This window comes from Oryctolagus cuniculus, chromosome 5 (genome assembly GCF_964237555.1).
Source record: "Oryctolagus cuniculus chromosome 5, mOryCun1.1, whole genome shotgun sequence".
NCBI classification, from domain to species: Eukaryota; Metazoa; Chordata; class Mammalia; order Lagomorpha; family Leporidae; genus Oryctolagus; species Oryctolagus cuniculus.
In genome coordinates, this window is record NC_091436.1 from 42,457,773 (window position 1) to 42,601,951 (window position 144,179).

The window sequence follows — 144,179 nt, forward strand, 5'->3', positions numbered from 1 at the left end:
CTGGGTTAAATTCATCCTATGATATTTAATTTTTTTGTAGTTTTTGTAACTGGGACTAATCTTATAAGTTAGTTCTCAGCCAGATCACTATTGTTATACAAAAATACTGTTGATTTGGGGATGTTAATATTGTGTCATGAAACTTTGCTGAATTCTCTTTTCAGTTATAATAGTATCTAGATGTAGTCTCTTGGTTCCCCTATATAAAGAATTGTGTCATCTGCAGCAGGGATAATTTGATACCCTCCTTTCCAATTTGTATCCCTTTTATTTATTTTCTTTGCCCAGTGACTATGGCTAAAACTTCCAGAACTGCATTGAATAAAAGTTCTAACAGGGGACATCCTTGTTTGGTTCCAAATCTCAACAGAAATTGATCCAGCTTTTCTCAATTTAATATGATGTTGGTTGTGGGCTTGTAATATATTGCCATAATTGTATTGAAGTATATTTCTTCTATACCTGATTTTGAAAGATTTTTTTTATCACAAAATGATGCTGTATTTTATTCTCTGCAACTATTGAAATAGCAGAAGGATTTAATGCTTCATTTTGTTGACGGGATGTGTCATGTTTAATGATTTGTATATGCTAAACCATCCCTTCATCCCTGAAATAAATACTACCGGATCAGGGTACCTGATCTTTGTGATGTATTCTTGGATTTGATTTGCTAGTATTTTGTTCAGGATTTTTGTATCTATGTTCATGAGGAATATTGGTCTATAAGTATCTTTTTTGTTGTTTCCTTACCTGGTTTTAAAATTAAGGTAATATTGGTGACATATAATGAGTTTGGAAGTCCCCCCCCCCCTTATTTTTATTGTTTGGAACACTTTGAGAGTTGGTGCTAGTTCCTCCTTAAAATTTGGTAGAATTCAGCAGTGAAACAACCTGGTCATCATGGGCTTTTGTTGTTGTTGTTGGGAGAGTCAAATAGTGATTCATTATCAACCTTGGCCTATTCAGGTTTTCGGTTTTCTGTGCTTTTCTGCCTCACAAGTGACACTGTTAGATTATTTATTTGATACCTTTCCATTTTTTTTTTTTGATGTAGGAGTTTGTTACTATAAACTTTCCTCTTAACACAGATTTTGCTGTATCCTATAAGTTTTGATGTCCTGGCTTTTCAAAGTGAGGTAAATATGCTTTCTTTACCTTCATATAATCTGCTATGGTGAAGCTAATGGTAGGTGAAGGAAAAGACTGGTGCATCATTTTAGAACTTGCAGGTTGACATATATAATTTTACCAATACTTCTTTCCTAAGGTTATTCAACCAGATACAGAACCTCTAACTGTAGTTGGTTCTGTAAATTTTATCCATAAAAATATCCAGAGAAATTCTGTTAAAGCCTTTGTTAAATTCAACATATACTTTATAAAATTTCCCTAATTTGTAACTTTAAAAAAACAACAAAAAAAAGTAAAACCAAAAACTAAAACAGAACAGGAAAGTGCCATCAGTCATGCAAAGCCTAATGTTTGTGAGCTGTGGTAATTCCATGTGTCCCGCACAGATGGTGAAATCTTATCTTCCAGCATTGATAACTTTTTAATATTATCTTTAGAATTTCATCAGATAGCTCTGCACAACGTTAGTGGAGTGTTCAGAATCCACATTTGTTCTTCAATGCAGGCCCTGTTATTTAGGCAACAGAAAGTATATTTTGAAACAGAGTAATTTAAAAAAAATGGGCACTTTGGGAGGCTGCTGAAATATCATTGATGTTTCTCAAATGAGTTTGCAATCAATTAAAGAAAATTGCTTTGTTTCCTAGTTTTATACAATTGATTTTATGATTTAGAGTTATGTTCTTTATATATACATACACACATACACATTGGTTTTTGTCCATGGTTCCTGGCTTATGAGCTTCCTCCCAATGGCAGGCCATAGAAACTATAAATTTCTTCCCTTAGTGAGTCATTGAAACTGATCATCCACTTTCAGCTGGTCATGCAGCTCCCTAGCATACTCTTGCAAGAGAGTAAGTCATCAGATCCTCTTCACTCCAGAAGGGCCTGGCCCATAACAATTGTGGAAGAACCTGGACAAGTCTTGCTGGGTTTCTTCACTCAGTGTATCAGCTGTCATGCCTATATAATGAAAACTCTATTTTAAATAAACAAGTGTGGGAGAACTTCTGATATGGCTAAACAGGATATTTCTGGAGGCTGATGCATCTGGGGAAATCATGGAAGCTCTGTGCCCTCTCTTCCAAACCTGCCCCATGCATCTATCTCCTCATCTGCATCCTTTGTAATATCCTTTATAGTAAATCAGTAAATGTAAGTATTTCCTTGAGTTCTGTGAGCTGCTCAGCAAATTAATTGAATTGATGGGAATGTGGGAATTCCAACTTATAGACAGAAGCACAGTTAAAACAAGCTGGAGCTTGTAATTGGTGTCTAAAGTTCGTGTGTGTGTGTGTTGGAGGGTCATGTTGAGTAATGAACCCTTGGCTTGTGGGATCTGATGCACTCTCTACATAGATGGTGTTAGAACTGAGTTGAATTAGAGTACACCCAGCTGGTGTCCAGTGCTAAAAAACAGGACACTTGCTTGCTGGAGGGGCGAAATCCCCACATCTTTTGGGATCACAGAAATCTTTGTTGACTGTTTTGTTGTAAGAGCTGAGGAAAGACAATTGTTTTTTTTTTTTCAACACGGGTAATCTAACTTGAAAGTAAGCATTTCACTCTTAATCACTTAAGAGCTGCTATGAAGATGTGAAGTTTTTACTGGTCTGAATTTCTATAGGGCAGAAAGCTAGAATTCTATATTTATCATTGTATCACCTATGAGGATTACATTAGGTTTCTATTTTTAGATATTACAAAATAAGTTAATGGATTATATTTAGTCCTATTTGCTGAATATGCTAGGCACAAGATGCTTTCTATCAACAATTGAATACATTAATAAAACATCTCATTTTTAATTGAATAGCTGAAACCATGCCAACATGTGAAAGACAGCTATAAACTGTTACAAAATATAACAGGTTGCATTAAACAGGATTGTATATAGCAGATTGTGGATGCATGTATTTGGGAAAAGGAAAGTAAATATGGAGTAAAAATTATACTTAATATATAATATGAGGAAGGTTTAAATTTTTATAGTAAAATATTTTGCTAAGCAGTGATGTCACAGTTATTGAACAGGTTTTCTTCTGGTCATTGATTTGCATTCATGGTTCAAACAATGGCTTACAACTTTACTGAGAAGGAGATACAGTATTTAAAATTGATATTAATGATTTTATACCTGATATTTACAGCATTTTATATATTTTTTAAAGATTTCATATATTTATTTGAGAGATAGAGTTACAGACAGTGAGAGGAAGAGACAGAGAGAAAAGTCTTCCCTTCCTAGTTCACTCCCCAAATGGCCGCAATGGCCGGATCTGTCGCGATCCGAAGCCAGGAGCCAGGTGCTTCCTCCCGGTCTCCCACACACGTGCAGGGGCCCAAGGACTTGGGCCATCTTCCACTGCCTTCCCAGGCCATAGCAGAGAGCTGGATTGGAAGAGGGGCAGCCTAGGCCAGCACCCTGGCTCACTTGGCTAATCCTCCACCTGCGGCGCCGGCACCCTGGGTTCTAGTCCTGGTCGGGGTGCCGGATTCTGTCCCGGTTGCCCCTCTTCCAGGCCAGCTCTCTGCTGTAGCCTGGGAGTGCAGTGGAGGATGGCCTGAGTGCTTGGGCCCTACACCAGCATGGGAGACCAGGAGAAGCACCTGGCTCCTGGTTTCCGATCAGCGAGGTGCGCCGGCCGCAGCAGCCATTGGAGGGTGGACCAACGGAAAAGGAAGACCTTTCTCTCTGTCTCTCTCTCTCTCTCACTGTCCACTCTGCCTGTCAAAAAGAAAAAAAAAGGAAGAGGGGCAGCCGGTACCAGAGCCGGCACCCATATGCAATGCCAGAGCGCAGGTGGAGGATTAGCATACTGCGCCAGCATTTTACATTTCAGTCCTTAAGGCATTCAGATCTGGCTAAAAAGCCCATGAGAGTTTCGCAGGCATGGAAAGCCAAGACACTCTGGCAAAAAAAAAAAAAAAATAAATAAATAAATAAAAATAACCTAAATGAAAGATCTCTGTGAGTGAGATCCCAGCTGGAAAGAATGGGCCATCAAAGAAGGAGGTACCTTTCTCTGAAGGGAGGGGAAAAGTTCCATGTTGATTATGGCCTTGTCTAAATAAGATCAGAGTTTGTGAACTCAAGAGGCTTCTATAGCCTTGGCAGCTCATGTCAAGTGCCTCAGGTGATTACTGATGCCATAAATAAGAGTGTCCATTGTAAATCAACAACAGGAGTCACTGTGCACCTACTCCCCATGTAAGATCTCTGTCCTTAATGTGTTGTACTATGCAAATTAATGGTAAAACTACTACTCAAACAGTACTTTATACTTTGTGTTTCTGTGTGGGTTCAAACTGTTGAAATCTTTACTTAGTATATACTAAGTTGATCTCCTGTATATAAAGATAATTGAAAATGAATCTTGATGAAGAATGGGATGGGAGAGAGAGTGGGAGATGGGATGGTTGCAGGTGGGCGGGTGGTTATGGGGGGAAAAGCTGCTATAATCCAAAAGTTGTACTTTGGAAATTTATATTTATTAAATAAAAGTTGAAAAAATAAAAAAATAAAAAGATGATTAATCCTAGTTTTAAATGGTATTTGTAACTCATTTATGAAGTAACATAGAATTTAGAAATGAAAACAGTATATATAAGCATTGGGTATAGAGTTGAGCACACAATTTTATCTAAAAATTCAGAAACTTGACCTACATATTAAAGAGGGCAGCAATTTAGATTAGTTAGGATAAAAATCAATTACAGGGAGTTGTCAAATGTGTTTATTTAGTAAATAATGGAGAAGGCAAAAAATCATCTTACTAAGAATTATGAACTGGTATGGGAATCAAGAGAGAGCATTCGAAATATGTGTTACAGCAAACAGGTTAGAATGGAAATACTGTTAAAGTCCATCATGTTTAGTATTTGCAGATGCATATGTAGTATAGCATAGATCAGAATAATGCATCTCTCTCTTAAACTGGGGGATTTATTCCTTTTCCTCCTTTGTTTGGCACGTTAATATGTTCTTCTATAATTTCTTTCTTCATGAAGCAGACCAAAGTAAATGACATCTTATCTTTGTGCAGGTCATGCCTTGAATTTCTTTTCTCATCTACCATTTGAAGAGCTTTTCCTCTGTTGTTACCTCATTACCTACATTCCCCAGCTGCAGTCTCCTGCCTCTCATTCCCTCCTCAGCACACTGACACTTGGATTCTGCCCTCACACCTTGACTATTTGGTGTGTCCAGGTGGCATCTTTTTCGTCTTTAGATTTATTAGTCTTCTTGTGGCATTTGGTATTTTCACACCCCCAATATTTTTGTATCATTGTGGGGGGTTGACTTATTTATCTCTTACTGCATGTGTCTCAGCTTCTTTCATAAGTTCTTTCCCTCTACTCTTTAAATGTTGCTACTTGTATTCATTACCACTCCCCCTCTTTTTTTATTATTTTATTTATTTGAATGACAGTGTTAGAGAGGTAGAAAGGAGAGAAAGAGAAGTCTTGCATATGCTGGTTCACTCTCCAAATGGCTACAATGGCCAGAGCTGAGCCAATTTGAAGCCATCAGCCAGGAGCCTCCTCCAGGTCTTGCCCATGGGTGCAGGGACCCAAGCACCTGACTACTTTCCCAGGCCTTAGCAGAGAGCTAGATCGGAAGTAGAGCAGCTGAGACTTGAACCAGGGCCCATATGGGATGCCGGCACTGCAGGCAGTGACTTTACCCGCTATACCACAGTGCTGGCCTCACCACGCCCCTTCTTTTGAATTGTATCCTCCTCAGGCTCAATCACCTAGACCCTCTAAATTAATTAGATGATAACTTTTAAATCAATCTTTCTATATTTACTGCATTTTTTTTTTTTTTTTGGACAGGCAGAGTGGACAGTGAGAGAGAGACAGAGAGAGAAAGGTCTTCCTTTGCCGTTGGTTCACCCTCCAATGGCCGCCGCTGCAGCCGGCGCACCGCGCTGATCCGATGGCAGGAGCCAGGATCCAGGTGCTTTTCCTGGTCTCCCATGGGGTGCAGGGCCCAAGCACCTGGGCCATCCTCCACTGCACTCCCTGGCCATAGCAGAGAGCTGGCCTGGAAGAGGGGCAACCGGGACAGAATCCGGCGCCCCAACCGGGACTAGAACCCGGTGTGCCGGCGCCGCAAGGTGGAGGATTAGCCTATTGAGCCACGGCGCCGGCCTAATATTTACTGCATTTTAACCAGGGATAGAACTGTATGTCAGACTCTCGTGAATCCATCTATCATTTGTTTCTCATACACCTCAATGTCAACAAAGCAAACAAGCAATCCTACTCGTGGCTATGATGGATTCTCTGCTCCCCTCAGACATACCCAAAGGAAACCCATCATGTTTTGTGGCTGCTACCTTCAAATGATCTCTGCTATCTATTTTCCTCTCTTCACATCTTGAATTGCATTATTTCCGACTCTACTTATTTTAGAGTTGACTGATAAGATGTTAAACTCCTCTTCTTAAAATGCTGCTCATCTGAGTATTCTTTTCTTCATTCTTAACAGAATCCATCCTTTCATTGCCATCAAAGGCAACTTAGTAAAGTGAATAGAGTCCTTTTATTGTCCTTCATAAAACCCCTAACAGATCCATTACTGTTTTCAAGATCAAGTCCAGACTTTCCCATAATGTAAAAGGGCATTTGTCATCTGTTCTACCCACGCACCTCCTGAATCACTTGCCAGAGAACACAAAAATTACTTGTAGTTCCCCAAACTGTACATTCTGCTTTATGCCAGGCTCTTCTCCTGGCCTGTAATATCCACCCCAGCATTCTTCTCTTACCTTGTTTCACTGACAAAAGAACCGCTCATACTTGAAGAATTAGTTCAGGTTATGGGACATTCACTCTCCTGCCCCTGCATCCAAAGCTGTATTAAGCCTTAATTCTCCTTGACCTCCACACCACCAGGCACATACTTAACAACAAAAAAAAATACTGTCATTTACACATCAATATATGTTTCTTCCACTAGGAAAATTCAAAGGTAAGGGTTTTGTCTTGTGGATTTATATTACTGGTATCTAGCATATTGTCTATAAAATAGAAAGTATACCAGAAGCACTCATGGATTAAATGAAATATTATAGAAAGAGTAATTACTGAAGAAAATACATAAGTGTCCATATATAATGGGGGAATTCAAAGTTTGTGGAGAATAGAATTAAAAGATAAGAATATTTTGGTGCAAAAACACTTTGAAACCCATGCATTTTATTTTTTAATACATATTTTTTATGAACTTTTGAAGTCCCCTGCAGTGTGTGCATGCGTGTGTGTGCGTGTGTGCGTTTGTGTATAGGTATTTCTGAATGACTTGGAGAATCTTAAGCAAAGTACATATAAAATGTAACAGGAAACCATTTACTGAGCTCTCAGCATGTGCTTGGCATGCCTCATAGTTTCCTCTCATTCTCACAGTAATTCTATACAGAGTGTGATGAAATGTTCATTTTTATATGAGTACACCCGGAATTTTAAAAAAGTTAATTTTATTTTTTTCCAGTATTGCACAGTCAGTAATGCAGGTTCAGTTGCAAGTCTTCCTGTCTCCAAAGTCTATGCTCTTCCCATAATTTCACCTCTAAAAGGCAATCCTAGACTTACTTCTGAATGTTCTCCAACATTCTGACTATTCATCTTGACTGCTTCTTTAGAAGTGCTTTTGGTTTCTCTCAGGATACAGTCAGATGGGGTAGGCAACAGGGAAAGAAGCAGGTATGGATGAACAGGAGCGTTGAAGAGAACAGTTGAGAAAACTGGATGAAGAGAAATGCATAAAGGTCCAGCACTGTTCCAGCCCCTACCTCAGGCTGATCCTGCCCTTTCTTCCTTCCTATTGGGTTATGGAATGTTCACTTTCAGATGAATATGTTTTAGTTTATTATATTTAGAAGCTTGTAGAATGAAAATAATTCTATTTTTGAAGCTTACAATACAAATTAGTATTTGTCTTGTTGATATTTTGTTTGTTGAAAGACAGAAAATGATTAATCATGATAGCTAAGGATGATTCTTATAAATTTGTTGCAACTGGTAGCATGGGTAATATGATCTTGCCTCCAAACAACATTTGCAAGCTTTGATGAGACATTGGAATTTAGAACATTCTTTTAAAAAGGAAAACTAAGTTCCTCATTTTGCTGATATGGCTTATGCCATGTGTGAAATACAATAAGTGTGTCATTGGGAGCAGGTTGTGAGCCCATGAAAGTGTATATCAGACATAGCTCTGGCTTTGCCAAACACTACTCTCTATGGAAACAGAGACACTTTTTAAAAGCACTCATTCCAGATTGAATATCTTTATGTATTTATTTGACTAAATGTGAAACATTTACTATTCCACTGGCAGTTGACAGGTTTGGTATTTTTTAAAATCAAGATTTATGAACTGAGAACAAGCAATAAGTTTGGTATATATATGTGGCATAATTTATCTTATTTATTATTAGTAAAGCTTATTATAATTAAGTATACTGATTTTTAGTAGTTATTGCAATTTATTGATACATTACACAAATTCCTAGTACTTCTCTTTCTTTGGGCAAACAATGCTTACTATATTGCCTACAAAAATCTTATAATATATTATATATATTTATATATGTCAAAATATAAGTAGAGAGGTTTATCAGGGCAAGTATTTACATAACAATCATTCCATTTGTTAAGAGTGACTCTATCAATCCATCCAATTAATTTTCTCAGGAAGAGAACTTGATGATTTGCTATAGGTCCTCTATGAACTTTATTTTTTTAAAAGATTTATTTATTTATTTGACAGTGAGAGTTACACAGAGAGAGGAGAGGCAGAGAGAGAGAGAGAGAGAGAGGGAGAGAGAGAGGTCTTCCATCCAATGGTTCACTCCCCAATTGGCCGGAGCTGCGCCGATCCAAAACCAGGAGCCAGGAGCTTTTTCCAGGTCTCCCACAGGACCTGGGCCATCTTCTACTGCTTTCCCAAGCCATAGCAGAGAGCTGGATTGGAAGTGAAGCAGCCGGGTCTCGAACCAGCACCCATATGGGATGCCGGCGCTTCAGGCCAGGGTGTTAACCCTCTGTGCCACAGTGCCGGGCACCCTCTATGAACTTTAAATGAAGGGAACTATGTACAAGTTTAATGCATATATCAAGCACATGAAACATGGAGGCCATATCACTATAGTATTCCCCTGCACTAGAAGAGTTATGTTTCCTAATGCAGTAGTTCCCCTTTAAGTGTGGGTGAACATTTCAACATCCCCTAATGGGTTCCTGAAGTTGTGAACAGCACTGATCCCTATAATATACTATACTATTTCCTATACATACTTACCTATGGTAAAGTTTGGCTTATAAATTAGGATCAGTAAGAGATTAGCAATAATAAAAATAAATGGTATAGCTATACCAATATAATACAATTTATTTAAAATTTATAAATTATTTATTTCAGGAATTTTCCATTTGATATTCTCAGAATTACAGTTAACTACAGGTAACTGAAACCATGGAAAGTGAAACCACAAGTTAGGGGAGATTCGGGTTTCCCAAATCAAAAAGTCATGTTAGTTTTCTTGTCTACCACAACAATAATCATTAAACTAAAACTGAAATGCTTTCATATCTAAATGGACTTGTTTGGTAAATTAATGCTTATTATGCTAGTTTCAAATAATAGAAAAACATGAGAATTAAAATAGCAGTAAGAAGATTAGCATACTTTGTGAAACAACATTAAGTACAGACAGTATTGCATTCTTTGGAATTTTAAAATAAAAACAGTCAGTCTTTGGTTTGTGTTTTGTTAATAATGGAAAGCATTTTCCAAATTAAAACAATGAAATCCACACTTTATTAAGGGTACTAAGAAAAATTAGCACTCTGTCTCATGCGATGCAAAGTTTTGCCTCCAGATGTTATTTCGTATTTATTTTGCAATGTTTATTATGACAGTCCAAGATGTTTATGTCTTAAGGATACATTGGCCAGTTTATTTATAGCGAGACAGCTTCTTGAAGCGAAGACAGTTTACTTTGGGTGTGGGTTAAGCTACACAGTGCTAGAAAGAATGGGTGTGGCTGGTTCCTACCAGTGCATTCTCATTATTTCTCATTTCCTTTCCTTTTGAGAATTCTGTTTTGTTCTCCTCTTTTCTTGCTTTCTTTTTTTAAAAAAAATTGCATAAGGTTTTTACAAGACCTATCATGTGAGAAATAGTTGGGCTCCCGGAGCTGATACTATGCAGAAGAAACACAAGGCACGATGTGTAGGAGGCCTTGGTGCATTTGGTTACAGACCTGGCTCCTGTCAAAGGTGAAATAGCTGGACATATTCTCATGGCACCCAGGATAGAGGCAGTTTAATGTGCTTTGATAGAAATGCTGTTGCTTCTTAAGCAAGGCTAAGAAATGGCTGGTAGATCAGGGTATGGAGAGTGGTTGTGTTTGTGTGGTAGAGCTAGATTGGGGTTCTTGGAGATTCCAGTGTCCAAACAGTCTCTTCTCTTTTCCCTTTTTTTTTTTTTTTTTTTTTGACAGGCAGAGTGGACAGTGAGAGAGAGAGACAGAGAGAAAGGTCTTCCTTTTGCCATTAGTTCACCCTCCAATGGCCAGCACACCACACTGATCCGATGGCAGGAGCCAGGTGCTTCTCCTAGTCTCCTAGTGCAGGGCCCAAGCACTTGGGCCATCCTCCACTGCACTCTGGGGCCACAGCAGAGAGCTGGCCTGGAAGAGGGGCAACCGGGACAGAATCGGTGCCCCAACCAGTACTAGAACCTGGTGTGCCGGCGCTGCAAGGCGGAGGATTAGCCTATTGAGCCGCGGCGCCGGCCTTATCTTTTCCTTTATGCTTTGCAAAATAAAACAATATTGGGGCCGGCGCTGTAGCATAGTGGATAAAGCCGCCGCCTCCAGTGCTGGCATCCCAGATGGGCACCAATTCAAGTGCTGGCTGCTCCACTTCTGACCCAGCTCTCTGCTTATGGCCTGGGAAAGCAATGGAAGATGGCCCAAGTCTTTGGGCTCCTGCACCTGCATGGGAGACGCAGAAGAAGCTCCTGGCTCCTGGCTTCAGATCAGCGCAGCTCCAGCTGTTGCAGCCAGTTGGGGAGTGAACCAGCGGATGGAAGACCTCTCTTTCTCTCTTTCTGTCTCTACCTCTCTTTGTAACTGGTTTTCAAATAAGTAAAATTAACTGTAAAACCAGTAGAAAAATTTCAACCAAGTTCTTATTTTCCTGACATTGATGACTTCCATGACATTTTGGTAGTATCAAATAGCATTTATTTCAAAAATTGTTTTGTAATATAAAGCAGTTCTTTCAAATGTTTTTCCTTACTCCTGCTTTGTTGGAATTCTTCACAGTGAGCTTAGCCTTCCTGTGAAGGAATCCTGTTTGTGGGAGAACAGGCCCGAGGTGTTCTAGAATAGAAGCTGGTAATCGGAGAGCTAGTGCAGGCAGGGAGAATGCTGAGGGCAGGATTCTCCTTGGGCTGGCGTGGCATCTTAGAGCCATATGCTGCACATTTGCAGTAATACTGAATATACTTCTTAAAAAATTAGAATAGGGAATGCCACTTTTCATTCTTTTCCTCCAGGTGAGCATTATTTTTCTTTCCATGCTTTTAAAAGTGAACTGGGGGTGGATTTGCTTTCTGAAGTATTCTTGTCAGTTTACTCTTATCTTAATATTTAAGTCTTGTATAGCATTTCAAGGGACACAGGAAAAACAAAGCCATCTGCCACTTTTCCTTTGAGGATATAAAATAATATTATACCCCTTGTAAGGAGACTTTTTTTAGTTGACACTTTGCCGGTGTGCCAATATACATGGCTACTTCTCCAATGGAAACATTCCTCAGAGGTTTACTTTATTTATTTTAGTCACCTGAAGCATTGCTTTGCACCAGATAAAGACCTTAGTTTTGCTGGCCAAGTCAGTAGTTCAGTCACGATTAATATTACCGCTGAAGAAGTTCTCCTTCAAATGGGTGATTAAATCAGTCAATTTCTGTAAAGTTGTTTAATATAACCATATGTATTTTCAGATTTTTTTCTGGGGACTTTTTGGTATCAAAAACATATAAAGTTTTACATAAAAGTTCTGATATAATTTCATATCATTTTTACAGGATGGAAAACATCAGTATTTATGGTAGAAGCCAAGCCTGGTATATAAATTATTGCAAAATTAAACAAGGCCTTTAAATTCCACCTAGAAACCTGATAGAAAGTTTTTGGAGACTATTATGTAGCCTATACATTTGAAAATAGTCAAATCCAATTGGATAGCTCTACTGGTGCCTCCAAGCACTGTTCGTAATTAGCTGTACATTGAGGATGGCAGAATCCAAAGATTGGTTAATTATTTGTCCTTCAAATGGTGTATCATTAATGGATGGGAAGTGGATCTAAGTGACATAAATTAAACCTGAAACAAATAATGCTCTTAAATACTAATTTCTCATTATACTTATTAGTTTCTAATTATTCCTTATACACTCATTTCTAAATTTAGACTAATTTATTTGTCTTCTAATTTACTGATTTTTCCAGGGGGTGGAAATGAAACTGATAATGGCCTTGAATTTCAAATTGCTTAGGATTGTAGAAATGTCTACAACCAAATCATCTGTTTTGATGATTATGGGAAAGATAATTTTTTAATTTTTTTTTTATTTTGACAGGCAGAGTTAGACAGTGAGAGAGAAAGGTCTTCCTTCCGTTGGTTCACCCCCCAAATGGCCACTACGGCCGGTGCACTGCACCAATCCAAAGTCAGGAGCCAGGTGCCTCTTCCTGATCTCCCATGAGAGTATAGGGGCCCAAGCACTTGGGCCATCCTCTACTGCCTTCCCGGGCCACAGCAGAGAGCTGGACTGGAAGAGGATAAACTAGGACTAGAACTCGGCGCCCATATGGGATGCGGTGCCGCAGGTGGAGGATTAACCAAATGAACCACGGCGCCGGCCAGGGAAAGATAATTTTAACAACAAATCTGGAAAACTAGAAATCCTGGAATACTACATTTTGATGACATCCTTTCTATAACTAATACCATTTTAGATTTGGTTAGATTATCTACACATACAAATTAAGCTGTGTTTTCTTGACCCTTTGACCTGTGCATACTAAGGTTTGCTTTAAATATTCCATAATTAACAAGTGGGAATATTGGTTTATATTGGTTTAGTACAATAGTTAATTCTTCCTTCCTCCCACCAAGAAGCATCATCATTTAAAAGAAGACCAGGGCTGGCGCCGTGGCTCAATAGGCTAATCCTCTGCCTGTGGTGCCAGCACCCTGTGTTCTAGTCCCGGACAGGGCGCCGGATTCTGTCCCGGTTGCTCCTCTTCCAGTCCAGCTCTCTGCTGTGGCCCCGCGGAAGGCAGTAGAGGATGGCCCAAGTGCTTGGGCCCTGCACCCACATGGGAGATCAGGAGGAAGTGCCTGGATCCTGGCTTCAGATCGGCGCTGTGCGCTGGCAGTGGTGACCATTTGGGGAGTGAACCAACGGAAGGAAGACCTTTAGACCTTTCTGTCTGTCTCTCTCTCTCACTGTCTAACTCCGCGTGTCAAAAATAAATAAATAAATAAAAGACCAGAGAACAGGCAGTTGGTGTAGCAGTTAAGACTCCTATTCCCACACCAGAGTTATTTGGTTCAATTCCTGGCTCCTGCTCCTGATCCCAAATGCAAACCCAGGGAGCCTGCAATGTTGGCTCAATTAATTGGATCCCTGCCACCCACACAAGAGCCCTGGATTGCATTCTAGTTTCCTGGCTCTGGTCCTGGTTCAGCTTCTACAGTTATCGGTAGTGAACCAGTGGATGGGTGTTTTCTCTGTGTCTATCTGTCTCTGTCTGTATTTCTCTGTGTCGCTTTGCTTCTCAAATTAAAAAAAAAATTAGAAATAAAGTAATACTGGCAGTCAAGAAATGGGGAATTTATTTATGTGAAATTGACTTTCAAAAAGTGATTCTGCTTGTCTACTTCTTTTGGAATTCTAAATTATTCTCACTGCTGGTTTAGATAAAACTAAAATCTGTTTTCCTAGAGCGCTTGATGTGTTCCTAAAGTGAGTCATAATCCTTTTTCACAATGGGAAAAAGACCAGTAGGGGTGAACTTCATGATAATAGGTGCACCTAAACAGCTACCCCATGAGGAGAATCCTATGTTATGTTAAATACCAAAGATTTTCATGTTTGTTCTTGTTCTTTTCTTGTTCTTCCAGTTTAACTTTTTTTTTTTTTTTTTTTTTTTTTTTTTTTTTTTTTTTTTTTTTTTTTACAGGCAGAGTGGACAGTGAGAGAGAGAGAGAGAGAGAGACAGAGAGAAAGGTCTTCCTTTTGCCATTGGTTCACCCTCCAATGGCCGCCGCGGCTGGCACGCTGCGGCTGGTGCACCGCGCTGATCCGAAGGCAGGATCCAGGTGCTTCTCCTGGTCTCCCATGCGGTGCAGGGCCCAAGCACTTGGGCCATCCTCCACTGCACTCCCGGGCCATACCAGAGAGCTGGCCTGGAAGGGGGACAACCGGGATAGAATCCGGCGCCCCGACCGGGACTAGAACCCGGTGTGCCGGCGCCGCAAGGCAGAGGATTAGCCTAGTGAGCCGCGGCGCTGGCCTAATTTCATTTTATTAAACTACTGCCTTAAGAAGAACAATGTAGGATATCTGTCCTTAGTGTGCTGTACATTGAGATGTAATGCTATAACTAGTACTCAAACAGTATTTTTCACTTTATGTTTCTGTGTGGGAGCAAACTGTTGAAATCTTTACTTAATGTATGCTAAACTGATCTTCTGTATATAAAGAGAATCGAAAATGAATCTTGATGTGAATGGGAGGGGAGAGGGAGTGGGAAAGGGAGGGTTGCGGGTTGGAGGGACGTTATGGGGGGGAAGCCATTGTAATCCATAAGCTGTACTTTGGAAATTTATATTCATTAAATAAAAGTAAAAAATAAAAAAAAGAACAAATGCTATTCTTTCTTAGTCCCCTATTAAGAGTAGGAACATTTATTAAGTTACTTTTTTTCCAATTTTCCAATTTATTCCTTTTTTATTTGTTTTTCCCTCTTGAACTATACAACTGAAAAATATAAGCAAAGTATAGAAAAAGTAAGGAAAAAGGTCAAAGGCCAGGATGTTGCCATGGAGAGTCCAGTGCCCTGAGGCATGCCAGCCTTTTGTTGTCATGGTTTCTACAGGGCAGGCGGCATCCAGTTTTCACTGAGTAGCTATAAAGAGAGAGAGACAGAGAGAAAGGTCTTCCTTTTCTGTTGTTTCACCCCCCCAAATGGCTGCTACGGCCGGTGTGCTGCAGCTGGCATGCTGCACTGATCCAAAGCCAGGAGCCAGGTGCTACCTCCTGGTCTCCCATGTGGGTGCAGGGCCCAAGCACTTGAGCCATCCTCCACTGCCTTCCGGGGCCACAGCAGAGAGCTGGATTGGAAGAGGAGCAACCGGGACAGAATCTGGCACCCCAACTGGGACTAGAACCCGGGGTGCTGGTGCTGCAGGCAGAGGATTAGCCAAGTGAGCCCTCGCACTGGCCTGCACTTCAAATTTTTTAAGAAGTTAAGTTGGCTGACCAAATCTAGCTCTTGCTTGAGATCAGTTTGTTATAGAAGTGAAAGGTAGCTTAAATAGTGACTGATTTAAACTACAAAAGCTTCTGTATCAGTTGAACCTCAATAATAAAGGGGAAGGAACATGGGTTTTGGAGCCACCCAGAGCTGGATGTGACTTCCAGGCCCACTGGTTACTGATTGTGTGAGATTAGGTACTTGTGTACCTCGTTTTCCTCATTTGTAAAACAAGGACATCACTAGCAACCTTGGAAGGCTTCAGTTATAATTACATAATATAATTTAGTCAAGCATATGCAGCGAGCATAAAGGAGGTGCAACCATTTGTTATGTTTTGCTTTTCTTTTTATAAGAATTCTTGGAATCAAATGATAATACACCAAGTTAGTAAGATGAAGTTTTATTGCTTGAAGTGGGAAAAAGTCTTAATTTATCTGAACACTGGTTTTATTTATCATATCCTTTCAGTGGAGGATGGATTCCAGATGAATTCCCTTTACATTCGAAGATGTTATACCCTATAACAAACCAGCCTTAGAAAGAAGTGTCTTCCCCATGATTCGCCTAAAAATAGTAGCAACTGTACTGAGAAAGAACCTATTCATATTTCTTTTCTGCTATTAAAATATATCTATGGAGTGGATGGGTGTATTTACTTATGCTTACTTACTAAAATACATACTTTTAAGAATAAGTGATTTCTTAATTTTAAGAGGATCCAAGGCAAAATCGTTATTTACATTTTAGTTACTATTATTCCTTTCATTCCCTGATTGTAACATGTGTACTTATTCTGTGAAGTTACCAAGTATGCACACTTATATGGAAACTATCATGTCATTAATCTAGAAATAAAATTGATATAAATATGTTATTGGTGGAATTAATCTTTTTTATTGATATTTATATACAGAAGTTATTACCATAGTTTTAGAAGATTTATTTTATTTATTTGATAGAATTATATATAGAGAGAGACAGACAGAAAGAAGATAGAAATCTTTCATCCCCTGGTTCAATTCCCAAGTGGCCCACAAAGAGTAGGGCTGGATCAGGTGACAGCCAGGGGCCTGGAACTACATCCAGGTCTCCCAGGTAGGTGGCAGAAGCCCAAGTGTGTGGGTTTTCCTATGCTGCTCTCTCACGTACATTAGCAGGGAACTGGGTTGGAAGTGGATCAGCCAGGACTTCAACTGACTCTACTATGGGATGCTGGTTGTCACAGGTGGCAGATTAACCCACTGCACAATCCCAGCCCCATACTATGTTGAGTAATTAACGTTCTAATTGTTGTAACAATCTTGCAAAAATAGATGTTGTTATTTGCATTTTTCAGTGATGAACAGAAGCTCTGAGATACCATATACCTTGTCCAATGTCACACAAGTTACAACCAGCTAGCCGCAGAATTGAGGCGTTAATGAGTTCTAACTCCAGCTGTGGTGCACTTCCTATTTCTTTGTTATTTCCTTTTGTCGGGGGCAGTCTCTCTTTTCATCATTAATATGTATTTGTATATTATTTTCCTTCCACGGTTATTCAATTAAATGTATTTTTAAAATATTCTCTTTATTTGGAAAGGAGACAGGAGAAAAAGGACAAAGGCACAGAGTGCCGTCCCACATGGGTGTTCACTCCCCAAATGCCTACAGTGGCCCCTGTCCAGCATGAGCTGAGCTAGGAGCTGGAAACTTAATCCAGGTCTCTTTTGTGCATAGCAGAGACCCAGTTACTTGAGCCATCACCACTGTCTCCTAGGTTCTGCATTAGCAGGAAATTAGAATCAGGAGCTAGACCTGTCACTCAAACCCAGGCACTCCCATATGGGACAAGGGTATCTTAACAGCCAGGCCAAATGCTTGCCCCCATTTCAATATTTTAATAGCCATTAACATGAACAATTTTTAATTCAGCAATATCAAAGCAGTTGAGTTAAATCTGTCTTCTCTGACAGCCTATACATTTCCATTTTGGGGAAAATACAGTTAACTGTCCCTAATGAGTATCCATTATATGGATAAGAATGTCATATTTTCCCTTGCTTGGGATTATAGTGGTCATCTACAGTCCCCCTCTTTCTTGTTGCACATGAGAAATGGAAATTTAGAGCAGTTAAGTGATGTAACAATGGTTATACTCTTGGGACCATAACCTGGATATCCTGACAACAGAAGAGGCTTCCTCTCAGTCATCAAGCAGAATCTGAAGACCAGGGCAGGAGCACCGACCAGACAGATTTCTGTTGCTGCACTCTCTCAATTCTTTCTTAGGACCAAGAATTCACCCACCATCTGTTACCCTGAACAGCTTTCCAGATCTCAGAGGCAGAATCAGAGCAGAAAGTTAGTGCCTTCTGTGACTAGTGTCTGAACTTTACCACAAGTTAATAATGAGATTCTGCTCATTGACAGGTTTGCCAGTTTGAAAACTGAATGATTTCATGTGCTTAAGGATATGTTACGGGTGGGCTGAGAACCGCAGGATTCACTGTTCCTATTTTCTCTACCAGAATTTTCTTTGAAGCATCCTAACTCTTTGTTCGTAAATGAGCCTCTACTATCATCCATATTCTAACTTCCTAAATCTCTAGGTATAAAAGTCCTCCCTCATTTTCCCCACACACGCCCTATTGGGGAATTTCAAATTCTCTAGTTCCCATTTGAAAATTGCTTGAAGTTAAGAGTTCTCATAGCCACTGGACTCCTATTTTTCAGGAATGCCCCAAGATTGTTCATAAAAGGGAAAATGATAAAAGTAGTATTTTCCAAAGTCAGAATGTGAGTAGAAGTCTTTTCTTTACCATCAGTGGTTTTTTGTTTTTGTTTTGCTCCTTATTTTTCCCTGAAACTTTGAAGGTAATTGATATGGAGAAGCAGAAAATCTTTGTCTTTTTTTTTAAAAAAACCAGAACTACTTTCATGCTTTTTGCCTGTTCAGAGCCATTAGGAAGAATGCCTAGGTCCTAAACTTTGCCTGAGGCAACTTTTGGATCTTGTCTACTATTGATTGTCTTCTTGAATTCTCAAAGACCTGTGGCCAGCTATATATTTTAAAAGTTGCCTGTTTTCTCTTTAATTGCATCAACTTGCACACTGTTGTCTAAATATAGTGTTTAGAATTCCTTCCTGATTCTTCCTAAACAGCCACCTGTATTTTCTCGGCTCCTCCCTGATCTTACAAGAGTGCATCTGACAAGGAAATATGGAAAATTTGTTTCCCTCTCTTCATACTGGACCATCTATATCAGAGTTCTGAGTCATCCCAGATGGTATCTCAAATATGTAGACTATTACACCAGACTGAATAGGTACTCTTATGCAATTTTTAGGTAGTGTTCGTCCTGTTAGAAGGAGATTCTTAATGTCACCTTTGTTATCTTTAAAGCAAGTCCCTTCCTTGGTGTTCTTAATTTTTTGAAAAATTGATGCTGCTTTAGCTGAAAAATTAGCAAGAATATTAAGCAAACTGAGGAGAGTTCTTTAAGAAACTGTAAAGCAATTGCAAATGATTATTGTGACTTTCAGTTCAGTATAAATTGAATTTTTCTGCTCTTTTCCCTATACATGGTGGTTCTATTCTCAAGTAAAACTTTTATTTAAAAAAATGATGTTATCTTTGTTTCCATTTACATTTTACCTGATGCATGAAGACTAATGTTAGTTTTCATTTCCTTTTCCTTTTAATAATTCTACCTTTATTTAAGTTATTTAAGTTTTGTATTAAGTATTGTAATCTTTTGCCATTGTGTGGAGGACCATATGGGAAGACAGAGTTAATTGTCACCATTGTTGTGTCCCTGTTTTTTAAAAAATGTTTATTTTCATCTACTTAAAACACACACACACACAGATAGAGAGAAAAAAAAGAGATAGAGAGAGGGAGAAAGAGAGAAAACAAATTGGCCACATTTCCTTGTCAGATGCACTCTTGTAAGAAGATCAGGGAGGAGTGGAGAAAGTGCGGGTGATGGCTGTTCAGAAAGAATTAGGAAGGGATTCTAAAAACTATAGATAGACAACAGTATGCAAGTTGATTCAGTTAAAGAGAAAGAGAGAAGAGAGAAGAGAGAAGAGAGAGAGAGAGAGAGAGAGAGAATCTTCCATCTACTGGTTCACTCCTCAAATGCTGGCAACAGCCAGAGCTGGACTAGTCTGAAAGCAAGCGTCCAGAACTCCATCTGAGTGGCAGGGTGTCAAACACTGACCCATCATCTGATGCCTCATAAGAGGCATGAGCAGGAAGGTGGTTCACAAGTGGAGTTGCCCCAGCTCTAATCCGGAGACAGGGCATCCCAAGCAGCAGCTTAACTCACTGTGCCACAATGCCCACCCTGTCCTTGTTTGTTTATCTCATTTCCAGCATTGTACATGCAGGTGTAGAACTTCCTGGTAAGTGCTTGTTGAAGGAATAAAGAAAATGTTAGAAAGATATGCAAACATAATTTTGTTATTTATACTTGATTAGATAACACTGAGGACAAAGATGGAGTGTGGAATCATTTGAAAGTTCTAAACCATGGGACCTTACTTCTGCTTCACATAATTCTGTTGGATAAGATTGGTTTCTCCTTGGTAGCATATGTTTTAGTTGAAGATAGCATTATTTTATATTTTGGGAATAGTTGTAGTTGAAATGTTCATCCCATGTGGACAAGTAAAGAAACACTAGAGTAAGAAACACAAATACATCATGATAAATTTTTATATCTTGGGAGAGGAAAAGAGAGATGGAAACCCAATTAAGCCAAGCAGTCCACATGAACAGTACAGTTGGCAGAGAGAGTGCCCAGAGCCAGGCAGTGAGAAGTCGGATTCATTGCAAGTTCTTCAGCAAGCAGTGATCTTGACAGGACTAGGAGGCCTGGTGGACAGAGCAGCTGTGTATCCTTCCATTGCAACAGGAAGGTTATGGTGGGTCACGAGATCGCACACTGCACATTCAGGGATGCCTCCTTCTGTACTGGACTGGCTGTGTCCTCTGTGAAACACAGGTAGGGCTTCAGCTAGGGTGACTTCAATCCCCAAAAGAGATCCACAGACTGAGAAAATATGGAGAAGAAAAGGCTAAGTGTTGAAGATATAGGAGGAACCAACATACAAGAAAAGATGCTAGTTTCTAAGCTATGAGGGGGGAGCAATGAAACCATTTAGGCAGGCCCATGCATCTATAACTAGAATCTTGTATAATAAAATAAAGTTTGAATCACTGTCTCCTAATACCTTCTAAATATATCTCCATCTGTTCAGATAAAGGTGAATTCAAAACACAGAGAAATGTTCATATGTTCTTAATTACATAGACATAGGACATAGGTTCTCTGGTTTAGCAGAATTCTTTTTCTTGATTCATGAGTGTCTAAGAGTAACAATTTCCCAATAGAGCAAGCAATAAAACAAAGTGAACAGAACTTTAAAAACTATTAACAAATATATTTATTGTGGTGGCTTTCTCCCCTACTAGATACACCTTGTTAGAAAGTAGTATCCCTTTTAGTTCCAGGTGGACCATGGAGCAGGTCATAAAATTGTTTTCCCCCATTGAGAGAAAAAGAAAACACAAAACTTGGCAAACGTATTATACTCCCCTTGCTCTATTTTTTGTTTTCTATGAAATCAGAATTTTCTTCTAATAAGTATGATTTTGCTTTTGGAAGTAAGTTACAGGCACATGTTTACAGACTTATATAATTCAAGGGGTATCAGAGGCTGAATGTTATAGTGCTGACATAGATTGGAGACCTGTTCCAGGTGGTCCCGACCCTTCACTGTTTTGAAAAGCACAAAAGTAATCTCCAACTCTATGATTTCTTCCACATTTTGCCTTCTCCAATCTCATACAGTATATTTAACTGTGGCATACACTCTCATGTTTCTTGCAGAAGTACAGGATGAGGACAATAGAACTAATCTTAAAACCGTTGTTTCTGTGATGTTTGAATCCTGTGATTCCAAATGCCAGGAGTGCCCTAAGAGATCTAGACCTCCTGGATCAAAACAACACGGTCTCTTCAATGATGTTTCTCTCCCCTGATCTCCTATTTGTTTTGAAGGGATACTGCATCTTTGAATTTGCAGAATTATCTTTTGCTTCTTAAGATAATAGATTGAACAAATATTTTTATAGGAACAAGATGTTTCTTCTCCAGATGTCATTACGTTGTTACATCTTACAGCCTATTGATCATTATACACAAAATTCTTGTCTTTTAAAAATGCGCAGAAGCACAGAAGATAACCATTGGAAAGTATCCCTTCTTTGAACTTTTGCTCTTTGTTGTTTACTATGCTTGTAAGGAAGAATATAGCAACTATCTGGAATGTTGTTTAGACAGAGCAGTAACTGATATGTTGTCCGTTTGTGGTCCTAATGGCTAGAACACCTGTCCTGGGCATCTGTTTGAGATAGCAGCATCATGAGTCTATAGCAATCTCATGGGACCCTTTAGTGCACAGTGCTGACTGATACCGATTTCTGTTGTTTGTCTTGGACTTTTCGCTTCTTCTGCTGCTGTTTGTCTTTGTGTTCTCGCTGTTCTGGAGTTTCTCTGCTGGATTCCAGACTTTTATTGTCAGGTATTGCTTCCTTATTTTCTTCTTTATTAAGCTTTTTTCTTTTCCTCTCTCTTCCTTTTTTTCCTGAAATAAAAAAAATACTCCTTTAAAAACTACATTAAGTCATGTTCTAACCTAAGTTTTTTTTTTTTTTTAAGAAAAGACTTAAATTTTTCTTAGTTTGCATAGCATATTTGTGGATGCTAAACATATACTATATAAATCATTCATTCAACGACTCTGTTCAGTCTAGGCTATATTCTAAACCACATAAATATGAAAACTATAAAATATAACAAACCAAACAATTCATGACAGTTTGAACTTTAGAGAGTTCTACCTTGTTGATTTGAAATTTAGTTTACAGATATTTATACATATTTAATAGAAACTTTTGAACATAGAAAGTTGTCTTGCTATTTAAGCATTTATTGATATGTATATTTTATCTGATTCTTATTTAAAGCATCATTTTCAAGTCAGATTTTTCCAGAAGGAGCTATATACTTGCAATCTGTTGAGATAGTTGCATGTCATCTAAGAGAAGATAATTGATTTGCATAATGAACATGAAAAGAATAATTCTAGTTGAAGACTAGAATAAGTAACAAATATTTATAATTTGAAATTCATTTACATTGCAATTTATCTGATGGGTGATGGTGACTATCACTTATCAATAAATATGTGTTATAAGCCATAAGGGTAAAGAATTTGTGTTTTTAGTGATCAAATAACTAAGTATTTATTGGATTCCATGGAGGCTCTTGAATCATGGGCTTAAATCAAACTGACACTATTCCCTTTTAGAAGTGAATAAACATGACTACAAATTTTGATGGGAGAAGGAATACTATAGTTAATATAGAACCAGGTGATGAACTGAATTTTATTCTGTTGAAACTGGAGAACCACTGAGAATTTCAGGAGACAGTAATATGATCAAAGCACCTGAGCCTGACACCAAATTGGATGAATGTTTTTATGTATTTTTAAAGAGTAAAGTAAGGAGATGTTTTATTATCATGGAAACACTTTACAATACTTTACAGTACTAAGAAATTCCTGAGGGCTTGTAACATCAATTAGCACATATATACAATGAGAAATTACTTAAATGAAAATTATGAAAACTAAAGACCAGCTATTCCTCAATGTAGAACAAATTTTGAATTCACATCCCTACACACTGAGCCATACAAAATTTGAAATTAGTCTCTATAATAAGTCACTTGGGACAAAAGCATTTTGGGGAAATTATTTGCATGAGAGAACCAAAATATTTTCACATTTTGAAACAGGCTGCAAATATTAAATTTGGTGGTTTGGCTTTTTCTTTTCTTGAGCTCTAGTTACAGAATCCTAGGGAGCAATATTATTAATACTGCATTTGTATAGTAGGCCAACACAGTCTTCTTGGCTTAATGATTTTATGCCACAACCAGCTTTGTCATGAGACTTTATTTACAAACTCTTTCATTTACTTTATGAAAACTTACTTTGTTGGATTCAACATAACACACCTCCAAGTTTCTGTACTCGAAAAACACAGTTAACAAAAATGAGAATTCAGACCAAGGTGAAGCAAAATGTCCATCAGGTTTTGGAGGATATTTAGAGATGAATGGCAAACAGAGTCAACTCTTAAGACTATAATGAGCTACTTAAACACTGACTTTGCAATTCCTTTTTTTTTCCACTTAAAACAATGTTGCTGGGCCGGTGAGATTTCTGCGGAGGGAATCCAGGGCCCTTTGTTGATGCTGTATTTAATGACTATACCTTTGAAATGCTGACTTGAATGTAGTCACTAAGCAAAGAAAATTGAAGAATAAATTCACCTTCCTGAATATCTAGTATGATCTAAATTTCATAAAGCTGTACAAACTGAAAGAGAGAAACACTGGATCTCATGGCCTGTGCTTGAATTTCAGAAAAAGATGGCTGTAAAGGTTAGATTACATAATATTTCCATTTTAAGGAGCATTTTGGAGGTGTTCAAGTTCAACTCCAAAAAAATTGTCAGCACAAATCATTCCAAAGTTCCATAAAAACTACTGACCCCAAACAAAATGTTATTTTTATGGAAATCATCCAGAAGTTTAGTGTTTGACATTGTTCTCTTGATCATGGTCCAACATCTTACAGCTGTGATCCCAACCATAATGTTTTAGAAACATAAGAAATATATTGTTTCTTCCTTGGTCACAGATTGATTTATATAATTTTTAGCCACTTGTGACAACATCCTCAACTTGCAGTGTATTTCTGCTTATTAGCAAACTGATATGATTATTTTTTAAGACAGGCAGGAACAATTTTGGAAGTAGCTTGAAACTCAGTATTATAGCTTTATTATCCAAGGAGTAACTATTTAGTCTGGGCAGTGAGTGAAAGAGGAGGCTCTGGTAAAGTAACAGGAAACTAGCACATTGTTCATTGTTGCTGCCCAACACAGGACTATTGCACAATAGAAAAATGGATTATTATTTTTTACAGGCCATGTGTTAGTGGTTGGAAACCCTAACTATGCTTCTGCATAAATAATATATTTTCCTCTTGTCCAAGAAATGAAATAGAAATGCAGAAAGTGGCTGTAGTCCATTAAAAATCACATGCAATTTGGGAGAATTTTGTAAGGTTTTCATTAAAGGAGACTTCTTTTTCTATTCTGGTGACTTTTCATTGATGTGGTTAATAGCAATTTTTACATTTTGGGGCAATTTTGCAAAATAAGCTTTTTTATATAACTATCTCACATATATGTGTGTTTTGCCATTCACTGAGTGTGTGTGAGTACCTGTGTACACCCATAGGCACATGTGTGCCTTATCTGGGTTGTAGAGCATTCCAATGATTAAAAAATTGTCATCTTCCTTCGAAGGTCCAGCAATGAGGGTAATGTTTGAGTGGAAACCATCAAAGAGAAAATGCCATTAACAATCAAGTAAAATCTGAGCCTGCTTTGTTTTGAGTGTTCCCTCCAAAGCTGGTGTTGAAATGTAATTGATGTTGTAACAGTATTAAGATGTGTGACCTTCAGGAGGTAACTGGGTCATGAGAGCTCTGCCCCTGGGAAGAGATTATTGCCATTACCAAGGGAATGGGTTAGTTATTAGAAGAATGGGTTCCCCATAAAACGGATAGGTGCAGCCTGATTTCGTTTTTCTGTTTTTCATGCTTGCTTGACCTGCCATGTCATGATGCAGCACAGAGGCCCTTACCAGATGCTGACTCCAGACTCTTAGACTTCCAGCCTCCAGAACCATAAGCCAAATAAGCCATTGTATAATTTACTCAGTTCGTGGTATTCTTTTATAGCAGCAGAAAATGGCTAACACACAATGTCGCTCCCCCTCTTCGTGGAGGAGCAACACAGGACCCTGCGCTGTTCTTTCGTCTGCTCGGCCCTCCCTGGGTTTGCTGCTGGTTCTTCCCGGGTTGGCTACTATCCCTTCCACCTCCGTGGAAGGGCAGTTCCCCCTGGCCGCATTCCCCACTTCCGCAGGGGAGCGGCACACCGCCGGCCGGCTTTCTCGGGGGCTGCACGGGTTCCCTTAGATGTTCCCCATAGATGTTCCTGGTACATGCCGTCTCTCTCCTCCTTTATAGTCCTCCTCCGCCAATCCCAACTCGGCTGCCCACACGCCGAGTACGCCGCTCTCCAATCAGGAGCAAGTCCTACAGTCTATTAGCTGAACTGGAGGCAGCTGTGTAGAAGCTGTTTACTTCTCTCCCAGCGCCATATTGTGGGAGAGCAGATGCATAGAATAAGTCTTAATTTCAGTAACTTAGTCCAGTCCGGATTGCTCCCCACAGATCCCCCTTTCTTTTTATTTTTGGCGTTGATACGCGCCTGTCTTCGGTGTCCCGCAGCACACACTCTGCTCTACTTGCTAGAGTTGCCACAGGTTCTTACAATCAGGCAAACCGAATCCGGGTCCTCTCTTCGCCATGTTGTGAGGAGGTTTTTAGGCGCTGATGCGTGCCTGTGTTCGGTGACCTGCGGCGCATGCTCTGCTCTGCCTGCAGGGGCTTACAAGCTCTATCAGGCAAACCGAATCCAAGCCTTCTCATTGCCTTATTGTGGGGGAGACTTATTAGTGTTGGTTCGTGCCTATCTTCGGTGACCTGCAGCTCATACTCTGGTCGAGCTGCTTGCTGGCGCTTACCGCCTTAATCAGGCAGACCGAATCCAAGCCTTCTAATTGCGGTATTGTGGGGAAGCCTTACTGATGTTAATTCGTGCCTGTCTTCGGTGACCTGCGGCGCATAAGCTGCTAGCCGCCCAGGTGCTCATCGCCTCACTAATCGGGCAGACCGAATCCAAGCCTTCTAATTGCCATGTTGAGGGGAGGCCTTATTTTTCTCTATTTCTCTATCTCCGGGCATTCCTATTTCTCCCATTTTACTTCTGTCTGCCAACGTTCCTATTTCTCTCACTTTACTTCTAAATTTCTATTTCTCTTATCCCCGCGGCTTTCCGGCACCTCGCCCCGCCGGCGGGTTCCCGGCTCTGCGCCGCTTCAGCCCGCGCGTCTCTCTCATCTGCGCAGCTTCCCGGCTTTGCGCGGCTCGGCTTTGCGCGCTCCGCGGTCTCCACGCTTAACCCTTTCGCGTCTGAACCACGGCCTACGCCAGCCCCGTTCCCTATCTATTCACGCCCCGTGCTCTCTCTGCACGCGGCGGCTTCCGCGAGTAACACAGCGTAGCTTACGTGTCCACCACTAGCATTCAATCTAAGTTTCCCGGGCTAGCCTGGCGAATTCAACCCAGCATACGTCTCCGCCCCACGGTTTGGCTTCCCGTCCTTTGCTCCCCGGGCTAATCAGACGGATCCCAATCTGGCTTACGTCTCAGCTTCTGGTTTCAACTTTTCGCCCCCTATTCCCGGGCTAACTTGAGAATCCCAAAGTGGCTTTCGTGTCCGCCTTGGCCTGCCCCCCACGGCTTCAATTTCCCTAACACTTTTCTCTACCCGGTATGTTTCCCCAAGCTTTCCTCCAACAATATTCCTCCCTCATTTCTCCTGGCCTCTCCCCACAGTCCGCATCCGAGTCTGTTTGTTCTAGCTTTCACTTTCGCTTTCGACCTTAGAGATTTCTCCCAGCTTCCCCCCGTAGTCCGTATCCGAGTCTATGCCTAGGCTTTCCACAGCTTCCTCCGGCACCTCTTTCGTCCGGCTTTTCCCTAGGCTGTTTGCTAGTCTCTCTCTCCGATATTTTCCCTAGGCTGTTTGCTAGTTTCTCTCTCCGATATTTTCCCAGTTCTTCCCGTTTCTTCCCTCCTAAGTTTCATATCCGTCCTAGGTTTCCTATCCGAGCTAGGTTTCCTATCCGAGTCACGTTTCCTATCCGAGCTAGGTTTCCTATCCGAGTTAGGTTTCCTATCCGAGTCACGGCACCATTATGTCGCTCCCCCTCTTCATGGAGGAACGACACTAAGTCCTGCCTAGGCTTCATATCCGAGTCACGGCACCATTATGTCGCTCCCCCTCTTCGTGGAGGAGCAACACAGGACCCTGCGCTGTTCTTTCGTCTGCTCGGCCCTCCCCGGGTTTGCTGCTGGTTCTTCCCGGGTTGGCTACTATCCCTTCCACCTCCGTGGAAGGGCAGTTCCCCCTGGCCGCATTCCCCACTTCCGCAGGGGAGCGGCACACCGCCGGCCGGTTTTCTCGGGGGCTGCACGGGTTCCCTTAGATGTTCCCCATAGATGTTCCTGGTACATGCCGTCTCTCTCCTCCTTTATAGTCCTCCTCCGCCAATCCCAACTCGGCTGCCCACACGCCGAGTACGCCGCTCTCCAATCAGGAGCAAGTCCTACAGTCTATTAGCTGAACTGGAGGCAGCTGTGCGGAAGCTGTTTACTTCTCTCCCAGCGCCATATTGTGGGAGAGCAGATGCATAGAATAAGTCTTAATTTCAGTAACTTAGTCCAGTCCGGATTGCTCCCCACAACACAAGCCTTGCAAAGAAGCACCACGCTGTTACATTTAAGAACATTGTGTTTAGGGTCAGGGAAACTCTGCGTTCAGATTCTATGTCTGCCACCACCTAGTTTCATGACCTTTGGCAAGCTGTTAATATTTCTCAGGATTAGCTGTCTGATATTTTAAAATATTAATAATCATTGCTACTTGTGAAACTTTCTAAGGATTGGATGAAATGCTTGTAGAGCACTGAGCACAGTACCTAACATGTGTTAATCACGGGACAAATGAAACCGAATGTTCTTAACTCATTACACAAACATGGATTGAGCCCTTATTTCATGCCAAAAGTGTGAGATGAGATATAATTATAGTCACATGCTAATACTAAAACGGAGGCATGAACAAGATACTACTGGCAGCACAGCCGCGAAAGCATCGAACTTTTTGAACAGAGATGGATCAAACTTCCTATGTGTGATGATGTTTGATCTGAGACTAAAAGAATGACAGTGCGTGCCAGGCTGATGAAGAAAGAAGGGCATGCCAGGCAGTGAACAATATGCCAATGGCATGACGGCATGCAAGGACATGGTGCACCTGGGGCCCTGAACATAGACTTCCCTGGTTTGATCAGAGTCTATATATAGGATATTACCCAGAGAAGTTGGAAAGATGTAACAAGACTCAGTTGCCATGTTAGGAGTTTTTCCTGAGGATCAGTGGTACCAAAGACTGAAGAAGGGCAAGTATCACAATCTGAAAGCAGGGCAAGGTTTTGATGTTCCTAGGACTGGTTTAGAAAAGGCCAATAGGATATTCTGACATGTGACCATATTTTCTATTTCAGAAAATTGCTATAAGTAATATGAATCCATAGAGGGAATATAGTTAATGGCTGGTATTTCTATTTGAGGCTTGATTTTTGAATGAGCACATATTGTCTAAGGTTTTGTTGCAAACTATTATAATTACATAGGTAATTGGCATTTTTGAGATTCTAAAATGATGTTCTATGAATCCAACTATATTTTCATATACATATTAAGCACATCCTAGCAACTGAAGGTCAAGTTCCAGACACAGATGCCTTTAAAAAAATGCAGATGCTTGTGTCTTATTCCTAGAGATTATGTTTTAGCAGTTTTTATGAGGGCCCACGAACCTGAAGTTAATAACCAGTTTATTTTGACATTTAAGAACCACATCTACAGCTGTAGTACAATAGAATACATAGTTTCCTTAAATATATACTTTCAAAATTTATTTCAAAACACATTACTTATTTAATTTCTTTCATTTTTTTCCTAGTGGACATATTTTTTTATTTTTTTTTTTCATTAGAGAGGTATAGTTATAGACAGTGAGGGAGAGAGAGACAGAGAGAAAGGTCTTCCTTCTGTTGGTTCACTCCCCAAATGGCTTCTACAGCCAGTGCTGCGCTGATCAAAAGCCAGGAGCAAGGTGCTTCTTCCTGGTCTCCTATATGGGTGTAAGGGTGCAAGAACTTGGGCCATCCTCCACTGCTCTCAGCAGAGAGCTGGACTGGAAGAGGGGCAACTGGGACTAAACCCTGGAGCCCATATGGGATGCTGGCGCCACAGGCAGAGGATTAGCCAAGTGAGCCACTGCGCTGGCCCCATGGACATATATTTTTTAACATATAACTACTAATTTTTAGGATAAGTTTTCTAATTAGGTATATTTTAAATTGATACCCAGGTATTAAATGAAAATTCATTGCAAGTTGCCTTTTTAAAACCTGTTCAAGGGGCTGGCGCTGTGCCAAAAAGGCTAAGCCTCCACCTGTGGCACCAGCATCCCAGATGAGTGCTGGTTTGAGTCCCAGCGGCTCCACTTCTGATTTAGCTCTCTGCTATGGCCTGGGAAAGCAGTACCAAGTGAAAATAGAACCATAGATGTTTAATACTCTTTTTGTTTTAAAAGATTTATTTATTTATTTGAGAGCCAGACTTGTACAGAGAGAGAAGGAGAAGCAGAGAGAGAGAGAGAGAGAGAGAGAGAGAGAGAGAGAGGTTTTGCATCCACTGGTTTACTCCCCAATTGGCCACAACAACCAGAGCTGGGCTGATCCGAAGCCGGAAGCCAGGAGCTTCCTCCAGGTCTCTCACACAGGTACAGGGGCCCAAGGACTTGGGCCATCCTCCACTGCCTTCCCAGGCCATAGCAGAGAGATGGATCAGAAGTGGAGCAGCTGGGACTTGAACAGGTGCCCATATGGGATGCCGGCACTGCAGGCAGTGGCTTTAGCTGCCACGCCACAGTGCCAGACCCTCTATACTCTTTTAAATTTATTTTATTTTATTTTATTTTTTGTTTTGACAGGCAGAGTGGACAGTGAGAGAGAGAGAGAGAGAGAGAGAGAGAGAGAGAAAGGTCTTCCTTTGCCATTCGTTCACCCTCCAATGGCGGCCGCATCCAGCGTGCTGCGTCCGGCACACCGTGCTGATCTGAAGGCAGGAGCCAGGTGCTTCTCCTGGTCTCCCATGGGGTGCAGGGCCCAAGAACTTGGGCCATCCTCCACTGCCTTCCCTGGCCACAGCAGAGAGCTGGCCTGGAAGAGGGGCAACTGGGACAGAATCCGGCACCCCGACTAGGACTAGAACCCGGTGTGCCAGCGCCTCAAGGTGGAGGATTACCTTATTGAGCCGCGGCACCGGCTCTTTTAAATTTAATGGAGTTATGAATAAAAAGAAAAATTTCTCTAGAATTATAAGTCTAATTAATTTTTTGTTAATTAGTAAAATTATGAAAGTCAGTTAGCAATTTTCTTGATGTTTAAAAATAATCAGCCCATAGGTTATTTTTATAAAATTGTTTCATAAAAGGGGCTTTTTTTGGTGAATATTTTGTAAGGTGCCACTAAGGGGAGCCATTGAGCTTTCAGTAGCTCCACGTTCCAACACAAACTAGGTTGTAATTTTTCTCAGAAAAGCTAAAAATGTATCCCACATTCTAGACTGAGGGTTAACTGTCACTGATGCTATGAGTCAAACCAATTAAGAAATAATCCCTATTAAAATGATAAAAAATTGTTAAGTCTTTCCTCCTTATTTGGTGTGGAATGGAGTTCCATTTGAAGCCCATGATGTTATAGCTTCTATAAAAGCATAAACGGTGTGCAAAGGTGGTTAATCTGATGATCTCTGGATCCAGAGTTGCACTTGAATTTTATGTAGAGAGCACATTTTTAAAAATTAAGATATCACTTGGAAAATGTACAAGGAAGGTGAATTGTTACATTGCAACTTTTTAAAGAGCGAAATTATGAGCTGTTGTGGAGATAAATATTGAAAGGCCTTTGAACTTACAAACACAGGACAGCCTGACCTTGCAGTGAAGAAGGGAGCTGAAAGCCGTCAAGGCCAAATGTCCTTCTCAGCTCTATATAACCAAATGGAATTGACTTGAGAAGTGCATCTACCCCTTTAGCACCTGTTTATTTTAAAAAAACAGAAATACTTATTCCCCTTGCTATAGTTTCAACCTAGTGTTTATAACAAATATAATAAATATGTCAAAGAATTGATGTTTTTTAATAGGCAGGCAATTTCTTCAAATTGAAATTTAAAGTTACATCCATTATTTCCTCTGCAGGTTTATGCAGGAATCAATTCCTCTGTTTTCTGTTAACTTTCAAGATGCTTGTGATCAATTATTCAAATAAACATAATTTGGTATATTATGAAATAATCTACTAAGTGTTAATTCAGAATATTACCTTGCACCCTCTGTTGCAGAAACTGTGATCTCAAAAATATATTAAGATTGAAATTGCATTTTGCCACCAATTGAAAAGGGCCAATTTAAGACATGCAATCTGTATGCATTGTGTTCTCTTGGGAACTCAGAAAAAAGATGGCCCTGTAAAACACGAAGTATAAATTTGAGGAGAGAAAAGCAGGGAAGCCCACGTGTCTCAACATGTCACTCCAAAGCCTTGTCCTCTGAGACCCAGCTCCTGCTTCTCCGCCTAGTCACCCTGGATCCACCAGCACATTTGCCAAGCCCCTGTATTTGATCTACCTGGAATGCAGCTTCCAGTCTTCCTTGCCTTAACTCAAGCTTGCTGTTCCAACAATCAAGGCGAGGATGATTTGTGCGGTCTCTTTTTAAAAACAGGAAGAGTAATAACTAAAATTCAATGAAAACTTTTATGTCCCAGGCATAATTCTAAGAAAGAGAATCATGTCTGTGAGTTCTAGTTAGCCCTTGTCTTACAGATGAGGAAGAGGAGGGCTCTTAGCCATGGTACCCTTTGCCTCAACATTACAGCTCAACTGAGCACGACATGACATGCCATCCTTGCTTTCTTTCAAAAAAACAGTCATGGAGATTGCCTATGTGTGGACTAACTTTTTAAAACAAGAAGTCTTACAGAAATCAAAGTGTCGAATAGAATTACTTAGCTCTTGAAATCTGAATGTCCAGGGCATCACAGAATCCAACAACAACATTTTGGGATAGATGTTTGGTGTTAGCACCATGCAGCTACCTCATTCATTCTCTCTCTGTCTCTCTCCATCTCTCTTAAATTGCTACAAATCTATTTATTTTTCAGTATTTCCACACCCTGAAGTATATAAAGGGGTGATATATATTTAATTTAGAAATATTTATACAGTGGTCCCCACTTTATACACAATGAATATAATCAAGACCCCCAATGGATGCCTGAACCAGAGGTCTACATACATATATATATCTACATATGGTAAAGTTCAATTTATAAATTAAGCATAGTAACAAATGAACAATAATGACTAATAAAATTGAGCAATGATAACAGTACACTGCAAAATAAAACACCAGCCTCAGACTCTTGTGCTTTGTGGCTGTTTAAATAAAATGAGGGCTTTTCGAACTCAAGTGCTATGATACAGTGACATCTGATTGGATAACTGAGGTGGCTACTTAGTGAGAAATGGGCAGGTCGGAGATACAGTGTGGATAAGCAGGACAAAGGGATGGTTCACAGCCCAGGCAGAAGGGAGTGGGATGGCATGGTATTTAATCACAATCCTCAGAACAATATACATTTTAAAATGTATGAATTGGTTATTTCTAGAATGTTCAATTTACTATTTTTCAACGAGAGTTGACCTTGAATTAATGAAACTGTGGAAAGTGAGGCTGTGGGTAAGACAGGACTAATGTATATTATACTATTTTACCAGCATTTCATTGCTAAAACCCCTAGTGAAATTATCAGATATTCTTATATTTTGTTATAAAGTATTTATTATAGAAAAAGAGAAAGAAAAACTATATGAATTCAAATTTTTTAAAACCCACTGAAGTTGAATACAATTCAATTATACATCATTTCAACTTATGGCAAACATCATAAATATCAATAATCACAATTTTTGAAATCATTATTTTAACAGTGTGCTTTTAAGTCTAATAAATTTTCTTGGGCCAAATCAAATACTCTCTTAATGAATTAACTATTTTAGTTAAGCTTTTACAGATGTTTTTCATCTGTTGTTTAAATAAGTTCATTATTCACTGAGGATTCAGAATCTGAAATTTTGAATTTTGGTTCTGTGTCCTAACAGAAGTTTCCATGACCCTTTCACCCAAGGTTAACCCCATTCAAACTCATTGTTTCTGCTGCACTGAACCCCAGCCTGGAATTCTTGCTTGCATTTAAAAAGAATACTAGCTGGAGTCCAAAAGAAACTGTTAAAGATATTGGATATTGCATACTAGGATGTCTTCCTATTATAAATCATCAGCATTTAAAAAAAACAGAAGTGCAAAGAGGAGAAAGTATGCAAAGACTTTAACTATTGGCAGTACTTACCACCTACCCATTATAAAAGTAAAGTGTTTCTTGTATTTTACTATAAAATATTCTAAATATACAGCAGGATATTACAGTAAGTATTCTAAATTTAATATGGAATTTATTTATCTTGAATAAACTGCCTTTTGATTAAAAGGTCTTTTGAAATAATTTTAGTGTGTCTTTTTTTCAGTGTAACTTTGAAATTCTATCCATCACATTAAGGTCAGATTACAAAGCCCTTGTAAACCAAATCAGACACATTAATTGACATGTTCAAAATTTCTTGATTGAAGCATGTTTGCATACTGTGTTTCAAAATAACTTGTGGGGCTTCAGCAGTTGATATATTGGATAGGTATAATTATTTGAATTTTTCACTTGATGTCAAAGAATGTGTTTGTCAACTTCTTTTATTAAATCTAGTCAAATTTTATTCACTCCTTTGACATAAAATTCATGATTAGGTTATGAATTGAATATTATTTCTCCTTTAAGGAAAATTACATTGCATAGGATATCTTGATTGTTTTATACACTGTTATGAACTTACATAATGAGGATTTTGCTGTTTATCTTCCAAAATTTAGAGAGTGATGTAGTTCAAAGACTTTTTTTTTTTTTTTTTTTTTTGACAGGCACAGTGGACAGTGAGAGAGAGAGAGAGAGACAGAGAGAAAGCATTGTCAAGTGTTCTTAAAATCTTCAGTTTGGACCTAAATTTTTCAGAGTATTAATGACTACTATAAATAAATTAAGGTGTTCATTTTTTGAAAATCTATTTATTTATTTCAAAGTCAGAATTACAGAGAGAAAGAGAAAGAGTCAGACAGAGATCTTCCATCTGCTGATTCATTCCCCTGATGTCCACACTGGCTAGGAGTAGGCTGGGCCAGGCCAAAAGCCAGAGGCCAGGAACTTCATTTGTGTCTCCCTTGTGGATAGCAGGACCCAAGCAGTTGGTCCATCTTTTGTTGCTTTTCTCAAGCCATTATCAGGGAGCTGAATCAGAAGTGGCGAACAGCTAGGACATGAACAAGCACCTAAATGGGATGCTGGCATTGCAGGTGGTGGCTGCACCTGCTACGCCACAACACCAGCCCAAGGTGTTCATTTTTTTATTGCAACATACATACATTACCATTCCCCTTCACTCCACCCCATCTCCCCCACTTGCTGGAGCCTCATGCTGCTTTAGACTACCATTACATATCTCAAGCTAAGACTATCGTGTGAGTCTATAAAATTTTTTACATCAAATATGTTTTCCCTTGGTACATGTTGGGTACTGGTACATGTTGGGTACAGGACTCTTGAGAATACCAAATTCATGGAGTTCTTTATGTGATATATGCATATAAGTTAGAAGCATCCTTCCATGTACAGAGAGAGAGAGAGAGAAGAGAGAAGAGAGACAGATGGATAGAGCTCCCATCAGCTGGTTTACTACCCAAATACACACAACAGCTAGGACTGGATTGGGCAGATGCTAGGAGCCACAAACTCAATCCAGATCTCTCATGTGAGTGGACCCAACTACTTGAGCCATCGCCTGTTGCCTCCCAGGGGCTGCATTGGTAGAAAACTGGAATAAGGAGCAGGAATGAGAAAATGAACCCAGGCACTATAATATGCAGTGTGGGCATCTTAACCAATATCTCAACCACTAGGCCATCTCTTTCCTGGGTTCTTTGAATCTACTCTAGATTACTTATAATACTTAACTTAAGGTAAATTCTTGGTAAATAGTTGTTATACTTTATTGTTGAGAGAATAACCAAAAAAATCTGTACATATTCAATACAGATGCAATTTGTTTTTCATCCTCCAGTTGGGTGAGCCTGCAGATTGGAACCTGGGAGTATGGAGTACAACTGTATTTACTTCATATCACCTTTTTCTCAGCAATTTAAATACACATTTTAAAAATAGTGACATACTTTCTTTGACAATTCCTATCATTCCCATAGTGGCAGATATAAAGTACATAAATTGTATTACCTATAAGTAAAACTATTTTAGCTAAAATTCAAAATTATCATTCAGAATACCTATCTAACCTTTATTTTAAAAGTCTGGAAAATGATTTATTTAGTATTTGGCTGTAATTAATCTCTTTTAAAAACTTTTCAAGTTTTTCATGATAAGTCTTCCTAATTTTGTTTAAATTCAAAATTTAAATGTAACAATGTTAATAAATAGATCACTATTAAACCAGTTGAATTATAGACGTAAATGTGAATTGGTTTGAAAATATAGATCCTCAAAAGAATTTTTTCCTTGTGAATTTTTATTTTCTTGCTCTAAATACTTCTGAGTTAATCATGCTTCCCCTACTCCAATAACACATATTTAAGTAACACAATGAAGAAGACAAATTCATTGATTTATCTAATTAATTACCTCAGAAAATCAAAACACCACAGTTACATTAATGGTTTATTCTAAAAGTCAATTTAAAAAAAAAAACTATCTTTTCATATTCCTGTTATAGTGAGTCTTCATGTTGAGCTCAGAATAAAATTGATATTTAAATTGTCTCATTTCTCTTTAGTTATGAAGATTCACAGTTCATTTTCTCATGATTGAAATACATGTTCTGAATATTTTTATGGTATATAGCCATCCAATGTCTTTTTTAAAAAAATAGGGAATTACTAAGTCAAGAGCATTGTCTTCATCTTTGATGAAATATAGCTTTCAAATTAGCAGTAAAGTCCTTCATTTCAAAAGGCTGAACAGAATGCTACTTGAAAATTCATTCCAGCTGGTTGAATTGAAGAACTGAAAGAATTCCAAAGAAAGAATATTTATCATTTGATTCCATTTGGATACATTTCCATTTGCTCCAAGAACTTGTCTCAGAATTTTGTTCTTCTGAGACACACAAAAAGGTGTTGATAGCCTTGTTTGACTAGGCTGAGCTTCCTCTCTTACCCCTACTGTCTTCTGAGTTGTATTGACAGGAGGGGACAGGATATGTTTGCTGATGTGTCAGCAGTAATTGATGATTCTAAAGCTCTTGATATTATTCTACTCTCTTTCATAGTCTGATGTACTAGTTGACTCTGCTTTTTCTTTCATGGGCCACATTTTCTTTTCTCTGAAGCTTTTTCGTTCTAAGGAAAGAAAACATAATTCTAACGTGGAGTTGCAGCCGGGGGTGGGGGGCAAAAAACAACTACCAAATCTCTTATTTAATGTGGTATTCTGTGATATCTTAGCTAAAGATACCATACACTTTTATAGCTATCACTTATTATTTTCAGCAACCCTATTTCACTACTAATGTGGTTCTATTGTTTTATTTGAATCTCTGTATACATCACAATATATCAGCTACTGCATTTTGAACTATACTCTTAAACCTTTTTGCAATTTGTCAGGGTCATATTGAACTTGTTTCTATTTTTCATAAAATCAGGAAGAACAGTTAATTTAGTGACAAATGTAAATATGCTGAACTTACTCTTCATAGAAATTCAGCCTTAATTTTGATTCACCTATTAAAATATTTGAAAAAAATGCAATTCTCAGGCCAAATTATTTTGGAGTAGGGTAGGCAGATATTACTAGGAGCTTCTAGCAGTGGCTTCTAGATCAATTTGCAAAATTTGATGCGTAAGGAGAGGCATATGAGTTCCACATCCTCCATATATTGCTCCAAAAAACATGCTATCTATGCCTTGCTCATCGGCAAGACCCTGCACACAGTAGCAATTCAATAATATTTGCTCAACAAATTAAATGAAAAAGATTTATATGTATTATCCCCTTTTTTGATTTCGTGGGCATCACTCAATTTGAGGGAGTGTTAGGGAAGGAAAGGCATGAGGAGACTGCTTTTGGAATTACTCCATCATTTGTAAGCATGCTGAGATAACTCAGTGTCCAATAACTTGCCTTGAAAACCTCATTTGTTATTGTGGTACCCTCATCCAGTTAGTCACTTCTGTTCCCATATCAGCTTCAAGTGGCTTTAGCTCATTGCAGGGAGCTACATTGTGGTCACAAGGAAATAATTTTGACTTGCCATGCTCTAGCAGATCATCTTTGGAACAAGTGAATGATGAATAACTAGAGAATGCCTACGGCTGTTTCAAGAAAAGTGGTAAGAAAGTCCAGGTTGCAACAGAGAGGTTACAAATCCAACTCTCTTCTATTTTGAGAAGGCATTTAAATTCTAGAGCAGGCTTGGGGATTTGAAGGCTCTAAAGTTTCCCTGAGGTTGGGGGTATGGGCCAAATTCCATCTCTCAGCTCAAAGCTGGGAAACAGTAGCCTAAGAAAAAGCTTCTGAGGTTGTTTGGAGAAAAGGAGGTGGTCAAGGAGAGGGACACAGAGGGGAAATGGAGGGTGAGAGGACTTTGGATGAAAAGTTGAAAGATGCCAAAGCAATTTTTCCTTCTTTAAATTATTTTATAGAGCAGGCATAAATGATGCTTTAGATGATGGAGTTGGGAATGTAGTCTTTGAAAGTTGTGAAATATGACCCTGGCCCATCTTGCCCCAATCTTGGGGCTTTTCTATGCTCTTTTGAAGTGGCATTCACAGTCTCAGAAGCCTGACTTCCCCTTGAGTTTTGAATGACTGTGGCTTTTGTTGTAATCCATTGAATTTTGCTTTCAGTGGAATTCCACCAAAATGAAGGACCTTTGGGTAGTATGATGAAACTTCTAATTTAAGAGGGTGTTGCAAGGGCAGCAGATGACATGTAATACCATTAATGGGGAGAGAAAGTCCTGGGAAGACTTAAGCAAATAAGTTGAAAATGAAAGAAAATGTGACAGTTCCTGAAGGAATGAACCTTGTTTTACTCAATCTCCAGGAAAACAAATGTTTGTTGTATAATTGATGTATTTGAGAATCAAATAAAAGGATCCTGGAAATATAAACGCCAAATGAAATAGGTAGGAAATAGTGTTAAAGAGATAAACAGCTTTGAGAATCCACATTTTGGCTTTTATTTTCTCAGCAAAGTGAGCATCTTCCTGTGTGCCTGTAGGATGGGAAGCATCATTATGTTCCTAAATCTATATAATCTATCTATCTACATATATATGTGTGTGTGTGTGTGTGTGAAATTTATATACCTTAAAGTTTAAAAAGAAAAGATATAGAAAGAGGAAAATGTGATCTATCATTGGATATATGCTCTTCCCTTATTGTTAGATAATTTTAGGAGAAAGGGCAAGGGTCATGAGGTGATTTAAAATACTGTAGTGGATCAGGTGTTTAGCCCAGCAGTTAAGTCTGTGGTTAAGATGCCTACATTCCATGTCAATGCCCAGCTCTGGCTTCTGGCTCCAACTTCCTGATAATGCAGGCTCTGGGAGGCAGAAGATGATGGCTTCAGTGACCATGTTTCTGCTACCCATGAGAAAAACCTGAGTTGTGTTCCTGGCTCTTGGCTCTGGCCACAGCCTACTGCTGGGTCAGTGTGGGTATCTGTGAAGTGAATCAGTGAATGGGAGCTCTCTTTATCAGTCTTTCTTTGTCTCTGTGCCTATCATTAAGATTTAAAAAATTAAAATAAATCAATAGCAAAAATATTGTGGAGTAAAAATACTGAAGAAAAGCAGTAGAGATGGCAGGCTTATTTTTCTGCTGTGCCAGAATTTGGGGAAAAGAAGAATCCTTTCTGCTTTATTACACCCTGACCAATCTTAATCAAGCAGATTTGGGGTGGGGCTGCAAATTCTGTTGGAACTTTTTAAGCTGTGGAGATCCTGAGTTCCTGGGCCAGCTTCCCAGGTCTGCCCTAACAAGCAGAAACAATACCAAGTGATTTCTATAAGTCAGCAACTATGTCACTCATCACTGACTGACCTCACAGATGATTTAACTACTGCTTAAAACACATCAGGCAGACAACTATGTTCTTAACCTGTGCACACTAAAATATTTAACATTTTTATATATATATGGTTTGCTATACTTACGCATCTTAATACTACTTTTTAAGTCTCTTTTTTAAAAAAAGATTTATTTATTTATTGTGAAAGCATTACAAAGAGAGAGAGAGAGAAAGGGAGAGAGACAGAGAGATCTTCCATTCCCTAGTTCATTCCCTGGATAGCTGTAATGGCCAACACTGGGACAGGCTGAAGCCAGGAGCCAGGAGCTTCATCTGGGTCTCCCAAACATATGAACCATCTTTTGTTGCTTTTCCCAGGCCATTGGCAGGGAGTTGGATTAGAAATGGAGCCTCCATGACACAAACCAGCACCCATATGGGATACTCCTGTTGTAGGAGGTGGCTTTGCCTGCTAAGCCAGATCACTACCCACTCCAGGACTTTTGAAGAGCATCCATTGTCTACATACACACATTCCTCAGGATAAAATTCCAAGGTTGCTTCCCTAGGAAGCCTTCTCTAGCTGGTGAGCAAGGATGTAGTAGAGTAAATAGCTGCTATGACTGTTGACTTTGAAGTCAGGAAGATCTGACTGATTTTCTGCCCAACCATTTAAGCATCAACTATCTTGGGAAATGTTACTTAAACTCTCCAGATCTCACCTTTTAAAAGGTGTTCTTAAAAGTGTCAATTGTTAAATCAACAACAGGAGTCACTGTGCACTTACTCCCCATGTAGGATCTCTGCTCTTAATGTGTTGTGCTGCGCGAATTAATGGTAAAATTAGTCATCGAACTGTACTTTATACATTGTGTGTCTGTGTGGGTGCAATCTGTTGAAATCTTTACTTAGTATATACTAAGTTGAAATTTTGTATATAAAGAAAATTGAAAATGAATCTTAATGAAGAATGCGATGGGAGAGGGAGTAGGAGATATGATGGTTTGCGGGTAGGAGGGTGGTTATGGGGGGAAAACTGCTATAATCCAAAAGTACTTTTGAAATTCATATTTATCAAATAAAAGTTTTCTTAAAAAAAGTGTTCTTAAAAATGACATTAAATTTTAAAAGCCTGAAATAGATATCAGGAAACGTACATTTTAAACCTGGCTATCTTATTTATCAGCAATGAGATACTAAGAAATGCACTGGCATCTGCCTCATTATAAAATAGAATGATAATTCCTGTTATTCTCACTGTTTGGGGAAGGTGTAAGGGATAAATGATGTATAAGTACTAGAAAATGGAAAGAATTATGAAATTATAACCCCTAAAATAATTAAAAATAAAAATAATTATCTAAAGCACACTTGAAAATAGATTAAAATGGGCATTTGCCACACTGGTAAGACACTGCTTGGGGCCAGCGCCACGGCTCACTTGGCTAATCCTCCGCCTGCGGTACCGGCATCCTATATGGGCACCAGGTTCTAGTCCTGGCTGCTCCTCTTCCAGTCCAGCTCTCTGCTGTGCCCTGGGAGTGCAGTGGAGGATGGCCCAAGTGCTTGGGCACCTGCACCCGCGTGGGAGACCAGGAGGAAGCACCTGACTCCTGGCTTTGGATCAGCATAGCTCTGGCCGTAGCAGCTATTTGGGGGTGAACCAACGGAAGGAAGACCTTTCTCTCTCTCTCTCTCTCTCTCTCTCTCTCTATCTCTATCTGTCAAATAAAAAAAGACATCGCTTGGGATGCCTACATCCTATATTGGAGTCCCTGGGTTCAAGGCTCGGCTTCCAATTCCTGCTTCCTGCTTCCTGCTAATGTGCACCCTGGAAAGCAGCAAATGGTAGCACAAGTACTTGGGTCCCCACCATCCACATGGGAGACCTGGATTGAGTTCCTGGCTCCTAGATTTGGCCTATTCCAATCCTGGCTATTGATGGCATGTGGGAAAGAAATCAGGTATGGCAAGCCCCCCTCCACTCCCTCTGCCTTTTAGATAAAATTTAATTTACTTCATTTAATTACTCAGGTAAAGATTGAGGATCATTTAATTACTCTAAAACCTTTATTGGAAAGTCTTTAACCCATTCAATACTCTGTTTAGTCAAATTATCAAACATTTTACATCTTCTCATATCTCCTAAATCTGAAATTCCTTCTTTGGCCTCATATAGTTCAAGCCTCTGCTTTTGAATATATTTTTGCAAAAGATGGGTCTTTTTTTTTGTTCTTGCTTTTTTTCTACCTTTCTTTTAGGATACTTTTTTTTTTTTTTGACAGGCAGAGTGGACAGTGAGAGAGAGAGACAGAGAGAAAGGTCTTCATTTGCCGTTGGTTCACCCTCCAGTGGCCGCCGCGGCCAGCGTGCTGCAGCCAGCGCGCCTCAGCCGGCACACCGCGCCTATCCAAAGGCAGGAGCCAGGTGCTTCTCCTGGTCTCCCATGGGGTGCAGGGCCCAAGCACTTGGGCCATCCTCCACTGCACTCCCTGGCCACAGCAGAGAGCTGGCCTGGAAGAGGGGCAACCGGGACAGAATCGGCGCCCTGACCGGGACTAGAACCAGGTGTGCTGGCGCCGCAAGGCGGAGGATTAGCCTATTGAGCCGCGGCGCCGGCAGGATACTTTCTTGTAGTACAGAAAGCTGGTGTCTTATCCTTGTTAGTCTGTTGTCTTTAAACCTCCACAGTGCCTGTACTGTCAATATTAGCATGGTTTAGAAGACCCTTCAGAACTTGACTCCTTCCTATTACAGCATCACCTCTTTCCTAAATTTACCTTTGCTTCAAGCACACTATACGTCTCTCTGTTATTTGACATCATCAGGTTCTTTGTGCCTTAGTTCCTGCATTTCTCAGTGGAAAGTTCCCCATCCTTATGGCTGGAAAACCTCAACTTGGCCTTCGAGAGTCAGGAGCAGTTTACCCCTTCTGTTTCCAGAGGACATATTTATCTATTTGCCTTTTGTTTATAACCAACTCTCCCACAAAGTTGTGAACTTCCAAATGAATCTCATGCACATCTGTATGTCTTCCTTGTTATTTTAACTTTTGGCATGTAGCACAGTTCCTGGGATATGGTAGATACCATATGCCTGGCATGGAGTAGTGATGTATAGAAGATGAAAGTCAAATGAAAGGCAGAATGTTTAATGCCAGAATCATGCAAAACAAGAGGAGTGGTGATACCACAGGACTTAAGTAACAATACAATTTAATGACAATTCTATCCATAAAGACAAGTTTTATAGTAGCACAGGTAATAATTTTATTAGGCTTACTTTTCCTTTGTTATGATTCTATTGCAGTGTTTTTTAATGCTGTGTTTAGTAAAGGAACCATTGCTTCTGGTGATGATGTGATCCAGTAAATCTATGAGGCATGGTGTCATTACATCACCCCAGCTGGGATCAGTGAGGACACAAGATTCACTCACAGGACCATCACATCCAGCTTTTAATTTCTAGGCTTCAGTCTGTCTTGTGATTATCATGCACAACAGAATCATGCATGAGATGGAGATGAAAGATTTAGTCATATTGTTCTGCACTGTGTTTAGGAGAAAGATTAACTCCCCTTTTTGAACCTGAAAATAGAGGGGGAAAAAGGCACAATAATGAAAGGACTGGGAAGACATTGCTGAAGCTGTCTGCAACTTCTCATGGAAGAAATCACCATGAATGTCCACTTCACAGAAACGAGCATTTCTAGTTAATGTTTGTCCATATCTTAATCCCTGTGTCCGGTGAATATGTTACTTTATATGGCTAAAGGGAATTAAACGTGCAGATGGAATTAAGGTTGATGATCAGTTGGCCTTGATAAGAAGGAGATTATCTTGAATTATGTAGGTTGTTCCATTTAATTACACTAGTCTTTAAAAGAGGCAGAAGAGAAAGAGAAATGCTCCATGAAAGGACTCAACCTGCCATTTCTGGCTTGGGAAGATGGAGATAGGGGCTATGAGCCAAAGAATGTGACCAGCCTCTAAAATCTGGATGAGGCAAGGAAACAAATTCCCCCCTAGAGCTTCCAGAAAAGAACAGAACCTTGCTGATGCTGTCTTGTCCCTAGCCTGGTAAAACCTGTGCTGGTCATGGGACCTACAGAACTGTAAGATAGTAAAATTGCATTAAGACACTAAAATTTTGGTACCTTAAGACAGCAATAGAAAATGTGCACAATGTTATAATGGTTTTCTCATATTTCAGCTCATATCTTCCAAAAAACAGTTTTAAACACTAATATCCCACCATTGAAATGCTCTTGGGTAAAATGAATGAGATCATCCTTGTATCAACCACCTAACTTGTCTACAAACTATTAGAATGTAAGCCCCTTAATTTCTATCCTGGAAACTTGATTCCAGCAAATTGCATTTATTGTGATTACCTACAAAATGATAAATTGGAGGCAGGTGAACCTCAGAAAGAAACTTTATACACAATTTTTCTATTCATGCCTCTACTCTTAATCTAATTCCTATGAGAAGCAAAGATTTGCTTTCCTTAAAATGATCCACTGAATTGTTAACAAGGTACTTTAGCATACTTGCCTTCCTTATTTTCCCATGTATTGAGGGTATATTTTCTTGTCAATTTGTGAACAAAAATTCCTATTAAGCAGAAATTCATCTGGATTGTATCAACTGCAAGATCAGTTTTAAAGAAGAAGAAAGAATGTGAATACAGAGATTCTTTAAGAATGAAATTATGTCTTCCTCCATGCACTCATACCATTGTAGTCATGGAACTTCAGGGAATTTATTCGAACATTTTTTTTTCCTACTCTTGGTGTTCACCGTTTCACTTCTCCCTATCACAAGAATCGCCTGAGGTTAGAAAGTTTTGCCCTTTTCGGAGACTTTTTTTCAGCTGGTAAAATTTTCTGAGCTAACCAGAAATCAAAATGGGATGCTGCATTATGTCAGGATTGCATGTTTAGTCTGCCTTCCTAGAAATAATCAAGAAAAGTTATATGTGAAAAGACACAGATGCTCCTCAGCAATATTTTCATACTTTTGAAGTATAACATGAAAAAATTGAGTTCAGATCTAGAGAAATGTGTATTTCATGTACCCACATATTTTATTGATTTCACTTGTAAAGTTCACAAAGGGATATATATCTATATAATGTAATACAAGGAAATAAATGTTATATTATGTTGTCTCTTAGCCCAGTATGTTTTTCTTTAAAAACTCACAGGAAATTTATGTTCTGTCTATTTTGACTTATTACAGGGCATAAGTATAGTGTAGAGAATATTTTTATTTGTCAGACTTTCAATCATTTTAGGAAAATTTTTGAAGAGATACATGAAGGTATTTTGCTCCAAATTTTCATTTTATCTTTTGTTTTTATGATTACATAAACAAATTAGGATTCATGTTAAAGTTACCTTAATGCATAAATTCTGTTATAAATTTAGCAGTTATGGAGCTTGTGGAGGGAACTTAGAGAATCTCTGGGAGTAGTGTATGACATTACAATCAGTTAACATTTTGATATCTGGGTTCAATATAGCTAGTAAAGGTTCTCTTATAAGATACACAATCCTATGTATGTAGCGAAATGTACCTATTGCTATTCAGTGAATACCGGATTCACTTCACATTTATTTCTGTCTCAGAAATGAGTCAAAGAAGGACTGTGTCCCACAGATTATGCGACTATTACAAATGTGATAAATATTATTTCACCATTCTCCTTTTGAAAACAACAACAACAAAATTCCAATAACAAAAATAAAACTTTAAGACTATTATTTGGCTCTTTCAGACTTCTTTCCCTGGATATCACTTACAACTGACTTTTGAGGAAAAACAAACACATTTGTAAAAAAAAAATTGGCTTCTTGCGAGCCCTTTCCTGCTTTGTCTTTCAGCTCTTACGCAAGCTTAAGAGAAAGTGTAGACACAAATCTTTTCAACTTACATTTTTTAAAAACTTCAATTCTTGTTTCACCCATTTTACTTTTTACTCTGCTCTTAGTGTGCACTCTTATAGTTGATGGTGTCCTGCTCACACCTTATCACTAATTCTAAGAGATACAGAGCTCAGTTACTCTGATCAACACTTACTACTGGCATAGAAGATGTACTGTCAATCAAAAACTGATTCCAGATGACAGAGGCATCCATATTGTCTTTCTGACTGGATACTACTCTCTGCTGTCTCAGGGTCAAACATAAAGCTCCTGCCTTCTTGTATGGCCAGCTGGATCCAAGAAAGAAGTGGAACCTCTTGTTGACAACCACCAGATAAATGTGCCTCTGCTGTACAGCTGAGCCATGGAATTGGCACTGGTGAACATTTGGTACAGTTTGGTAGTTTAAAAGGCTGAGAGTTCACATTTGTGATATTTAAGCAGATTTTAGTCTCACTGGCTTAATCCCAAGAATTGGGTAACATGTTATAGTTTTTGATGATTTGTTGGTTATTTGTTATTCTTTAAAATTCCCAAGGAATGAGCAAAATATCCAGAGGGAACAGTGATGTGAACAATAGACTTAGCAGTCACTTTCATGGGCCATCAGCCGTGGCATATCACATTAAAAACCCCAAAGGCAGGACAGTCTTGGGTCAGAATTCTCTCCAGTTAGAAGAAGGCCTTACCATACAGGAAGAACTTAAAATTCAGAAAAATTCTTCATTTAACAGTGTAAGGTTTGAAATCCTCAGTATGGGTGGGGGAAAATAGATAATATTTATTAGATACAAAAATTCCTGTCGAGAGAACCATAGGGATTATCAAAAGTATAGTAATTCATCTACAAGGAGTGATGGGTAAGCATTGTCCTCAATATTTTGCAACAGGTATTACTTGAGCTAAATGGAGATGAACTTTGACTTTTATTTGGACTTAGATAAATGTCTAAACCCTGGAGTAGAATATTTCTTTAAATGTATCTTGAGCTTTTTCTTTGTTCAAGCCCTGGATTATTATAAATTTATGCTAAAATACTTTCTTAGACACCTAAAATGAAGTCATTTTTTTCCTTCTAGACATTAAAACACATTGTGCTCTTGTAATAACTTATCTTTATATCTGTTTGAATATATCAAGAATGGTCATGAAAAATAACTGAGCTAAACAAGTAGGATTTTAGGACCCAAAGACCTAAGAATAGTAAAAAGCATTTTTGGGTCTATTCACAAAAAGGGGAACTAGCAGTTCCTTGATGTTGGAGCTCAACCCCTGTGTTACAGGCTTGTACTCCTGCTTCCCGAGCTGCTTAGTCATTGCTCTAACTCCCACTCTGAGATTAATTGCATGACCCTTGGAAATGAACAATTTTCTACTTAATCTTAGCCAATGCAATCTGGACAACCTCAGGTTTGGTGAGGTTCCTCTTGGGTGGCTTTCACTTGTTTTAAGAACATTAAAGTATCTCATAAATCTATATTTATTATATTGGTGAGTAATATACTGTAATTAAATATGAAATGCTGAAGACAATGTTAAGGTAAAACTGGGGTCACAAACCTCTTTATGGTGATTTCATGGCTGCAAAAATACTCTGGAATTTGATTTTGTCTTTATGTCCGGATCTGTTTAGTATTTCTGGGCATCCAACAATGTGTCATTTTCAGATGGGTACTTACATAAATGTTTTAAAATAATAGTGATATTTTAAATGATAAATTCACAATGCTTCCAAGAAAACAACATAAGATGAATCTTAAAGAGTATATAGCTAGCATGTCCTTGTTCAATACAATATGTCCCCAGTTCAAGTGTTAGAAAGTTTGGTGGACCAATGTTAAAGAATACAGTCTTATACTGGTATGTGACATAGTGGGTTAAGCCGCAGCTTGTGATGCCAGCATACCATATTAGTGTGCTGATTTGAGTGTCAGATGCTCTGCTTCCAATCCAGCTTCCTGCTAAGGTGCCTGGTAATGCAGTGGAAGATGGCCCAAGTATTTGGGCCCCTGCCATCCAAATGGGAAACTTTGATGAATTTCCTGGTTCCTGGCTTCAGTCTGGCCAAGCTATTCTAACCATAGCTGTCATTTGGGGAGTTAACTAGTGGATAGAATATCTCTGTCTTCTCTCTCTCTCCCTCTCTCTTGCTGTCACTTTGCCTTTCAAATAAATAAATCTTGGGGAAAAAAAGAATCATTCTTTTAGAAATCCATGTTTATTAATGGATCTATTGTTACTGGTTTTTCTATAATTAATTAGTTAATGGTTCTTTTAAAAATTAGTTTTTAAATTAATTCTGGAGGTTTTTTTTTTTTTCAGAAAGATGTGTTTTGTTTATTTGAAAGGCAGAATAAGAGAGAGAGAGAGAAAAAGAAAGAGAAAGAAATCAGCCATCTACAGTTCACTCCCCAAATGCCTGCAACAGCGGAGGCTAGACCAGGTCATAGTTAGGAGCCAGGAACTCCATCCAGGTGTTCCATGTGGCTGGCAGGGGCCCAAGCACTCAGACTATATTCTGCTGCTTTCCCAGGTGCACTAGCGGTGAGCTGTATCAGAAGCTGAGCAATTGGAACATGAACTGGCACTCATATGAGATGCCAGTGAGCGGCAGCTTAACCCCTGAACCATAAGGCCAGCTCCTCAAATTTTTATTCTTAAAAAAATTTAACATATTAAAAACTATGCCTATTTATGGCATACTATGTGGTGTTTCAGTACATGTATACATTATATAATGTCCAGTCAGGGTAAATATACTTATCTCTTCAAACATTTAAATATTTTTTATGCTGAAAATATACAAAATCCTATCTTCTGGTTGATTTTCTTTGTAACAGAGAAATACACAGTACATTTATATGATCTGTAGTCACCATACTGTACAACAGAATCCCAGAACTTCTTACTCCTATCTGCTATAACCTAGTACACATTAATCTAGAGATGTGGAAATCAGTCTGGGTAATAACAAAACCAGCTAAGCCCATGAATTTAAAACCATTTAGAGGGAATTGTGCTAAAATTGCCCTTTGCAATACATCAGGGAGGAAAAGGATATCTTACTTCTGTGGATTTTCTGGGCTTTTCATACTCAGCACTACAAGGGACCAGCATTGTGGTACAGTGGGTAAATTGCTGCTTGTGACTATGGCATCCCAGATAGGAGTTCCAAGTCAAGTCTAGGATGCTCTGCTTCTTATCCAGCTTCCTGCTAATGCACCTGAGAAGGTAACTGAGGAGGGCCCTAGCATTTCATCCCTTGCCACCCTTGTGTATAACCTGGATGGAGTTCCTGGATCCTGGCTTTGGGCTGGGGTAATCCTGTCTGTTGCAGCCATTTGGGGAGTGAACCAACAAATGAACTATCTCTCTCTCTCACTCTCTCTTTCTTTTTCTTCTCCCACTCCTGCTGTCCCTGATACTCTATCTTTCAAATAAATATGAATCCTTAAAAAAACATTCAGCAAGGTACATATTCTCTTCCCCAAAATAAAAACTAAATGGGATTTGGGACTTAATTTTCAATAAAAAAAAACTATTTTATAAGTTAGACAAATATACAAGATATACAAATTAGAAACTCCAGATAGGACAGACAAAAAAAGCCAATACATGAAAAAACACAGAAATCAGTAAATAACACCTATTCTGGAAAAATGCACACATTTGAGGACGAACATTATCAAGTGTAACAGTGCAGAGAGCTTGATAAGCAAGGAAAAATCACTTGTCTTTGCATCAAAATGTTCTAAAAAACTGATTCATTAAAAAGTCTTGAAATTAAATAAATTTTCATTCGTCTGCACTTAAAGTCAGGGATATGAATGAAAGATGCCTAATAGTCATTACTCATAAATTACATGGCTAATGATTTAAGATTAATCTGCTTAAAGGATCAAAGTTTCAGTATGGAGATTCCTCAGAAATCTGAAAATAGATCTGCTATATGATTCAGCCATCCCACTTCTGGTAATTTAATCAAAGGAAATGAAATCAGCATATGAAAGAGTTATCTGTACCCCCATGTTTATTGCAGCTCAATAGCGAATCAATGCAAATGTCCATCAACTGCTGAATGGAAAAAGAAAATATGGTATATATACTCTGTGGACTTCTACTCAGCTGTAAAAAAGAATGAAATTCTGTCTTTTGCAACAAAATGGATGCAACCAGAAACTACTATGCTTAGTGAAATAAGCCAGTCCCTAAAAGACAAATATCATAGTTTTCCTTGGTTTGTGCTAGTTAATATACAGAGCAGAAAGTCTGTAATGTATATAAGTGAAACTGACATTTTAAGATTTCATTATTGTTTATAGCCCTGGTATATACTCTTGAGGAACAGTGGTTTTTCTACTTACTACTTGTTAAATTCTTTATTTGGTGGAACGTTAAGCTTATGATTATAAAATAAACTGAAAGTATGCCATTGTGAAAATCAAAATAAAAAATAAGAAAGGAAGGAGGATGGAGGGTGGAAGCAAGGGTGAGAGGGAGGACAGGGTGGAGAGTATCACTGTGCTCTTAAATCCATACACACAAAATACGTGAAATTTGTTCACCTTACATAAATAAAAAATTTAAAATATAAAACGGATGAAAGTTTCTTCATAAAAGTAACCACTATTTTTGCCAAACGTCACTTCACATTGGTCAAAGAAAATTTTACTGGCTATTTCAAATGAAAATTTATTGTATCACTGGGAACAAATACAGATCAACTATAAAATGGTCTGTTTTTCTAAAAAATGCAATGTGTTAGTGACTACATTTCTAGTTCTACAACTCCATGCATATTACTTTTATTTATCATACTACAGGCATTTTAAGTATGTGTGTAGCATACACATGCGTAAACTTTGAGGAAAATGGGGTAAGACTATTTCTATCATAGTGGCTCTAGAGAAAATGGTGGCAATACAGTTAACCTGAAAAGCCACAGCCTTCATTTTCTCATGGGTCAAAAGCAACAAAGTCAAATCTGGCATAGAAACAGCTTCTTAATATGTTACCATGATTTCTTAGCATCTCATATTTCTTTTGCTGCCTTCACACCTCTCAGCCTTCTGATGTGAGCACAGCCACCATTTCAAAATGATGCTCAATGCAGTGTTTGTAAAAACATCAGCAATGCCAAATGGCAACCACAAATTTGTTCTTGTTCCCATTAGGCTACCCTTGATTTTGCAAATCTCTAATTACGTTTCAAGTGCTTTAGAAGGTTTAATAAACCACTAGTAGGTCTTTAACCACATCTTAATTCTGAAAATCTGTGTAGAATTTAAGAGAAAGATAGCCATGTGTTTCTACTAATTTGTCATTAAGCCCTATTCATGAGCTCAACTTCAGGTCAAAAAAGTGTTTAAAAGCCTCTTTAAATTATTAAGCCTTTGCCAAGAGCATACCCACCATTAAGATGGACTTGCCTTGGACAATCCAAGTGAATGGATGTAAATAGATATCAGGAAATACGGTTAGGATAAATAAATGCTCCCATTTTTTGCAAATAAAGATCTTAATGTCTTCTTTTTGCCTACATGAATGAAGATGTGGTACAATTATCACTGTAGAATGATGCTATTTTTTAAACTTCCAGTTTCCCTTGTTTCCAAAGTGAAACTGTGGTATTCTAGGAGAAATTTTGCAGCAGTTCCTGAGCCTCAGTCTCACGTGCCACCAGCAGATGTCTACAGCAATTGAGAGCAGCATGTAATTTTTCCATACAGTTGTGCATTCCCAAAGAACAAACCAAAAGCCCTGCTGCATCTGCTTTATTCGCACATGCACATTGTGTTCTCTCTTGGAACTCAACTCGCTTACAGCTTGCTTCAGGCTGGGAAGCCCCATGGGGTGGGAACTTTGCTCCGTGTCTGGCATGTCCAGTGATTCACACAACATTCAGGAGACCATATATGCTTTACAAATTGAGCAGAGAATCCAAATCTTTGAAATACTCTTTTTTTCTTTTTTTTTGAGTAAATTTTACATTATGTCTTAAATGTTATTTTTATAGTAGTTGAATGTGGGAACAATTTTCATAACCTTTTAAAAAGCCAAGGATCTTTATTAGGATTCATATTTAAATATAACTGTGAAAACTGCACAAATGCCTGAGAGCCCGAAGGTCACTGGCTCTGCTGGCTGATGGTGTCTCTCCTGAGAAAACTGGATAGCACTAGCATAATCATTTACTGTAGCTGAATAAGATGATGGTATTTGTGAAAACAATTTTGCTTTAAAGCATCAGAGTGATTTGAAGAAAAAGAGAATCATTGACCAATTTTTCTTACTGAATTCCAGTTTGTTCTTTGAACAACAAAAAGGTTGCAAAACAGAAAATGTAAGCCGATTTAGTAGTAGAAATAGAATATTTTCAATTTTGTCAGCAACAACAATGATAAGATGAAATAACAGTGCTCTATGTAGGCTGGGTGTAATTAGGAAAGGGCAGACAGATATAAGTAGTCATCTGGAACACAGAAAAAACAGTCGAATGAGACAAGTGAAAGAATATTGGATTAACAGAAGGATCCATGTTCTAGTCCCATCTCATGTATTTATCAGCTGACATGCCGGAGGTAATTCATTTTTCAGCCTTAGTGACTTGAAGCCTCACTGGACTCGGACTGAGGTGAGCGTTTGAGTCCTGCATCTGCCATTGTTTTTTTGTGATTTTTAAATCAGGCATTCACAATGAAAGTGTCAACATCCTCATGATTAAAATGGAGTTGATAACAATAATATATATGTGCCTGGAGTGTTTAAGGCCTGAATGAGATAAATATGTCAAATATCACTTAAAGAAATGATAATATTAAGTCACAGTCCAATTGGAAAGAAACTATGTTAATGGATATGGTTTTGGTTGGTGGATATGGTTGAATAAGGACACACAACCCAAACAAAATATTTTCCCATCTTTGGCTATCTGTAAGATGATTTTGAGTCCATGTGAATTCCCCTGGAAAACCACTTTATTTCCTCTGCAATAACTGGAAGTTTCATTTCTATTTCAGTCATCCTATCAGGTTCCCAGAATTACATAACCAGGTAAGTAAACTACTATGCCATAACTCCTGCCAATTGCTGTATTTTGGAACATTTGGACTTTTTTTAAAAATTTCTAATTGTGGAAACTGAATATGTTAAACAATTTGGTATTGGACTTTGAAATCAATAGCTAAAATATGTTAGTGAGTGTGTGTATTAGTGTGTGTGCGTGTGTGTGTGAGAGAGAAAGGGATTCATAAGCTTCTTTTCCAAATGTAGCCTAGTAAAGCAGCATTTTTATTTAAAAGAATAGAGTTTCATGGCAATCAATGTTTAATAGGATGAATTAAAAATTTCTCATTGTTTCCTATGGAACTTTAGGTGCTTACAATTACCGAATTCTGGATCACATGGTGGTAATTGTATTCTTTTCAATACTCCAACACATATATTTTAGTCCCTTGGGTCTGAAACTAACTTATTCTTTTTAAAATTTAGTATTGCACACACATTTTTAGTTAAGCAATAAACATCTGTCATCTGCCATTTATTAATATTAATTATAAATGGTCAGAGGCTCATGGGATCCAAGTCTAGCAGCTGAGATTTTTCTAAATTTGACCTCCTTAGAGTTTATATAAAAAGTGCTCAGTGTAGTTCTGCTAAGGTCCAAGCCAATTTAAGGCCAGTTTGAAACCTAATGTTTTAGATTATGTGTTTAGCAATTAAGAAGGGAGAAAGAGGGATAAATGGCAAAAGTCCTGAAAAAAAGACTTATGCCAGCAGATCACTTGGGACAAACTATAAGGAATGTTCAAAATGATATTGCGCTATACCTTAACCATCACTCAGGTTATGTGTATTGTATATGACTTAGAAATGTCATAAAATTTCACCCCGTCTTCTAGTTACTCTACTTCAAATGACACCTGTGTAAAGGCCATTTGTGTAAATTAGTATAAGTGAATAAAAACTTATGGAGAAAACCAATAAGCAAATGAATAAAACACCCAGTGTGTTAGTAGATCCTGAGAGAGCAACTTTTCACAGCTGCATAATTCTTGCCACCCTACAACTTCCTACAGTCCCAGTACAATGGCCTCTCAGACATCTGACAACCTCTGCGCAATACTTTGGGGAACACACTGACATAGTTTTCCCTTTTGAGATCCAAGAAATTTTCCTATGAAAAAATACTGTGCTCCTCTGTAGCAAAGAGCCTCTATGAATCTCAGTCAGATTTTACCAGGAAAATAATTGAAAAATGCAGAAGAAGTTTTACAAAAATCTTGTTCAATAATTAAAAAAACAGTATCCAGCACAGGGCTATTGGTTGGTTACACATTACTTTAATACAATTATCTGTCTCATTCTTATTTTATTAGAGTAAAACGAAAACATGTATGTTTGCCATTTGTAAGCACACAGTTCAGTGCCATTAAGGACATTCACATTGTTGTATAATCATCACCACCATTCATTTTAAGAACTCTTTTATCTTGCAAGTTGAAAACTCTGCATCCATTAAACAATAACACCCCCCTCCCCATTTTCCTTCCCTCAGTCCCTAGCAACCACTTTCTGTCTCTGTGAATTTTCTAGGAACTTCGTCTAACTGGTATCACACAGGATTTGTGTTTTTGTGACTGGCTTATTTCACTTAGCATATTGTCTTCAAGGTTTATCCATGTTACATCATGTGTCGGAGTTTCCTTCCTTTTTAAGACAATAATATTCCATTGTATGTATATACTACATTTTGTTTATCTATTCATCCATCATTTGAACACTTGCATTGCTTCTAACTTTTGCCTATTCTGAATACTGCTGCTGTGAGCATGGGTGTACAAATATGACTTTGAAACTGCTTTATATTCTTTTGCATAAATACTCAGAAATGGAACTGCTGATTTTAATTTTTTCTAGAATTATATTGTTTCCTACAGCAGCCATACCAGTTCATATTTCCACCAATAGTGCTCAAGAGTTCTAGTTTCCTCACATTCTTGCCAACAATAAAGCGTTTCTATTTTTAGGATCTATTTTATATATTGAACTCTGCATAAGGTTCCAGTAGAATAGGGTGTTCTGTTACTAGAACCCATTTAAAAATCACTGTAATTAATCCAAAGTTTTCATCCTATAAGCATCTACACATAGCCAAGTAATCCACTACTAGCAGGAAAGCAAGTCCCAGCACAGTGCCCACTAAAGGCTCCTCTTACCTCCTACCAGGCTTTCCATTGCTTTTTTGAAGGGTGAAGGCCTCTACCATTTTTTGAGCCCCTTCTCAGACCACCTTTCCAAGGAGAAATATGCTAGCCTGATGCTCAACTATTCTTTCCAGAATATCTGGCCCCAAGCCACCAGTTATGGTGAGAACAAACTGCCAAGAAGACCCATTTCTCCATTTGCTGTTTAAAAATAGGGCTGATGAAATTTGCTTAGTATATACTAAATTGATCTTCTGTATATAAAGATAATTGAAATGAATCTTGATGTGAATGGGATGGGAGAGGGAGCAAGAGATGGGATTGTGGATGGGAGGGAGGTTACGGGGGAAAAAGCCACTGTAATCCAAAAGCTGTACTTTGGAAAGTTATATTTATTAAATAAAAGTTAAAAAAAAAAAAGAAATAGCAACCCCCAAAAAATAGGGCTGATGAGAAGAGACTTAAAAAGGAGGAAGCAAGTAAAGTTAATGTGGTGATTATTAAATATCTGGATAGTTAAATATCTGGATAAATAAATATCTGGTTTAACAATATCAACACAGTTCATGGAAAGCCAGAAAACAACAGTATTCTAAGCAGTGTCCATAAAGCAGCACACTACAGTGGAAACTGTAATGCACTAGGGTTCTCTTTCCTTTCTGCCATCACTGACCTTGGGATGAGGTCACTTAGCTTAAACTCTTTGGTGTCATTTATTGCGGCTGGCGGGGGGAAGGGAAGGGGAGGGGAGGAGAGGAGAGAGAGAGAAAGAAAGGAGGGAGGGAGGGAAGGAGGAAGGAAGGAAGGAAGGAAGGAAGGAAGGAAGGAAGGAAGGAAGGAAGGGAGGAAGGAAGGGAGGAAGGAAGGAAGGAAGGGGGAACAAAAGGAGAATCAGAAAAGTTAAAAGAGGGGCAGAGGTTGGGTGCAAAAATCCTCACTTTTGCAATAAAATGGGTACAACTGGAGATCACCATGCTTCCTAAAATAAGCTAGCCCCCAAAAGACAAATATCACATATTTGCTCTGAATTGTGGTAGTTAATATATACAGTATAAAAAATTTAATGTATATGAGTAAAATTGATAGTTTTGGATTTGACTATAGTTTATAGTCCTTGTCTGTATTCCAGCTGAATAGTGAGCTTTCTACTTTTTACTTGTTAAACTCTTTATTTAATGAAGATTAAGCCTTTGGCTATAAGGGAAATTAAAAATGTTATTGAAAAAATGAAAAGGGAAAGAAAGGAAGGAAGGTGGAGGACAGGAGGGAGGAAGGGAGGTTTCTTTACATTTTAAGAACTGTATCTGTGAACTCCATTGAATCTGTTCTCTTTAAATTAATTAAAAATGTAAACAAAAACAATTTAAAAATGACATCCAGATTTTAAAAAGTAAATAAATAAAAGAAAGTTAATTACTTCCAAATTAAAAAAAGTCACCACTCCTGATTCACCTTCTTGCTAATGCACACCCTGGCAGATAGAGACAATGGCTTATGTATTTGGTTCCCTGACACCCACATGGGAGACAGGGATGAAGTTTGGCTCCTGGCTTGAGCCTGGCTACTACAGACAAGTGGGGAGTGAATCAATGAATGGAAGATCACTTTGTGTCTGTCTCTGTGCCTTTCCAGTGAAAATAAAATGGAAAAAAATCGTTTCTTGGGAAAAAGAAAAAGTAGAATCTCTAAGATACTTTTCTCTCTTATTGTGATGTCTCATATGATGCTATTACCATACAAGAAGAGGATATCTAGAATATAATTAGTTATAATATATGCCCTCTTAAATGCATTAGCAGGGGGCACAAGTGAGTTTAGGAGAGATACAGCATCTATCTATGTATAATATAATCTATCTATATCCATATAGATGTATGGATCTTTATACGTGCATACAAATACATTTACACTAGTGTGCCTCACACTATGTCTAATACACAACTGACAATAAATGCTTGTTGGAAGAATACCCACACATAAACAATTATAGTATCTAACAAATTGAAAAAAGACCAACATCTCAGTAGATAAAGATGTGATATTTTAAAACATCATTAAAGCACCCATTATAAAAAAAGAAGTCAAATAAACAACAGACTATGAAAATTTTGCTAAATGACAAGAGGTTAATGTTCAAAGAGTTACTAAAATTGGTAAGTTTTTCGCAATAAAAAATCATAAAAATGAGCAAATCATAAAAGTAAGCATACTGTGGAGATCAAATAGCCAATAAATATGTTATTAGCCTTATAATTTGTAATCAGGAAAATGCCAGTAATAAAATAGCAGGATACTGGTTCTCAATCCATCAGATTGGCCAGCATTTCAAAGATTGATAACATCAGTTCTGCAAAGGATGTAAGGAAATAGGCATTTATGATACATTGTGTGAACAGTTAAAATAGTTTTGAAAAATAATCTAGCAGCATATATTATTGTTTAAAATGTTTACATCCTTTGACTTATCCATGCAAAATGCTTGGGACCCCATTTCATATCAGATTTCACAATTATTGAGAGGCTATTAGGTGCCAGGCACAATTGTAAGAATTGTATAAACACACTTAACTCCTTACTTATGAGGTAGTTACTATTACCCTCATTTTTCAGATGAAGAAAATAGGGTATTCAAAGGCTAAATAATTTTCTTAAAGTCACGGATCTTAAAGAAAATAGTTCAGTTCAAAGTGCAATTGAGATCTAAAACCAGGTTGTTCCAAAGCCTGTACCCTAAGTCTTATGATGTATTACTCCCTTTACCTGTAATACAGAGTGAGCACATCAGTTCACTAATATTGCAGACTTTTATTACAGCAAGTAGAGAAAAAAAAAGAAAATATTTTATTTTCCATCAAAAGCAGAAAGATTGAATAAATTATGTGGTATTCATGGAATGTAATATTTGGGTGCTATTAAAAATGAATTGGAGATGCCAGAGTTGTGGTGTAGCAGGTAAAGTGGCCACCTGCAACACTGACATCCCATATGGGTACCTGTTCAAGTCCCTCTTTCTCCACCTGCGATCCAGCTTCCTGCTACTGGCCTGGGAAAAGCAGCAGAAAATGGCCCAAGTGCTTCGGCCCATGAACTCACGTGAAGACCTGGACATAGCTCCTGGTTCTTGGCGTGAGCTTGGCTCTGCCCTTGCTGCTGTAGCCACTTGGAGAGTGTACCAGCAGATGGAAGCTCACTCTCTCTGTACTTTTGTGTCTCCCTCTCTCACTGTAACTGCCTTACAAACAAATAAAGAAACCTTAAAAAATGAATTGGAAAGATGTCTATGGTATGTAAAAGGTGACACAAATGTGGGTGTTTGGTATTGGGATGCATAGATCACATTAGGGTATGTGGGTTTGAGCCTAATGCTGTTCCTCATTCCCTGCTAATGCACACCTTGGGAGGCAGCAGGTGATGGCTCAAGTGTTTGGGTCCCTGACACTCACATGGGAAACCTGGATTGAGTCCCTTACTCCTGACATGGACCTTACGCAGACCCTGCTGCTGTGGTCATCTGGGGAGTAAACCACTGGCTGGGAGATCTCTCTTTGTGTGTATGCACGCATGCATGCATGCGTGTGTGTGTGTGTGTGGTCTGCCTCTTTTTCTCTGTCTTTCCAAAAATTTGTTTTTAAGTGTCACAGATAAATCCACACTATTGAGCTTCTAGGATGCATACTTCTCTATTTCTCTGTAAATGGAGAAATAATAGGCCAAATGCTTGTAGAAGTGAAAAGAATATATTGATTCTAATATGGCTTTCAAAACATTTGTGGAAAATAGAATAAAAAGACGACTCACATTTTCCATGAACTTTTGAAGTCTCCTCATATTTGGAAACATGTTCTTACAGATGAATATCTCTTTTTAAAATGTGCTTATTTATTTCATCTACTTCAAAGGCAGAGTGAGAGCAAAAGGGAGAGGAAAGGAGGGTGGGAGAGAGACAGAGACAGAGAGAGGTTTCTTCCTTCTGCCAGTTGACTCCTCAAATGCCCACAGGCTGGGCCAGGCTAGGGCCTAAACCAGGAGCACAGAACTCCATTTGGGTCTTCCACGTGGATGAGAGGGGCCCTCATCTACTGCCTCCTGGGATGCATTAGCCGGAAGCTGGATTGGAAGCAGAGCCAACACTCCACTTTGGGATGGGGTTTCCACGCAGCAGTTTAACCCGCTGCCCCATAATGCCCACTCCTGTAAACATTTATTCCTATAAGCAGAAAAATAATCTGGAGGAAAATGCAGCACATTTTAAAATTGTTTTTCTCAGAGGACTGTACTTGATTAAGTGAGAGGTCTTATTAGCTAATTGTTCCTATACACTGTAGGTTTGGGAGTTTTTATAAGAACAGGTATAACATTGTTGATATTAAAAATAAAGGAATTTTAAAACTAAACAAACAATAAAACAAATACATCCAGAGCTGAACTGAGATGAAACAGTTCAAACTATTTCAGTATTTATTTATTTATTTTTTTCGTTTTCTTGGCTAACATTGCACATATTAAACATTAGTTTTTAAAATGTGGACATGAGAAGAAACAGTGATCTCATGAGCAGTCCATCCTTGTTTAATATTGAGGAAACGTGCAGAGATGGGAGGAAAGGGTGATACGGCGGGAGGATGGGCGCTGAGCACAGATAACATGGTCGGAATTCAAAGGGCTCAGCCAGGGAAATGAAGCATGGAAACCCCCTCTTCTTCTTCTTACCCAGGTCAGAACAAGATGACACCTTGGAGAAATGAGAATCAACTACAGCTTTCTCTATAAAATACTTAAGTGTCCTGTATCTTACTATTGATTCAAAACAAATAAAGTAAATCCTTTATGATTTTCGTGTTGACTGGAGACCATAAAAGCATTTACAATGTGTAATTAATTCTTCTGAGAGATGGTTCACCATCACTTGCACACATTCCATATACAGTAATTAGTTATCTGATTAGTATTTCACTAAATGCCTTATGAAAAACTAAATTATTATTTCTGTTACACTATTTTTAGTGCATGAGTTATAATTGGATATTAGATATTAATGGTTTTTCTCAACTCTGCACACAACTTCTTTGTTTTACTTTGGAATTAGAATTATTCATATTTCTCAAGTATGAGTTTAAGTATGTCTTAAGATGTAATATTATATAAAATATTAAAAAGTAAGTGGCAATATGCTTTTAAATATTGCATTTCACATAATGCAAAAGTAATATCTCATTTAAAAATGTACCTGATTTGCACTGAGACGTAAAATGTAATCGGACTGTTAACCAACTCTTCCCTAATCTGATGCTTTGCAATAATAGGAAAAGTAGGTTCTTCCAGCAGAAACAACAAATAAACAAAACAACCCTTTATAAGGCATATTTTTCAATTATGGCAGTATGTGCTCACAGAGGCTAGAGTTATGACCTGGTGGTATATACACAATATAAACACAAGAGTTCAGTAATTAGGTTTGAGTTAATTTTAAAGTTTCAGTGGCCTGGTGTATAATCAAGCAAAAGGTCATTACCCACACTGGAACATTTCACACAGAAGTCAGAAGCTAGCAATAGAAATGGACATGTCTTTACTTAAGGCTGCACAAATGAATCCCAGAAACCATTCACATGAGTAGTGGATTCTTTTTCTATTCATTTAAAACCATTTGACTCCCATAAAAGTGTTTTTCATAAATCAAGAGAAAACAGAAAAAATTAGTTACATTAAAATAGTAGTAGAATTATGCTGGATGTTTGTCTAGTCTAAATTAGATAGCAAAACTTTGTTACTCTTCCTCACATAAGTTTTTTGTTTTTGTTTTGCTGCAAATACTATTAGACATGGGTTACCTTGTAGAATAGTGTATTCTTGATTTGATCAACTTTGAGCATTTTCTTTCTTAAATTTATATACACTGTTTTTTAAGCTTAGTACCCTTATTTCCAAGTAGAAACAAAACTCACAATGGCTCACTTGCCCCTGGCTTCAGTTGTGGACATGTGACTTATGTAGACCAGTCAGTGTACTCCAATTCCCCTACTATAATGATTGGCTCAGTGGATGGACGTGTGACCCAGACTAGGTCAATTTCATGAGAATCCTTTCATGCAATTGGATGAATGGACACTGAAAGAGATTAAAAGCAATATAGACAAAGATATGGTTTGTCCAGAGTCAATTTTCCTCCCACGATGGAAAAAAGACTATAGCACAGGGAAACAAAACAGATAAAAAAAAAGAGAGAGAAATGATAGCAGAGTGAGTTCCAGTATCTAAAGAAAGACAGCACATACCCAGTGACACTGTTTGAACATGTAGCAATATGTACTCATAAAGCCAATAGTTTTATTTTTGCTTAAGGTAATTTGAGATATGTTCTTTTCTACTAAAATATTCTAATAAATGCAAAGGAGCAACAGTGATCTTGGTGAAAAAGAATTACTAATGAGGGATAAAAACTGATATATATTATTCTCCTATTAAAGAAATAACTACATACACAGACATGTAAATATTTTTAGGGAAACTGAAAAACAGAAATGAACATTACAGAACAGTATTTTTATTTTGTTATGGCATGAGAAATGGGTTTTTTTAAAACAAAAAGTGAAAGGGAATGGATTGAAAAAAAGAATTATAGGTGGAAGAGAATAAAAACATAGGGGATTAGAAGGTTTTGAAATATTTTCCATTTATATCTACTTTATTAGGTTAATAATCACAGCATTCATGATGTAAAAAACTGTGCTAGAATCTATGCTTGGATTTTTCCATCAGTAAAACATGTCTTATTTGGAGTCTATTGGACGACAGTGTCCAAGGCCCAAACCATGGGAGTGGTGCATTCCCATGGGCAATGCCAAAAAAGATACAATTTTAAATGTAAACAACTTGGAGAATTTAATAGTAAGCTGGTTGTATTTATTTGGTCACACCTTTTGGGAAGCCTAAGAGCAAGGTATCCAGTCCTTTCTGCCAGACTGTAGGATCTACACAATTAGCTGTAGGCTTCAACGAAGAAGTTTCTGAGTAGATTAAAAGAGAACAAGATAATGATCTATGGAAAGAATCCTTCTTTTGTGCCTTCAAATGTAGGGTGTCTCCTGTGCCAAAGAGGTTTCAGCAACACCAGCAGTTTCAAGGAGGGACTGTATTGAGAATGTGGGAAGGAGGACAGGAGCTTGAAAGGAGGAAGTGTCTTTTTGCTGAGAAATGTTTACTTTGTAATTAGCAAAGGACAAGAAGGCCCTTTTGCAAACTATATTTGGGGGTCCAGAATTTAAATTTATGCTGATGCTCTCTGGAGTCTCTCTCTGGGGAACGCTTCTCATTGGCAGGGATCTTGGTTGGCTGGAACAGGCTGCAAATGAAGCCAAGGTCGTGGGGTCATTTCTCCAAAGGGCCAGTTAACTCAGCTCAGTTGCACAGCCACAAGCTGTACCTTTAACCCTACTTAGACATCTTACAAACACATATTAGCACATCAACATGGTGGTCACAGAAAAGAACACATATATTTGCGGTGAGACCAAAACAAAAAGTAGGAAGAGATATTTTATTTTTGCCTGCATAAACAAACATCTTTGTAAAAGTGTTAGCAAACTCTAATGGATTCAGCAGCTACTGGAAGTACAGATCGCAAAAACTGTCAACTCCGGTATACCCTGCAAGTGAGTTGATCATCAAAGGCCTTGACTGCATGGAACAATATAAAGCAAGGTGCTAACATCTTAAATGTGTAACACACACACACACACACACACAATGAAAGGGACTTTTGTCTGTTTTGTTCACTAGCTATATCTTCATCACCTAAGAGAGTCTAGCACATGGCTGGTACTTTAATAGGTACTCATTGAGGATAGGAGTGTATCCTGGGCTGGCCTTTTATTTGTTTTTCCTGTTGTACCCTTTGCAAATTGCAATGTACAATAGCAGTAACATCCCACACTTCTCCTGTATCAACCTGTATGACTGTGTTTTTGACAAAAGAAGAGACAGTATAGCAGACAACAGGAGATTGTTGAAGGAATGAGCAATGCTCTAATTGCAAGCAAGAGAAAGATCTTTATGGTAGACTGCATAAAGGGTCACAATTCTCCATCCCTCCCAATGTGTACAAGGCATTTTGCAAAGTAACTCTGCAGCTTCTCCTGCCAAAAGGAGTAATCGCTTTCTCCCATTCTTGAACTCAGGACTGGACTTGTGACTAGCACAGGCTAACAGAATGTGGTGAAAGTAAATTTTGCCGGTTCTAAGCCTAGCCTCCCGAGGAACGACCTTTCATCTGCTTGGGGTCCTGTAGAACCCTTGGCCGTGTTGATGATCATAGAAACGTGGCATAGTTTCCTCAGTCCTCAAACCATGTGAGGGAACCCTGCCAAGATTGAAATTGCACAGTGGCGCTCAGCCTAAATTTCCCAGCCACAGATTGTTAAATAAATGGTTGTTGTTTTAAGCGTCTATGTTTTCAAGTTATTTGTTATGCAGCAAAAGCCAACTGAAACAACCTCTCTAACGGGATCTAAACAATGACAAGGTCATTGTTTGCTCAGGGACTAAAGAAGGCTTAGTGTAATACAGCCACCACTCATCAATAAGGTGATTAGTGTATGTTATGTTACACAAAGCAATGGGTCAGAAAGCATTAGACACCACAAAAATAATCTCAGCCAATGTAGGCATTTTCAAAGATCACTCAATATAAAAGTTATTTTAGAACAGGGATACTTAGTTTTACACCAATATAGCACAGAAGCCTATAACTAGTTTTCATACCACCGCAGCAAGGAAAGGACTACATAGATAGTATCCACAGGTTATTTTGACCACCACTGGTAATGTTCCAGAAATCTCAGGGAGTCTTCAAATGTGAGATGATACAAACTTGGTCATCATTATAAAGCAAAATAACTTCTGGTTGAGTTCTAACAAATGATACTAAACCTAGGATTGTACAGCATGAAATCAAACGCTTCTTATTTTGTACAAAGCTTTACTACTGAGAAATTCAAGAACATATAATGGGATTGTAAAATATGTTAGAGACAAGAAACCTCGTAAGTTTCATGCTACTTTTGTCTTACAAATATCCAGGCACTGGCTGAGTTCCTTTTACTTCATTATGACACAGGGGAGTCAACTGTACATAAAAAGGAACTTGATTTTGTCTTCAGCCCACAAACTTGGACAACAGAGAATCCTAACAAAGATATTGCCATTGTAATGTCAATGTCAAAGGGAATAATGGGAGGTTGAGGCCTGTTGCTGAGGCTACAAAATGTTTTTATCTGTATGAACAATAAATTCTGGATGCAAATCAGCTGAGTTTTCAAGTTGATTTAAAGTTTCAATAATTAAATTGGAGTAGTTGGGGAAAAAAACAAAAATGGATAAGAGTTTTATAACTGAGCTAAGGGAAAAAACTGCAATCAAATAAGAAAGAGACTAGGCCATACATGAATACATGTGAAGAGGATCTGAGGATGAAACATGTTTTTATGGGGTCTTTAGAATTAGTAGAGCCTGTTTCTTGCAAAGATAATAGTACAACTGAACTCTTAAAAGAATACTTAAAATAGGTTGCAGCAGATACAATCTGTAATCTTTCGATCTACAGCAACCATACTCTTGGTCCAGTTCTAATAGGTAAAAAATTAGAGAAATGATGTTTTAAAGCACTAGGTTGAACCAGATTAAACTGCTAATAGCTGATCATTTATGATCTATAGAAAGAGCTGTTGCATGCAGTTCTCCTAACAGGAGTGCTTACAAAGAAGGAGATGGATGTAGCCATATAGTATTCCTGAAGAGAAAGTTCAGGCCTTTAATGAAAAGCTGACCTTAGCCTTTAAGAGGAAATACACACATGTGCATTAAGGAGTATCTCTTTGAAACTGAAGGGTGTTATTAGCTAGAATGGACTACCTTTCTTGGAGGTTTAATTAAAATTACTCATTTTCATTTTATCTTGAAGGCAGAGACAGAGCTACAAAGAAAAAGAAAGCTCTTCCATCTGCTAGTTCAATCTTTAAATGTACAAGAACTTAAGCCAGGTCTCCCCCAAGGGTGCAGAGTATCTAACTACTTGAGCCGCAGTAAGCTGCCTTCCAGAGTGTGCATTAGCAGGAAGCAGGGATCAGAATCAGAGCCAAACTCAACCTAGGCATTCTTACACACAATATGGATGTCCCAGTGACTTAACTGACACATCAAGGGCCCTCCCCTCTTAAAACCTGCAATACTAGAATATCTTTGTGTAGTACTAGAATGTTTTAAATTAAAAGACTATTACATCTTAGTAAAATCGATCCCTTCAGAATCTGAACAAATAATCCATCTGGGAAGAGACTGAGTAGGCCTCCGAAAGGATAGAAAGGATAGCAAAGAAAGATTAATGCGTTTACACTGTGGTTTCTTATCCTTGGTACTACCAACAGATAATAATTCATGTTCCCTGGGGACTAATTGCTTCTGGTTGAGACCTACAATCTCTAGTGCCATTAATTTCTCAGTTCTGAACTTGGTGTTTTTCTCTGCTCTATGTCAAGTGGCTGATCTACTAATGTATTTAGGGGAAGAGTAGAAAGCTCTTACCCTGCAATGCTTAAACAGGATGCATGCCTTCCATAAGGTTGACAGTAGGGGAAAGGACATAATCTAAAAACTCAAAGCTAATAGGCTTCCAGCAGTTTTGAGCTAATGAATCTATCTATTTGCATTTTGATGAATTACTTAAGGAATTTTGAGTAAATATTGTATTTTGAAGAGGAATTAATAAATTAATAAATAATAAATAAATAAATAATAATCTTTACTTAATGTATGCTAAACTGATCTTCTGTATATAAAGAGAATTGAAAATGAATCTTGATGTGAATGGAAGGGGAGAGGGAGTGGGAAAGGGGAGGGTTGTGGGTGGGAGGGATGTTATGGGGGGGAAGCCATTGTAATCCATAAGCCGTACTTTGGAAATTTATATTCATTAAATAAAAGTTAAAAAAAAAGAAAAAATAAATAAATAAATAAATAATTTTGTATGAAACAGCTATAATGCACTGGTATATATATACATATATATGTATATATGCATACATATACATACATATATATGTACATACACACACACATATGTGTGTGTATATATATATAAAGAGCTAAGCAGTAAACTAATGGGTGAGGGAAAAACTTAAGAACTAAGTAGACAATTTCATTTTGGGTTGGATTTTTTTTTTATACTTTTTTTATTTTTTGACAGGCAGAGTGGACAGTGAGAGAGAGACAGACAGAAAGGTCTTCCTTTGCCATTGGTTCACCCTCTAATGGCCGCCGCGGCCAGCGCACTGCACTGATCCGATGGCAGGAGCCAGGTACTTCTCCTGGTCTCCCATGGGGTGCAGGGCCCAAGCACTTGGGCCATCCTCCACTGCACTCCCTGGCCACAGCAGAGAGCTGGCCTGGAACAGGGGCAACCGGACAGAATCCGGCGCCCCGACCGGGACTAGAACCCGGTGTGCCGGCGCCGCTAGGTGGAGGATTAGCCTATTGAGCCACGGCGCCGGCCCATTTTGGGTTGGATTTTTAAAACCTGGTCTTGCTGTAAATTTAACATGTAGTCTTTATATTGCGCTTACAGCAAACATGCATATTTATAATACTGACATTAGAGAGTATGACTAATAATGGCATAAAATAACATGTAAGATTTTTCCTTTCCTATAGTATATTCAAATCATGCAATAATATAAAAATTCTCACAGTTGTTTTTCTTTTCTGAAATATCTCTGGATTACTCACTTCTTTCTTATTTAATGAATTCCTTTTCAATTTCTCTGGTGGAACAGATACTAGCTCATCTTAATGCCCAGAAGATAGACCCCCAACACATTTTTTTTCATGACTCTCCTCTCTCCTCTCTACTCCAACATCATTGCTATCTGTAATTAATCAGAATCTCCTTCATGAAATTAACTAAACAATGGAATTTATTTCATTCTTGTGAATTAACTTAAAAGAAATTTATATTGAATGCTCTTTGGTTAGAAGAATGTAAAAATGAATACAAAACAGGTTGATTCTCGTTCTGCTACACCATCATACACATAAATAAATGCTCTTTTTGCATCCGATGTAGGCACACTCACAAATCCTATCATGTTTCAGCTCTCAGTATGAGGGATGGTTACACTTAGCACATCAAAAGCATCAATAAATATAAATTGACAACCCTTGAGAGTGCGTTTTCCAATTTACTTCCTATTTCAAAATAGATGGTTTTAATGTGCATGTGGTACTAGTCTATGTGCTATGCTATATAATCTCTTAAAATATCTGAGGTATTTTTGATATTTCAATTTTATGATTCAGTTGACATAGGTTCAAGATAAACACAACTATAATGGTAATAACCTGTTATTAAAACTGGTAACTGAGGAAGAATTCAGGACTGATTAAATGGTAGCACTTAATTTAATTAAATGGTAGTCATCATGTAAAGGGAAATAATACTGACTGGTAAAAACAAATAATAAACCATATAAAAAGTTAGACTTGGGGTTACAAGAGTTACATTTCTTCTCCCCAGACTAATTTGCTATGAATATTTAAAAAATAAATATTGATAAATATCAATAAACATTGATAACAAAGAACGATGTACATGTATAGGATTTTGCAACCTCTTTTTTCAACAAACACATATTGGAAAGTACTTCATAGCTAGAATAATCAATCCTGTTACTAAAATGCTTCTTTCTATTCAACTTCTTTAGAAAGTCATTTCTGGATCTTATCATTCTTCCCTAGGAGACTTTGACTTTGGCAGTTACAACAGAACAGGAAAAAAATCCTGAACACATGCTCCATACCTTTTCCAAATATAGGTTATCTACCTCGGTCTATTATTAACCTCTTAGGCAGGGAGCATAGAGGTAAATTTAAATTCAAACTATTGTGGTTAAAGTTTATAATAAAAGCTCTACATTTCATAATAAAAACCTTACACTTTAAAAACTCATTTAGAAATGTTCAATCCATGAATCCAAAAATATCTTTTTTATTTTATTAATCTATAGGCATTTAGGACAACTCAAGTAGTAACTGTTCTAATAATAGAAATCATATCTTTACAATTTTATTATTTTGATTTTAAAGCTGCTTACAGATTACTAAAGCTGGCTCTACTTACCATAAGGAACACCAACTCATACTGGAGAATATAGAGAAGTTAACATCTTCTACTTTATTTGATCTGATAATATTATTCCTTACTTCTATGTTTGTGGTCCTTAGCATAGATTATAAATTCATTCCAATATTAAAATTACAAGATATTTTGTTACATAAACTATATCAATATATAACAGAGCCTAAGTGAGAACTCTGGCTAATATTATTTTGATATGAATAGTGGGATGTCTATAGGTCATAATTACTTATCAATTTGATATCTTTATGTTCAAATGAGATAATGAAAAGAAGCTTAAGAAAACTGCTAGGTAAATAAGGAATGAAGGGAGAAATTGTTTTCTTCCTATCTTGAGTTTCTATGGTACTTTGGAAAATTTGTTCACAAAAACATTAAAAGATGAATGGGGAGTATATGTAAATATGGAATTTATTTATAAAAGTGACCCACACTTTCTACTTTTAGACTATGCATTACCAAATCTGAAAAAGAATAAAACATCTAAATTTTTCTTGCTGTATAAAGTTCTCTGTAGATGTAAAAGTTGCTGTATTCTTAGAGTAGAGTAAAAAAGATCAGAAAGAAACACTTTAGTCTTGTGTCACAAGTTACTATTTCAAATGTCTTGTGGCATTATTTATAAGTGGCTAGTTTAAGAAGTGACATTTCCAATGTAAATGCTTAAGCCTAGTGCTAGCAAAATATATTAGAAGACCACATTTTTAAATAAAAGAAATAAGGTGCAATTTGTATCCTAATTTAATTGTTCTGTTGAGTAAGTTTATTCACTTATATTTTAAAAGCAAAGGACACTACATGCTGATTAGTAACATAGAATCTTTGCAGAAAGAATCATCTGAGCAAAGACCTCCTGTAAGTCCTTTAATTTTAAGAAAATCTAGTAAGCAAATACAAGTAAGTGTACAGTTAAGGGAGCACACCAACTGGACAGTGATGAATATTTGGCTTTCACTTCCAACCTTAAAAATCTAAGATGTTTTAAATTAATTGGTAACAAATGCCAGAAAGACCTTTTTCATTAGCCAACTTTCATTCCTTAAACTCAATTTTAATCAAAACCTCTTACAAATTTACAAAAGTCTGAAGCTCTGTTTAAAATAACTCATGTCTTCAAGAATCACATTAACTGGTGAAATATAATAGCAACATTGATCTGTATATGTCCCAATGATGGCCAATTGTTCTGGTATAGTGAATGGCAACATATAGGTGACACAAATTCTTGTACATGTGAGCAATAAAATGCTCAAGTTCTCACAACGTCCTCTTCTGTGTTCTGTTGAAGTTTGATCACATATCTAAAATCTCTCTTAATACATGACATTATGATTCTCTGTTCAAACATCTCAGCCCCTGTACTGAACTCTTACCTCTGACAGTTAAGTACCCTTTTAAGTTATGAATCCCTAGGGCTCAACACTATGTGATTAGAAAGTAAGAATTTAGTACAACTATATTTAATGAAGGAATAAATGAATGAAATAAACTAAGGAAGTTCAGTCATTGAGACAAACTTTTTTTTTTTTTTTTTTGACAGGCAGAGTTAGTGAGAGAGAGAGAGAGACAGAGAGAAAGGTCTTCCTTCCGTTGTTTCACCCCCCACATGGCTACTGTGGCCGGCCCACTGCGCCTATCCAAAGCCAGAAGCCAGGTGCTTCCTCCTGGTCTCCCATGTGGATGCAGGGTCCAAGCACTTGGGCCATCTTCCACTGCATTCCCGGGCCACAGCAGAGAGCTGGACTGGAAGAGGAGCAACTGGGACAGAATCTGGCGCCCCAACTGCGACTAGAACCCAGAGTGCTGGCTCCACAGGTGGAGGATTAGCCAAGTGAGCCATTGCGCCAGCCGAGACAAACTTTTTTCAAACTGCAATTAATGGAAAGGTTCACCGGATAACTACCAACAGTTAAATAAAGCTTTATAACATATTTGTAGGCAGTAGTGCTGAAGACATTAGTGAGAAAGATGGAAAAATTATATGTAAAGGTCAACAACTATAGTGTAAATTAGAATTTTATTCCTCCTCAAGCATCATATTAAATGTATATTTCTCCTTGATACTCACAAAATTTCAGATTAAGTCCTGACACAGTCAATATTTAGCTAATATATTCTATAATCTGGCATAGAAAATTAATGCAATATGCAAACATCTAGGGGAATGTCATCAATGGTTGGGCTATATGCATAAAATATGATTTCAGTCATTTAATTCAATGTGGAGTTAGCAATGAAAATATCTGTTTAAATACAAAAGTTGAACTGTTACTGCACTACAGATTGAGTACCCCTTATACAAAATAGTGAGGACCAAAAGTGTCTTGAATTTCATATTTTTTCAATTTTGAAATATTTTCATATATATATATAAAGATATATTGGGTATAGAACACAGGTTAAAACATGAAATTCATTTATGTTTCATAGGAGGGATTTCAATAAGTTCATGGAAAATGCATATTATGAAAAAATTATGAAGTGCTTTCAGAATTTTTTGAACAAAAATAAGCTTGTTTTTTATATTCCATTTTCTATTAACTTTTTGAAGTAATCTCATATATACCTTACTCAGTAACCTGAAGGTAATTTTATGTAATAGTTTTGATAGCTTTTTGCAACTATAACAAACTTTCAAGATATGGAATTTTCCATCTGTGGCATCAAGTCAGCACTCAAAAAATTTAGATTTGGGGTTATTTTAGATTTATTTTCAGATTAGAGATGCTCAACCTGTCTTGTTTGTAGGCAATGAAGTAAGGAGTAAGTTGATGGTGGGGTCTGTTTGCCATGGTCTTATATCACATGGCATTCAACCATGTGTTTATGAACTTCCTGAAAGGTGTGTTAGGCATAATAAAGGTGGATTATAGAAAATATAGTATCCCCAATGCTTATAATACAGCTGCATTAATCGAATTCAATTCAAACACTCATATAGTAGTTTACTGTTCTCATGTACAGATCCACTTTAAAACATTACCACATCTATACTCCATAATTTATAGCCAACATATTCTTTGGTACACATTATGCATTGAATGATAAGGATTCAAGCAAGCATATTTGTTAGTGTGATTGTACCTCGTTCTCCCTTTTGACACTTCTTTCTTTGCACTGTACACTTTCTTGTCTCACTTGTCGGGGGACACAGGTTGCCCTTCGCTGAAGGGTGCTGGATTATTTCCCGGACCCGTGTTTCAGTCCCTCTTTTGAAGCCACAAGTTTTTCCTTTCTTCGTGCATGGACTCCAAGTGCTCCATTCACTGGCCTCACAGTGCACTGAAACAGACCAAAAAAGTTTCACTTGTTCACAACCACTTGCACTGTCGTTAAACAAAGTAAAAGGTTGACTTCCCTTAATACCTGCCCAAACTCCGAGGAAGATCTTGACGATAGATAGAAGTTGGGCAGGATGCTTAAACATTAAAAGAAGTAGAATGGGAAATGCCAGAATGGAATGTTTTCAGCTCTTAAAATTATTATTATTTTTTTTGACAGGCAGAGTGGACAGTGAGAGTGAGAGAGAGAGAGACAGAGAGAAAGGTCTTCCTTTCCGTTGGTTCACCCACCAATGGCCATTGCGGCCAGCATATCGCGCTGATCCAAAGCCAGGAGCCAGGTGCCTCTCCTGGTCTCCCATGCGGGTGCAGGGCCATCCTCCACTGCCTTCCCGGGCCACAGCAGAGAGCTGGACTGGAAGAGGAGCAATGGGGACAGAATCCGGTGCCCCAACCGGCCCGGTGTGCCGGTGCCACAGGTGGAGGATTAGTCTATTGAGCCGTGGTGCCGGCTAGAATTAAAATTATCAGGAAAACTCATTGTTGCATAGGGTTCACTTTTCCTCCATATTTTAATAACCTAATCACCAACATAATTACTCAAAATTAATCAACGCTTCACAATTTCTAGAGCCCTGCTTCAGTTATTGGCTAATCCTAACCAGAACTTGAGAGAACAGTTATGATGTGCTGAGAACTGATTCTCAATCTTCAGCAAGCATCAGAGTCACCAGAAGGATCTGCTAAGACACAGAACGCTGGATCCCACCCCCAGAGTTTCTGGTTCACTTGACTGTGATGGAGATGTGATTTTGTCTTTCCAACAATACAGGTGATGTTGATTTGCAGATTCTGGGGGTGATTGAGATCACTAGTGAATGGTTGAGCAGAAAACCAAGCCGAGTCTTTGACCTGCACTGAGTATCTCTTCTGCTTTATGTATGATTGGCTCTTTAAATATTGCCACTTCTTACTGGGTATTGTTCAGGCACAGCAGCATCTATTTTAAGTTAAGTTCTGGGTCAATTTCAGTAGATAACCTGCTTCTAGAATTAACTAGATTGAGTCATTCCTGAGATGAACTCATGTACTTTTTCTGTCGCTTGTTTTAGAAATTTCTTCCTTTTTCTGTATGTGTTTGGTGTTTCTTAGCTACAATAACTTCCTTGGATTTTATAACACATATTTGCACTTCCAGTGAATAGAAACATATGAAAAGTGCTATTCTTACATTTATATCTATAAATTTGACAATTTATAATTAATGAAACAACTTGCAATATTATCTTGTTCATATGATACAAGACTCTTTTCAGAAAAAAAATTTCTAGTTAAAAACAGAAATAGTCAGCTTCTGTGTTTCTTCTATCTTCTGCATTGAGAAAAACTGTAACACTGGAAATCTCTAGATATTCACTAATGAGTCAAGCATCTCAAAAAAGTAATGATCTCCCTGTCCCTGGAAATGCTCCTGCTGCAGTTGATCATCAGCCTGAGATGTTGTAAAATGGATTCCAGAATTGGAAGGAAACTTGAACTGGATGTCCTACCAGTAATGGCCTTGCAACACCATTACTCTTTTGCTCTAATTCTTGTTGACTAACTGCACAGCCCCTTAAAGAACACAGCAAGAGCATGTCCTTGCTACCCAGTATTTGGAGTGGAACATCTTCCCTCCAAGGCTACTTAAGTCCAACTCTCCATGAGAAAGAAGGAAAATGGCAGAATAACAGTGCAGAAAGGAAGCAATATCTGGAGCCCAATGTATAAAGAATGTGTTCTCTCATAAAATTGGGTTCATTGAGTGTTTGTGTTTAATCTGACCTACAGGTCACGGAGAGTGGATATGTTGTAATATTGGTTTTCACCCCAGCTCTACTCAAGATCTTCAAAAAGTTCATGGAACTATATATTATGAAAAGCCTCTGCCTGGATTTCAATTTTAGTTTTGCACCAAAATAAACTTAGATGTTCATTCCATTTTTTTCAATGAACTTTTAAAAATATTCTTATATATCAGAGCATTATTTTCTATTTGGGATTTTTCCTCTCAATCTGGCATCTAGGTAGGAAGCGATATGACAGTATAGATTTCACAGAGGAAAAGACACATTCTATTGGATGAGTGGGAAGCTAAAGTTAAACTACTAATCATAGCCCTGCAATAAGTTTCAGTGTGTCTTTGGAGTCATCATTTCAGCTGTCTGGGTCCTAGTTTTTAGATGTCTTAAAGGAACAGGCTTCACTTTCCTTTGTGATAATGAAATGGGTCATTTTCCATAAAATGGCATAGTGCCTGGAGGCCAGACACCACACAATGGGAAATATCCTGAGTAGAGCAAGCAGTGAGAACTGACATTGATGAAAATTGGCTGATTTTACTACCACCATGATGTAGGTCAGTTGGACCTGTTAAATAAGTCAGATTTAATAAGCCTTTTATTTCTATTTTATTTTATTTAAAAGGCCAAACAACAGGGAGAGAAAGAGAGAGATCTTTGATCTGCTGGTTCACCCCACAGAAGCTTATAATAGCTGGGACTGGGTCACGCTGAAGCCAGGACTCCAGAACTCAGTCTGGGTCTCTCACCTGGGTGGAAGGAACCCAAGTACTTGGGCCATCAGCTTATGCTTCCCAGGGTGCAGGAAACTGGATCAGAGTAGAGTAGCAACTCAAACTCAGCATTCTGATATGGGACGTAGGGACCCCTAATATATCTTAACTGCTGTATGACAACCCACTCCCAGCAAATGGCTCATAGATTTCTAGCCCCTGTGCTAAAAGACATAGATTTCTCACATTTTACTATGGCAGGACACAGTTTTAGTCTTACTAGCAGTGTACATACTACTAAGCTTTAAAGACTCATCTAACAGTGCCAAGTGTTGAATGTCATCTCCGATAGACTTAGTACTACACATTCAACAACTAAGAAAATATAAATATGTGTCTTTTTCCTAGGTAGAGAAAAATCACAAATTTTCTGAAACTCCTCCTGAATCTCTGTTCTTGAATATTCCACAAAAGTGGTTTCCTATTTTTTCTACTCTTTGGAACTTTATGACCTCTAATCATCAGCCATCAAGACTTACAAAGACATGAACTTGAAGTGCATTCTCAAGTACCTTCTGCCTTCTCCCTAAATTGTTTTCCTGTGTTTTTATTAACTAGAAAAGAAAAGCTTAACTAAAATGAGCCATGAACTATTGTTGTTTTTCCAGATGCTTCTGACATTTTCTTTAAAATATCATTCATTTATTTCATTTTAACCAAAAGCATTGTTTAACAATAGCAATTCTGTGGTGGACCTGTAGTGGTTAAACCACCACTTACTACTCTAGCACTTCAAATTCTAGTGGGTGGTGCTGGAGGACCTCAGGGAAGACCTGGACACTATCTTGTACTGATTCAGGAGGGCATTTGTGCTCATAAGCTAATAACAGGGCAGCATCAAAGGTTCTTGCAGTTACTGCCTGGGGGAGTTTGAAATTTGGTATGCTGTTTCCCCATTAGGTTTAGCATCTGCTGCCCAAGTGTTCATCAAACCTGTAGCTGTAGTAGCTGCGAGACATTTAAAAGAGGGAAAATATAGCCTGACAGTGATCCGTTATTTAGACAAACAACTTGTCTGAGGGACCTCCCCTCCAGGAAACTTAGCCTGCAATTAGTCAGAGCCCAGGACTGTCTTATTCTGTCAGTTTGAGTAAGTTCAAAATCTTCTCTTTCTCGTTGCTGAATATCTGTGTAAGCGGAACATCTCAGCAAAGCTGCATGAGAGAAAAAAGTAAGGCACTTAACTCTATCAGTCTCAGTGCTCTAAATCTTATTTTAATTTTTTTTTTAAATTTATTTGACAGGTAGAGTTATAGATAGTGAGAGAGAGACAGAGAGAAAGGTCTTCCTTCCATTGGTTCACTCTCCAAATGGCCGCTATGGAGCCAGGAGCCAGGTGCTTCCTCCTGGTCTCCCATGCGGGGCCATCCTCCACTGCCTTCCCAGGCCACAGCAGAGAGCTAGACTGGAAGAGGAGCACCCGGGACTAGAACCCGGCACCCATATGGGATGCCAGCACCGCAGGCGGAGGATTAACCAAGTGAGCCACGGCGCCAGCCAGTGCTCTGAATCTTTAATCTAGCCACTGAGCTATAAAGAAGAAAATGTTTTCCACCTTTGGAAAATAACTTTGGTCACTGGTTGACATTAAACTTAGGTGTTTGGTGAAATTCTTGCCCTTAGGTGAAAATCTAGTTCAAGACCAAGATATTTACACACACAACACACACACACACACACACACACACACACTCATATTTGTTTTGCTGTAACTAAAACTTCACTTAGTAATGCTATGAAATGAATCTATCGTGATCAGAATAGTTGAAACAATTACTGCCTCTAAGGAATAATCGAGTGCCCCTCGAGCTTTAAGTTGCACTGTGCTACATGCTGTGAGGAAGGCTATGGGAGCACATTTAGAGTATCTTCATAAAGAAATCTGGTGAGAACTTCTTAGGGAAAATCCTTCAGGTTCTTATGCAGTAGGACTTCCGAAGCACCTCCACACACGCTGGCACTATCATGTGTGGTATTTCTCATCCATGCTAAATCTGGAGGCCTTCCTCACCTATACTGACGCACTCCATGGTGTGGTTGTTAGTTTCCAACCCCTCTGGACAATTGTCAAGGCACTTTCCAAGGTGTAAGTAAAATCCACTTTTACATTTTGTGCAGAAATTTTTGTTGAAACAAGTATCACAGTCAGCTTTGCATTCTGCAAGAGAAAAAAAGAGATAAATATGATTTCATTATCTTCTCATCAGTATTGTTGGACCAGTTCTGCATGCTTCCAACGCATATACATGCAACTTTGTGTCAAACACTTGGGTTCGAAGTTATTTTGCAAACTGAATTAAAGATCACTCCACAGTCATTTAGTTGATGTACATCAGTTGTTGAATTCAAAAACATTGTCCTAACTGTCTTAGGGAACATTTTTATCATTATAAAGGTTGAGAATCACTAATCTAAAAAGCTGAAATCAAAAACACTCCAAAATGAAAAATATTTTTAGCACTGACATGAAGGTCAAAAAGTTTCAGATTTCAGAACATTTCAGGTTTTAGATGTTTGGATTAGGGATAGATGCTCCATCAATAAAGTCTATGCAACTATTCTAAAAACCAAAAAAAAACCTGTTAAACCTGAAATACTTCTGCTAAACATTTCTGATAAAGTATATTCAACTTGTGTATACACAGTCAAGAATATTTATAAGATCAACCATTTATATTAAATGATAGTGAAATATTTCATTAATTTAAAAAATATACTTGAGTATTGCCTTTGTTCTATTCTAAGAACCATCAATTTCACAATTTCTTTTAAGCCACAAGCCTATTTATTTATTTACATTTTATTTTAGAGAGATCTTCTATCTCCTGGCTCACTACTAACAGGCTGCAGCAACCAGGGCTAGCCCTAGACCAAGGCCAAGGTCAGGAACTGGAATTTCAGTCCAGGTTTTCCATGTGGGTGGCAAAAACTCAAGTACTGAAGCCATTACATGCAGCCCCACAGGGTATACATTAGAAGAAGCTGGATGAGAATAGGACTTGCAGCAAGTATTATGATATAGGGTGCTGGTATCCCAAGTGACATCTTAACCACTGTGCCAAACATCAACCTCAGGGCTGTTAGTCAATCAACAGATATCTGATAACCCACAATGATCTAGGCATTATTTTAGGTATTTCTGGCTAGCAGTGCACAAGAGAAGTAACTCCTAGTCTTCACGAAGCTCACATTCTAACATGAGAGATGCAATACAATAAACAATAATGGTTGACACTCAGATGGTAATTACTGTAAGCCAGGATTGCGACAAATATTTCACAATATTAAATCCTTAACACTCTACAGTAATCCAATGAGGCAGTCACTGTCATGATTCCTATTTTACAGAATCTGAGGCTCCAAAAGACTAAACTACCCCAGGATCACAAAGCAGTCAGTCTGCTTCCAGAGTGATAAGGGCTCTGGAAAAAATAACATATGCTAATGGAAGATAAAAAGAGATGGAGAATTACTTGTAAGGGGAGAAGGCTGATTATTTTGGAAAAGATGGTCATGGAATGTCTCACTGAGAAGGTGACAAAGGAGCAGAATCTTAATTGACACAGCCAATCAAGCATAGGTGTGGTCAAGACTTTCCAGACTGCCAGAACAGCCAGGTTAATACAGATCATATAAGAAGATCTTGTAAGAAGGCCAGTGAGGCTGGAGCAATGATTGTGTGAGGGTTGGAGGGTATGAGTTTGGAGAGGCAGGCACAACTACATGTGATAGTTGTATAACAGAGTGATATTTCCTAATTTATGGTTTTAAAATATCATTTTGGGTTTCAGTGAGGAGGGTAGTCTTAGGGTCCAGAAAAGGATGCCTCTATCATATATTTCCAGTGGATGGATATTTATTCATTGGTCATCAGTTGTAGACTGGAATCCTTTTTGAAGCCAAAATAGCTAAAATGACTTTTCAAGTTATTAAATGCTTGGATTTTATGATGGAAATAGGAACAAGTGGAATTGACATTTATAGTTCTTTTCTACAGGTTCAGTGATTAGCAATCATGTTCTCAACCTTCGTTTTTACAGTTATAGTGAAAGAATCTTTTCTAAGTTAGTGGTAGAAATGTGGTTCAGCTTAATTACCAGATAAACATTCTTATTTTCTTATTTAACATTGAACATCACAACTATATTAGAGGCCATGTCAGTCTGGAAAAGTCCCCAAGGATGAGATAAAAATATAATTTTGGGAAGGCACTTACTTGTACACTTATTTATATCTGGATATCGAGTTCCATAATATCCACTTGGACATGAAGAGAGACACACTCCAATCTGCTTCATGCCAATTCTTTCCAGAACAAAAAATAGTCTGGGCTTACATGACAAACATCCATTGTAATCTGAACACGTTGCACAGCCTCCTTGGCAGCCTTGACTGACATTAGGATGCACTGGGGAGACAAATGGAGAAGACACAAAGAAAGGTTAAATCATAGGTACAGAAGTTAAGTGACATTTCCTGGGCAGTATATACATTATATTTAATTAGCTTTCTTTTTATTTGTTTAGAGATGTATTTTATTTACTTGAAAGGCAGAGTTAGAAAGAGAGGGAGAGACATAAAGAGATCTTCCATCCACTGATTCATTCACAACCCGAATTGGTTGTGACACTGGGGGCTGGGCTGGGCAGAATGCAGGTGCCAGGAACTCCACTCTGGTCTTCCATATAGGTGACAAGGGCCCCAGTTCTTGGGCTAGCTCCCACTGCTTTTTCAAGGCACATTAGCAGGGAGCTGGATCAACAGCAGAGCAGCCCGGACTTTAGCCAGTACTCATACAGGATGTCAATGTCATAGGCAGTGTCTTAGCTCACTCTGCCACAATGCTGGCCCCCATCATTAACTTTCAAGTTGATTGCAATGGCTGAAAAAGTCAATTTTTTCCTTAACTTTTTTATGGTCTGATTTTTTTTCTTTTTTACGTCTGTATTGTTCTCGATTTGAAAAATAAGAATGTATTTTCTCAAACAATTTACATAATGAAATATCCTCTGAGAATTAGCATCCTGGAAGACTGAGGATTGTGCTTGTTGAAATGAATATAGATTACTTTTGATTTTCACTTAGGTAGTGGAAGATAAGCACATCTCTAATTTAATCAGCAAGTCTATATTATAACTTGGGGCCTAACTTGATTAAAAGCAATGTATTCTGGGAAATCTTTCTTCAACTACTATATGTCAGAGAAGATGATTTTACTCTGATTCAATTCTAACTGATTTATGAAATGTTGCTATCTACTCAGCAACCTGCAAAGCTGATAAAATGGTAAAAACGTGATGCATATCTTACCAGTATTTCTGCATGAATTTTATGCATTTATGGTAATTTACATTCAATATTTTATCTTTTAGGAAGGCCATCTTATAGTTCCTGTGCCTTCATCTTGCACCTACTCAAGTGAAATGTGCATTGGGTGAGGATGGACAAGTCAACCATACAAATCCCTCCTTCACATATTCCCAGGTTTCCAAGAGTCACTAGTGTATGGGATCAGAGCACTCATTATCAAGTTTCAATAAATATTAACAAACATTTGGGAGATTCCAATTTATTTAAGATTTTCACCACATTGGACTTTCTTATGACTATTAACTAGTAGTCATCATCACATATAGATGAGCTGGTGGGAACTGTGAACAAGCAACTCCCATGCAAAGGTGTTTGGATGACTTTCTGGCCTAAGGTGTTCTTGATTCAAAAATAATGGTAATGACTATCATCTTTGCAGTACGCTGGAAGGAAAAATAAATCATGATCCTTTGAGAAGCAAATGTTGATGCACAGACTCTAAATGTTTCCCAGTGTATTTCTGACATTTTTTGTTGGTAGTGGAAGGGACAGCATCTGCTGGACCTTGTCATTATTAAATCTGTCTTCACAGCGATGTTGGTTATTACAAAGTTCTTAACCACAAAAACAAATTTCTCCAGGCTTAGTTAGAAGGGGCACCCATATGACCCAACAGCCTTACCACAAGGGTGCATGGGTTAGCTACAGAGAGGTCATTCGGTTGACCAGCATCCTCTGCCTGTAGGAAATCATCCCTGAATCAGCCACAGGAACCACAAGCAGCTCATTCTCCTTCCAAGACGTTTTGTAAATAAACTGAGGAAACGTGTGGGGGAGGGGAAGTCTGCTTTTCCAGTACATGCTCCTCTGTGGGGTGGGGTGAGCATATAAAGTGGCACAGGAGGTTTAGACATTATAGGGCCTGGGGGACTTGTAAGTGAAAACTGCTTTCCAAGTAACAGGGTCATTTTTCATGCCAGGAACTCAGCATTGGAGACTTACAGAAAATGTGTACATATTTTAAGCTGGACAAGACCCTAAAAAAGAAAGAGACAAATGAGTCCACTGTTCAATACCCATCAGAATCCATCTCAAAAAGCAATAGGCATAGGTTAAAAAGCTGTAAAACCTTTCCACAAGAATTGTGAATGAAGAAGTGGACCTCAACTTGAAAGACAATCACTCCAAGTTCAGGTCACTGAGTCACCCTGGGTTTAATGAAAATGGATCAAAGTAATCTATGCAAATATATCCCTGCTCCTGAAATATGACTGTTGAGAGAAATCACACAACCATAATTGTATGCACCCTGAAACATCTGTCAATTGTGAGATATGTTTGAATATATCAGTGATAACTATAAACATGGTTTATATATTTGGAGTCTCAAAAAACTGACATGTCTTAAGATAAATTTCAGTTTTCATTGAGTTTTGGATGCCTTGCAAGTTCTCCAATAGAGAACACTGCATGAGTTTCATACAGTTTCCACTGAAACTTTCTTATTTTCCACTGCCAAAGTACCTTGCTCATTTACCTCTTTCTCTAAAACTTTTGCTAATGAAATATAGCATAGTTAATACTACGCTACAACAATTTTTCTTGCTTTTTCACATTTTGCCTTTTTAGACAAAGATTTCTGTAAGAATAGATTTTTGAAAAAGCAAGGAAGACCTGGTTGTCCCAAATCTCAATGACTTTTTGTTTTTAGCCAGTGAATTTATAACAGGGGCAGTGAATTTTGAATGTGAAATGATGGCAAACTTTACTTGTGTTTTTTAAAAGATTTTTATTTGTTTATTTGAGACATAGAACTATAGACAGAGAGAAAGGTCTTTCATCTGCTGGTTCACTGCCCAAATAACCCCAAAGGCTGGAGCTGGGCAGATCAGAAGCCAGGAGCTTTGAGCTTCTTCCAGGTCTCCCACATGGTTGCAGGGGCCCAAGCACTTGGGCCATCTTCTACTGCTTTCCCAGGCCCTAGGCAAAGAGCTGGATGGGAAGAGGAGCAGCCAGGATGCAACCAGCACCCACATGGGATGCCGGCGCCATAAGCAGAGGCTTAGCCTACCACGCCACAGCACAGGCCCCCTAACTTCATTTCTTTAAGAAGATTACAATACTGGCTATAGGAAGTGAGAGAAATGGAGACCATGAATTTGAGATTCTATCATTTCAGCTTTTTTAAAAACTTGAGTAGTGACTGCTTTCCTAAATGCTGTATAAGGATCACTCAGTTGTACAGTCAGTATTACACAACTAGATACAAATTTCCCAAGCTTCATCTTCAGGCAAGAGCTTTTACTTTTTATATGGAAACCACAGAAAACTTTGGTCTGGATTGACTATAACAACCCTTTCAGCAATAAAATCTTGTGATTCTAAGTCAGAAAATAGAATTTTACTTTGTCAGGCTTTTATCTTTTTTCCTATTCTAATAATAACTTGTATCTCTAAATCATGTTTTGAAATAATATTTATATACTATTATTTTATGAGTGATAGAGACATTGGTAGTGAACTGGTAGTTTTCGGAGTGCCTCACACTTGAACTTAATCTCAAAAAATGAGTTGGTATTTATCAATGCCTAAATGGCCATATGGCTACAGCAGCACAATTACCCAAATCAAGAAGGAGACTGGCATGATTTGATGCAACTGATGCAAAGGGTTAGGGAATGCAGAGGGAGGTATCAAGAAGACTGAAGTATAAGACAATCTAAACTATGTAATCCTCTGTGAGATACATCAAAGAAATTAGCCCATAGCCACTCGGGGTGGGGGCCTTGGATAGGGGGGTGTCAATTGAGTGATTAATATGATCAGATTTGTATGAAAAAGACACTTTCCCTGGCAACATGGTAGGCATGGAAACTCAGGGACAACTAATGTAGCAGTCAATGTAAGAGGCTGCTGATAACTTAAAATACAGGTAAGCCCTTAGGTAATGGGACGTTTTGTAAGTGTAGCACCAAATACAAGGACCAAGACTGTATGAGAAAGAAGGTTTGAGAAGGTGTATTTTCAGTTGCAACCTCTGAATTGGTATATGTGTGGATACCAAAGGAGTAAAATTCTGTAGTTGAGGAGTTGGGGTAAGGTGCATATAATAAAGAGGTCTACAAATATAAATAGGGCTTGGAATCACTAATTTTGCAGATTTTATGATGTATCCAAAAAGTGAGACTGGGTAGATGGCAATTACTTTTAGGTAACTGTTGGAAACGCACATGCCAGTCTCTAGTCATAGCCACTGAATTAGAGAAGACATCTTGAAAGGGGGAGGTGCTGAAGAATGACAGGAAAACAGTTCAAAATAAGGGACATCTTGAGAGAGAAAAACATATATTATCAGCAGATTTTTCTAACACTTTATATTTGTATACCACTTTTGGTTTTCAAAGCATTCATATCACAAAAGCTAAGTGAACTGTAGTAACTGTCCTATGATGTATATAAGTAGACACTACCATAATTATTCATTTTTGAAACCCCGAACTAAGACTCAAGGAAATGCTATAAACTAATGAACACATAGTGAGGCTAGGTCAAGGGTTAAAGCCTTGATCTTTGATATATAGTACCTGTATCTTAAGCATAAGTAAACTTTAGAAGTTTAACAGAGGTTGTGACACAGTAGATTAAGCTGCTGCTTGCAAAGCAAAGCATCCCATATGGGCACCGGTTTGAGTCCAGGCTGCTCCACTTCCATTCCAGCTCCCTGCTAATGTGCCTGAGAAAACAGCAGACGATGGCCCAGGTACTTGTACCCCTGCACCCACCAGGACAGGGCTCCAGACTCCTGGCTTCAGGCTTTCCCACCCCTGGCCATCATGGCCATCTGGGAAGTGAACCCGCAGACAGAAGACCTCTCTGTGTTTCTCCTTCTCTCTCCGTAACTCTGCTTTTCAAATAAATAAATAAACCTTTTTTTAAAAAAAGTGTAACAGAGAGAGATATGAGTTGGAAAATAGGCAGAATTCAGCAGGAACTCTAAACTGGAGCTACAAATATGCCACATACATGATAAAATTAGTGTGTCTTTCCCTAAAATTAAGAACCAAGGAACTATTTTTCTTCACTTGTTTATGAAGGTTTTATATGAAAAGAGTATATACCAATTCATAACTTAAACCAATTTAGAGTGTCTCAAATTTTGGCAAACCTCAAGTAAGAGACTTCGATTATTTTAGCTATTATGATATATCAAACCAGCATTGAAAGTTACTTCCATCATTGGAAACTAAGTTCTGTTTCTTTAACAACTGAAGTCCAAGTTTTTAGAATTTTCCCCCTTCTAAAGCTTAATTGCAAATGTCTTAATATCTGTTATAAGTTGATGTGTGAAAGAAGTCCTTTGTTGCATGCTACCAATGACCTTTCATATTTATCTGTGGTTAGAGAATTGGTAGAAAAACAAAATTTAGTAGCCCTTTGGTTAATACAACTGGTCTGAGTTCAAAGCAAGTGTCAAATACATGAAAGCAACTTACTGATTTTTATAATGTAGATAATTAAAAATAACTAAATTCATAAAATCGATGTTATTTTTAACCAAAAAAAACCACTTCTACAGAGACTTTTTAAGCATTCTTGTCTTGACAGTATTTGCTGTCTGGCTGCTGTGGTTTTGGTGTAGTGTGTGTCCTTTAAAGTTTTCACATGATTGAGGGCTTGGTCCTGAAGGTGGTGCTGTTAGGCAGCAGTGGAACCTTTAAGAGGCGGAGCCGACTGGGAGGTCTTTGGACCAATTGGGATGTGCCCTCAAAAGGAAATGTGTACACTCTCTTTATTTCTGCTTCTGATTTCAGATGTAATCACTTGTTTGCTCCTGCACACACTGTCACCAATGCTTTCTATACCATAAGGTGATGAAGCCAAAGAGCAGCCCTTGCTAAGCCTGCACTATGCCATTTGGACTCTGAACCTCCAAAACTGTGAGCCAAATAAACCTCTTTTCTCATAGTTGGCCTGTGTCAGGTTTTTATGATAAAATGAAAATCTAATACATTGGTCTTTCGTATGAAGGTCTTAAGAGACAGGGTAAAGAGACCAGCAGAATTCCATAATCAAGGTTGTTTTTACATTTGTCCTTTCCTCTATGTCTTCTTCTGGGCATTCATTCATCTTGACTGAAACTTTTTTGAAAACAGCAGCCTGTTTGGTCTGATCATTTCTTGATAATTCTGAGATTCTATACAAGGTAGCTATTTATTGAATGTGTTGTCAACAAAGAGTTTTTGATTGAATGAATGAATTGGATTTAATGCAGACATCCAAGTGAATACAGACAATAAATATAAAAGAGAAGCTATTTATTTGGGTTTTAAAAAATAATAAAGACTTCAGAGCTGGCGCCGCGGCTCACTAGGCTAATCCTCTGCCTTGCGGTGCCAGCACCCCAGGTTCTAGTCCTGGTCAGGGTGCTGGATTCTGTCCCGGTTACCCCTCTTCCAGGCCAGCTCTCTGCTGTGGCCCGGGAGTGCAATGGAGGATGGCCCAAGTGCTTAGGCCCTACACCCCATGGGAGACCAGGAGAAGCACCTGGCTCCTGCCATCGGATAAGTGCCGTGCGCTGGCCGCAGCGCGCTGGCCGCGGCGGCCATTGGAGGGTGAACCAACGGCAAAGGAAGACCTTTCTCTCTCTCTCTCTCTCTCACTGTCCACTCTGCCTGTCAAAAAAAAAAAAAAAAAAAGACTTCAGGCCAGTGCTGCGGCTCACTTGGCTAATCCTCCACCTGCGGCACCGGAACCCCGGGTTCTAGTCGCGGTTGGGGCACCGGATTCTGTCCCGGGTTGCTCCTCTTCCAGTCCAGCTCTCTGCTGTGGCCTGGGAAGGCAGTGGAGGATGGCCCAAGTGCTTGGGCTCTGCACCCGCGTGGGAGACCAGGAGGAAGCACCTGGCTCCTGGCTTCAGATAGGCACAGCACGCCAGCCTCAGCGACATTTGGGGGGTGAACCAACAGAAGGAAGACCTTTCTCTCTGTCTCTCTCTCTCTCACTGTCTAACTCTGCCTGTCAAAAAAAAATAATAAAGACTTCAAAGCAGGAAATATTTAATTGGAAGTATTAATAATACAGTAATTGATTTTAAGTGGGCTGTTCCTAAGAATACCTGGTAAAAGAATTAAGTTCCCAGTTACATACACTTTGAAGATGCTTAATATCAAATAAATTACTTTAAATCAAATAGTAATAATTTTAAAAAGTGATCCATGCACCAAGAGAGAGAGAGAGTCCAGAGTTTCCTTCTTGTCTAAGTCAGTATAACAGATTCTACTATATCTTGGGACTTCATTGTTACATAATTCTATTTAAATTGAGAACAATGTTACGGTCACTGAAAATTAAGAAATGTTTCATGGTTCCTCCGGAATGCTTGCCAAAGTTCACTTTAAGAAAAATTGAATGTTGAAAATTTGAATTACTTGGCAATCTCTTTCAAACTGTTTTGCATCCACCCTAGAAAATACTGAAAGTCAGTGTTTTTATGTATTCATAAGTTAAAACTTCCAAAATAAAACTGACAATGTGTAGGTCTGCAGAACCACTTAGGCAATTTGGGAGAGTTAGGTGTAGATAGCAACACAGATACAAAAGCCTTGTTGAGTAAATATAACTACTTACTGGGACATAGTCCATTTTTACATTCTTATAGTATGATATATGAAGAAAGAGAAGTCTCTGTTCATGTTTAAATATTCAACCATATATAGATGTTGCTATTTTTGAAATACTGTTTTGATGGTTTTAATGTTTCAAAATAACAATGTGTTAATCACAAAATGAATTAAATTTAGTTATTTAAATACACATATGTATACATGTGTGTCCATAAGTAGGCATATATCTATCTTTATATGCATATACAGAAAGACATGTGCATGCATGCACATTTATGCACCTGTAAACCTACATACATGTTATATTTGGTGTTTATCAAAGCCAATAGCAGATATAATTTGAATTATGATAGTTAGGATAAGAGTGTTCTGCTCTTTTACCACATTCAGTCACTGTAATCTGAAAGTCTGTGCCTGCACCAGTGGGTTTACAGAATTCTTAACAGTCAGAAAGGAATGTATTTACCAGCTGCTAAATACAGCAGAGCTGGTGCTCTACTGTTATTATTATGTGGGGAAAATACTGTTTTTAATGGAAATGATTTCTTCTAAAACTTGGAAAACTTTTCTTTTTCTCTTACTGAATAATAATTTCCTGAAGGGAGTCTAATATTTATAGTCTATAAATACTTTAAAATAAATCCACAGCAATAAGACAAACCTAACATTAAATAGCAGTTAACTAGACTTTCCACTAAAATCAAGTCAACCCAAAATATTAAGAAAATGGCTAGCAAATAATGGTAGCTGTAGAATTCCTGAAATCTAAGATATGATGAATATTTGGCAGCTGGATGCAAACTTGGTGGCAAAGAGCTATGCTTTGTCTAACCACATGGTATAGAATCAGGATTGGAAATGAGAGACGGGTGAAAGTGGGCTACAGTGTATATGGGCGCACTGTGGAAACTATGATTTAGGTTTTCAACAAAAATTTATGAGAGCCCCTATGTGCCTAACATTACACATACTGCAGAAAATGCAAGTATGAAAAAGACACCAGTCATGTCATGATGCCACGATGTTTCCTAGTTATAAAGCAAATGAGTGATTAGACTGTGATGAGTATTGGGAAGGAAATAAACAGGTGGGTAAGGCAGAGAATAGCTCCGGAAACGTCTTCAAATGTGGTGTTCAGAGAAGACTCTACGTTTCCTTCTTAGTTGAGTTGAGAGGTGGAGGGTGAGAAGGGGTCAGCCTGAAAAGCTGAGGAAGGGTCTTCCAGGTAGAGTAATGCTTAAGATCTGAAGTTGTATAAGTTGTATAAGGAGGAACAGCACAGCACAGGAGGAGCCCCGAGGCTGCAGATTCGTGAGTGACAGATGAGGAGGTGATAGGGGAAGGGTGGAGCCCAGTCTTACAGATCCTTGTGCACTGAAGTCAGCAGCTGAAGTACTTTCAGAATCTGCATTTCTCAGTAAATTTCAGAAGTAAAAAAAAGGACACATGGGAAAGAACACATGTTGCCTCGTACAGTTATTCACTTTAATTTTTGTTAATTTTATGGGTCTTGGAGTGGGACCAGCATCTTGTATTCCATGAAAATATGTTCTCTTATTAATTTTTATACTAGAGTAGAATGTTCTAGCCATCAACAAACTTGGTAATTTACATTCAGATTCCAGTCTTTGAAGACTGTGTATCAATCTAAATGTTCTTTGCTCTTGGGAACATTTCATTTCTCCTCTGTTCCTCCTCTTCTCCCTCTAGCAGTAATTTTAGTTTTAGTTTGCATCAGGATTTTAAACATCCACTCCCTTTTATTGGAGTGTGTGTGTGTGTGTGTGTGTGTGTTGGGGAGGTTATGTTAGGGGAAATAGAAATTTATGAAACATATAAGAGATCATAGGAACAAAAAAAGAATTAAAAAATACTATTTCGCATAGAATCATTTCTTTTTCTTTTTTTTGACAGGCAGAGTTAGACAGTGAGAGAGACACAGAGAGAAAGGTCTTCCTTTGCCGTTGGTTCACCCCCCCCAAATGGCTGCTATCTGAAGCCAGGAGCCAGGTGCTTCTCCAGGTCTCCCATGCGGGTGCAGGGCCCAAGCACTTGGGCCATCCTCCACTGCCTTCCTGGGCCACAGCAGAGAGCTGGACTGGAAGAGGAGCAACCCGGGACAGAATCTGGCGCCCCAACCAGGACTAGAACCTGGGGTGCTGGCGCCGCAAGGCAGAGGATTAGCCAAGTGAGCTGCGGCGCCGGCCTTCACATAGAATCATTTCTTTCTTTCTTCTAAATTCTTGCCATCATCAATGCATATTGAAACAGTCTAAATAAAACCCATAGCAATCAAATCATATTATGATTGTTTGCTCCTGAAATAACCTTTATTTTAGAATCGCAGTTAAATTCATTTTTCTGTCAAATGAATTAATAATGTATGGGCTAATTTCAAAGTAGATCCTTCCAAAATAGTGAAACAGTTTTTGTTTTCCTGTGACCAACCAGACAACTGAGTTGATACTTCTGTGAAAACGGCAACAAAAGTATATGTAAAACAAAAAAGGTAGAGTTCTTTCTGCTAACCTAGGAAACCTATTTTAAAGCTAATGCACTCTGCTACTGGTCTAAAATGTAAGGTTCTGGATCAGCATCTCCAGCTGTTGCTAAGTGAGGGAAAGCCTTCCCTCCTCCAAGTGGCCATGTTCCCAAGTGGAGGTGAATAGAGGACAAGAGGTGGGTGGAGGTGGGGAGAGAGACCCAGATTCTGCAGAGGGCCAGGACCTGTTGATGAGTTAGTGGGTGGTAATAACAGCACTTTTCATGAGACAGATCCAACACTGTTCATCCAACAGTGGGAATCATTATGTGCTCTGGTTTGGCTAGAAGAGCCAATCCTTTTTTTTTTTTCTTAAGGGGACAAATAATTAGAAATCAACATAAACAGAAAATGTGATAGTTTCATGGTAATGAATCTGCATGGGTGTGAGTCCATAACTACTAACTTCACATTCTTGAATGAAACAAACTTCAGTTTGTGCTAAAAACAAACTCCACTTTGTTATACTATGAATAAACTTGGATCTTCCTGCCACATTGCATGCTAAAGTAGCATATCTGATGGCTGCAGCCTTAGCATAAGCAAACAGTGGGTGAGGGACTTGTGGTATTTTAACAGGCACAGGAAGATGTGCAAATAGTGGGTATACCATTTACAAAAAATCCAGCTTTGTGTGTCACATCTAAAGTCCTGAGCAGAGAAAATAAATGGAGTTTTCTCCTAGTTTCATAAACCTTCTGACAGAATAGGAGTATGCATGCAGCTTTGCTGAGGGTGAGGCATTTCTGTACTTATATGCACAGTTCACTGCATTGTCACCGCATTCTGAAACGGGCCTTCCAGTCTTCCCAGAGGAACACGTGGATACGGTGTAAAGGCACTGGCCTGGATTCCTGCAGAGTCTGGTTTTCAATCCCAGTCCTGATATTATCTGGCTGAACTGCCAACATTGATCACTTAATGCAGACACTGCTAGTTAGTGAACATATCAAGATAAATAAAATCAATTACTGTGCCAGTCAGTTTACAGGCTGATAATTTAAACAACAGCTGCTTATCCTTTTTGAGCCTCAGTTTCCTCATCTATAACATGGAAACACTCAAGTAATTTGATATATAGTGAAAGAATTAAGTAAGGTACTGTGAAAAGCACTTAACATATTTGTAACACTCATCAAAAATCAATATATAGAAGACAGTTTCTCTTCCTCAAGGGGCACTAACTACATCCTGGGTTATCCCCACCATATTCAAGGTTGCTGGAAGCTTTATCCAATAGAAATTCTGAAAACCCTTTAAATAAGAAAGCTGAAATGAGGGCAAAATGCAGTGTTTCATTCTGAGACGGGGAGCCAGGAACTCCCTAACCATCAGACAGGGTGTCTACTTTTGAAATGCTACAGACATAGGGTGAAATGGGAATTACTGGTGGTCTCACAAAAACAAAACAAAGCAAAAACAAAAACAAACCCTGGGAAATAAGACTTCTAAGGATCTAGTGACATCCTGAAGACAAATACGTCTGTAAACAGACTGAAAGTAAGACGTGCAACCCAAATAATACCAACATGGTACAGTCAACTGAAAGATTTATGCCTGTGGTTCTAAAACCTCACTGTGTGAAAAACTCACTTGTTTAACATGTGGATGCATAGGTTTCTATCTCACACAATTTGATTTAGGAATAAGGAGTTTGATTTGGACACTGCATTAAGGCAGCTGCATTTAGAAGCTGTTTCTGGGGGTAAATTTCATGCATCTGATATGAATATCATACTCGCAGTATCCAATCATTATCATCTTGACAAGTCAGTGTGTGCTCTGTGATCACTATAAGTAGATTTCTAGTGATGGGTCATGCTCAGAGACAAAACACAGTCTCTGACTCCAGTAGCCTACAATACAGTCAGTACAATTATCTTTCTACAGTCTAAAGACCACAATGTATAGATCAGAAGTTGAATGCCACAGAAATTAAAAGAGGGGAGCTAATACTGATGGTTGAGATATCTGAAGAATACCAAGAGCAATTATAGGCCTTAAAGGAAAAAGAAGAAATTAAACAATTGGAAAGGGAGAAAGAGCGTAAATGTTATGAACAAAATTCTCTATGTTGGAATACATAAGGAATATTTAGGATGCCAAATATAACCATGAAATTTAAAAAGATGTTAATACTCTTCCTTCTCTTAAACTTTCTAATGAGAATACCAAGATCCAGAGAGTGAATTAGCTTGAATTATAGAGGGATCTGGTTTAAAACCCTTCTCTAGAATGGTCTACTCGATCATGTCTAGTAAATCAAATATGATGTTTAGGGGAAGCCCATACAGTTATTTTTATTAAAAATAAAATATTTATTTTTAAAAATCTTCTTTTATAAAAGTTCAACTTATTTCTCAGGGAATTCTGCTACCACAGGGAATACTCAGTATAGTTTCGCTTTTTTTCTAAGATAGTTTTTCAATGATGCTTGATGCTCTTGCCTCAGTATCTCAGATGCTGAGCTCACATATGGATATTTAAATGGGACAGGTCTTTAAGGACCTGGCAGTTCACCATGTCAACCAGTGAGATTCTCATCCATAACAAAGATTTCCCCTGATCTATGTTATCAAGTCCAAAGAAATTAGACTAGTGGTAGGAACATCACAGGAGATATAGGAGGACTGTGGCAGTACAGGAAAGACCATGAACTTGTAGAAAAACAAAATAAATATTCCTCTATAGAATTTTAATGCCATAACTTCATGATACTATGCAAATCACTTAACATCATTAAGATGTATCCATAAAATGAGTATGATAAAACCTGCTCCACCCATTCCAAAAGGGAATTGAAATAAATCAAATAAGACAATGATGAGAAAATCTCCTTATGCTGTACAAGATTATTCTGATATGTTTTGATTAACAATAGACATAATAATACTTACCAGATCAAGGTTGGATTTGAACCTCCCTCTTTCCCAGAAAATGAATAAGCAAGTGTTGCCTGAGAAAACTGATCATTGCATCTGATAAGGGTGTGTATGATTGGTTTGTTTTTGAAAGTTGTTGCTTAGATTACTGCAACAGGTTATTGTAGCTTTTTAAAGCTTCAGTGTCCTTGAAGTAAGGAAATAAAGAGATTGTGAAATAAATCCTCAGCCAATGAACAGATAATTCTCTTTAAAAAGGCCATTAATTAAACAAATATGAAGTCAGATTGGCAGCAAACCCACAGAGCACTTCTCTGGAATGTCAGAGCTTGGAACCATCTGCTGTGTGGTGTTTGGTGTTGCAGAATGGCCGCAGGAGTCATTTTCTACTCTTGGCTCCATTGCAAAGTGACTTCAGTCAGGTCACTTACTTCACTGGTTTCTCTTTGTCTTTGTCAGTAACATGAAAGGATCATGCTGCACACATGATTTAAAAAAAAATCTCCCTAGCTATTAAAACATATTGCATGTCTAATAGACAGGTGCTCTTTCTCTACTATTTTCTAGCTCAGTAAGCTGCTGAAGTCAGGAATCTAGGAACTGTCTTCATCTCCATGTCCAAACACACTTTCCTGTAGATTCTACCTCCTTCATTGACAGACTTAACATCTTTCCATCTCCTCCATCACTACTGATACCACTTAGCAATCAGAGTGATCTTTTAAGAACAGTAATTGCGATCTTACCATGTCTCTGCTTTTAAAATAGTCTAATGCCTGTCATTATACTTTCCAAATACCACCGTCCATTAGCTCAGTTCACTCTTTCTCACCCTAAGTTTTTATTTCATGAAGTACAGTTACATCTTAGCTGCAGGAAAAGAACACTCTCTCGTTTAAACCTCCTCTGCCACCCTCCTTTATCAGGCCCAATGAAAGGCAGAGGGTTGGTTGTGGTCAGAAAATCTGGGTGCACGTTTTAGGTGTACCATTTCTGGCTGTGTCACTTTGATCTATTTCTTATTGGTGTTGAGCCCCAGTTTCTTCATTTACAAAATAGTTAATAATAGATCATAAGATTGTTGTGAAGGTTATATGAGATTCCACAGGTAAAAATCGCTGTTAGTTGCTTCTCCTTACTCAGAAATGTTCACAAGTTAGTGATAACACACAGGAAAGAGTTGAATCAAGTTAGTTTAAGACTCTGAATTTCAGCAACTGACATTTTTAAAGCTATCAAACAATGTCAGGAAAGGTCATCAACAGACTTGCATTAAGAAATCCAAATAACTTGTTGACAAGTGTTTGCCAAACTGGTGCTTTAAGTAGATTGGACTGTATGTTCCATGTAGTGGTCAAGGGGTTACCATAAAAGGTTTGAAAATGCCTCAGAGGGATGGACAAAAATGCACTATTTTTAAACTTACAATATTTTAGTGTTTGTTTGGTAAAAGTAATTCCAGTTAATGAACTAGTGTGAAAGTTCAACTATAGAAATTAATCAATGTGCTGAAAATGGAAATTTGCTCAGCCAAACTATGCCACTTTATTACAAGCTTTACCTAACAATGCCAACTGCGTTTATAGTGCGCATAGCATGCTTCCTATAATTGTCACAAACGTCATGCTAAGTGGAGGCTCCTATTCATTGGTCATAAATTTTAAGACAAGAAAATACTGGGAGGGCTAATAAATTCCAGTGTCTTCCGTTGATCTTCCTCCTACCTTCCTGCTTCATCCCCACAATGCTGTCTTGCATCCCTGTTTTACAGAGAAAAATCTGGATATACATGAGTTCAGTAAACTAGTTTTCAATTCTCTTTAGACAAACCTAAAAAAGAAATAAAATGCAGCTTATAAGTGATATCTAAGTGTTCTAATTTATCTTAAGCTGAAGGGTTTTTTTTTTAATTCTGGTTTCATATTTTGTTTCCTTAACCACTGTGAAATTCTACAAGGGCCGGTTTCAGTTGTGTTTCTGATCACTTTTGTAACCCTGAAACACAATAAATGTTCCATAAGTAGTTGTAAGATTGATGAATGCAAAATGTTTTATTTAAGTCTAGGTTCAATTTCATTTTCCCTCATGTCTTTCTGCACAAAAGTATTTCTTATGCTTCTTAGCTTTTCCAAAATGGGGTCTAAAAATTTCATGGAAGTACAAAGGGAAACATACCTTTGAATTCCAGACCTAACTCTCCATTCTTGATGTTTTGACAGGTAAGTATTCAAGGTGAGAGCACGCTACCAGAAGAAAAGAGCAAAGCCCATTGAGCTGTTGGAGGGATTCAAGCAGTTTCCTGCTTTCAAGTAAATGAAAGATGTGTCCCATTTCATAGTAGATACAACTGAATTGTAGACTAAACGATTTATCTAAATTATACTGCATGGTATAAATTAGAAATCAGTCTTCTAGGTTCCTAACATGGAATTTCTCTCACTATAGTGCAAAGCAAAGATGATTTAGATTCAAAAAAGTTTCTTCTGCAATGAAGTTCATGATGTTTCCACTTCATTTCCCATAGACCCCTTTTTATTATTTTCTTTGCTAAATAGTAGTAAATAGAGGATTTAAGTGGGAATCAACTGGAAAGACAGCAGTGAATAATTGCCTTTGTATCTTTGAAACAAAAACAAGGAGTAAAATCCCATTGTAAATGTTCTAACATTGTTTGCATAGCATGTTTTTCCTAAAATGGTTTTATACAGGAAGGAAAAATCTTAATACAGTATTTTTAAAGTCTTACTTCTGAAAGAAAAAAAAACTGTAGATACCAATGAGAAATGTTAGACAGTGAATTATCAATAAATACACTGAATTAGAATTCATGGCTTTTCATATTTTAATGTGATCCTTAGGTCTCTTAAGGAAGAGGAGACAGTAACTAGTCTAATGGATACATTCTTTCTCTGGTGATGTATCACAGGGATCATTGGTACTGTAGTTATTTGAAACTCAGTGAAATCTCTGATGATGTCAATTGCTTGACTGGGTAACCACCTAGTATATCATATATCATAAACACTTGAAAACGTTGTGCAAACAGCAAAACACAGAAAGGGAACACTGGTGAGCTTTCAACCCTTGGGGTTCCTAGTGCCACCCTATTTTAGCAAATGATATTTGATATAAGCATTAGAGCTCAGCCATTACTCTTTTTAATAGTTCTTGACTAATAATATAGAAACAAAAGCTTGTATCAGATCAGATTTCAGATATTGTACTTCATTTTGGCAAGACTATGGAGAAATAACTGAGTTCCACCTTTGAACTAGTCTAGTGATAAGAAGATTTCAGTTGTCCCCACCTTTTTAAAACTATTAAAATATCAATATAAAATTTTCGCTACTTTTAATTTAAATGAACTCATTTGCCACATATTCTGTATATATTAAAAAGTCATCTCCATCGTGATAATTTAAAATGGTATTGTCAGTTCAAACTACACAGAGTTCATTCTAATTCTTCTCTTTGTTCCTTTTCCTTTGGTCTTTTCTCCAGTATACAGTATATGAATCTATGTACTCAATAGCATAAGGCCTGCTGTTGCAAACATTAATAAGATCTATCATTTAGGAACAGTTACTTACACTTTGTTTAATCTCTAATGGAAAGGATTTCTCTAAATATTTACACCAGAACAGTTGTCAGAATGAATCCTGCAAAATTGTTGGCATATTCCCAGAAGCAGGGGGCTGATGCAGGGGTAAAGGAGGGGAGATTTCTGGTCATATAATTTTAAGCAGCCTCGAATTTCAGGGAGCTGCCTGCTAGAATATGAAGGGTTTGTATTAACAAAAAGGTACTTCAGTGTACAGAGCAATTCAAGTAAAGTATTTGAACAGCCACTTTAGTTTATTGCTCTTGTAAAAATGACTCTCTCTTTGCTTCAGGTTTAAAGTAAAGGGATTATGTAGGTTTCAGAAACCCAGTAAATAAATTGTCTATGAGGAAAGAAACTTGTATAAGAAGTGTGTAGAAATACCAAATTTATTAAGTGTAATGACCATCAAGGTACTTAATATGTAGAAGAGAGTTGCCTCTTCCCTGAGTTGCTAAGTAGAGTCAGCATACAAGAGTTTGGGGGTCAGGGGAGTGAAATTTGCCAAGATAACTGCCAAGATAAATGAGGCAGTGTTTTATAAATTAACTCAGCTGTCTGTGTGTTTATTTTTTTAAGGGTTCTAAAATTAAGACTATTCAACTCTTCTTGGTAGTGGCTTAGAATTTGGGGGCTGGATGAGGAAGTGAGTTTGGGCTAAGAAGGGTAAAGAAAGTATTCTGCACAGGAAAATCTCAAGCAGTTTCCATTGGAAATGTGTTCTTATCTGATGAACTATAGCACTTTTCCCAACAGCCTGTGAATTACAACTATTACATGAAGGTTTCTGGGACTGTAAGCTCTCCATTTATAGCATGAGCAATAGATTAAGTTCAGAGGCAGTTTAAATGAATATATGTCATGTCAGTGGGATGTCCACATGGTAGCCTGAAAGCATTTGGAGCTCCTCTTCCTAGGACTCTTCCTTATTCTACAAGAAGTTAAACTTTGAGGTGTACGCACATAATACTCATTGGTCTGAAAATACATCAGTCAGAGGCTGGGTTCTTCAGTCTTGGTGTGGGTAGAATGGCAAATGCTAGTGATTACACCCGGGTTATGTAGCTGTGTGACTCAGCAAACCTAAAATCTCACTGTTCTGTGTTAAAAGTCTGCATCTACATCAAGCTCTGAACAGAGTTGGTATATTGGCTGGAATTCTTTGAAATGTACTACATGAAAAAGATACTGGCTTTTAAATTGTATTCAGTTGTAGGGTCGGTGCTGTGGTGTAGTAGACCAAGCCTCCGCCTGCGGTGCCGGCATCCCATAAGGGCACCAGTTCATGTCCCGGCTGCTCATCTTCCAATCCAGTTCTCTGCCTGTGGCCTACAAAGGCAGTGGAAGATGGCCCAAGTGCTTGATCCCCCTAACCCACTTGGGATACCTGAAAGAAGCTCCTGGCTCCTGGCTTTGGATCAGCTCAGCTCTGGCAGCGGCCATTTGAGGAGTGAGCCAGCAGATAGAAGACCTTTCTCTCATCTCTTCCTCTCTCTGCCTGTAACTGTACCTCTCAAATAAATAAATTAAAGTCTTTAAAAATAAATTATATTCAATCTTTGTTTAGGAGCTAAGAGTTACCATTTTGAGGATGCCATGAAATGAGTGTGTAAATTCACACCAGAGAGGCTAAAGATAATGTATTTGGTCTTTATTTCTTGGTACTAAACAAATAATGAGGGCCTTTTTGGACTCTAGATTTTAAAAAATCATCATGAATTGGAAAACAAGAAATGAATATTCAGCTATTCAGTATGTCCTTGATTAGTTTGTGGTCAAGCAGCATTTGTCTTTTTTTATTCTTGTTATTTCATAGCAGAAACCACATGTCATCAAAAGGTAGTAGAATAAATAAACACAGATTATAATCCCCCACTAAATTCCAAAAAAATGCTTCTATTCTCAGATTATCTTATTGAAAATTCAAACTAAAGGAAAAAAAATATACTGTTCCACTCCATTTGCCATAGTGGCCATCACATCACCATAACAATTAAATATGTATAATGCATAAGGTTAGGGCTTATTGGCCAGCTGACATCTGGAGATTGCCAATTGCCAGAAAAAGCTGGCCAGGCAAAGAGTGAGGCTTCCTCTCTGCATATGTAATATCACCCATAGCTGTGTTTGTCATCAGAGAACTAGTATTTTAAGTTCAATTGAGTACTGAAACATACTGATGTCATTTTGAATCATAAAGAATTATCAAACTTACCACTTTAGGGACAGTCACCTGACAGTGGGAGCTCTTATGTCTTTGTTCTATTAAAGATGTATCAAATGAGATGACAGAATGTGCACTCTGGATATTCTAGGTAGTGGCAGTAGTTTCAAAGACAAAGTTTCACACTAGTTGTTAAGCACAGATACATTTGAGCTGCATGAATAAGCTCCTTTGGAAAGGCTTAGCAATCTAATTTCTCACATATTGAAAGTTTAACATGACAGCCTATTTATTTGTTATAAATTCTACTTAGCTTCTCATAAGCATGAAATGTCTAAAAGCTATTGTTTTCAGTACAATAGCACCTGCTTTCTAGAAGGGAGTGCTTTCAATACAAGACATCATAAGTTTGCACTTGAACTTTTTCTAGCTCTGGATATTTTAGAATTCCTGACCTGGGGTAATGTACTACCACTTTGTTAGGGGCAAAATGTTCCTTCAAAAATGTATCTACATTGACTTAAGGATGTTTACAAAGAAAGATTCCTTCCCTTCCCTTTTCATCCTGGTCAGCCAGCTCTTTTATGAAGACAGATTAAATTCTTTGGTTTCTTTTTATCTGTTCAGGAAGGAAGGAGGAGAACCTGCAATGATGATAGCAGGAATTCTGTATGTGGGCATTTGCAGTCATGCAGGAATGCAAGGTGGTTTATAAAAGGATAGTGACATCAAACGTGCATGTGCTGGTGGCCTATTTCCATCTCTTGCATGTTTAGGGTGAATAACCTATTGAAGAAAAAAAATTGGTGGAAAAGCATTGTTTTCTGGTGGATTTCCTGCTGTCTGTAACTCATGATTGCTCCCAATCCTCAGGGACAAGTAACTAGGTCTGACCATGGAGCAATGGCTCACGAGTTCTCTGATGACCCCTCCTCCCAAGGAGCCTGGCTTTCTTCAGTCTAATTACTTCTGGCAATTGTGGTTATTGGGATTTGGCCTAGTGACTCACTGGAACCCAAATTTTCCCAAAGAGCCCCCTTAACAAGCAGAATTAAGTCTGACAGGAAGCCCAGACTTCCACCTCACTTTTACATGAACCTTTCTCCAGTTTATGACAAACTTTGAAAATCCTTCATGGACTAGAAAAGAATAATAAACAAGATTTAATGAAAATATCTACCCAAAGAAGAGCACATTAGGAGTGAATTAAAAACAGTAACTACATGAATAAGTGACCTACCACAAAACTTAACCCATAAAGATAGAGTTAGTATTATGCTATTTATAGTAGTTTACCGATCACCAGTAGTCAATCTAAAGTTCGTTAGCAATTGTAGAAACTATAAAAGAAATGGGTGTTTATATCTTGTTAGGTAGTTTCCTAACCATTAAGATTTTCCTAAAAACAAGGAGGACTCTAGGACACTTTACCAATTATCTGGTAAGACATTAAAAAAAAAAAAAGCAGTTGTTTATTATTTAGTAGCTTTGAAAAAAAAAAGTTGTAGTTGGGTTGATCCCCATTTTCCACAATTGTCCTGTTTACTCTGTCCCCACCCACAGTATGGTTCAGCAGGAAGCACACGCACCCATGGCTTGCACCATTCCTAGCAGCCATGTTTTTATGAAATCGGTGTCTGTTGGATTCACTATCATGTTCTACTGTGTGTACTTTGCTTCCTTTCTTGGACTCTTTGACTGAGACAGTTCTCCATCAGATAATCTTGTCTGCTACAGTCAATGTCTCAAGTTTAACAACACTATCTTGATAGACAACATAGAGCTATCAGATTGCTTTATACTGTAAATTGCTATTTGTTCAAATGACATATATCTCATCTCTTACCAAGCTACATGCAAGTCTATTTTGTCTGTCTAGCACTCATAAAATTAGCTTTGCTTTCAACAGTTCCTCAGCACGATAGTTTTTCTTGAATTGAGGGTCTTACAATATTTCTTAGTCTCTGCTACACATTAGAATGACCAGGACAACTTTTAAGAAATGTGGATATACATGCTCCACATCCCTGAAGATTGTTTCATTTTATCTAGAGTATGCCTTGGCATTGTTTTTATTGTTTATTTTATTTTGGGATCCTCAAGTGATTCTCATGTGAACATCAATCAGGGTTGAGAATCACAATACCAAGGCCCGTAAAGGAAGAATTTGAAGTGCAGGTTGCTGTTAATGCTCATGGTAAAAGTAATATAAATAAAAGATTTTATGAAGCATCATAAAGATAACTTTTCTGGATAACAAAAGCTAGCCAGTTAAATATCTCTTGTGGTTGTAAATTACATGGACGATTTTGATACTTACCTACAAAATTATAGACTTTGCACACATCACCATGGCTAAATAAATCTTCACGTAGATATACGCACCATAGATGGGAAAAGTAATCTCAGATTATTTCTCATAAACTATATAATTCTATTGCTTCTATTAAAAACATCAGCAGATTTCATGTTTAAAAAAAAACATCAAAAGGGCAAGTTTAAGTTTAGAAAGCACAAAAGGTAGAGAAAAGGTAGTAATATGGAGTACTTGAATATCAGATGCCACCTCTACACAAAATGTTCAAAAAGACTTGTGGTTTGTTAAATTAGCAGCAAGAGGGAATGAGCAAATGAGAGTAAGAGAAAGGAAAAATAAGGTGGAGTTTGAGAAAATGACTGCAAGACTGCCTCAAGCACCAAGCCCAATGTTGAGGTGAAGTGAAAAAATTGAGAATCTGGTCTTTGGACCCAGATGCACACCTTCATTAACTGATCCACTACCGTGGAACTACTGGCATCTTCCTCACAAGGTGAGCACGAGGGCAAAATGAGATACTATCTGAAGACAACATCAAGAACAAAGTCTGGCACTCACAAGTGATTCAAACATGAAGACTAAATAATTATTATTATAACACATATATATATAATAATTATTGTTATAACACCTGTGCTACCAAACAAGTGTAAGTACACATGTTAAGATAAAACATGTATGAATATATCAGTGGCTCTGAGAGCTATGAAGCCATGGTTTGTCATGAGGAAATTATGAGTACAGGGCATATTATTTTACTCTTTTTTTGACAAAATGAGACTGATACCTTCTCTACTTATATGTCAGCCTTTGTCAAGATGACTGTTCATACCTGTGAGGTCCCTCTGTCTGACAGCAGAACCCAACAGTGAGAAACTACTGCTCTTTTTCTTACTGAGCATATGTAAAGAAAACAGTGTTCTAAAATAAGCAGCTCACAAATTCTGTTATTTTATATTGTGTGGTGGTGGTTTGTATTATGTGGTTATAAAATGGGGGTTGCCTTACCACTTACTCTCAGGAATGTGCTTTATATTGGGGTATAATTATAAATATGCTTACCAGCTAGTTTTTTGAGGACAGTTTTTGGGAGCAAATATAGTACATTGTATTATTGCATATTCATTTTTAAAAGGTGTTTTAAAGTAACTCAGTCTAATCCAATACCCATAGCAAGTGCTCAAAAGACTAGGAGAAGAATACACTGCTACCAATACAGAAACTCAAAAAATGAATAGAAGGATAAAGAAAGCAAGCTTGGACCTGGCCATTACTGAAGCAGGACAGATACTCAGTGGAGATTATGTGGATAATTCCTGCACCGTGTAGATGGACTGGATTCCTTTCCATTTCATCCTATCATGAGATTCTCTTATTCTCAGTATGCACACTTTGTAGAGAAATCTGCTTAAAAGCAGATAGCTTGTGTTAGCAATAAATGCTATGTCCAAATGGAATGGTTTAAAAAAATCATTTTTCTACCTTATTGAAACTTGTTCTTCATTACCATAAAGTTTTTCAAATCACCTTTTGATCTCTTGCAAAGCAATATAGTTACACAATTAATGAACCTTCTAAATTTAATCTTTACCTGCAAGATTTGGCAACTTTAAACTGCAGCTCATGATACCAGTGACCATTCTCTTATATAATACAGAATGTGCCACAAAAATGAGAAGCCATTGTAGAGAAGACATATTAAACTATCTAAAATAGACAAAGTGTCTCAAGAGTAATTAATCTTATTTCAACACTACCAAGAAGAATGAGTCTTGGTGTCACTTTGGAAATAATACATGAGACACCACCAGATTTTTATCACCTGTACCCAACTGTCTTCATTTTTTTTAAGATTTATTTTATTTATTTGAAACACATGGAGAGAGAGAGAGAGAGAGAGAGAGAGAGAGTGTCTTCATCTGCTGGTTCATTCCCCAAATGGCTGTAATGACCAGGGCTGGGCCAGGACAAAGCCAGAAGCTTGTTCCAGGTCTCCCACATGGGTGTAGGGCCCTAAGGACTTGTGCCATCCTCTGATGTTTCCCAGGTGAATTAGCAGGGAGCTGGATTGCAAGTGGAACAGCCAAGACTCCAACTGGTGCCCATAGGAGATGCTGACACTACAGGGTGTGGCTTTAACATGCTACACAACAGCACTGACCCCCCCAACCATCCTCTTTGTGCAAGTGGCTTTACAGTTTTTGACTTGTGTCTTTGATGCTCTCTGAAATTGATTTTGACTTCCTAAAGGTCCAACTGGGTCCTCAAGGTAGAGATAATTCCAAAGAAAAATAAGTTTCCTACCCAACCTGCTTCTCCTTCTTTCCTGTCTTTGTCTACAAAATGTTTCCATTCACCCAGACCTGAGTCTTCTTGCTCCAAAGTTTAGTGCCAACTATGGTCCTCCTTCTCTTTCCCCTTCATATTCCATTAACTACCAAGAACTACTGATTTCATCAAAATTAACTATCCTCTGGGTACAATCTCTTGCTCATTCAGTGTCATATATCCTTGGATCTTATTACCTTAAATCTGGACTATTAAAATCAGCTCTTCCTCACCAACAGAGGCCACCTCTGAAAAGTTGCTCTGGGATGGAAGCTCTGAAGTATTATTCTAGTTGGTATTCCAAACCAGCTCCCTGTTACTCTATACCCAAGCATAAGGCAGAAAATCTACTGTAGACTGAGTATGCTGATTGACACCATGACTATGGTTTTCAGAAACTAGAATTTATGAAGAATGTGGCCTATCATAATACATTCATCTTACACTTTAATATTACTCTTTTGTAATGAGTTTGCTTTTGACAAATGAATGCTTATATTTATTTGCATTTTAATCTTTATTTGCTAAATTTATTAGAATAAGACAAGTAAATTTAGGGTAATCATTGGGGTCAGCGTTGTGGTGCAGTGGGTTAAGCTGTCGCTTGCAATGAAGGCATCCCATATGGAAATCAGTTTGAGTCCTGACTGCTCCACTTCTGTTCCAGTTCCCTGCTAATGTGCTTGAGAAAGCAGTGGAGGATGACCCAAGTCCTTGGGCCCTGCATGCACATGGGAGACCCAGAAGAAGCTCTTGGCTTTAGCCTAGCATAGCCCTGGCAGTTAAGGCTATCTGAAGAGTGAACCAAAAGATGGAAGAACTCTATCTCTGTCTCTCCCTCTCTCTCCATAACTGTACCTTTGAATAAAAATAAATCTTTTTTTAAAAAGAAAATAAAAGAGTAATCCTAGTCATGTTTTTAACCAGGAGATTAAAAGTTAAAGAGACTATAGATATCACTGAAATCTAAATTTCTGATAAGTGCCTCATTTTGTAGGCATTCAGCTATCACCTTGTGTGACAAGGAGATCCGTCTGAGTTATACAGACATTAGTAGCAGTGATGGATATGAAACAAGATCTTCAACTTTTCAGTCTACTTTTCCAAGTACTCCCTGGGGATTCTCCATTGTCTGTCTCTGCTTAAGAATTTAGGATACTTGCTATCCACCAAACATTTGAAGGTCAGATGGAAAACTAGTGAGATGCTATTTTGAAGATTAGATTAGACTTTCACATACAATATAAGAACAGTTTACAGCTATTAAGTATATATTTAGTTGAATAATCATATTCTTTAGTACTACTTAACTTTTCCCATAAAACTTCTGGAACAATTTTAGTGACAACAAATGGCAACCAGGTCCCTTGCAAAGACTACCCAAAAAAATGCACAAATGCTCTTATCAGATAAGAAACATCTGCAATCATATTTTTTAAAAATGAATTTTTGAAATTATTCAAATTGTTCATGCATGAAAAGAACTCAGGTATTTTGCTCAAAAGTTCCAGGCTTTTAAAACCATTAGAATGAAAACTGAGATTTCTCAGCTTAGAGACAACTAACATTCTCTGCACTCCCCACAATCCTTGAGAGTGGAACATTACAGTCTTTTCAGTATTGTTGGATGATTACTTTATTCAGAATGCTAGTAATATTCCTGGATGGGAAGATCTTAGAGCTGAATTAAATAAAACAGATTCACTGGGTAGCACCTTTTATAAGTTTGTATTTTATACTTCACGGTATTTTGTTAAGGTATAGTGGTACAAGATTGTTCAACAAAAGGCAAACTTCAAGATAATCCAGTCACATTAAACCCTGAAAAAGTCCAAAATCAACAAAGCAATGTACATTTTCCCCCAAAATCAAAAGCAAGGCAAAATCTATATAATTTATGATGCAATATTTTTTTAAATTATCATTCTCAAAAGAATGTCAGTATTCAGTGCACTGTTAGGAAAAGAAATACTCCTAACCAAGTCAAACATACAATTTTAACACACTGTCTTGCATGATCTCTACAATGCTCTCACAACTGAATGATGTTTTCCTAATGGTAACCAAGGCTGATTCTTACATTTCATGAAACATAATATCCACTTTTACAGCATTTCAAGAATTCATTACTTGGAAAAAGATTTTTTTTGGGGGGGAGGGGATGACATATATCATAATGAATAGTAAGGAAGTGGGAAGAGGGATTCAGTAGAATGTCCAAAATGAAACACTTGTATAGAGATAAGGAGGAAAGATTCTTCAGCAAATCATTATATCTAAAATAGTTTTATATTTGATAGTCATTCTTAAAATAGCAAAGGGATCTTTTAGTTTTTACATAGAATTCTGACAACTCTACATAGTGTTCCATCAACATTACATAGGAATCAAAAGAATCACTGCATTTTAAAAATATTAACCATTTAGGTGTGTAGTAGCAATCTGGAGATTTAGGTCCAGATTCAAATCACCTAAATTGATCAGAGGACTAATAAATTCATTTTGTGGTAGTGTAGCAAGGGTTTCCTCATAATACCTTGAAAATCAAATTTAACTGCACATCATAATTTCCATTCATTGCTTTCTGGGGACCTAATTTGTAGAATATTAAATGCCATGGAAGTCTTTAAATGGATAAATGATTGAGAAAGCTTATCTACTTACAAGGTAAAATACAGTTCATATTTCATTTGAAAAGAATTGTGAAATAATGACATTTAATTTCATACTCATTCTTACATTCTCAATTACTTAGAGTAATTTGAGGCTAAAATAACAGTATTTTAAAATAAATTTCTAGTGTTCTTAGTGTCATCTTTCTATTGACGTAATAACAGAGTTAAAATAGTTTAACAATAAGATATTTAAACAATCCTGATAGTAAAGTAAATGCTTTTTGCTTGCATTTAGATGTTGCTACTACCTCCTGTGAGTCTGAAATTAATTGTCTTTGATTTATATGGATATCACATAATATCTCACAGAGTATATGTTCTCCAGAAAATTCTGGTCCTGTCCCTAACTGTTCCTCTCAAAAATATGGTAGACTTTCGATAAATGTAGACAGGTGAGAAAAGTGCATTGTAATATATTTCCAAATCAAACTTTAATTCCAAAATAGTATTATAAAGTGAAAATGGAATTACAGAATTTTTTCTATTTTGTCAGTTAATTGATTATTCTCCAAGATTAGCAATGTAATCAGTATGAATGTATCAGAATCTCAAAGAATAGCTCAACATTTGAAACAATGCCATGAGCAGTGACTAGTATATTCAAGTAAGTCTGTTTTTATTTTACTACCATTAGAATTATTTTCATTGTATTCTTGATTCTTTTTTCAGGCTTCTTTATGAAAGACTTTAAAAAGTTTTATAGATTGTGCAATGGTGTGCTTTGTAATTATTATGTATATAATGACTTGTCAAAACTTGCATTTATCTAGAATCTGAACAATTAGAACCCAATTAATAGATGGTGTCAAATAAAAATGACATTAAATAGCATCTGATGTTTCTAACAATAGACTCTGGCACAACATGGCCCTACAATGTCTTCTGACCAATCAAATAAAATATTTTACTTAGCAAACCTCACTATAACCATTACAGATTTGCTTCTTTGACATTAGTCATCAAGGTATAATACATATAGATACAGATCAATTTAAATATTTCCAGACTATCCAAACAGCTATTCTCCATCATATTGGATAAATTATGGCCTAGAGCCCAAAAATGTATTACTCACTAAGGCTAATATCTTGTCTATGTCATGAGTTAGCATACAGCGTAAGTGCAAAAATAACCATGCAACTCATGGCAGGAATCAGGTTCCACTTAGTAGTTGTATGAATTCGTGTGAGTTGCTTAGTTCTTGTTTCTCAGGTCCTTTTTCTGAAAAGTAAAACAATTAACATCTGCCTTGATACTATGGCATTTAACTTCATACTTATTCTTACATTCCAGTTACTTAAGAGTAACTTGTGACTATCTGGGGCTCAAGTGAATAATCCAAGTGGAACTGCAATGAACGGGTGAGGTATTATGTTATCATTACGACTCTGGGGATTTTTAAAGTTTCTAGCACACAACTTGCAAGTCAGAGGTTGACTGTAGTAGCAAGCTGAAAAGGCTGACCTGGAAATGAGCTAAAAACTGAGTTCAGGATGGGCATTTAGTGGATAAGACTGCCACACCCCACATCAAAGTACCTGGATTCAATTCCCAGCTCTAGTTCCTAACTCTAACTTCCTGTTAATGTAAATCCTGTGAAGCAATAGTGACAGCTCAAGTAATTGGGTTCCTGCCACCCATTTTGGAGACCTGGATTGTGTTATTGTCTACCAGCTTCAGCCCCAGAACAGTCCTGGCCATTGTGGGCATCTGGGAAGTCTCTCTCTCTCTCGCTCTCTCTCTCTCTTTCTCTCCCTCTCAGCAATGAATTGAACAAACAAACAAACCTTTAGTTAAGGGTTCTTGATTTAGGATAGCACTTAAAGCTAAGGTTTACCTCTAAAACACTGCCATTTTTTTAAAAAATTAAGGGTTGCACTTAGTTATCTTGACAAATTCAATTTTGTCATGTCTGTAAGCTGTATATAAATCCAAATCGTGTAATTATTCACCCATAGCTAAATAGATATTTTAAAAGTACTCCGCTATTTAAAACACTGATTCTTTCATAAGAGGAAACACTAGTTTGTAACAACTGGGATCATTAGTTTGCAACAAAACAGACAAATGGAAGAACCGTTGTTTTAGGGAATGGGAGAACGTGAAATGGCTTTGTTTGTGAGGATAAGCCACGGTTCTTTACATCTTACAGTATCTAACGCTGCAAATGAATATCTTTGCAAGAAAATTTTGTGCTAAAACTTATTCAAAAGCCTACCAAGCAAAGCTTTGAAAACCCATTCTTGAACCTTAATTTTCTGCTCTCGTACCTGTAGTGGCGGTTTTAAAAGTCGAGGACAATTAAGATATTCATCTCCAAGCCAAAAGGGATGCTGTTAAATATTCACGTTAAGAATAAAGAAGTTGGCCTTCCTAAAAATATATTTGACCATTCTATTTTTCACTTCAAAACGCTTCCTGGAGTCCCTGTTTGAGAAAATCTTCTTTCATTCAGAGGTTTCCGAAGAAACGACCCATATGAGTTTGTACATAAGCAATGGGACCCTGAAGTACAGGACATTTAAAGAAGTCCTCCCTATACCCCTCTCATTCTCCGAAGTCACACTGCACCTGCCAAAAGAGAATGTCGTCCGTCTCCTCACAGGACGCAAGGGGTCGCCCCTCTCCCAGAATTACGGCTGCAAACGCAGCAGCAAAGGCTGACTCAAGTGCCAAGAAGCACGGAGCATCCCTGCTAGAGCCTTCCCTCTCAAACCCACTCCCACAGAATAATTGGAATTTCAATATGATTCCACCCACTCCTCCTTCAGCCCCGGAGGGCGCCTTTGCCTTGGCCTTGAGATCATTAATGCACGTCCAAAGGCAGCTCGCCTTGGGCCTTGGTAGTCGCTTCTCCTCTGAGCGCGGCGGCGCACCAGCCTGAGGCGCCCCCAAGCCCTAGGACAGCGCCCGCCCCAGCTTCCCACTCCGCGGTCCTCGCTGGGGGAGGTGCGAACAAACGGACATCACGCTTCCTTTCCGGTGGCTGTCTTCAGAAACAGGGGGCCCAGAGCCACAAAAGGAGACCCCTCTGACACTCAGGACCCTGCCTCGCCCTAGCCAAGGTGTGGCTCCTAGCCAGAGGTGTATTCCGCGGGCGGAGGACGTCACTGGCACTAGCTGGAGGAGAGCAGGGGCCAAGCAGGACCCCAGGGACCGCGCGACTCCACCGCCCTCACAGGACCCAGCTGGGGATCCGCGGAGCCCCGGGACACTCCTTCCGAGAGGCGGCCGCACCGCTAACGCAAAAAAGAGTGGGTGGGAGAGTCCTGAAGAATACAAGCCATTCAGAGACCAAGCATAATAAATCGGATGCCTCACATGTTTCCTTTTGGTCCTCCCTCCTTGCCCCTGCTACGCGGTTCTAGAGCAGTGAGGCCGCCGCTCCGGCCCCAGCCACGTTTTTAAAGGGCAATTTCCAGGTGAATCAAACCTTGTTTGGCCGAGGCGAGCGGTATAAAGGGAGCTTTCAGGGGACCCTCACGCCCAGGGCCAGGGCAGAGACAAACAGAGGTGGGAGAAGCGATTACTGAATTTCCATCCCACACAAGCCCGTGTTGTGTCCTCTGCGCTGCCCCAGCGCCTGCCCCGAGGGGGCGTCGCTGGCCGGACGCTCACAGGGGGCTCCGCGCAGGGGACAAGGCGAGGCCGCCGGTCATAGACAGCCCAGTCCCGTCGCGCAAGTCCGAGGGGACGGGCGGTGGCATCGCTCTCTGCACCCCCGAGCTCCAGGAAGGGTTCCCGCCTCCCTTTCCTCTCGCAGAGTCCCTGACGATGGAGCCAGGGTCGCCAAGGGCTCTGCAAATCTGCGAAAGGGGACACATGGGGCTGGCTACCCAGGAGCAGGGAGAAGTGTCAACCGCACGTCTGTCCCTGCGTCTCAGGCATGCGCCACTCCCTACACAGACCGACCCGGGTGGAGCACGCTCTGGCGGTGCCCGTTTAATCCCAGGTAGGGCACTATCTGGAGCAGCCATCACTTAGCCAACTTCCCAAGGGCCAGAAAAAGGGGCGGCAAGCGGGAGTCTGCAGGGAGAAGCCACCCTCCTCTGTGTCTGTCTCAGGGGACCCCTTGGAAGGGCCTGAAATACGGAAAGCGCTCACGTGTGGCCGACAAGAGTAACTGGAACCCCGGCACCTCCAGCTTGCTGGAGCCGGGATGCGGCTGTCTTCAAGCCCCTGGGGCGTGGGTTGTCGGGTGGCTCCGCAAAGCCACGTGCACGCGAGCCCCGGCGCCCTGCGTGTCCCTCTGCTCCGCCCGTGAGCGCACAGGGACGCGGCCGCGCAGGCGCTCGCTGGCTCGCTAGGTGCCCCTGCGGCCGGCGGGCGCTGGGCGACCTGGGCGCAGCAGGAGCGCCCAGCGCGGGGTCCGCGGCGCTAGGTGAGCGGCTGCCGCAGCCGCGCCTCCCCCGCGCCGGCGTCTACGCGGCGGTCAGGGGCGTCTGTCGGGCCAGGCGTCCCAGCTGCCCGGGTTCCAGGCCCCGGTCCAAGCTTCAAGAGGAAAGCACGCATCCCTCGGGCGAGTCTAACGCAGGACTCCCGGGAACCTGAAGTCCAGAGGCGGCCAGAGCTGCGTTAGCGCCCAGTCCGCCCGACTAGCGCACCCGCAGGATGCTGAGGATCACAGGGGCTCGGCGACGCACCGCGTGAAAGGCGCCAGCGGAAGCCCCAGAGCCCGGACTGTTAACCGCCTCTGGGAGGCGAGGGGTGCAGGAGGAGCGGACCCCTGGCGCTGGGGACAGACAGGACAGGCAAAGCGACCGGACAGGTGAAAGCGGCCGGAGGGAGCAAACGCGTAAAAAGCCCTGCACTTACTTCTTCGCTGGCGCCTTCCCCGGGAGGCGTTTTGGCTGCCGATGTATTCCATAAAGTTCAACATGATAAAAAACCAAGGAATCAGTCGCAAGTGCATAGTAACCCAGTGATGGTTCCCTTCCTTTTCTCCTTTTTCTTTTGATTGCTAATTACAGTTAATGTCTTAAACCCTATGTGTCAGGCGTCTATAGAGCGAGACAGGCAGCACGGAAGCCAAGCAGCGGGCTTCTCCACTCAGATCCGACAGGCGTGCTGTGGTGGCAAGCGGAGCGGGGCGGGTGGACAGGGAACCAACTATTGTACTTTCAAATTGTCCGAGGACTGAGCTGCCGCGGCTTCTCTGGGGTGGCTGTCATCGCCGCGAGCAAGGGTTCCAAGGAGCCGCCCCGGCGGCCGCAGGTAGCATGGTGCGCGGCCGCTGCGGCCGCGGGCGGGATCCGGGCGGGCGGCGAAGGCGGCGGCCAGTTGGGCTCAGAGGCTGCTGCGGCGGCTGCGGCGGCAGCGGCGGGGGCCCCGGGAGCGCAGGGGAGCGGGCGCCGTCGGCACCGCGGCCATGGCCAAGGGGCGGCGGAGAGACCCCGAGCTGCTTCTGGTTTGCGCGAGCAGAAGCCGCTCCACTGTTGGGCTGGGCTCCCGGGAGTACCCCATAGGGAGGAGGGGGGAGAGAGGGAGGGGGAGGGGGGATGGCTGCGGGGGGCGGGGGGAGCTCGGGGGCGGGGAAGGAAACTGCTGGAGCAACAACCCTGAGCGACCTCAATAACTTTCAATTTCAAGAGGGAAAGAGGGAGCTGGAAAAGTACAGGCGTTGCGATTTGGCAGAGGGACGGGAAGAGGCGCCTAAGGGGTCCCGGGTCTGCGGCGGAGCATCTCTGGACACTGCCAAGACGACGGCAGAGCCCGAGCCGGGGGTGGGGGGCGGGGGCTAGGCACTGCGTGCAGACAAGAGCCCCTCGGAAGGGCGGCTTCGGCGGGAGAGGTGGGCGCTGGGGGCTGGGAGTGCAGAAGGCGAAGGTCTGGCGGGCAGGAGTGGCCCCGGCACCCTAGTCGGTCTGGTCTCCTTGGCCAGAGGCCGTCGCGCTCCGCTAAGGTGGCCTGCGCCCCCCACCCACCCCAGCGACTGCCCCCGCTCCGGGGCCCCTTGCCCCTGGCAGATCGCTTTCCAGCTTTGCAGAGCCTTCCCTCTGCAGTGTCTCGCCTTTTCTTTCAACAAAAGTAGCTGCAGCTGGACGCCGGGCGGGTGGTCGGGAGGAAACTCCTTGCTCTTGGCGGTCAGCTACGCCGCGGTCTACCTGCTCGGAGCAGGAGGACGCGAGGCGAGCGCGCTCCTCTGCGTCCGGCTAGAAGAGCAATGGTGCGGCGGCTGCCTTCCACACCGAGCCTAGGCTGAGACTTTGGAAGATTCCTCCTCCCCTCAGGCAGTTAGTTCCCTCGGCAGCCTGCTCGCTCTGGCTGGGTGCGCTCCGTCACCCTCGTCTTCCAACTTGCTACAGAGGACTCCATGTACATTCTGGTTTCTCATCTGGGGGCTGCGCCTTGGGGGAGGTGGGGAAATCCCACTACTTTCTTCCGTTCCCAGCGCCAAGTAGGGATCCGAGGCAGCGGGGGAGTAAGGTTCCTTGGCGCACCCAGGGCTAGGCGAACCAAGGGCCTGCTCTTCTGGGCGCTGTACACACTGGCTGTTCCTAGTCGTTGGTGAGCTGCTCACCTCTTGTCTCCAGGAGCACAAGGCGGAAGAGCTTGCGGTAGTTCTTGAAGTATTTAGCTGGAGGTCACAAGCCCCTAAAGTGATTTTGATCGACACCTTTCCTATGTGTCGTATTTAACAGACTATCTGAAGGGCTGCACTCTGCAGCGCCACAGCTTTTCACAGCGCCAAACTTCTGGGAGGCCCCTTTGAAACAGTCCTGGATTCATAAACACCTTGCTAATTCTTACGGTCCAATAATTTAGGCTTAGGAAATCGCCAGAGCCTTTTGGGGGAAACACGTTAAGATGTGTGTTTCTTTCCTTCATTTGAGATCCCTGCTACTGGCTTGCCTTCAATATATGTGTTGATAAATTAGAGGAGAAAAGGAGGTTATGGCCCCTGTCCATCCCATTTTGCAAGCTTGCCATGCTAGGAATTGCATGGCTCAGGAGTCGTCCAGTGGTGTATTTGTTGTACAGCCCAGAAGCAGGACTGAGGAAATGAAAGGGCCTGGATGCAAAAGGAAGGGAAAGTGAAATGTGCGTGCTTTTCAAGGTGCCAAAAATTAGGATCTGAGAAGCTGGCCCTTTGATGCTAAGTCCTTCATTAAGTGTCAGTTATTACTTTGCATACTTGTGTTGGAATTTCAAAAGCAGACCTAACTTATCTCTAGGTTAGATATTACTAAGAAGATAGTAATGCCATCAGGATGATGATTTTTGTCTTACTTTTAGGAATTCCCACTTGCAAATTCCTGTTTCTGTGGTGAAACTTTTTCTGTAAACCGGGCATGCGCATACCCACACACAGAGCCCTCTCACTATCTGTTGCATAATGTCTAGTGGTAAGTGACTGTTTATCACTTTGAACCAGAAATGTTCCAGATAACAGGACAATTCCAATAATGATTATTCAAAAAAGAAGCTACTCTCTTTTTTTTCTGTGCCTGTCCCCATCAAGCTTTGCTTTCCTTCTTGCTTAATACCTCAGATCCTGAATATCTGCACCATAAAATGTGGGGGATTTAAAGGCTATGGGAGGCTCCCTTTGAAAATGGCTCCAGGGACAGCCTTTCTAATCCGGGATACTTGAGCCGGATGGGGTGAGATTGCAAGAGGGATGTAAAAAAGCAATTTGGTGAACAACTTCAGGGAAATAAACATGAAGAAAGACATTGACTTTTCACCGTGTGCTGTGCAGACATATGTTAGTTTGGATGAGAACAGGGATGGCAGTGTGAATAAATAAACAAACCCAGGGAGAAGCTACAGTACTTGAGCCATTCCAGAAAAGAAGTGCTAGATGCAAGGAGTAAGACAAGCTTGTCAAGGAGTAAGCACTGTTTGGAAGAAACATAAGGAAAACATTAAATAAACAAGGCAAGTATTCTTTCTTTCCTGATGCTGTGCATTACAATAACTTTTTCCTGATCCATGTCACTGTACTGTTAAATGTGTGTTTACTTGGCTGGCTGAGTCTTGCATGCCCTCAACTGTCCTAGAACCTTACCAAAAGAGTGCCACGGCTGGATTGTTTGTTTTGTTGTGTTTCTCTCTCTCTTTCTTTCTCTCTCTCTCTCTTGCAACATGGTTACTTTTTCCCTCTTCAATCAATAGAACATCCACAGAAGCCTGTGGCTCCCAGTGGATTTCAGGGCTGAAGCCTAAAGGAAGTTAATAACCATAGGCTCAACACAGAGGTCAACATTTACTGCATCTTTTTCTCTAAAAACCTCTGTCGTCCCAGGGAGCTTGGATAGCCAGGAGTTTTAAAAGACTCAAGGCCAGAGAATAGAATAGTTTTGGTCTAGGATCAAGGGTTAAACATAGCCAGACTAGTTACTGCAACTTCTCATTTCTCCCACCTCCCCCAGCCAGGCAGTGACAATGGTAACAAGTTATTTTTACCCATCACAGCAGTGGCACTTTAAGAAAAGAAAAAGATTGTCATATTGTTGAATCCATACTGCAAGTATGTGGAAGGGGGTGTCTCCAGAAAGGGAGAGCAAGCCCAATAGTTTGGAATGGGATATAGCTAGTAGTGATGAGAGATGTTTGGCAAAGTCAGAGCTGACATCAGTCATTATACCACAGAGCTAATATGCAGATTCTGAAAACACTCGGTCTCCCGTTGCTGGGATCTGAAGGCATCTGAGGGAGTTAAGTCAAACAGGGTACTGCTGGCCCACTCTGTGTAACTGACAAAGTTAGAAGTCATCCCTGAAATCTAGAGCAGACAGCAGTATTTAAAAGCCACTGAAATTAGTTGATGAAGGACAACTACTATTTTTAGAGAGAGAAAGAAAGAAGACAGAATTATTATAGTCATTTAGAAAGTGATTAAATGATCATATAGCATTAAGAAAATGAGAAAATCAAGACTCATGATGGATTACTTTCTGTCAACAAGAAAGAATGTTCTTTCTCCCAGATGAAGTTTTGGGACATTTATAAAACAGTCGTGAGCACTGTCTGGTATGCCTATGTTTTTAAACTTCTTTCTTTTCCAAATTTGTTCATTGCTGGGCTAACTTAAAAAGTGAATATCTGATAGATAATACTTAATATGAAGAATTTAACGCCCCAGAAATCTTGCTTGACTATAAGGATTTAATGCAAACAGATCATATATTAAAGTAAGAAGATCCTGAATTAAGAATCTGGAAATTAAGGTCATTTCTCATTCTATAATTATGTTGTTGTGTTCCAGGTTTCTTCATTTTAAAAATGAGGCAATTCAACTAACTGATTTCCAAAGTCCCTTTTAGGACTGTCTGAAAATGATGGTAATATCTCCAAAAAAGAAAGACTTGTGATTGCAAATGTCAAAGCTATTTCTAACTGTGTGACATCACAGCTTTCACTTATGGAGTTGTGTTTAATTGAATAGGTCCAGATTTAGAAATCCGCTTCCAAACTCATGGTTTTTCTGGAAATGTCTACCCCATTACAATAATCCTAGATGACTCTGGCCCAGCAAAGATAAATCCAAGACTAGTGTAATCTGTCTAGATATCTAAAGACTTTGGGACAACAAGGAAGAACACATTTTAAACACTGGATTCTGGGAAGACTTCCAGAGAGGGGAAAGAATGGGACTTTTATATCTCATGGAGCTATCCATCACTTGAGTTAGTGCTCAGAAATCACAGGTGAGGGAGGAAGATAGATTTCATGAGTAAAAGCTTATCTTGCTTATTTTGTGTTATTCCTTTCTTTTTCAGAACAAAAAGCCATTAATAAAAATCACTTATTTTTTCCTATTCATATCTTTTATAAGATTTATATCCACATTTCTTTTGTCTCAGGAAACTTTTTAGGTCAACAGTGAGGCTTGAGTGGTTGCACAGTTATAGCATTAGGTTGAGGAGTTCCTATTGAAGACACTGAAGTATCATGAGATGTGGGTGCTCAGTGAAGGATATTACTGATGAGCAATTTTTACAGGTGCTTTTGAATGTATTATCTCAAAAATCATCAAAACATTGTTTCATAAATGAGACAACTGATCCAGAACAATAAAATCACTTGCTTATTCTTCTAAAGGAGGTAGTCTTAATATTTTATATCCCCCCCCCCCAAATCTAGTTACTCTGCCCCACTGTGCCCCAGCGTGCTTTCATAAATCACCAGAGCTCCCTTTCTCTGGTTTCTGGTTGTGGTTAGTGAGAGTAACCTGCATGTGATCAGAGCATGGCTGGAAATCATGATGCTGCTCCCTCCCTGCTTTGGCATCATTCTGCAAGCCCATGTACCACTTGCTCTGTCCAACAGACCAGTTTTCAATCCTACCTTGTATTCCCCTAGACTCCTAGCAGTAGAAATGGCTTCCCACCTATCCAGTCCTTGGATTCCTCAACAGTTCCCGTTGGTTTGATCAACCCAGTGTGCCCCTCTAAAAATCATCATTTTATAAAGATCATCTTCTAAAAATTCTTTCTGGGTCCCTAAATGACACAGAAGTGTTGGAGCTGAGGTTTTAAGCCGGTGCTTTTCCTACTATGTCATGCTGCTGCCTTTCCAAAGGTTGCACTCTGATTAAAACCCTTGGGTGAAGGGTAAGGGATCAGGGCAATTGGGAGGATTACAAGCCAGGAAGGCTCATAAAATAAGGAAGCGGGCATCCAACAGACATCAGAACAAGGTCATGACTAACCCAGAGTGAATAACTAGAATAGGAATGGCAAGACTCAAAGCAAAGTTCATTTTCAAAATTATAGTCAGGCAATCAGAAACTAGGAGTTAAATAGGAAAAGAAAGAGAAAGGTAGCCAGGAAAAATCACTGGTAACAGCTGACCTTGATTTTAAGGCACATTTTGACTAAGTCTTTCCTTATTTGTGCCAGCTCAAAACATGTTTAGAGTAATGCACAGGTGAGGACTGGTGCCTTCTAAAAGAGGAGTAAAGAGTGGCAGTTAAGGTCAATCACTGCCTGTTCACCCCTAAGGTATTTGTTAATGTTGCCTGCTATGAGTGACTCCAGGTTAGATACCATAGCCTGCCTTATGCAGTCTTTAACCCAAAAATGTTAGAGTGATGGCTTAATGGGTTCATTAGTGCTTTAATTTAAAGCAATGTTATAGTTGATGATAAATAAAAGGCATTAAAATATATACGGGTATGTTCAACAGCAAACATTAGGAAAAAGCTCTTCAAAGAAACTATTAAAAATGAAAATGAAAATGGAACACAACAAAAACCTTCCTCCACCCATACATATCCTTACCTGCCATTTGTGGTTTATGTTTCTTACTGCTAATGCATTTGAGTAGCTACTCGTGGTCAGCCGAATAATTTTACTTTCCACATTCACTGAGCATGAGGCAAGCACCATGCTAGGTCCTAGAAATACAAAACCATGTAGATTAGGGCGAAGGAGCAAGCACATAAACCATTAAAGCTGCCAGGTGATAAGGGCTAGTGGTGTGTTGTAGGCAGAGGAAAGAGGAACAATGCTTGGGGGGAGGTGAGGAAGGAGATAAACTGTGTCTAAGATGAACGGTGTTAAGAGGACTAATGGTGAGCTTCATGTGGATAAGGAAGGGTCCTTTCCTTTCCTGCAGACTGCCGTGATTCAGATGTGGGGTGGCAAGCTCTCCTGTGTTGTTCCGTGGAGGTCAGTAGTCACGGCTGGCCGCCTGCTAGCTAGGGAGTCAGCCATACTTGTGGAGTGGTATCAGGCCTCCTCCTCTGCCAGCACTGTGGCTCAGTGTTGACCATGTGGGAGGGCTGTTAATGTCTGATACCTGTGTAGGGGTCTATGCCAGTTAATGATTTAACCACTTTACTGTAGCTCCCCTGGGGGCAGATTCCTCTCATGTGAGAAAAATGAATTTTGTGCCTCCTATTTCCTAGAAATAGTTGAGGAAATTCAGAGAAACCAACAAAGAAGCTTCCTGGGCGTCTATTGCTATTCTGCCCTGCCACTCTCCCTCTGTTCCGGAATCCCTCTGGAACATGCTCTCCCCAGACAGTGTTTTGTGCACCCAGCCTTATCGAAAGTCCCCTGCTGAGTCTCATCCATTTGGCTTTCCCGCCCTCCACTTAACCAGAACTTCTCTACTCTGAAACCTAACCCTTGCTCACCTATTAGTGATAAACAGCTAGTTTAACTCTTCCATTCTTGCAAATAGCCCTTTCTTTATAGAAACATATTTTGATTGGCCTTAGGGTATTTCCCAGATATGAAGAATTTCAGATTATTATGTGGGATAGAAAAAGTTCTGCTTGCCTGGCAGTCCTGATAGTTGCATACAAACTTGTTGACCAATTTTTCCAATTTGGCAGGTGGTGTTCTATACTTACAGATAAGATTGGCTCAGTGAGAAGTATTCTGCAATAAAGGGAAACAAAGGACTTTCTTTCCAGGAAACTTGTTATTTATTTAAATCAGTTACAGAGGGAGAGGGAGAGGGAGAGGATTTTCTATCTGCTGGAACACACCCCAAATGTCTTCAATGGCCAGGAATGGGCCAGGTCAAAGCCAGGAGCTTCATCTGGATCTCCTACATGAATACAGGGGGCCATATCCCTGGGCCATATTCTGCTTCTTCTCCCAATCCATTATGAGAGATCTGAATCATAAGTAGAGCACCAAGGATATGAACTGGCACCCATATGGGATGCCCACATCACAGGGCAGCTTACCCACTATGCCACAGTGCCAGCCCTAGGCCACCTTCTTTTAATTAAAGGAGCTGCAAGGAATTGTTGGCTATCTTTAATTCACCACAGAGCAAATGAGCAGTTTATCGAACTCTATTTAAAGTCAGTCTTCCAACTCTTTGACCATTCAGAAAGCAGACACTGAATTAAAGCAAGAAAGCAGAATGAAGTTTACCATACACCCTAACTACCTGTAGAGAGTGTTCTGTTTCTATATTAGTTATTCTCTGGATTGAGTGTCAATTCTTGGTTTAAAACTTTATAATATATAAGTGGTACAAAATTTTAGGCCACTTCTGAGACAAATTTTCAGTTTAAGATCCATAAGTAAATGGCAATTAATATTTGGAACTCATAGGGAAAAGTCTTGGTGGCATTCTCATCTTGAGGGAGGTCACAAGGATTCCATTTACACAGAGATAACTGAGATAACCACAGCCAATTTCCTTTCTTTTTCTATGGTCTCAAGAGCTAGTGTTACTAGCTAATAATATACAGTAGTAAGGGTTTGTGAAAATGAAATGTAAGGCTCCTCATTAAAGTGAATCCCTGTGTAAAGCCTCCTCATTGGAAGCCCTTCCATTTGTCATCTAAAATCGATAGCAAGACTTATCATTTTAGTGCACAGAAACATGAAGCCCCTATCTCTTTAAATCCATTAATTCCAGAAGTTAAGGAAATAAATAAATTTACTTCAAGGGTTTAGGAAAGGAGAAAACTTAAACTAATGGATTCACTCCCTTAGTTTTATTTGATTATTCAACTTATGTAAGCATGATAGGTTGCTTTGTATGACTTTATGGTGAATTTTCATTATTTGTCCTAAGAACAATACTTTTTAAAGTAGCACTTTAAATTATATACTTATGGCATCTTCCATATTTTTTAAACCAATCCTGTGGTCTAAATATTTCTTTGCTCTCCTCCGTCTCCTCTCTCTCTCTGTGTGTGTTTGTATCACCCTCTATATATTTGTTTTCATGGCTGAAATTACTCAGCTCACTATATATACTACTCAAAATGATCACAATTAGAAATTTACTTTACATACAAATACTCACAAGAAAGTTAAGAATGAATGAATGATTTTCATAGTTTTTTTTTTCTTAATCATTGACATTTGGCAAGTGAGAGCTGATCTGTACAGGACACTATGAAATGGGAGTCTATATGGAAGATATGTATCTAATAAGAAGAGTAAGTATGTGATATAGAAAAACACGGGCATAAATGGAAGCCACAAGAAAAAGCAGTAACAAAATAAGAGGTGTGAGTGTTTCCAGAATGAACTTAGTTTTCTGCAGATAGTCTTATGAAACATTAATAAAATTTAAATTCTATTCCATTCTCTTAAACACAGGAAGAGAGTGTCTAAAATATTATAAAATGGATTGTTCTTAAAATAATTCAAAATTCCTGATATAGATTTACCTGTGAGTTGGCAAGTCCTATGAGACATGGAAAAATAAAAATTATTCATGGTGTGGATGAAAATTGGAATGAGTACATACTGTTGAACATAAGGAAGTGAGGCAAAACACTGTAGGTCATTTAACTTTTTGCCTATTTTCTTATTTAAATTAATTATAAAAATTCTGCTGTTCTTGATACTTGCTAGTGAGGGTTGTATGAAAGGATTTTCTCTGCCATGACCAATAGACATTCTACCCAATGAATCCAGGCCATTTATTGTTTGAGTGCTAAGGGCAGGTATCAGCTAGAACTCATTTTCATTATTCTTTAAGTCTCAAATGTGCCTTCCTCAAGACTAGTAATATGAATAATTGCTAGAAATATTCATCTAGCCATGCAACTATTGAGCGAAACAAGAGATTTCTAAGTTCCCAGTTTCCTATATATGTACAAGCTAAGTTGTGGGCCCAAATAGGGATGTTCAGGGAAAACATAGTGTAGCAGCTAAGATGCTTTTATCAGAGGAAATAGGAAGTTGGAAATCCTTCTGTAACTGGAGAAGAGGAGTGGAGAACGTAGAAATTAGACTCTAATCTCCTGTTTCTTCCCCCAATATCCTCTTGACAGTTGATCATTCATGTACGTTTACTTATAGGAGGAGGAGGAGTATGATGAATTATGACATTTAGGATGTTGTGTAAAATGGATATAAGGAACTTAAAAGTCAAAGGTTAAAGAATGGAAAAAAAATATATCCCTGTGCTGGTGGAAATTAATATAATTGTTCAAGGGCAGACCTCGATGTAGGCCAACCAGAGACATCTGACCAACACTAAAGTGTGGGTGAAAAGTGACCAAAGGAATTTCCCTATGACACTGGCCCTGCCAAGGTGTTGTCTGCTAGACATGGGACTGTTCATCAGATAGTTCTGTCTGCTCCTTATGCTTTCTGACCACATGTGCAACCTGGCCACTCCCTTTAAATGAAAGAAATGAGAGCAGAAGTGACACTACTTACTTCAATTTAAAACTTGAGGAACCAGGGTTAAATGAACTACATTGTGTTATCAAACTACTAGTACTGTCATGGTCATGGAAACATGGAACAAAGTCTTTATCAGACCAGATGATGAAGAAATAGGTCACCTGAGTTATGGTGGTAAACAGCACCTCATTTCACCCCCTACCTCCCCTCAACCCCCCGCTGACATATACTGGACACATAGCATAAGTGAGAAATACAACTTTGTAGTCGTTGGCCTATTGAGATTTCCCATAAATGTAATGCTGAATTCTTCAGTCAATGTAGGTCCTGGCCTATATAAATCAGTGTGTTTGGGCAGATGGGGAATAAACAAGAGAATGACAATAGACATTTTCCATAAAAATACCCAAGTTGGGAAATAATACATTACTTATTTTAAATTTTATTTACTTATTGTAGAGGCAGAGGGAGAGACACCATTTGTTGGCTCACAAATCCCTCCAATTACCCTGGAATGGGGCCAAAACCTAAAGGTGGGAACTCAACCTAAACTTCCTGTGTGGGAGGCAGGAAGCCAATTATTTGAGCTATCACCTCTGCCTCCCAGGGTCCAAATAAGGTGGAGTTGAGATCTGGAGCTGGGAATCAAGCCTAGGTACTCTGACACAGGACGTGGGCATCCAAACACGAAGCTAGATGGCAGCTCCAGGATGGCTACCTCCAATATCTGTATTTTAGAGAACTTGAAAGGTCCTTGAATTAGGTCAGTTAATCTAACCTTTCACACTCAGCAAGTACTGAGTCTGGTGTCACAACTCTCTCCCTCAGAAGTATACGTTACGCATGTGATCTTGGCTCTCTGGACTACTATAGTTTTATTTGGCTTCCCAATCCTTTCCACAAAGTGTTCTGTACAGTAGATGGGACCTGGAATATAATAGGAAAACCTATTTGCAACCAGAGTCTGAGACAGAATATTCAAAGAACCCTTCAGAGACAAATCTATGCTGTTTTAAAGGACTTTTGCCAGGAGGGAATTTTGAATGTTCTTTGGAAACTTTCTAAAATGCAAAGAAAATTCCATTTCCCTCAAATGGCAAGTTATGCCAGCATAAGTTTTCTGTACTCATCTCAAATTTCAAAACTAAACTGGACTCTTAGCCTAGAAACTGGTAACACTTCTGATTTCTAAAGGAACCTCCAGTTTGGTTTGATTTGCAGAATTCATAGCATTTTAGTATTCACAGAGACCATCTGATCATCTAGTACATGCTATTTTGTTTTTCATATAAAGAAACTGAGACCTGAAAGACTAGTTGATTTGCCCAAGGTGTAACTGGTGAGACAGAGATTAAAACTCATTCCATGGGGCCGGTTTGTGCCACTTGCAACAACAGCATCCCATATTGGAGTGCCAGTTTGAGTGCTGGCTTCCCTGCTTCTGATCCATTTCCCTGCTAATGTGCTTGGGAAAGCAGCACAAGATGGCCCATGTCCTTGGGTGCCTGCCACCTTGAGGGAAGCCTGGATGGAGTGCTTAGCTCCTGGCTTCAGCCTGGCCCAGCCTTGGCTGCTGTTGCCACTGTGGGAGAGAAACAGTGAATGGAAGATCTCTCTCTCTCTCTCTCTTTCTCTCTGCCTTTCAAACAAATTAAATAAATCTTTTTAAAATAGTCTTCTTTTGTATGGCTAGAATACTTTTTAACACACCAGGATTCTGAATGCTGCTTCAGTGAGCATTCAGTAGTTCACCACTAATACTATTTTAGAAATTCACACCCTTATTTCTTATCAGTGGAGTCTGATAATAGATTTTTCATTCAACAATTCATCCATTCATTCACATTTATTTTACATTTCTTAGAATGAAGCTGCTTCAGGCATTGTCTGTGATCATTACATTTCAAGCTAAGAATGCTTCATAAAGTTTAAATCACTCATAAATTTATCCATTTCTGGGGCTGGCGCTGTGGCGCAGCGGGTTAATGCCCTAGCCTAGCCTGCAGTACTGGCATCCCATGAAGGCGCCGGTTCTAGTCCTGGCTGCTCCTCTTCCAATCCAGCTCTCTGCTATGGCCTGGGAAAGCAATAGAAAATGGCCCAAGTCCTTGGGCCCCTGCACCCACATGGGAGACCCGGAGGAAGCTCCTGGCTCCTACCTTCGGATCAGCACAACTCCAACCGTTGTGGCCATCTGGGGAGTGAACCATGGATGGAAGACCTCTCTCTCTGTCTCTACCCCTCTCTGTAACTCTTTCAAATAAAATAAAATAAATCTTAAAAAATTTATCCATTTCCTTGGGTTAAGTGCTTCAATTCTTGTTCTCTTAGTAACTCGTCATAAATATTCATATACTTGTTATTTGCAAAGTCTAGGGTCAGGTGAGATCTGAATAAAATAGAAAGATGAGCTAATATTTCTACATGTGCTTTGGTAACTGAGACATGTATTTGTTTTTATATCTAGAGAACTTCATATGAATTTGCTGCACAAACTGACCCTGCATTTTTTTTTCAGTCAGGCTTATGAGAAAGAATAACCTGCTCAAATAAATAAGCAAGGTACTTATATATTACCCTGTACTTGTGTTGTTGAAAAGTATTCTTTCTTTTCAAATTTGCAATATAAAAAAAACACCTGGATTCTACTTCCACACTGCCAATGTGTAATCAGGCTGAACCTACTATGTAGACAATAAGCATGCATTTATTAAATGAAGTGAGAATAACATCAAGGGAATAAAAGGACACAGGTCTTCAGGAGCTCATAGTTTAGTCATGAAGAAGACCTAAAGAAATAATCAACAATAAAAGCATATTCTCAAGATACTTCTCTCATCTCTGGAAAAGAGTCACTTTTGCACTGCAGAGAAATGAGCGAAACCAGGTCAATTCAGTTAAGATTCCAGTCTTTGACAGCTTACTATTAAGCCAGGTTTTGAAGCAAATCTGATGGAGATAATGGGAAAGTGCCGTTCAGGTGCTGTGGGTTTTACTGTTCAAGGGAATGCTTATTTAGAATTACTGCCCTTTGCTTTCAGACCAGTTGAATGGCCCACTCTCTGCCCATGCTCTTTCAGAATGTCTAGGCTCACATTCTGCAGCAATTCCTGAGCTTGTGTTCCAGGCCCTGAAACAGGCACTAGACAGGTCAGTGCATTGATTCTCCTAATAACTCTTCTGTAGTTTGGTGGACAGGTTATTCTCAACTCCTTCTTCCACGTTGTACATCTTACTACAGGAATCACATAGTATGTGTGCTTATGTGTGTGTGTGAGAGAGAGAGAGAAGAGAGGGAGAGTGTGCAAGCACTAGCTTCAGCTCTGGCTCCATTCCCAAAGTTCCCCAATTTAATAGGCCTTGTTACTTATATGTGGTCCACAGATCTGCAGCATGGAGATCACCTAGGAACTGGTTAGGAATGCAGAATCTTGGGCCCTACCCCAGACCTGCTAAATCAGTCTACTCAATCATTTTAAACATTTCCCCAGGTGACTTTTATGCACATTAAAGTTTGAGCAGCTGGTTTCTGATGTAGTCATCTGACTGAGCTTTTAAAAGTCCTGATGAATGAGCTGTATTTCAACACAATTAAATTAGAATCTCTGGTGATTAGGGCATCTTCAGGAATTAAACCCTCCCCAGAAGATTCCAGTGTGCCCCCAGGGTAGACTCACTGCCCCTCTCTTTCTCAATGGAGCCGAAGATAAGAATCACCTAAAGATAAAGCTTTTGCTACAGAAAAGAAAAAAAGTCTAGGTTCCAGACCTGACAAATCAGAAGGCAGAACGTGCAGGGGAGACAGCTGTTCATCTGTGTATTTAGCAAGCAACTCAGGTTCGCTGTCTTACGTTTGGAAACCTTGTGGGATCTCATTTTTGTCCCAGTGCCTTTATATCCCTCCCCAGGTAACAAGGGGGAAAGGACTTAAAGCAGGAAGACAAACAGGGAAAGAGGAGAATGTGGGAGGAGATACAGGTTCCAAAATATCCGATAGGATGGGGGCAGGGATGAAGGTGAGATTCCAATCAGCCAGCATCCCTTTATCACTATCCAGAGCACCTGCACCTGCCACACCTAGATGGGTAAATGATTCTCAACAAATTAAGATCCCCTTTCTTTGAGAAAGGGCTGGTGATGAAAAGTACATTTCAGAGATACTAACCACAGGTATGAGGGAATAAACAGCACAAGTCAGAATGGTTAACTTGACTGTAATTTTTAGGGGTCAATATAAAGTAAGTATATGTTCTTCAGGAATGAGTAAGTTACTCTTTGGATGATGCCCTTTATTCTTATGTGATCTCAGGTTGAGATTTCTCTCTTTCTTTTAAATATTTATTTGAAAGTCAGAGTTAGAGAGCTAGGGAGAGACAGAGAGAGGTGGCTCTCCATCTCTCTCCCCAGATGACTGACATGGCCAGGGCAAGATCAGGTTGAGGGGCTGGTGCTGTGGCGCAGTGGTTAAAAGCCCTGGCCTGAAGCACCGGCACCGGTTCTAGTCCCAGCTGCTCCTCTTCTGATCCAGCTCTCTGCTATGGCCTGGGAGAGCAGTAGAAGATGGCCCAAGTCGTTGGGGCCCTGCACCCATGTGGGAGACCTGGAGGAAGCTTCTGGCTCCTGGCTTCGGATCAGTGCAGCTCCAACTGTTGCGACTATCTGGGGGGTGAACCAGCAGATGGAAGAGCTCTCTCTCTGTCTCTACCTCTCTCTGTAACTCTGTCTTTCAAATAAATAAAATAAATATTAAACAAACAAACAAACAAAAAAAGATCAGGTTGAAGACAAGAGCCAGAAGCTTCATCTGGGTCTCCAACAAGGGTGACAGTGCCCCAGATTTGGGCCATCTTCTGTTGCTTCCCCAGACCATTAGGGGGGAGCTAGATCGGAAGTAGAGCAGCCAGGACTCTAACTAATGCCCAGTAGGGATGCTGGCATTACAGACAGTAGCTTTAGCTGCTATACAACAAGAATGGGCAGTTTATTGGTCAATGTGACACAAAGGACAGCCACATATTTGGATCACTGTCATGGATTACGCTTATTGCATCTGTTCAGTATATCTGCTATCTTGATACAGAACAACAGGTTGTTTGGTAGGTTAATTATTCATTAAATGATATTAGTTGTCATCTGATAATTTGTTTTTTTGAAGATCATGCTTTGACTTACAGAATTATTTATGTTTTTGTTTGTATTTTGTTCTATAAAAATATCATGTGTGTAGACAGCAACAAACAAAAATATGGAGAGCATTCTGCTAGGTGCTGGTGATAAAGAATATTAGAAGATACAATCCTTGTTTCTAAATTGATTGGGTGGAGGTAGGGGTATCAGATCTTGTATTCATGAACAACAATGAAATGAAGCAAATATTGAGAGCCCAATGGGAGATTCAGACAGTAAGTACTAAAGAAGTTGAGAGTGCTCTTATGCCTAAGGATACTGTGCTTTGGGCTCTCCCTGTGTGAACTAGGATTACTTTCTATTTCATCACCAATTGTCACTGAATAACTAACAATTACTTAACTTCTTTGAATATTAGTTAGCTAATGCAAAAGCAAAAGAAAAAATTTGCTTCCTGGGTTTCCCAGGTGTTAAACCTAAAGGAACTTGGAAGACACAATAGGTTATCTTATCTAGTTTGAATATCTAAAGAAATTACAAGACCCTAAGATAATTAGCCTTTGTAATATGCACCCAAACTGGACATTTGGCTGATAACTATTGTCCTGACTTCTCCTTCTAACAAGAGGCTGTGATTTCCCAACAAAGGCTGGGGAGTTGCAAAACAGCAGGCCTTAGCTGCAGTTAGTAATTAATGAGGTGCTAAAAGTGCCTGAGCAGAGGCTTCCATATGTAGCATGTGACTCAAAGGGATAAGAAGCACCCAGCATTTCAAACAAGTGTCACTTAAATAAACAGAAAGTCAAGGGAGTCTAGTCTGTGAACTGGGAAATTGGTCTATTGATATCGGGAGCCATCACACAACTATGTAATCCAATATTGTAAGGATTAGTCACTATATTTTGCAACTTGTGAAAAACTGGGGTTTTCCCTTCAATATTGTAGTAAGGGTACAATCATCTGCCTTGAGGTATTCCTGGAAGACAAAACGATCTCTTAATTTATTGTTGTGTTCAAATAAATAACCAGTCCATTACAGGTTCTCACCAGAATGCCTTTCCTTTACCTCTTTAATGTCTATTAATCAATTAAGTTACTTATTAATACTAGCAGGCAAGCTAAAGTTCTTTACTATGCAACTAGTAACTGGAGACTCAAGGCCTACCAAGAATTTTCTTTACTGGATGGAAGATTTCTAACAGAGAATGACTTAAGGGAACATTTTGCCTAAAATGAAATATGGTTTCCTTCACAGAAGAATTCTTACATAAACCAATGCTAAAGTATTATTCAAATTAAGATTTTATGGTACCTTCTCCTATTTTTTTCTAAACTGACTTATGTAACTTTAAATTTTGGGATGATGAATACTTAAATAATGCTATCATAGAGTCAATATATGATAGCAGAAGCTCATCAAAACCCATTGAAATATATATCTATACCTGTAATTACATCTTTAAATAAATATTATATATAACATGTAAGTTACATACATAGAATGTAAATTTCCTGATAGAGTGGGAAAGAACAAAAGGATCTGATGTAAAACTTGATTATCTTATTTTTGAGTATTCCTATGAGGGATTTTATGAATGTGTATATATAACTGATATATGGTACATAATGCTTCAGGGACAATAAGGGAAACATTTTTCTTATGTTGAATTAGTCTACCTGAGATTGAAAATTCAAAGCATAATGAAAGAACTCTCTTCAAGTGTTAAATTCTATAGAAGAATTAAGCAATCCCTGTACTTACTTTCTTTTTGCAATATGGAACTGATACATGTACATCTTGCCAGAAAGGGACATGTCACATTTGCATATTTACAAACGAATATGTGTTCATTATACATGTGAAAAACTATATCTCATTGAATTTGGTTTGTGAAATTTAAATTGTATCAATCAATACTTCATGATAGATTTATTTGATTTGATAACATCTATTAGCTATGAGCTCATTAAGGAAGAGTATCTGTCTCATACTAAATCTGTTACTGCAATTTTGGAATTTTGATATTTTGAATCACAGAGGCAGAATTTAATATCATTTACTTTGGAAATATCTGGCCCAGTAGGTAAATGAGTTAATCAGAGAAACAAATCAGAGAAACAAATCAGAGAAACAAATGCAAACAAAACATTTTCACTCTCTTTATTAAAAAAGACTGAACTGGCTTTTTTTTTTCTATTCTTTTCTTTTTAAAAAATCGTGTGGATTTTTGGGAGAGGGGTACTTTTGGAGCATGAACTTTGCATATGTTTTAAACGTGCTTTGAAAAAGAATTTACCAGATACAGTCTTTTCCTTCAACATACTCTAGAGGGAGTCAAATCTAAGAAAGTTATGTTTAATGTGTTTCAAGTGCTGTTGGTTCTTTTCATAAATTCCTCCTCATGGTGACAATCTGTTTTGACCCTCTTAGTTTATAAAGACCATTCCAGGGGTTGGTTAGAATCTGTAGCTAATGAGGCCAACATAGAATTTGACTCCTTGTGTGGACCAATTAACATCTTATGGAGAAAATATCCTCTCCCTTGGTCATAGCCTGCTTGGATCACTGTGTGAACCAATGCATACTTTGGCAAGAATGGGGAGAGAATGAGAGGTAAAAGGTTGCAGTAAGAGAGTATTTATGAGCCAGGGAAAATTCTTCCTTCCAGACTGGAATAATAAACTCCAATATGGTTTACAATAATTAGTTGTGTGAACTTGGGAACACCACTTAAGCTCTTTGTATTTCAATTTTTTCAATTCTGCTAAAACATAGGATTGAACTAGACAGTCCTAGGTCTAAAGTTTATGATATTATTTCTACAGAAGATAGTCTGTGCTTTGTATAAACTAACGGCTTGAGAATCTGGATTTGAGCCAATAGCTCCTAGAAAAATCCTGGAAGTCTAGCATTTTATTCTTAATATACTTGTACTACTAAACATGCACAAATGGGCTACATATATTTCCCCCCAAATACCCCCTGTCCTTCTTCAATATCCATTCCTTTTATTGCAACACTTCTTTCACTTCCTGTTCCTTGAAATTTTGTCTATGGCTATAGAAGCCTTCTATTTCCTTACACACAAAACTCAGGTGATTCATGCTCTGTGAAGAAGTTGTTTCTGCGCAACATTGTGGGAATGATTTCTACCTCCTCTGAATTTGACTTGAATTGGCCTTTTATTTTTTGTTTGGCACTGTCATTTTCTACCTTGTAGCAGTTGTTTTTTGGACATCACTTACTTTTCAACATATCTTCAAGTTATTTAAGTATAGATATCAAGTGATCCAAACTTTATATTCTCCTTTGTAAGCAACATGATTTGTTCACAGTAGATGCTCAGCAAAAATTTGCTGAAAAAAAGAATAAAAAAATCTGCTGGAAAAAGAACATCTGGTTTTTGAAAAGTTATTTAAGTGACTGTAGAAACTGTTCTAGTGGCTTCACCCTTTGGTTCTTTTAATTTTTTTTTTTTTTTTTTTTTTGACAGGCAGAGTGGACAGTGAGCGAGAGAGACAGGGAGAAAGGTCTTCCTTTTCCATTGGTTCACCCTCCAATGGCCACCACAGCCGGCACACCGCGCTGATCTGTAGCCAGGAGCCAGGTGTTTATCCTGGTCTCCCATGTGGGTGCAGGGCCCAAGGACTTGGGCCATCCTCCACTGCACTCCCAGGCCAAAGCAGAGAGCTGGCCTGGAAGAGGGGCAACTGGGACAGAATCCGGCACCTCGACCGTGACTAGAACCCGGTGTGCCGGCGCCGCAAGGCGGAGGATTAGCCTAGTGAACTGTGGCGCCAGCCCCACCCATTGGTTCTTTGGATTATGAAGCTCCTGTTTGTGGAGAGAGAGTGTTTTTAAATTTTTAAAAAGAAATATATTTATTTGAAAGGTAAAGTAACATGGAGATGCGGGAGAGACAGAGGAAGATCTTCTACCTGCTCTCTCACTCCCCCAAAAGGCTGCAAACCCAGGGCTGGGCCAGGCTGAAACCAGGAGCCTAGAACTCCATCTGGGTCTCCCAAGTGGGTGGCAAGGGCCCAAGGATTGAAGACATCTTCCACTGCTTTCCCAGGCACATTAGCAGGGAGCTTGATAGAAGGTGGAGCAGCCAGGACTCGAATCAGCACCCATATGGGATGCTGGCAGTGCAACCAATGCCATAACAACAAACTCAATGTGCTTGTTGCTAAAATCTCATACAATGTTGATGTTTTTCTCTGGCAGCTATAAGTTAGGGTCTACCTAAGGCAGATTTTGAGTGAATTTTTTTTAAGTTTTGCATAAAATTTTCACTGAGGTAATCTCCCCTAGCCCTTGAAAATCAGGATTAATCAACATTTTCCCCCTCAGGTATCCATCTGTTTCTCCTACACAAAGGAACCAAATCTCCAAACAGACCTGAATGTGGAAGGAGAAGCTCTCACAGTTAGTACAAGATGTGTATTAAGATTTTGCCCAACAAGTTTTTAGTCCTTACTGCAAATTTTTTTCTTTTACTATACCTCCTTAGCTTTTTACTTTCGCTTCTGCTTTTTGCCTCTTCTGTACAGCCCAGTTATACAAGGAATTTATGTAGTAGGGACACAATACATATTTTACTTGTTTGATACTCACTGATCTTTTCCCTTAATCAACATCTGAAACTTTATCCAGGGATACTGGTGACATGTGGAATTTGTCATATTTTTTAACTTCTGGTTACATACCCTCTTAGTGGTCTTTTCTGTTACAAACTCTTCATCATCTATGTAGGTTTTTTTTAATTTATTTCTTCATGTGGCTTTCATTTCATTTCTCTTGTGTGTCAACTTATGTTGCGGGACCCCCTTGCTTGATAAATGCAAAAGCTTAAATCTCTGGCGACCAATGTCAAGCTTGATGGAGTTGAAATTCCTTGGAAAGGGCCTGGGGAATCATTACGCTCTTCATATTATCATGCCATGAACACATACAGCTTCACTAATCGGTATGGGATGGGGATGGTCTTGTTAAGTATCTTCCACTTAGGTAAGACATTCTTACCTCTCAGTTGGGCTCAGCATTGAAGTCACAGCTCTATTCCTGTTGCTTAACTTTGGTTGTTACCCACTCCTTTGTGCCTCTTCTTGACTGCCGTTGTCACTGGGTGAGATATCTCTGAAGATACGTGTGAAAATTGAACCATAATGGTAACAACAGAGTAGGAACATTGACCATTCAAAGAACCTGGAGTGTCAAAAAGATTGATGTTAGAGGTCAGAAAGCAATATGGTGTTAGAGAGTGATAAATGTCACTTGCAAGGATGAGCTCCTGCTGGGGTTGATGGCACCCTTGGTTTTAGTTCCGTCCCTTGAAAGGGTGTTGTGTTCAGCTGCTTTGTTCGCATTCCATTGACCTGGGCAGCATGCAGTGTGTAGCATGTAACAGAAACATCAACTGTAGAGGCTCTTCCATAACCAACCAGACATGCTCATTTCCAGGTCTTAGTTGTGGAATGAAACTATTTTCACATAAAATCAAATTGATGAAGTGTCAGAAAACAAAGCACAATTTTACCTTTTACAGTAAAACTGTAGACAGAATTATAATAAAGATAATTAACAACATCATTTATGAATTTAGAGTCTTAGTTTCTGAATCGTCTCTGACAATTCTTTTTTTTTATTTAAAGATTTATTTATTTATTTGAAAGGCAGAGTTACAGAGAGACAGAGGGAGCGGGAGAAAGAGAGAGAGAGAAAGAGAGAGAATCTTCCATCCACTAGTTCACTCCCCAAATGGCCGCAATGGCTGGAGCTGCACCTATCCGAAGTCAGGAGCCAGGAGCTTCTTCCATATCTCCCACGTGGGGCCCTCTCCTGTTGCTTTCCCAGGCCATAGCAGAGAGATGGATCAGAAGCAGAGCAGCTGGACTTGAATGGTGCAGCGCTGCAGGTGCTGACTTTACTCCCTACACCACAGTACCAGCCCCTCTCTGACAATTAGGAAAACAACTTGAGGTGTGCCTTTGAATTACAGGTAAGTAGTTTGAAGATTATAGCCACTGTGACTCTACTAAGGAGCATTTGATCATCTGCCCTAATAACAGGATTGATGCTGGTCTTTCCTCTCTATTTCAGTTCCAGGATGGTTCCTTTGGTTATTGAAATCAATGGAAATTGTGGTAGCATGTAACTTACATATAACCAATACTAATATTAATAAAGTGATATTAATTTCACAAGGCTATCATAGACTTAACTTTTGCACATGTGCACATGTGTTAATCTGGGCTACTGTAACAAAAATCCTTAGGCTGAAAAATTTATAAGCAAAGTATATTTATTGCTTACAGTTCTGGGTCTTGGAAAGGTCAAGATCAAGGCACCAGCAAATTCTGTGTCTCACAGGGCTTATTCCTCATAGAAGGCACCTTCCTACTGTGTCCTCACATGATGGAAAGGAGGGAAACCTTCCTTAGACCTCTTTCATAAGGACATGGAGAGAGAGAGAGAGAGAGAGAGAGAGAGAGAGAGAAAGAGGAGACATGAGATTCAATTACTGGTTCACCATCTGAATGCCTGCAATGGTTAGGTGGGAGCCAGGACCTCAATCCAAGTCTCCCACATGGGTGGCAAAGATATACTTCTTAAGCCATTAAGCCACTACTGTGGCCTTTCAGGGTTCATGTTAACAGGAAGCCAGAATAGGAGCTGCACTGGAATCCAGGTACTCTGATGTGGGATGAAAGTGACTTAGCCACTAGGCTAAACGTCTTCCCAAGAAATTTACCTAAATTATAAAAAAAATAATAAATTCCCTTAAAAATCTTATCTGAATTATTATTGTTGGATTTCTTTTGCTGCTTTCTATTTCTCTTCAATCTCCTGCTAAGATTTGAACAGCTAGAGAAATAAAATTCCCAAAGGATGTTCTTCATAAGCATAAGGATTTACACTCTTCCTCTACTTTTTCCTCTCTCTAATTCACCAAAAGATCCCAGTGCCACAGTTGTTTCTGTGACTTAAAATGATTTTTTTTCTCCCATACTATAAACTAAGGAAATAGACTCATATTTTTATTACTATGGAGAACTTGGATGTCATTACAAATAACTTAATGAAACATTTATATTCAGACTTCCAAATTGCTCAGTTCTAGCTGTCAAGTTTTATGCATAGATCTAAGAATATTCACTTCTATTCATATATGCATGTTTTGGGCCTTCTTTCTGTCGACAGAGATGATGTGTACTCGTTGAAGGCAATATCCTTGCACACTGAACTAGTGAGGAGTGTTTTGTAACTGGATATTGGTTTGTTTATTTTCTTTAATATCATCTGTATCTCCTTGCCTCCTGATGAGGTCTTATCCATTTAGCACCATCCAAATGTTTCATCTTTTCAGTACTTTGTTTTATGCTATTTTATTTTTATACTGGCCTTCTAATAGGGGATATGGGTACCTCAAGCAGTGGCTTAATCCACTGTGCAACAACGCTGGCACCTACTTTACCCTTTTTAGTCCTTCTTGACACCAAGGTGTTGATTTTTTAAATTACATTTTATGCTAGATTACTATTAGTACATAATTTTTTCTTATATTTTTATCTTTCAGTTTTAAAATCAAGTGAATATTTCAACCTGATTTTAAACTTAGTAAAGTTCAGAATTTATCATCACTTTTAATATTATTATTGTTCATCTTAAATTCCTTTTTTAAAACTTTTATTTAATAAATATAAATTTCCAAAGTACAGCTTATGGATTACAATGGATTTCCCCCCCATAACTTCCCTCCCACCCGGAACCCTCCCATCTCCCGCTCCCTCTCCCATTCCATTCACATCAAGATTCAGTTTCAATTCTCTTTATATACAGAATATCAATTTAGTGTATATTAAATAAAGATTTCAACAGTTTGCACCCACACAGAAACATAAAGTGTAAAATACTGTTTGAATACTAGTTATAGCATTAATTCACATTGAACAACACATTAAGGACAGAGATCCTACATGAGGAGTAAGTACACAGTGACTCCTGTTGTTGACTTAACAAATTGACACTCTTGTTTATGGCATCAGTAATCTCCCTAGGCTTTTGTTATGAGTTGCCAAGGCTATGGAAGCCTTTTGAGCTCACCGACTCTGATCTTATTTAGACAAGGTCATAGTCAAAGTGGAAATTCTCTCCTCCCTTCAGAGAAAGGTACCTCCTCCTTTGATGGCCCATTCTTTCTACTGGGATCTCACTCGCAGAGATCTTTCATTTAGGTTTTTTTATTTTTATTTATTTATTTATTTTTTCCAGGGTGTCTTGGCTTTCCATGCCTATAATACTCTCATGGGCTCTTCAGCCAGATCTGAATGCCTTAAGGGCTGATTCTGAGGCCAGAGTGCTATTTAGGACATCTGCCATTCCATGAGTCTGCTGTGTATCCAGCTTCCAATGTTGGATTGCTCTCTCCTTTTTTAATTCTATCAGTTAGTATTAGCAGACACTACTCGTGTTAAACACACACCTTAAATTCCTAATTTTGAGTCATTTCAAAAACAAAATCAAGAAAACAAAAACAAACAAAACAGAAAAAAAAATCTCCTAACATTTTCCTATATATTAACACTTTGGCATATAATTTTTAGATATTCTTGCCATATATTTGTAAAGTTATATTTTTTCAAAAAATGATTTAAATAATACCTGTTATTTTCAAATTAAAAAATTCTTAATGGAAAAATAATAAATATATATATATGAGGTATGATGTTATATTTTAATTTTTTTGTTTTTAAAAATGTATTTATTCATTTGGAAGGCAGAGTAACAGGGAGAGAGAAAGAGAGAAAGATTTTATAGTCCGCTGGTTCACTTCCCAAATGATTGCAAAAGCCCGGTCTGGGTCAGGCCAAAGTCAGGCGCCAGGAATTCCATTTGGGTGTCCCATGTGAGTATAAGGGCCCAAGCACTTGAGCCACCTTGCTCTGCCTTCCCACATACGTTAGCAGGGAGCTGGATCAGAAGTGGAGCAGCTGGAACCCAGAGTCCACATTGCTTAACCCATTGTGCCACAACACCAACTACACCTACTGTTTCATAATCTATTTGGCCACTAACTGTACTTATATAATGCAAGCCTGTTTTGAGTATGTTTTTACTTATTTTTTCATAAATGCTGCAAGGGTGGCATATTTCTGAACCTTTGAATATCTAAGAATATTTTTCAGTTATCATCACACATGAATAATAACTTGGCTGAATATTAAATTATCGGGTCAAAAAGTTTTCTCTCAACTGCTTTTGCCAATTATTGAAGAAAAAAACCATTTATGTAAGCTATCCTCTTTCTTTATTTTCATCATGTAAAATAGGGGTAGGGGATATCCACACATATGCAAGGGCCATAAAAGCCCAGCAAAATGATTTGGTCTGGCCCCAGCCAGTCAATTGCAGGTGGGACTCAAAATTTTCTGAATCTATAGCAGACTAATGTTTAAGTTGATAACTGTACAGCCTGCAAATGATGTTATAAATACCCAAGTGGCCCTTAGTTTCCCCACTGACATTTTTCTATTTTCTTTTTATGGATTTATTTTGTCATTTGATATAAATGTGCAAGTCTTTTTCAGAGTTAAATTCTCTTTTTTCCCTAGTTCTGGTTGAGGTGTATTGTGGCATAGTGAACAACAACAGATTTCAATGTCAAACGACCAGGGCTGTAGCATTCCCTCTCTGCCTAGGAGCTCTGGAAACTTGCACTAGTCATTTTTCCCTCTCCTATCCAGTTCCCCTATCTCTAAATATGAGCAAATTAAGTATGTGAATGTGTAAAGTGTTTTGAAACATGTTTTTTGTTAACTCTTATTGCCTATTATCTCCCCCGTCTGTAGTTTGCTTGTTTCCTTTTTCAACACTATGTTGTGAGAAGATTTGCACTATGTTAATCATTTATACCTTGCAATGTGGATTTTAACTCTGCTATTGCATTTTAGCTTAAGAAAGTGATCCCTTTTTATTTCATTTATGTATACTGATCTGTGATTCTGTTTGTTTTTCATCTCAGCCTTAAGGCGTTCTTTCCTGTTCCATCAATGTTGGAACTATCAATGTCTGAATTAAGATATTATTCTTGTCATAGGGATGAGCCCCAGTCACAAGTAAATCAAATGACTTACTGTTGGATGAAAGCAAGATGGGCCTTCAACACCTGTATTATCTTTCTATCCTGGTCATGCTCTCTGAGACATGCAAACTTCATGATAGTGGTGAAGTTACATTAAAATGAGACTGAGTGAGCAGCTCCTTTACGTAGGCAGAGAGTGTTCAAGTCAGAGCAATAGATGCAGGATTGGAAAATGGGGATTATACTGGTTATAGAAAAACCACAAGTTATTTAAATTCTAATCCAGTTTATTTTTTATGTTTATAGTGCCTTTCAATTGAGATTATTTATTTACTTATTTTAATTTACTTGTAAGGTAGAGTGAGAGAGAGAGAGAGAGAGAAAGAGATCTATCTTCTAGTTCACTCCCCAAATGCCCATAATAGCCTAGGCTGGCCCAGGCCAAAACCAGAAGCCAGGATCTTATTCCAGGTCTCCCACATCAGTGGCAGGGACACAACCCTTTAAGCCATCATCTACTGCCTTCCAGAATGCATGTTCACATAAAACTGGATTCAGGATGGGGCTGGGTCTTGAACTTGGGCATTCTGATATGGGATATGGATGTCCCAACCAGCATCTTAACCCCTGTTCAAAGTTCCCCACCTTTCCCCTACAATTTAATAAAGATGAATGATGAGAATGGGCATAACCACTTGTAAATTTGCTTCAGACTCAACTTTGCAAATGAATAGTAATCCATATATATATGCACTATGCATACACTTGTATATACAATATTTTCAAAATGTCTTCTATTCTGATAGGTCAAATCACTTAATAAATGTGGCAAGTTGAACCAACTACAACCTAAATATTTGTACTGGAGTGGCAATGTATGTTTGCTTCTGTGATGGTCTGTTTCCAACGATAACTGCCCACTTTGAGTTCCTTTAGGGCAGGGATTTGTTTCGTTTTATTCATCCCTTTGTACAATGTACTGAGTACAATGCTTTAAATATAGATGATCAATGACTTTTACTGCATAAATAACAGAGAGTAAGAAACTATAAACTAAAAGGAAAATTACAGCTTAATGTCATAAACTTTAGGGGAAAAAAATTCCATTGATAGAAATAGGAACCCTCTTTACCCAGGGCTCTATCTTTAAGTCCTGAGAAATGCCCAAACCATGAATTCCAGCATGTAGTTACTGAAATAAACAATTCATGTTTTGTGTGACAACAAGTAGAGTAAACACATAGATCACGACTTGGCCAATTTGATGTGTCTAGAAAGATCGCTTGATTCATAACACAGATTAGTTTGGGCGGGTGCATTGTTTCCCATTGTCTCTGAAACTCTTTTTGTCCCCTCTTGCCTTTTTTGTTCTAATGCCTTTGCTTTTGAGTAGGAGGACTTGTTAGACCACAAACTTCCAGACTCAATTTTTATATATCCTGATGAAAATTCTCAAATTCTCTACTGAATGTAAACAGCTGTGTGATGTGTTTAAACTGAAACTTACTGAGTGTTGGCAAAGATTTGCTGAAGTGAATAGGACAGGGCATTTGTGTTGACTGAGCTGTTCAGAACCTTAAAGTGATAAAACAGAATAATTTAAGCTTCGCTGTACGATAGCATGTGTGTCTAAGTCCTCACCTGCACTGTGACCCCTGCTTCTCACATTTCTGTCTCCTCCCATCATGGACTTCTCTGGCTGTTTGTGACCTCATTTCCGCTTTACCTGATATTTAACTTAAATCCCTGCATTTTGTTTCTCCTCTTAACATTTACATTTATTCCTTCATCATCTCCATGTATCTTTCTCGGTTGATATTTCAGCATAACTGCTTCAATATCAATATGATGCTAATAGCATTTAACAAAAGAATCAGGGGCCGGCGCCAAGGCACAGTAGGTTAATCCTCCACTTGCAGCACCGGCATCCCATATGGCCGCCAGTTTGAGTCCCAGCTGTTCCTCTTCCAATACAGCTCTCTGCTGTGGCCTGGGAAAGCAGTGGAAGATGACCCAAGTCCTTGGGCCCCTGCACCCACATGGGAGACCTGGAGGAAGCTCCTGGCTCCTGGCTTTGGATCGGCACAGCTCCGGCTGTTGTGGCCATTGGGGAGTGAACCAATGGAAGGAAGACCTTTCTCTCTGTCTCTCCCTCTCACTGTCTGTGGCTCTACCTCTAAAATAAATAAATAAATAAATAAATAAAATCTTTAAAAAAAATAATCAAATGAAACCTTAGGGTACTTCTATGAAGAATACTATGTAAATATGGTACATATTCCTTAGATTTTTAAATAAATGGCTTGCAGTACTGACTTGGGCAAATATATGTCGTATATATGGTAACTGAGAAACAATAAGTCAATATAATTCAGTTATAATTTATTACTATTTGAAACTTGCTCAGGAGTGCGCATCCTGAGGACATGAACCAAAATTAAATGTGCAGTAGAGTTCAAGGATAACTGAGGTTAAACTCAGAGTCCGAGGGGGATAATTCATAGGATTTCTAAACCCAAGTTCAATCAACTAAGAAGAGATCTGATTTGGCATCTAGGTTTTATACTGAATGTATCTCTAGTAGTTCTACTTTTGTAAATATCCACATACTTTTGATAAAACCAGCTGATAGAAGATCTCTGTTTCTGCTTTTCAAATAAGATGAAAACAAATAATTAAATTTGTAATGCACAGAGCCTTGTAAAACAGACAATGCCTCCCATAAAAGGGAAAATACAGACTTAATTTCTATCCTGTATAATAAAAAATTCTCTTCAGAGTAAAAGGGACATATGATTACTGCCATGAAGCTAGACTGGAAGTGGAGCATCCAGACTTGAACCAGTGCCCATATGGGATACGGGCATTGCTGGTGGTGCTTAACCTGCTGTGCCATTACACTGGTCCCAAGCTATTTTAAATACTATTTGATATTTTGCATTGCTTGTAAGCTAACTACCTACTCTACCATAATTTCATGGATGCTAGCAGAAGACACCGGATTCCTATTACAGAGACAAAGGACTTTATTATCAGCCGTGACAACAGTCAGGGTGTAAGTATTTTTTTGTGCTGATTCTTCATGCCCTAATTCACATTGCACACTGTGAAGAAGATTTAGGTAACACCTAGCTACACAGTAATATATGTTAAAGGAAAGGGTCCCTGATATTAGAGAGCCAGAATCCTTTATCATGGCAGTAATCATATGTCCCTTTTACTCTGAAGAGAATTTTTTATTATACAGGATAGAAATTAAGTCTGTATTTTCCCTTTCATGGGAGGCATTGTCTGTTTTACAAGGCTCTGTGCATTACAAACATCCTTAAAAAGGCAGTCTGAGAATATGACAGAAAGTGCCTCTACTCACAAAGGTAGAAAATTGGAAGAGACTTGGAGAATTGTCTCTCAATAGCATACACCCTTTTTTCTGTAGCATTTTGGCTTGTACTAATGTTTTCATGAATAGGCAAACTTTTTTTTTTTTAATCTTTTATTTAATGAATATAAATTTCCAAAGTACGACTCATGTGTTACAATGGCTTCCCCCCCCATACCGTCCCTCCCACCCACAACCCTCCCCTTTCCCACTCCCTCTCCCCTTCCATTCACATCAAGATTCATTTTCGATTATCTTAATATACAGAAGATCAGCTTAGTATACCTTAAGTAAGTATTTCAACAGTTTGCTCCCACACAAAAACATAAAGTGAAAAATAATAGATGATTTTTTTTAAATGATGATGAAATCAGATCAGACCTATTGTCATGTTTAATCCCAGTGAGAGTCAAGTTGGGAATTGATAATTTCTTTCTTTTTTTTTTTTTTTTTACAGAAGATCAGTTTAGTGTACATTAAGTAAAGATTTCAGTCGTTTGCACCCCCATAGAAACACAAAGTGAAATATACTGTTTGAGTACTCGTTATAGCATTAAGCCTCAGTGTACAGCACATTAAGGACAGAGATCCTACATGAGGAGTAAGTGCACAGTGACTCCTGTTGTTGACTTTACCAATTGACACTCCTGTTTATGGCATCAGTAATCTCCCTATGCACCAGTTATGAGTTTCCAAGGCTATGGAAGCCCCTTGAGTTCTCCGACTCTTATCTTGTTTAGACACGGTCATAGTCAAAGTGGAGGTTCTCTCCTCCCTTCAGAGAAAGGCACCTCCCTCTTTGAAGACCTGTTCTTTCCACTGGGATCTCACTCACAGAGATCTTTTTGCCAGAGTGTCTTGGCTTTCCATGCCTGAAATACTCTCATGGGCTTTTCAGCCAGATCCGAGTGCCTTTAGGGCTGATTCTGAGGCCAGAGTGCTATTTAGGACATCCGCCATGAATAGGCAAACTTAAATGGCCACTTTGATTCACCTGACTGATAGAGGCTGGGATCAAATCTATTCAAATTTCTCCTAAAGATTTACCATCAGCAGGATTCAGACAGAGATGATGAAGAATCACAAAATGTAACAGTTAGAGGAGAAACAATGTGAACCTCAAGTGCAAACAGTACAGTCAGCACTGGCAGCAGAATGAGGCCAGCTTGGAAGACTGAGTATGGCTGAGTGTGTGCCACCTCTGCTGTCCTACAGAAATGACTACCATTTATCTTTATGTTGGGGGAAATTTTTGACAACTTATCTCTGGTTTTAATTTCTCTTCCTTTGTTTTTGTGCTTTTATTCCATTACATTGTGTGTGTGTGTGTGTGTGAATATGTGTTGTTATGTGCATGATATCATTAGGAAGGAAAAATAAACTCACATATTCTATCCACTGTACCTAACTGTAAGTCACATTTCTTTCATTGTTAGATCTGTATTTGTGAGCTAAAAGAGCATAAAGAAATTACCTTACTGTGGTGGAATGAGAAGGCCATGCCAAGATGGCCGCTGGCAAGTGAGAGTCAGTTACTCAGGAATGGCTTTGAAACCCACCTGACAATGGAGCCTGCCTGGCAACAGGCTGTGATTGGTTAGGGCATAAACCGCCCCTTGACCGGATTGGCTGTCTTGGCTATATAAGCTGTTGTACCAACTGAAATAAACGAGTCTGCTGGCTGCTTGTCTTTGGCCCCCTTTCTTCCGACTCCTGGGGTCTGTGTGGTGATTGTGCACCTCTTGCCCCAACCACGCTCCTCCTCTCAGGAATGAATCCACAGCAACACCTTACCTTTTAACAGTGGTGTCCTGAAAAACATGTAACCACTGCTTTTCCAAATACTGAAACATAAAAATCTGATATTAAAATGGAAATGCTTAGGGCTGGCACTGTGGCACATTAGATTGATCCTCCACCTGGGCACCAGGATCCCATGTGGGCGCTGGTTGAGTCCTGGCTGCTCCTCTTCCAATCCAGCTCTCTGCTATGGCTTGGGAGGGCAGTGGAGGATGGCCAAAGTACTTGGGCCCCTGTGCTCAAGTGCGAGACCAGGAGGAAGCTTCTAGCTCCTTGCTTCAAATCAGCTCTACTCTGGCTGTTGTGGCCATTTGGGGAGTGAACCAGCAAAAGGAAGATCTTTCTCTCTGTCCCTCCCTCTCACTGTCTGTAACTCTACCTCTCAAATAAAAAAATAAAATCTTAAAAAAAAAAAAAAACCGCTTTGGGCTCTAGCAGTCCTAAAAATCTTTATGGTGTAAATACTGTTCAAATCATCAATATCAAGCTACACTTATCATCAACACAAATATCAAGACATCATTGCACAGGATACAGGGAAAAATGCACATGATGGATTGTCATTAGCCATTGTGACCCTGATCCAGCACAGCATGAATTTAATACGAGGAAAAATAAAAGTAACATTTACTAAAACTATATGCTTCTCTTCTAGTTATTCTATACTTAGGCTATTACTTAGCTTATGGAGCACTCTGAAAAAGCTCTTACATATTTTGACAGAGCAATGGTGCTAAGGTGGCCTCAAGGGGACCGAGGTAGCTTCCACCTAGATGTCTTCTTTACCAGATTGCCATGCTGGTCAATAGCCAATCTAATATCTTTTAACCTGAATAACCAACCTACCACTAAAAAAAAATGCTCCTGGCAACCTTGCTTCATTCATTCATGGCCAGGATAAGGTCATCAGACAAGTGTCACTGCATGCCACTTCCCTCCTGGATTTCTAACTTGTTCACAATCTCTTTAGCTATTTTGACTCATTTCCTGCCTGTGTCTTGAAGTTTGTGTCTTGCATCTTCTGCTCAATAATATTCCTCTATAGTGGCCGGTCATCCCTGTGATTATTCTAGTACTTGGTCTTTGGTTTACATTTGGTGTAAAACAAATCTGCCCCATCAGGCTCCTGGATTCTGTCTCACGCCTAAGAAATTGCCCACGGGGTTGACTCATACCTGGTTTTCACTTGCTCTTATGAAAAGAAGGCGGACTCTGCCCAAAGCAAGGACGCCCTCTGTAAGATCCCTAACAGATGGCCATCAAGCTTTTACTTGATTTGTATTTTCTGGGTTGACAGGATAATCACAAGAATTGAATAGCAATATACAGTTGGGAGGTGTAGTAGAAAACTATTTCAATTAAGATTGAGCACTTGAATTTCAAATCTATGAATCAGATACATGCATTAAATAGTATGAAAAATATGTTTTTCTATATGACATGTGTAATTACCTAATTCTAAAAGCTTCAAATATTATCTGGATCCTAGGAAATATAAACATATTTGACAGATAGGGATTTTGCTGAATTAGATCAATATTTTATTAGAAAATAACATAGGGACAGTGTTGTGGCATGGGGGAAAAGCCGCGGCCTGTCACACCAGCACCCAAGTGAGTGCTGGTTTGAGTCCTGGCTGCTCCAATCTGATATCGCTCCCTGCTAATGCTCCTGGGAAAGCAATGGAGGACGGCCCCTGCACCCACATGGAAGATCTGGAAGAAGCTCCTGGCTCCTGGCTTCAGCCTCACCCAAGCCCTGGTCAATGCAGCCATTTGTGGAGTAACCAGCAGATGGAAGATTCTCTCTCTCTCTCTCCCCCTCTTGCTCTCTCTAGCTCTCTCTCACTCTGCCTTTCAAATAAATAAAACTTTTTTTTAAAAAAAAGATGCTACAATTGTGGTTGAAGGTCCTTTAAAAAAAGAAAATAGTATAAGCATTGGAAAATACATGACATTAAAATAAATAAAACATAATTTTGCTACCCCAATTGTATGATAAATGTCATACAATTAGTAATGGTAAAATCAAGATTTCAAGTCAATGTTCCCTATATAAATTTTTTTAATATTTTGCAATAACTTGTTCTGTTAGCTTGATACTGAAACATAAATTAGAATTGCAGAATTCAAAATTGAAAACCAGCACATAACAGATGACAAGATAATAGTAACTGGGAATGTGGAGCTAATTCATAATGCATTGCTTAAGGATATTGAATTCATAACCAATATATGGAGACAGGTCACCAGGTTAAAATGTGAGTCAGAGATCTTAAGAACTCAGGGTATTTTGTGACCAATAGCATTTGAAGTTATACAAATCAGATAAAGATAATCAAATCTCATACCACAGCACATAAATTGATTGCCCTGGGGATCCAGTGCCTCCTTCTCTTTCTCCCTCCCTCTCCCTTATGAAGTAATTTCTTGGCGCTTAGAACTGTTTTCACGATTTATTCAAAGTGTTGCTGCCAGAGTCCCATCCCATTTGGCACAAGCAAGGGAACAAAGCCCCCAACAACTCTGCTGCTTTCTACAAGGGACTTGACTCCCACTGTCTCTTCATTTCTTGGCTTTGGGGAATGACAGATTGCAGAGTCAGATGTTGGACAGAAGTCTTGATAACTTAAAAAGATGATCACTGCTTGCTTATTCTGTCAGGTTTCCTTCCTTCCTTCCTTCCTTCCTTCCTTCCTTCCTTCCTTCCTTCCTTCCTTCCTTCTTTCCTTCCTTCCTTCCTTCTTCCCTTCCTTCCTTCCTTCCTTCCTCTCTCTCTCTCTCTCTCTCTCTCTCTCTCTCTCTCTCTCTCTCTTCCTCCTTCTTTCACTAGAAAGTTTACTATGGTTGCTGCCTGGCCTTAAAGAAAAATTCTCATCTCTCTCTGCACAAGTATCTAATTCTCTGTGGCAGGAGGGCAAACAGTGACTCTCCAGAAGCTTATATGGATTATTGTGTTTTCTTATTTTTTAACCTATTTGTTTATATTGTTCACTATTTGAAAGGCAGAGAAATAGAGATACCATCTGCTTCTTTGCCCCTTAAATGCCCACCACAGCTGGGGTTGGAACAGGCTGAAGCTAGGAGCCAAGAACTTGGTCTGGTTCTTCTGGGTGGCAGACACCCAAGAACTTGAGCCATTATCTGCTAACTGCCAGAGTGTGCATTAGCAGGAAGGTGGAATAGGGAGCAGATCTGGGATTTGCACTCAGGCCTTTGCATACGGATGTGAAAGTCTGAAGTGGTATCATAACTGATGTGGCAAATGCCCCTAGATATGTGATTTCTGTAGATCTATTAACTTATTTCACAGGGTGCTAGTGCACTTAAATCACTCTAAGAATTCACTTACCACTCTTTCATACTTGAATCTGATCTGAAAATAAATACCACTTTTTGACAAACTTCTTAATATGTATGTAAGAGATGAAGCTTAGAGATGTGTGTTTTCTGTTATAGGAAGAACAGATGTGTACTTGGAATCAGAATTTTTGCCTTGAGTGTAAGTGTAGCTGCTTACCAGCCTGGTTGCCCTAAGCAAATCACTTCTTACCTTCAGTGTCCTCACCTATAAAATGAAGATAGTAATACCAATATGTCTCCTGCATAGTGATGTGTAAGAATCAAATGGAAAAAAATGCAAGTAAAGGCTTTTCTATAGACTGTATGGTGTTATTCAAAAGGGGAGGCATCATTATTGATATTTGAAGAATGTGAGAGGATTAAAGAATAGTTTTGCTAGAAATAGCCAGACTGATGAAAAATATCAACTTGAATTTGCCTCTAAGTGTTGTGTACTTAGTAATACTGCCATCTGTGATGAAGTGTTATGAGTACTTTTTTATCAGGACGTTCATCCCAATCGACTGTGCTAGGGGTGTGGTTGTGGAAAGTATATACATGGAGTGTTGACTGAGACAGAATTTACAGTGTTGAAAGAGGTCCCCAGGAAAAAGGCATGTTTCAGGCCGTGTCCTGTTCAATGTCATTGACTTGAACTCTAGAGTGCCTTACAGTTAAAATGAAAGAATGTTGAGATAGGGCTTATGATGCTGGGTTCCAGTGCTGTCTCTGACTAAATAACAAGGATGAAAATGGTGAGGGTACGGATAGTGATGACGCTGAGATGAAAGTCATAGCAATAGTAGCAATGGCTTTCATTGAGCAGTTGCTCTGGCTCAGGCAGTAGGCTAATCACTTTTCATACTTTAAATTTACTGAATCCTTCATCAGCTCTGCTCTAGATCTCCATTTTAGAGATGAGGTGA

The 144,179-nt window shown here is 39.0% G+C and overlaps 1 protein-coding gene across 2 annotated transcripts; it reads right to left on the bottom strand.

Moving 5' to 3' along the window:
- Positions 1–20,393: 20,393 nt before the first annotated feature.
- RSPO3 (R-spondin 3) lies at positions 20,394–109,890 on the bottom strand. 2 transcript variants are annotated; one of them, XM_051854359.2, is made up of 6 exons: positions 109,272–109,890; positions 78,231–78,422; positions 76,026–76,172; positions 71,204–71,401; positions 22,176–22,345; positions 20,394–20,748 (listed from the first exon to the last, which is right to left on the bottom strand). In XM_051854359.2, the coding sequence occupies exons 1-6, from the start codon at positions 109,366–109,368 to the stop codon at positions 20,713–20,715; spliced, it is 840 nt and encodes a 279-aa protein (XP_051710319.1). In that variant the 5' UTR covers positions 109,369–109,890; the 3' UTR covers positions 20,394–20,712. The 2 variants fall into 2 exon arrangements, with proteins under 2 accessions (XP_051710319.1, XP_002714851.1); XM_002714805.5 differs by lacking the exon at positions 20,394–20,748 and having other exon boundaries at positions 21,123–22,345.
- Between the last annotated feature and the right edge of the window lie 34,289 nt (positions 109,891–144,179).

Bases quoted from the DNA above. Each gene is read 5' to 3' on its own strand.
- RSPO3 (XM_051854359.2), bottom strand. From the start codon at position 109,368: ATGCACTTGCGACTGATTCCTTGGTTTTTTATCATGTTGAACTTTATG. The intron at 78,423-109,271 runs GTAAGTGCAGGG...TTGTCTCCCCAG, and splicing joins GGGAAGGCGCCAGCGAAGAA to TGCATCCTAATGTCAGTCAA. The intron at 20,749-22,175 runs GTATCAGTCAGC...ATATTTTCTCAG, and splicing joins AAGACAAACAACAGAAATCG to TCTGTGGATCTCTTTTGGGG.